The sequence below is a fragment of the Ornithodoros turicata genome, chromosome 2, assembly GCF_037126465.1.
Source record: "Ornithodoros turicata isolate Travis chromosome 2, ASM3712646v1, whole genome shotgun sequence".
In the NCBI taxonomy this organism is placed as follows: Eukaryota; Metazoa; Arthropoda; class Arachnida; order Ixodida; family Argasidae; genus Ornithodoros; species Ornithodoros turicata.
Window position 1 is genome coordinate 145,791,834 of NC_088202.1, and position 144,179 is coordinate 145,936,012.

The 144,179-nt window shown below is 46.2% G+C and overlaps 1 protein-coding gene and 1 long non-coding RNA gene across 3 annotated transcripts; one reads left to right on the top strand and one right to left on the bottom strand.

The window, feature by feature from the left end:
* The first annotated feature begins 7,663 nt into the window (after window positions 1–7,663).
* On the top strand, window positions 7,664–10,354 carry LOC135384216 (uncharacterized). Its single transcript, XR_010420294.1, has 2 exons — window positions 7,664–8,308; window positions 9,765–10,354. It is a non-coding gene; the product is annotated as an uncharacterized LOC135384216 (long non-coding RNA).
* A 6,952-nt stretch (window positions 10,355–17,306) lies between these two features.
* On the bottom strand, window positions 17,307–101,966 carry LOC135386313 (centaurin-gamma-1A-like). Of its 2 annotated transcripts, none has more exons than XM_064616153.1 (20): window positions 101,595–101,966; window positions 54,335–54,393; window positions 54,130–54,217; window positions 53,487–53,572; window positions 47,055–47,196; window positions 46,806–46,940; window positions 42,349–42,569; window positions 39,835–40,047; window positions 37,061–37,138; window positions 35,192–35,296; window positions 33,359–33,515; window positions 29,432–29,539; window positions 28,042–28,185; window positions 27,563–27,636; window positions 26,171–26,248; window positions 25,894–25,987; window positions 25,074–25,191; window positions 23,333–23,437; window positions 21,960–22,233; window positions 17,307–19,430 (listed from the first exon to the last, which is right to left on the bottom strand). In XM_064616153.1, the coding sequence occupies exons 3-20, from the start codon at window positions 54,149–54,151 to the stop codon at window positions 19,227–19,229; spliced, it is 2,358 nt and encodes a 785-aa protein (XP_064472223.1). In that variant the 5' UTR covers window positions 54,152–54,217; window positions 54,335–54,393; window positions 101,595–101,966; the 3' UTR covers window positions 17,307–19,226. The 2 variants fall into 2 exon arrangements, with proteins under 2 accessions (XP_064472223.1, XP_064472222.1); XM_064616152.1 differs by lacking the exon at window positions 101,595–101,966 and adding an exon at window positions 88,125–88,491.
* Between the last annotated feature and the right edge of the window lie 42,213 nt (window positions 101,967–144,179).

A 144,179-nucleotide genomic window follows, 5' to 3' on the forward strand; every position in this document is an offset into this window, starting at 1 on the left:
GAATACGGGGGATATGCCTTCCATGTTTGTTTCGAGGCGAGCGTCCCTCAGGGAGCGTACAGGGAGCTCGCGAGCGCACACTGCTGGCGCGTGCCCCTGGGGCGCTCCTTGCAGATACGGGTGCTTTGAGAAACGAAATTCTCCTCCCTCAGAGCTAGCGCTTACATAGGGAGCACTCACTGTTGGTTGGGAATACGGGGGATATGCCTTCCATGTTTGTTTCGAGGCGAGCGTCCCTCAGGGAGCGTACAGGGAGCTCGCGAGCGCACACTGCTGGCGCGTGCCCCTGGGGCGCTCCTTGCAGATACGGGTGCTTTGAGAAACGAAATTCTCCTCCCTCAGAGCTAGCGCTTACATAGGGAGCACTCACTGTTGGTTGGGAATACGGGGGATATGCCTTCCATGTTTGTTTCGAGGCGAGCGTCCCTCAGAGAGCGTACAGGGAGCTCGCGAGCGCACTTGGCTGGCGCGTGCCCCTGGGGCGCCCCTTGCAGATACGGGTGCTTTGAGAAACGAAATTCTCCTCCCTCAGAGCTAGCGCTTACATAGGGAGCACTCACTGTTGGTTGGGAATACGGGGGATATGCCTTCCATGTTTGTTTCGAGGCGAGCGTCCCTCAGGGAGCGTACAGGGAGCTCGCGAGCGCACACTGCTGGCGCGTGCCCCTGGGGCGCTCCTTGCAGATACGGGTGCTTTGAGAAACGAAATTCTCCTCCCTCAGAGCTAGCGCTTACATAGGGAGCGCTCACTGTTGGTTGGGAATACGGGGGATATGCCTTCCATGTTTGTTTCGAGGCGAGCGTCCCTCAGAGAGCGTACAGGGAGCTCGCGAGCGCACTTGGCTGGCGCGTGCCCCTGGGGCGCCCCTTGCAGATACGGGTGCTTTGAGAAACGAAATTCTCCTCCCTCAGAGCTAGCGCTTACATAGGGAGCACTCACTGTTGGTTGGGAATACGGGGGATATGCCTTCCATGTTTGTTTCAAGGCGAGCGTCCCTCAGGGAGCGTACAGGGAGCTGGCGAGCGCACTTGGCTGGCGCGTGTCCCTGGGGCGCCCCTTGCAGATACGGGTGCTTTGAGAAACGAAATTCTCCTCCCTGAGGGCTAGCGCTTAAATAGGGAGAGCTCACGGTTGGTTGGCAATACGGGGGATATGCCCTCCATGTTTGTTTCGAGGCGAGCGTCCCTCAGGGAGCGTACAGGGAGCTCGCGAGCGCACTTGGCTGGCGCGTGCCCCTGGGGCGCCCCTTGCAGATACGGGTGCTTTGAGAAACGAAATTCTCCTCCCTCAGAGCTAGCGCTTACATAGGGAGCACTCACTGTTGGTTGGGAATACGGGGGATATGCCTTCCATGTTTGTTTCAAGGCGAGCGTCCCTCAGGGAGCGTACAGGGAGCTGGCGAGCGCACTTGGCTGGCGCGTGCCCCTGGGGCGCCCCTTGCAGATACGGGTGCTTTGAGAAACGAAATTCTCCTCCCTGAGGGCTAGCGCTTAAATAGGGAGAGCTCAGGGTTGGTTGGGAATACGGGGGATATGCCCTCCATGTTTGTTTCGAGGCGAGCGTCCCTCAGGGAGCGTACAGGGAGCTCGCGAGCGCACTTGGCTGGCGCGTGCCCCTGGGGCGCCCCTTGCAGATACGGGTGCTTTGAGAAACGAAATTCTCCTCCCTCAGAGCTAGCGCTTACATAGGGAGCACTCACTGTTGGTTGGGAATACGGGGGATATACATTCCATGTTTGTTTCAAGGCGAGCGTCCCTCAGGGAGCGTACAGGGAGCTGGCGAGCGCACTTGGCTGGCGCGTGCCCCTGGGGCGCCCCTTGCAGATACGGGTGCTTTGAGAAACGAAATTCTCCTCCCTGAGGGCTAGCGCTTAAATAGGGAGAGCTCACGGTTGGTTGGGAATACGGGGGATATGCCCTCCATGTTTGTTTCGAGGCGAGCGTCCCTCAGGGAGTGTACAGGGAGCTCGCGAGCGCACTTGGCTGGCGCGTGCCCCTGGGGCGCCCGTTGCAGATATGGGTGCTTTGAGAAACGAAATTCTCCTCCCTCAGAGCTAGCGCTTACATAGGGAGCGCTCGGGGTTGGTTAGGAATACGGGGGATATGCCCTCCATGTTTGTTTGGAGGCGAGCGTCCATCAGGGAGCGTTTGCGTATCTATTAACGCGACGTGTAGAATCCATGCCGTGTTCGCATACAGCTTTGAAAGGGAGCTTGTACTGTTGTAGATGTAATTTAAAATCAGGGAGCTTGTTACGCAGGCTACGAGGATGCATCGCCATGGCCTTTCTATACAATTCCGTCATGCTGATGCAAAGATAATGCCTCCAGTGGCAGAAGCGCTTGGACCTCGGGCAGTTGCCTCCTCGTGCAGTTGCAGACGTCGCACCACGCTTGGTCAAAACGAAGTAATCTCGCACGGAGCTTTCCGAGTGCCAGGGGTATACATGCTTGCAGTTCCTTCGCTTGGTCTCGTCGCGTGGCGAGGTCACTGGCCCACACGTCACACTAGTTCACTGTGAGTTAGCTGACGACGAAACTGACAAAAACACCGAAGACGAGCGACCGCGATGCCCCAGAGAGCGATTCAAGCGGCTAAAACCGTGGCTATTATAGTGCCGCTAGATTCCTTGCACTCATGTTCGGGTGGCAACCAGTGCCGGATTTTGGGGAGGGCAACCGGGGCGCTTGCCCCGGAGCCCCCACCAGTGTTCTTGTCTCGTAATTATTACTGTTTTGTGTAAATAGTAGGCCTGCACTGTGGATGTTATAGCCAATGTTACGCCAAACATTTTGTAGCATGGCCTGATAAAACCAGAATTGAGCATTTAATCGCAAGTTCAACACCTCGGTCCACTATCCTGACGGCAGGCTGAAATTGCAGCAGTGCTCGCGGTGTCCAAGTTTGGCGCTCGTCTGATTACGCCATTCCGAGTAAGCGCCGCCTGCGGGACAATCAGCTTAAACTTAGTCAAGTGCCTGTTCAAACGGGTCCGCGTACACAAAATAATTAACGGTCAAACCACGTTGCCGCAATGCATACTTATACCATTTGAAATCGATATAGGATTATTCGAATAATATTTGCGGTTTTTCGCTAGCCATTGAAATTTGCTCTTGCAATTATTTCATTGACGCGATGGCGCTGCTTCCTACAGTTACAAATGTATATTTTTCGCCGGAAAGGAGGATATGAAAAATGACACGGCTCGCATGAACAAAAAGTATAAACAAAATTACACTCATATTACTATTGCCATAAGTCTTCAACTGTGACCACAAGCACTTCTGTGGGCATTGTCACGTTTACTTATAATGCCTACGAGCCGTCTCTAGCAGGCGGAGGGCAGAGGAGCCCCCACCAAGCAAGCTGCCCTAGGGCAGCTTGCTTGGTGGTGCTTGCTGGTGCAAGCTTGCTTGCAGTGGTGAGGGCCCAGCTGGGCCCTCACCACTCTAAATCCGGCACTGGTGGCAACGGTCACGTAATCCAGTGCGGGCAATTTCCGAGTACAAGGTCGTGTTGCCAACGACATAACCGCCCGAGTTCGCCGTACGTCACCGACGCTTCCGTTTCGAGAAACTGTAATATTTGTACAAGTAGTCGTTATCATGGCTTTCTATTAGTGGACGACCTCCGCACAGATACCGGTGGCACGCGGGATGCATGAGAGCGTGGTGTGTCGTCAGTGTACCACGTGCTATTCGCTCCGAGATCGAACGGTGTCGGCGCGCAGCGAAGAGAGAGCTATCGCAGTATGGACGCGTCGTCTGCAAACGTAAATATCAGCAAGCGCACCTCGCACGGGGACGGTTTTGCGGCTGTCAAATTTTTGTACAAATCTTCTGGCCCTCCTGAGACTCTGGCTCGCGAACAAAGGTACTGGTTCGCGAAGCTCCCAGGAAGCTCCTCGAATCGTGGCACGTTCGGGGTGACTCACTTGCGTGCATCGTGAACCGTGGCCCTCTCACGGAGATCTATGTCGACCGTCTTAAATAGCGACTTTTGTGTCTCTCATTGCTGCCTTTTGATGATGCCTCCCGAATGGGCGACGCAACGTCTGCAGTAAATTGTTGATTTGTTGTGTTAAGTCGGTGCATTTGTGTGTTTTTCTTAATATGGTCTTCCCCGGCTTTTGGAACATTTTTGCACAGGTATACCTGTCATAGGGGTCTGTTAGCAAAAGACCATTGCGTCGTAGTTATAGAAAAAAGAAGAAAAACACAATAGACAACGACGAACGACGCTCATTTGGCTGACCGAATACGCAGTTATGGTTTGGCAGGAGTGGGCTTGTACGCCTTATATGCATGTGGCAAGTTGAATGGGAAGCACGGGACTATCTGTAAAATATAAGTGCACGCGGACATACAGAAGCCTTAAAAAAGACCAAAGTATTCCACTGAACGCATAAAAGGAAACAGGAACTGCGCGATGAAAACACGCTTATGCTGTACTCCTTTGCGTAAACACCTTTAGTGATCGTGTCAATCTGGCGCCTTAGCGCCTCCCCTCCTTTTTTTTTTTTTTCATTTCGCGCAGAATGGATCAAAATAGCCATCACTGCCTCACACGCAACTTGGTTACCAGAAATGCGCTGCGTGCCCTTCCCTGAAAAAAAAAATGAAATAAAGACAACGAAAAGTAACACACACACACACAAAAGGAACAGTCTAGCGTTCTGAAATAATGGCACAAGGCAACCAGCAGTCTACGAACGGATACAAATTAATCCACCACTTGCGCAGAGCCGTATATAGAGAGAGTTTGGCCATCTTTTGATCTTGTGCCGCTTCACGGGAGGAGCCTGTTTTGACGTCAGAGTCGCCGTTGCACCGCCGAAAAAGCCCCAATCCAAGTGAAATCCGCTTATCAGCCAGCAGATAGGCGCCATTTTGATGCAGTCCACCGGGTGGTCCACAGGTGCTTTTGTCGCGCCCATTACAATCTACCACAGTCGACGGCAAACTGAAAGGATTCAAGGACGAAGGGTTCTCGAATGACGCGGATACGCACGTGTCTTCCCCATTGCATCGTGAACGCGCTTTGCATCAACATGGCGTCGGCGACTGGTTGACTACTGGACAACAATACAACAACATTGAGACCCCAAGAACACACATGGCCCTCAGGATGTCCCCACAGTGTCATCGTGTCGTCGTCCTTCGAGGCGTACCCCAGAACGTCCTGAGGATTACACTCGCGGACTGTCCGTGAAGAGTCATTCAGGTACGTCCTGTGCCCCAGAGCCGTTTATAGGGAGAGTTTGGCCATTAGGAGGAGCCTAACTTGAAGCGCGTCATGCAACGTCACGGCTAAGCCACCTCCCTCGCCGTGCTCTATTGTTGTCCCGTTGTCAGCCGGTCGCCGACGCCATATTGATGCTGATCGTTGTTTACGATGCAAGGAGGGAAGACACGTGCGTACATTGTCCTTCGAAAGCCCTTCGTCCTTGAACTCTTTCAGTTTGGTAACAAAACCCCCCCTTATCAGAGGCGGCTGTGGGTCATAAGCCGGTTATTCCATTCATTGCGACAACAAAGCTGACGGACAGCATCAATATGGCGCGCATCAGATGGCTGATAAGCGGATTCTGCTTGGATTCAGTCTTTTTGGGCGGCGCAACGATGACTCTGACGTCAAAATAGGCTCCACCCACGAGGCGGCAAAAGATCAAAGAATGGCCAAACTCTCCCTATAAATGGCTCTGCTGTGCCCTATGGTCCCAGACGGCGGTGCTGGCGTGGGAACCAGACAGGCGAAAACGTCTTTTGAGAGAAGCGTTGGCCATACAGAGTGTGGGCAATTGTATTAGTGTGCCGTCTGTATGTATCCACCCGGCCTTTAAGCGCCTCCTTTGACCTCCTTCAACTCATTTTGTCCTCAATTCCCTATTCCCTCTCTCTGTCTTCCCTCGCACCGTCTACATGTTCATGAAGTTCGTTGTTATCAATAGACCTCTACCTGTTTGTAAACAAATGACGTCATAATGTTCGACAGCGCCCCGAGTTTGGTAGAATTGAACTACGTCCAATGCTTGTGGCGAACAAGGTGGCGCCCGAAAGCCACGGTCTTGAGGGGATTACGATGGTTACCATGCCACGCTCGAGCTGCCTGCGCAATGGATAGTGTACTGCGACTCTAAAGCCGGCCTTCAAGCTATCTCATCGTTCTTGGAAAAAGGCCGTACGGCTTCAACAGTACGAGACCTCCTGTTAGGGTATCGCAAGTGCACAGACATCGGTCACGACGTCATTCTTCAGTGGATACCTGGCCATATTGGCATAAGTGGTAACGAGAAGGCGGACGAAATGGCGAACATCGCACACCTGTCATCGACAGAATATCTTGTCACGTTTTCAAAGCAGGACATCAAATCTTTCTTAAAATCCATGACTGATGACATCCGCAGGACAAAATGGCACCAAACCGACAGTGGTCCGTCACTGCTGCGCACGCTGGACCCGGAGCTGAATTTTACGATACCTTCAAAAACGCCCAGACACATAGAAACTCTCCTGCATCGTCTACGCCTGAATGTGCCCTATGGTCGCCAGTTTCTTCATAAAGTGGGCAAGGTGGACTCGCCCAACTGTCTACTGTGCGGGACAGTGGAAAACACTGAACATATCATCATGCATTGTCCAAAACATGCTGCGCAAAGAGGCATCTTGAGGCTGACCCTTGGCCATCTCGACAGCAGGGACTTCAGCATAGAGAAAGTCTTAGGCGTATGGGACGCTAACCACAGGGACGCGGCCTTCAATGCTCTTGTCAATTTCATTGTGAAATGTGGACTAGAAACTCTATACTAGACGGAGCGTGGACATTACGGCGGATGTGAACGGCGCGCTCGGTCCTGCGTTGTCGCGGTCGAGACGCTCACCCCGGTGAGCTTTTGCGGTGCGCTCGCACATTCTGTGGTGCAATCGTACCGTTTCCATTCTGTGGTGCAATCGTACCGTTTCCTTTCTTTTTTCTTTTCTGCTTTGGGGTGTACCGTCTTTCTTTTTTTGGGGGGGTAGCAGAATTCGCTTGCGCGAATTCAACCTCCCCTTGTTATTTTACCAACCACCACCACCACCACCACGATGGTCTCTGAAAAGGACGCGACCTTCGGTCCTACTTTTCTTTCAATATGAGGCAGCGAACAATTGCCCATTCGTGGAACCCAGGTCTCCCCTTCCGATCTGTTTTGGTTTCCGAACTAAAAAGATGGGTCGGAGATGACCTTGACAGTGATTCAGAAGACAATCCGTCCGATCGGGACGATCGGGAATAGGATGGCCGAATTGTAATAGAACCAAAAACGAAATCGAAACCGGTTCTACGAACGCACAAGCGATGCGAACGCAAACAACACTGGAAGACACCTCAGGGTGGGGCAGACGTGTCCTGGACGTCTCTGTATGATGTTCCTTTCGTTAATTGACGTTAGTAATCCCTAATCGACCAGTCTCTGCCATTCTGTCTCCGAGGGAAGCAAACAGATGGAACTGTACCAATACCGACTCCGAGGGGAGGACGCGCGTAGTCGCCACCTGTTGAGAGAAGTAACCCTTGGATATCCGGCTGTCGTCTGATAGCAAGAGGGTGAGAGAGAGGGATAGCGGCCTCCCCTATGAGGCTGTATTGGTATAGTTCTTTCGTGTGCGACACCGCCGATAGGGCACCGCTCAGCCACACAGGCTGGAGATTTCGGACAACCGTGTCGCGAGCAATACAATAGAGAGAGAGAAAAAAATCCCGGTTGCGGCCGGAGTTCTAACGTAGCGCATGGGAACTTGCTCCCACCTGTACTTTGCACCCGTACCCGTTTTTGTACCTGTTTTTTGCATTCCGTTCTTTCTCTGTCTTTTATCGATGTTTATTCACAGTCAGTCACGTTGCCATGAAAGTGGACGCCTGCCAAGAAGATAGAGATGTAGAGAGATAGCATTCATATCGTACGACGGGAAACCAAGTTACTGTTTCTACGCGATTCCATCCACAGTGCTATGCACACAGGAGAGCCATGGAATCCCAACGAAACGTGAATTACAGCACGCGCGTCGTGCAATCAACCAGCACGACGTGTGATGTTTATATCTACACTCGTCCCGTAGATACGCCTACATCACGATTCTGGTTTAAGTCGTCTTCTCCGTCCTGTTTGGCCTGCAACCGGATTTCACACTGGGCATGTTTCTTCTTCTATTATGATGGATCCGTGCTGCGATGCGAAGCCGTAAAGGACCCCGAGACGGAAGCACTTATTGGATCCGCCGTAGTAATAAGTCACCGCCTTCTGAAGGATCTCAGGGGCTTTTGGGTAAGTTTTGGGGAGGTAATGGGCGCGTTAGGTTCGTGCTCCGGGGACGTTCCCTCTTTCAGGGGATCACTTAACACCTCCAAAGTGACTTCCGGTGCACGTTCCCGGGTGCACCCTGCGTACCCCTTCTCCGGAGCCGGAGAACGCTCGGGAAGAGCGGGGCCAGTTCTGAAGCGTGACGCATGTTTCGGTGTACTGACTTTGGAAATGGCGCAACCGTTGCAAGCTCTTTGTGAATCTGGAATCATCGGATGTCCGCTGTAAATAGTGATACGATTACAGAGGACTGTTATGATCTACTGCTATGTTTACTTAAAAGCAGACGACAGAAGAAAGCTCGTTAGGTGCCCGTCAGCGCGCACGATTTTCATGTTCCCACCACAGTGGCATTCCGTCGTCCAAAGCAGACGAAAAATCAGGAGGCGTGGCCTTTCTGTGTCACCTAATTGGTCGCCAGCTGTCGTTCTCGGCAGCTCTCGCCGACGTCGTGAAAGAAGGTCGGTATTGCAGTTTTTTTTTTACTTGACGTCTCTCCTCTCCCGACTCCGGAAATGCGCATCTATTTCCGCCGCCCGCTCACGACGCCGCGTCGGGCGTCGCCAAGTGAGAACTGGCCCTAACGCGCCCAATGAAACTTGGGCTCAATTAGTCTCGACCACGCGGGTGGTGGTGGTGGTGATGATGATAGGGCTCGCCGCCGTCGGCCTCGCAGAGGTGGGCAACGTCACTTCTGCCACAGTTCTCTGCGGTGGGGAATGCGGTCGCCTTAGGACGCTTCCTTCAGTGCATGTACCGAACAGTCCAGCCAGATTGGCTCGCGTAGAGCTGAATGTCTGGATGCACATTAAAGTCTACACTTTTGAAACTCGTGTTTCCTGTTAGATTTAGGGTGGTTGGTTGGTTAAAAAAAACAGACAAACATTGGTGTCAGGGAAAGTTGTATGTTCGGACCACGACCAACTAGATTATAACGACAACGTCGTGGGCATCCCTTCCCAGCGCCGCATTTTTGGAAGGCAGCGGTGGCGCTACTAATCGTACCAGTTATTGCTTCCTCAACTTCTGCAATACTTTGCACTTAAACTTACCTTAGTATTTCTGTACAAGCAGTGGATATTCCACAGATGTTTCATTCTGAGGTTAATTAACCTCATAATTGTACGCTTTCTCATAGGAGCTATTGCTGTCGTCTGCTACGGTAGTCGTACATACGCTTCTGCGCGTTCAGAATTCAAATTTCCATCGTCCAATCGTGGTGCAGATCTCGCGTGCCGATGAGTAGCGCCTCTAGCGGACGGGCTCCTCGTAGGGGTTGCCGATTATGACACGGTCGTTATAATCTAGTAGTTCGTGGTTCGGACAAGCCTGGTATGTGCGTGGGGTTAGAAAACACAATTTTCACATCAATGGACGCGACTATCTCCAGTTAATGTTTCTTGTCTCTTTATTGCTCCAGTATCCGCTGCAAAAGGGTGCTGACGTTTCAATGGATCGTATAACTCAAGTGGTGAACAAGATGAACGTGGACGAGGCTCAAAAGTACGACGTCACTAGGAACAACTGCCAGAAATGGATCAAGCGGATGCTTCAAGGGATACGTCTGTCAATGAAGTCATCGGTATCGATACGACCAGTTGTTCTAAAGTGCCTTAAGGAAAATGCTCGATGCCCCATTGTTCTAAATTCCTTCACGGATGAGGTCGCAGGATCCTGACTGTGCCTCCTGCATTGAGAATCCTCGTCACATCTCCAGAAAGGCTCGAGTTAAATAGCTATTATTAGTCCGATCGACAGTGGCAAAAGTGGTCGTTTGAAGTTGACTGGATGGTAATAAAGACATCCAACCAGAGAATGTGCTAAAGGGCTGATTATTGGATATTGCTGATCAGTACCGGCGAGATCCTACTATACCGTTACACGTCTGTGACCGTTTGGTGACGTCTTTCATTTGCCTGAAGGGAGTGAATACTTTTGAAAACAGAGCTGTTTGGGGCTTCCACAATCTTCCATTGTATTTAAAAAATAAAACTATCGGTCATCATTGAACGACCCCTGTATTTTCCTCTTTTAAGAAGTATGACGTCATAGGGTGCGGAACCTGCCACGTGTCTGACAACATTACTGCTCGAAGCTCCAACGTGGGGCTGAGACCGGGAAAGTGTGTCCCCTGTTGCAGTGATTACCTTTCAACGGATCCCATCTCATGTCGACATGAGGGGCAACGAAAGCGCGGACCTGGTAGCATCCCCAGCACACCTCAGCTGCCATACCCTTCAGTACGAGTTCCGGACAGTGCCAGTAGACTGATGGCCGTTAAACAGCTAGATAGGTGCGGGACATCATGCAAACTCACGGACCCTTTCTTCCCGTGAAAGCACCCCCCCCCCTCCTTGTCATACAAAGCAGGGATCGGAACCGGAACTGAACCTGAACCGAAAATCGAAAAAAAAAACGTTATTTTCTGACGAACCCGAACCGAACCGAACAATGTTTTTCTTGTCCTGAACCGAACCGGAACTGAACCGAAAAAAAAATTCACGGTTACCGGTTCGGGAATCGATTCAGAGGGGAGATAATTGTACTACTGACCGACCTTTTTTTTTGACTCACCTGAAACGGTTACCTCACACTCTTTACTCTTACAACCGTGTACAGTGAGCGTAAGCTCGCTTTCATGTAGCAAAATTAATGCCCATGAACCGGTTAAACCGGGACGGAAAAAGTAACGGTTCCAATCCCTGTAAATGTCCCGACCGCTGACCGATTTTTATTTGTCTGCGTGTCTTCGGGAGGGGGGTTCTCCCTGAGCCGAACCCGAACCGAACCGGTATACCTGAACCGGTTGAAGCTGATTATTTCGGTTCAGTGGAGCTAAACCCGAACCGAACCAATATGCCTGAACACGAACCGGACCGAAAAAAATACCGGTTCCGATCCCCGACAAAGTATGCTGTATATGTTACTCTCCGGATCTGCGTCCACCAGCTCGCCAAAATCGGCTAGTGATGAAACCAGCCGTAGTCACTGTCATGAGCCTCAAAACCATCGAACATACCCCGGATGGGATACGGCCAGCAACTCTACAAAACCAGCTATAAAATGGCTGTCAGTAGTATGCACTGTGGGCGACTTGATTCCCTTCGCCGCGAGGACAGCGCCACCGTCGCGCATTTTTCCGCCTGGGCCGACTTCATTCTTGATTTTTTGCCGTGCGCGTGGGCGGTTTACATGCAGGCATATGCAAAGAAGAATCATACACAAAAGTAAAAGTTGAAGTATATATTTATTAAATGCCAATACGGCCGGGAATTATGTTGCCAATCTTTGTGAAGGAGAAAACCCCCAGATGAAAGACCTTCACAACCAGAAGAAACGAAACACAAGACAGTACAATTCATGTAATAAAGAATTACTTACCCATTATCGGTATAATGCAATAGATTGAAGAGACATCACGCAGGAAGAATCAAACCCAACGCATACAATATTTTGTATTATCGATTGCCTAATCATCATATCATACACACAAGTAGAGGTGAATGCGGGTAAGCAAGCCTGTACACGCACCCGCACATTACCCGCGCGTGTGTGACCTGCACCCGCATCCGCAAGAATATAATCTGGGCGACCCGCACCCGCGTAGTTGCATGTGACGACAAAAATGTGAGACATTCTGGATTTGGTTTCCTTAAAAAATTCCCCATTACAATTGCAGTAAGCCTTACCTGTCCTTCAGTGTGCATCCGCAAGTGTTATCTGTGGGATTCGTACATTTCCTTCAGTATACTCAGGGCCAGAAGTTTTTGGGAAATTGATTTTCTAAAATTCGGGGCGCAAAAATCGGGCGTTAAAGTCGGATGCATTAATTCATGCAAGTTCAGGCTTAAAACAGGTGTCGATCCATGCTCATGAGCAACATGCAGGTTTCATTTAACAGTATAAGATATGTAGAACACCAAAGTGTTTTCAGACACATTTCGACTTTCCTTGTCAGTTGCTTTGCTGGTGGCATAGTTTTTGTAGCAGGGCAGCTCACCCTCAGCAGGCTCAAGATTAATGACGAGGAAACAAAACGCTTGCACGAAGTTACGTACTATACCTTGTGCCACTTTTTCTTTATCCATCTGAGGCACTGTGATGTCAGAGATTGTCGTATGACTTGATTTTTCGACCTCCCCCCTTGACCCGTTTCCTTTCGTTTTGGCGTGTCGCTGTGATGACAAGTGCACCCTGATTCTGTCGTACGGTTCTTTCGACGTGTCAGGTGAGATTTCAACACAGCAATACCGGCAAACAAAGGAACACTCTGGGGTTGAAGATCCACATGGACTATCTAAGCATTTCTTGCGCTCCTCCCGGTCGTGGTTCTGTCTTCTCCCTGGCTCGCTCATCCGCTGTTTTCTTGCGTCTAACCGCGCGGGCAAGCGTCCTCACAAGTCGCGCTGGCCATGGTCACGCTGACGCCTCCCCACCGTCCTCTCCTAACTTTCAGAACGCCGTGGATTGGATCAGCTCGGCGCCGTATGCGCGGATAAATCCAACATGGCAGCTTTTCGTGTAGTGGTGACCGACCGCAATTTGAACACTCGTTTCGTTTCCACAGGTAGGAATCGATTTTTTCCGAATGCTTCTAACGTTGCCAGGGGAGCAAATACCGGATTTAACCCGAGGCGACCAGCAACATTCAGGTGGTACATCCGGAGAGAAATAGGGTTAAACCCGAAAGCTTCTGACCCGAAGTATATGTCACATTCTGTAACATTTTTTCCTGGTATTGCCTTTCCCAGTGTCACTTGAACTTGAATGGCAGAAAACAAAAGGGTAGTCCCATAATCAACAACCCTTCCCCAAAAAAAAATAAAAAATGTGTTCTGCTGGTACTAGTTGGCTTGATGTGACTTGTCCTGGTACGAGCTGTCTTGGTATGAGTTGTCCTGGGATGAGTTGAGTGTCGTATGAGTTGTCCCAGCATGAGTTGGCTATGGGCTTGTCATCATGGGAACGCAAGAGGAGGAGGAAAGACACAATTCCGCTCTTAGCTGCCATTACCAAATCTTGTTGCCATCAGTTCCAAAACAGTTGGGAATCTCAAGTCGAGCAACCTCGTTCCGCTGAATATCCATCCTCAAAAGTACACACTGTAGCAAAACATGTCCTTCTCTCGAAAAACGTACATCTTCACCTCCTATAGCCGAGAGCGAATGTGTGGTGAGCATTTCATGTTTGCATGGTTTTTCTAACAGGAAAAAATTGCCTCTTCTTTCCGCTTAAAAAGTTTTCCGTTGCCCATAAAGAATATCCCTCATGATCACCGCAGTGAATTGTCCAAATGTTGCTCACAAGGTTCGTCTGACCTGTGACAAACAATATATCAGTGAAACCTCTCAATGCATTTCCGATTGCCTTTATCAACACAGTAGAACCTCGTTAATTCGAACTCGGATAATTCAAATTCCCGGTTAATTCAAACAAATTTCGAAGTTTTGTTTGGCCCGCTATGTTTTCCATGCATTTGAAGCTCGCTTAATTCAAACCTCGACTCCGGTTAATTCGAATTTTTCACTCCCCCCCTCTCACCCCGCCGACGTTTGAGATGCGCCCTTCGGTGCTCGCGCTCCGCCGCCACTGTCACCGAGACTCCGAACTGCTGAGCCGAACTCCCCCGCTCAGCGCCCCCGGTAACGAGGCTGCGTGGGCGAGTCCATTCAGTGCGAGAGGGATAGTTGAGAGCAGAGTGTGCCTCTCGGAAGGTGCACGTGCAAGCGTGGCCGGTAATTGCGTAGTTGAGTTTTGTCCACTCAGAACAGCGTGTTGCGTGCGTCCTCTTCGCGAGAAGTGAAACCGACGGTGCCCGCGGTGCGCTGTAACCAATGTCAACGAGGGCCAAGTATAAAACGCTTTCCCTGAAGGAAAAGCTGGCTGCTATCGACGAAGTGGAGTCGGGATTGAAGAAGACTGCTGTCGCGACTAAGTATGGAAGTGAATGCCAGAAGGTCGAATCTACCGGTAAGCGGCCCTATCCTGCAGGCAGAAGCCAACGAACTGCCGAAGCGTCTCGGACTTGCGGATTTCAAATGTAGCAACGGTTGGATCTCACGATTTAGAGAGAGACACGGCCTGGTCTTCAAAGCTGTCAGTGGTGAGGAGGCTGCAGTCGATTCGAGCGACGTACAACACTGCCCTGTGCTAGTATGTGCCAAAACATGTTTTGTATAATGCCTGCTTATACTACAAGCGAGAATCTTGCTTTGGAACACAGGTTCTGATAATTCAGACTCTCTGATAATTCAAACAAAAATCTGTGGTCCCCTGAAGTTCGAATTAACGAGGTTCTGCTGTAGATGCAAAATTCAGTCCCTTTCAGAAGACATGCCCATAATGCTGAAATCCCACATACGGTCCAGCCCCAGTTGCAGTGCTTTGTATGACAAAGACAGTAAGACAGTGTTTTGTGTTTCTATCCTTCTTGGCTAAGTCGTCGAGGTCACGTACATCGTACGGTTCTCTGAACGCAATGCGAGCCAGAGGAAAGAAAGAGAGGACTCCGACTTAACGTAACAAATAACAACTTTAAAGGGACTATGAAATTTCCCGAACCCCCATACCTTTTTCGATGGAAACTGTTCTTCCCGCAGAGAAACTAATATGCCACAAATTTTTCCGGACGAAATCGCTCCACTCTGCCAGGAGCGCGCGCTGGAAATGTCTCTTCCGCGTTCCTCCTCTCCCGCGCATATTTCCCTGCCGATGGTGTAACTGTACGGACCGCTCTTCGGTTCCCCGTTACGTCACCGGTGTTGCACAATGGCAAGTAATGCCGCGAGCTCGCGCTGTGGCTGCCGCCACTGCCGAAATCTGCCGATCGCGCGAAAGCTGCTGTCATGGAGATTTCCACTCCCGATGAACGCATACGCGGGATCCTACGGCGCATGCTCCTGGCGGGATTCCTCGGCTCGGCAACACGTCACGATGACGTGTTGCTGAGCCGACGTGGTCGCGTCAAGTTACCCGTTGTGTCTCCGCTCGGCAGCTCGGCAGGGCGCGGCGCCAGCTGTCCTCCCTTCGCCGCTCCGTTTAAATTCGCTCCCGAGAAATCCGCTCGCGCGACGAAAGTAAAATTTCGGTTCTAGACTCAGAAAAATGTATTCTTTCGAACGAAACGAAGAAAAAAATCGTTTCATAGTCCCTTTAAGCAGACGTTTCGCCTGTCATACGACGGGCATCATCAGTGCAAGACTGAGCGGGAGAGCCAACAACCAGTCGCTACTTAAGGAGATGACAGTATTGTTCGGGAAGGGGGCCACGGTTTTTGTTACAATGCAAGGGCCAGAGGTCCACACCGGAAGCCACTTTCTTGTCACGTGACATTCCGGGCTAGACTCGAAAAATGTTGCTAATAAAGGCAGTTCCTAGTTGAACGCTATCCATGCACGTCCTCGTCCTTTTCCGTTCCGGTGAATGCAAAGCTCGATTTGACTGCGCAGCCATGTCAATCCACTGAGTCAAAGGAACAGTGCGGGCGAGTTGGTACATACTGACACAAAAAACAGCGCAGAGACAGGACGTAAGTAAGGTCATGAGATCTGGTATGTCAACCACTAACTTGTTTCGTTTGCCCACTCACGTCCTGTCTCTGCGCGGTTTCTTGTGTCAATGTCAATCCAACGCACATCAAAAATATTTTACGTGGTTGCTCGTGATGGACAGCTTGGCAAATGAACTGGGGTTTCTAGCCATGTTAAGTGTCAGTCACCTCATTCCTCCTTTAAACGATCAGGCGATTATGGATCAAAGACTTCAAGCATACTAAGTAAACGTGAAAGTGCCACCTCTCGTTCATTTTTTGAAACTTCCCTGGCCATGTCAGGCAGGAATGTGTGATGAAGTTATTTGATCGAGCTTCATGCTTTCGTGACATCATCTTCTGCTCGGTACAGTGAAACCCGCGTATAACGATATTGACGGTAATCGCGAATTCCATCGTTATACGGGGTACATCGTTAAACGAGGGCCGACCTAAATAGCTAGTCCCCGAAAAGTCGCGCGCCATCTGGCGTGTAGCAAAAGAAACCAGACGCTAAAAAAAACGCGAAGCCAGTGGGATGGGGAAAACAGCGACCAGAATTCGTGGAGGGAATCAGGGAACATACCGGATAACTTCTGGCAACACTACATGTCACCATTCCGGACGTCGGCTTCACCTAACGCCCGCGTGCTTTAGGAGAAGCTCGCTTTAGAACACTGTCGCGCGGCTAGCGGGTGGAAAGCATGTGCAAGGCCTTTTGAATCATCTCGAGAATTTGAGCAGCATTGGTCAAATACGGAGACAGAAAAGCGATACTACCTACCTCTTTCACTGATAGTATTGGAAAATAAACCGTCGCTGTCTATTTTATTGCATCAATTTTTATTTTGGTTTAATTCTTTTGATGCGAATTTCAGATACGATTTTTTTCCGCTACCCCGTGAGATTTGTATAATCGAGATTATACTGTGTCTTATCGCAGCGAAAATCGCAGCGAGGTTACGCGCACGGGACAGCGTCCAACATCGTTATACGAGTACTCAGAACCGCGGTCTCCATCTCTGTACGCGGGTCGTTTCCCCAGAGAAACAATGTATATTTTGACGGCAAAATCCTGAATCACCGTTTTACGAGGGATATCGTTATACGCGATATCGTTATAAGCGGGGGTTATTCATTCTGCAGTTCGGGATGCTGTCCAGATTGAGGTGGATGAAACTTAGGTCACACAAGTCGATCGTCAGTATTAGTCGCAAAAGCGACTCATCACGCTATTTTGTATTTGTCCTTCTGAGATGCAGTGTCTGTTAGAAGAAGCATTGCATCGGGCACGCTCCTTGTCTTATTTAATTTCAAATCCTTGTCTGATCGGACTGAAGTCGTGTACATCTTACAAGAGAATGACATGTACCACATTAGTCCAGAAAAAAACCACATAAGACAGGGCACACGACAGAATAGTACATGAAAACGTTTTATGGCAAGCCATTGGTAAATTTATTTCCCATCCAGTGCGGCACACCACAATACGTACAACTAAGTCTACAATTCTTTACAGTTATCATACAAATCCTACCGCGATATCTCAAACCATTGCGAAGGTCACTGTGAGTTATTATGCTTCATGAAAAACACGACATGGTGGGCGGAGAGTTCCCGAAAGTAGCTTTATGTATCGTAATGGGAAATAATCGTACTCCCGCCAGGCAGACACGTTCACAACCTTTAAGTGACTTTTGCTATCATTCCGCCGTATGCTTGAGGTGACGGATATGCAACTGAAGCAAAGCGCTGAAAACTCATCAGCCTTATTGTGCAATTGAGGTTCCTGCAGTTCAGCAAACAAGCAACTAGCTGTGCAACCCCAATTCCGTTCACAACTGAGTTTATAATCCCGTCTATCACTGCACGAAGTTAGGTCAGTGCCCAGGGTTTTTCTAACCAAGGCTTTAAACGTGGCTGTCTGACGCCAGCACTCAAATATGTCCTATGTTGGGCAGTTTTGGTGCATTGTTGGGATATTTTGCTTGTTCCAAATCAGTGATGGTATCATGCATGCCAGTTTGATGTCCGCTTATGTACATATCAACACTGTACAAGAAAAACTGAAACAGCATATCAATACTTTATGAATCTCATTTTCATAGTTATCTACACGTATAAAAGTAATTAAATTAGGTCTGTACAGAAACAAGCTTACAACAGAAACGTAGTAAAAGTATTGTAGGATGCAGAAAGGAAGGAGTACAACAGGCTTTCTTGAAACAACAGACTCGATGTTGTAAACAAGAAGTGACTTAGTAGGTGGACATGCTGTGTTCATGATCAAATGCGCAGAATGAGAAAGCAACATGCTATAAAAAAAAAGGCCAGTATGCTTTGCTGCAGTGTCCGACATACAATAAATGTGAGTAGCTATCTTTCACCCCATGAGAGCTACTATGCCTTCAAATGTGAAATAAAAGATCCCTGCGCTATGAGATGGCATGAAAGGCATACAGCAGGCATGAACATGGTAAAGATGCTTTGTTTCTCCGCATTTCTGAACTGCAACAGGTAGCAACATGCGGAAAGCTTTTTTTTTTACGGCTTCAGGTTCAGGTGGGGGACGGCATGGAGGGTGCTGAAGACTAAATTTCACAAAAAATTCCATAGAAATAAGGTATTTTCGAATCCAGAACATACGAGAGAAGTCTGAGGACAGTCGGGCAAATTTTTCCAATCCTGCGTAGGTCGTGCTACCGATAAGCACACTTCCACAAAACTATAAAAAAAAGGCATAACTGCTCCCCCCTCCCAAAGAAAAAAACAGAAAAACAAATCCTTTTCCTAGGACTAGTAGAGCATTTTTGTTCTACTAGTACCTATTTAAGGACACTTTCAAAACAGAAACACTGTTCCTGTGTAGTCCTGTCCTCAGCTTCCTAATCTCCTTTTTCTTAACATCAACGGATATACAATATTTACTACCATAATTAAAGCACGCCAACTTGATTGATTTAGTAAATTTGAATGAACTATGTATCTACAACAGATAACTAATACAGCAGAATTTCTTCATTTAGAAACGAAACAATACAAACACCTACATGAACCAGCCAATTTCGCCCATTTCTAATTGTCTAAACTAAAATAAATAACGCTAACGTATTTCCAATGAAGTTGCAGGAGCCCCGGAACGCAGAACAAAAACGCGTGACAAAGAAAGCATCTTCTGCACATTCTTTTTGGGGGTGAACACAACACTCTTCACAACGTTCCTACGAGCTGTGTCTGAGGACGAGGATTTGCCAGAGCCACTGCACGACGTTTTGAGGCCACAGTTTCTAAAAGAAAAAAGAAACAGGGAAGGAGAGGTTTGTGTCACGATGGGGGATGCCATGGAGGAGGAACTTAGATGATGCTTGCAGGCAGTTTGTCGAAGACCTCCGACTTCTTGGAGAGGCTTCCTCTTCTCCTGGACAGCGTGCTCGCATTGATTGTCTCTGGACATCCGCTGTGCAAGAGCAGGTCGTGGATTTCCATGAAGTTTGCACTTTTGGCATAGGCAAGGGCAGTGCGACCTTCCGAGTCAAGAGCCCTAGGGTTGGCGTTGTGCTGCACACATGAGGAAACGTCTTTAAAGGTACTTTAAAGGTAGGTAAAGCAGTGGATCTGCTATCTCGGGAAATTGATCCATTTGGTCGGCTGAGCCCTTAGTACCCTTACATCACAACAGCTCTCGTAGATTTTTAGCAGTGATGGCCACTAACTACTTCTACGGTAGTTTAACTATAACTACTAACTACTTCGTGATGGAGTAGGTTAACTAGTAGTTCGACTACTTTTCTGGGGAGGTAGTTCAAACTACTTCTTTAACTACTGCAATGTATTTTAACTACACCTCTAGCTACTTAACATTGTCCATCAGCACCAATCCCATTCTATAGTGTTCTTGGACACCTAAATATGAATCACAAGCAGTGATAAAAGTGAAGATTTAGTACGCATGCACGGCACAATTGTTCTGCACCTCTGTTCTCATCAAACGACCAGCTCAAGGTAAAAGTCGGAAGCACAATTGTGCCGTAAAGCTTGCGGCAAAATCGGAAGTAGTTGGCGCCCGCAGTAACCTAACTAGGGTAGTTAACTAGTCAAAATAGTAGTTTAACTAGTAGTTGCACACTACATTTCTGCAGTTAGTTGATAACTACTTTTTAACTACAATCTGGTAGTTTAACTACTGGCCATCACTGATTTTTAGAAAATTAAAATTGAAAATTACGGGCAACACTGTGTCAAAGCACACACACACACACACACAAACAAAAGAAGTCGGCTATATAGTCATCACGAGCAGCAAGCCAGTTGGGAACATAGGTCGCAGTGCCTCGACAAATTGGGGATTATTTCTCAGCGTACACTGCCTCAAGCTGTTTTACTGCAATTTTACTAGGAAATTGAAAATACTTAGCGTTCCCTGTCACACATATATAACTTGTTGTGCTGACTTTACAAACAACAAGCTGTAGAACTACACTGTACATCAACGTTAACCGTCTGTGTGCTGCTTTACGGTACATTTACACATCTACGGGATCCCAATAAATTTGCAAATTTGTCACGCAGTGCCAGAGTTCTTTATGCACTATTGTTAAATGACACCAACTCCCTAATAGTATGGCTTCACCCTAGATGCAATAGTACCAGGGGGCCCCTCAAGGCATAAGTAGTTGCAAGTGCTTGGCTTGTGGAGCCATCTATTGACAATCTGTTGCTGGGGTGCGACTGGAAAAACATGGAATATGCGTAACCCTTTTATCACTTCTCTTGGTGATGAAGGAATGTTTTAGTACAACACTATCACGCACAGGCTATAGAGAAAAGAACAATGCTAATAACGTGTGGGTTTATGACCAACATCATTGTGGTCACTCTGTAGATTAATTTCGTCCAACTGAGGAATGTTTAAAGAAATGGAATCTCAGCAGATGGCAGTTCCCGAAAAAAAATTCTGTTCAAGCTTGTTTTTGGTCCGGTTCCGGTTTTAGTCCCTGAGCCACTGCAGCCGAGAGGGCGAAACGCAATGGACATTTTCCCAGCGTCAAAATTCGTGTGCACACCGTGGCCTGGTATGCGCGTCGAAGAAACGTCCGCGAGACGGCCACCTGAAACGCATGGGATGCAGAAAGAGCGAGTGGCGCGCTCCAATGTTTCCACATTCGCCGGCCACAAGCGTTTGTTGGAATGGACATGCGAGAATATCTGTAGTCGACAGATTCCGGGGTACACTCTCCGCGCACATTGAAAAGCTGGTTTTTTCGAAGTTACGCGCACGCAGACCGCGCGCTCATCGCGAAATCGTCGGAGATACCTCGCAGCGCGGGTGGCTTCGGGCAGTTCCGCATCTGTCAACCCCCTTCGGGTTCGCCGTACGTCGCCGCTGGGCGGCCGGAACAACGCCCAAAGCCAAGCAACTTGTACCTAGCAACTTAGATGGTGCTGAAGAACACAGTGTCCTAGAAGCCCAAGTAAGCAGAATTGCCGACGAATCGCCGACGCATCGCCGACGTATCGCCGACGTATCACCGAATGTAACAGAACTCCGACAGTCCTTTATCTGACTTCGACGTGGAAACGAAAACGGAAGCGTTTCTCACGTGACGACTTGTAAGAGCGTCGCGTTAAGTGAAGTAGCACTTCAATCCATGTGCAGGTTTGCATTACCATGCATATTTGAATTACCATTACGTTCAATGCAGGTTTGAATTGCCATACACCTTTTAACATCGTCCTCATTTTGTCGCAGACAGTGCGTACTTAGTTTGAAAGCTTTTTCGCATTTGTGACATGCACAACAAGCCTAATAAACCCAATTCTTATCTGTATCATATAATTATAGAAATTTTACACTCGAATTGGATGCTGCTGATTTCCACCAAATTATTACCCCCCCCCCCCCCAATTTGGCAAAAAATATGTACCGAAAACCTCGGACACTGGGTTTAACCTTAAAAAACACAAGGTCCAATCTATAATGTGGCTTGAACTTTACAAGCTAGAAGCCTAATCAGTCTAGCAAGCCACGAAGTATAAATCCGTCCAATAAATATCTATAAATCCAAACTACAGCACAAGTACACATACCCAAAGCAGTAACTGTACAATAGCCATATTGCCCAAGGCTGCGGCAAGGTGCAGCGGTGTCCTGCGGTCTCTAGGCGGGGCAACCTGTGCTGCAGCCAACTCCTGCTGCAGGGCAGGCGATGCCACTCCGTGCGCCAGAAGCAGCGCCACCTGTCTCACGTCAGCCTGACACACCGCCTCCACCAGTTGCTGCGCCAATGGCGAGTGCTGTGTCAGAGGTGATAGGAACTCTCCTTGCTCGTACTTGGTCCTTATCCATCGCTCTTTCTCTTCTCTAAAAATGACAAAAAAACAAATAATAATGTCACCTCATACTGGTCGGGTAGTTGGTATACAGCCACTGGAACACCAAACGCAAGAGGAATTTGACTGGAAAGTCTTGTCCTAAGGCCCATCTTGCCATCAGGCAGAAATACAAATTAACTAGGAGCAAAAGATACCACGGCCCACTGCCCTCCACACTCTTCAAAAAAGGGAGTGTACTTTAACTCCTTTTCCTTGCCACATATATAACTCCCTTTCGGAGAGTACAATTACTCTCAAAACAGGAGTCTCCTTACTTCCTTTAGGGAGTGGGGTTATGCTCTAACCCCCTACTAGAGAGTAATGTTACTCTCCGACAGGGAGTAAAGGAGTAATGTTACTCCCGTGAGGGAGTGAGGAGACTCCTCTGTTGAGAGTAATTGTACTCTCCAAAAGGGAGTTATATATGTGGCAAGAAAAAGGAGTTAAACTACACCCTTTTTTTTTAAGAGTGTGCAGGTCCTCTACGTTTTGTTGTAGACATTGTCGAAAAAGAGACACCTATGCCTTTGCGGCAGTGAAGGGGAATGATGAGGAACTTCTGCGAAGGCTAAGGAGATGATGTTTTCCTCTCTGGCTCTGGTCTATAAAAACTCATGCGCGTTTTTTCTTCTTTTTTCACACGATTAAAAACAGTCTGAATCGAGTCCTTCCCTACCAACCTTTCCGATGCACACTTTCAGCCTCTAAATTAGCTGGACTGTCGCCCACTCGCTTTGCCAAGATTGCGCCAAATCCAGCCCACCAACCCTCTGCCGTATAAACACTTCTCAAGTTTTTACACACTGTAGGACTTCGGTCCTCACTGTGAGGTGACCCAATATTCCATTTCACCACGTTACCACCAGCAATGGGATAGGGCATACCCCCACTGGCGATGAAACTGCCCACTCATCATTTAAATAAAGTTGCGGGTTGTTCTTTTGCTGTCCCTTGTCTACAGACATCATAATGTCAAGACCATGTCCATGCTTCATCATTACTATGTAGCGGAGATTACTTAGAAAGAGCCTGTAGCATTGTTCCTAGCAGAAAGAAGAAAGACAAAAGCTTTTTTATTAGACTATTACCTGCTTGAGTTTGGAGACGGCTTCGTCCTGCCACGCGTATTGCCTTCCCAGATGCTATTGGCCACAACATTACCCAGGGACATCATCACACTTATGTGCTCCGGGCTGTGTGGAAAGAACATCCATTGAAGGAAATGTTTCTTCAGAACTGGCATGGTTTAAAAATGGTACAATCGCCGTCCGATTTTTCGAACTCGGCACGCATTGCGCAAAGGTCCGAGTAATCGAGCAGTCCAAAAAAACGAATTCCGCTTCAAAAGTCAACTTTTATCAGGACTAATAGGACGTAAAAACTTTCCGCCTGATAATATTTAGTCACTAATACAGACGAAAGCGCCGCAATCGCCTTCTTCTTCTTCATTAGTTCCGAGTTCGACGGCTGTGCTGGAAGACGGCAAGTCGTCGACACTCCGAACACGTTGGGGGAACATACTTCAGGCAACATTAGGCATCGAAATTCCGCAAGTCGGCTTCACCTAACGCCTGTGTGTTCTAGGTGAAGCTCGCTTTTCGGCACTGTCGCGCGACTCGCGGCTGGACAGCACGTGCTGGGCCTTCGCGAGTGGCAGCGTTGGCCAAAACGAAGACGGAAAAGCGCAATGACATCCTCCTTCACTCAGAATGTCTCAATTTCTATATTTGATTTAATTCTTTTCATGCGAATTTCGCATGATACAAGATATTTTCCGGCATCCCGAGTGATTCTTATGATCGAGATTCTACTGACGACGACGACGATTCAACGTTATGACAGTTCCTGCATATGAGATGAAGTGAACGGACCCCAAGAGGCGCCAATAGGAAGCGAAACTTGTGGGGCACTTGTGGGGTGAAATAAATAAATAAATAAATAAAATAAGTTGGCATTGTCAGCGTCGTGTCGCTAGTGTCGGTCCACATCGAGCCGACATTGCCAACTACTGGCGTATATCGGTCACAAATTGGCAGTGTCGGGGATATGTTGGGCCGACATGCAAAACTTGCTACTGACGTCGGCCCGATGTCGTGTGCTGCCTCCAAAACCCTTAATTTTCAAATAGCTATCTGTGCAGGTGAGATAGCCATTGCGTTAGAGGCTCATGCTTTACGTGCAGCCAAAGAGCTTCTGCTCCTTTTTCCTTCACGGTGTCTCAATTTTTATATTTGGTTGAATTCTTTTCACATGAATTTCGCATGATACGACGTATTTTCCGGCGTCACGAGAGATTCGTAAGAGATCGAGATTCTACTGACGATGACGATTCAACGTTATCACAGATCCTGCATATGAGATGAAGTGAACGGACACCAGGAGGCGCCAATAGGAAGCGAAACTTGTGGAGCACGATTACTACTAGTACAGGGGTTGCCTCTTATTATATGTGGAAAGGGGGGCATGGTCCCCTTTCGACGTGTTTCACTCCTTATTCTATATCCAGTTAAAGCGGGTCACAAGGAAGAAGTGACTGAAGCGCAGTTCCTTGACCTTCGTATTGCATCATGCCCACGTGGTGAGCTGGCGACCGTCCGGGACGCACGCTGACTGGGTAAACAGAGCCCGAAATATCGAGCAACGGAGCTGCACGGTGTCTGAAAATTTGGACGTTGTTATACACGCGGCCCTGCCGTCTCGTCCGTGGGCATGTCCGAAAAATCAGAGTCCAAAGAATCAGGGTCCAAAAAATCGGGGTCCAAAAAATCGGGGTCCAAAAAATCGGGGTCCGAAAAATCGGTTGGCGACTGTATATCCTGAAGTGCTTACGGCCAGTCATCAAGATCCAAGGACCGAACCCGAGAGACATGAGATCCTAGGTTCCGATGGATTCCGGAGCATTCTATGCAGATCAGGATCCCCATGTTGAGGCTAGCCCAGTCGGGATCTGGTGCAAAAGACAATGTGCAACTTTGTCATTACGTTCAAGCTCCAAGCCGTTTGTGCCATTATTGTGCCTCCCCTGCCTTGAACTATGATGAAAACTACTTGTAACATTTCTGAGTGGATAGATAATACTCCATCAGGTGGCGTTATTCACTGTGTCATACAATCAGGCAATGTCATCGCAGTAAATGCATGAGGAAGTACTAAAATTTAGGACTAAGCTGTGATACTATGGCTCTATCAAGGACAAAGAAAAAAATGCCGAAAACCGTACAGTAGAAGGCCTTATAACTGAAGACCGGTGCCTTATGTATGACTAAACGAGGTAACACGTGTTATTACACTTCGATTTGCAACATTATTGCTCTGTGTAAAGGTCCGAAAAGCCTGAAAACTGAACTCGGAAAAGCACAGGTTATGGATGAATACAAAACTCTTGATGGTAAAACACTGAGACTAGGGATGACAAGAACAGACACACACTGATGACACCAGTATATGCCTATTCTCCCCTTGTCATAATTCACACTCAGCACTCCCTCTCGAGTTAATCGAAATGTGAGAGGAGCTTTCGATTCGCCTCCACATGAAAAGTGGCCCTTTCACAGAATACCAGCCCATATTACTTCATTTTACAGGTCCTCATACTATAAAGCTCGATTTTTACCCCCGCCCGGTGTAAACGATTCACGGAAACACTCACGTGGAGTATCACAGTCAGCACAGTGGGAATTCCCAGGTACACCCGTTCGGATTGCCTGTAGAGACGCAGTGTCAACAATGCTGTTCATGCGACCCTGTCAAGAAACTCAACCATAAATATGACAAAAACCAAGGATGAACAGCTAAGGAATCCAAAGAATTCCCTTGTCACGAAACAAGAACGATTTGATTTGATCTAATTTGGGATTTTCTGGAGGAAGAACAGAAAGTACTGACACATTGTAACAGGAAAGCTCAGCATTGAACTTGGAACATACCTTCGCCTTTGTGCTTTCATTGCCTTGCAAGCTACTTAAAATCTGTTGCTCTATTGCAGATACCCAGCCTTCTCGATCCTGAACAAAGAAATGCAGAATGCGTCAATACACTGAATTCGATTGACCTGTTTTTGAGCAACTCGAATTATCTCCAGTCAAATTATGCATGGTCAAGAAAACCCCCACCACAGTCAGTATGAGACACCGTAACTCCTTCAGTGACAACATAGACAAAGTATGCTGATTTTACCAATTTTATAGTGTCCAAAAACATAATGTTAACATAATATTGACATTGAATGTTTTCAACACCAACAATGCCAATGTTTTCCAATGCCAAGTGATTTCAACTTGCGATTTTAGCATTATAGTCCTCGCTACGCAAGAATCGCGGCGTGGTCTGTCTGTAGCCACGGTGCGGCGTGCATGCGTGGTGAGTGGAGAGGGAAGGATAGGGCGAGTGGAGAGGGAAGGATAGGGCGGGTGGAGAGTGCGACGCGGCCACAGCGCCGGTGCATCGGCACTCGCCAGTGCAGCTGTGGTGGTTGACAGGTTCAGAAGTGTCTGCGTGGGCGCGCCATGGGTTATGAAAGCTGTGCGGAGGAGCGGCGGCGAAAGGCTGCGAGACGGCCCCGCCAAGTTGAACCTGCGTAAGCCCGTTCGGTTGCGAATGCTGACTTGCGTCAGCATTGTGTAGAGTCGTGTGAATGGCTGTGCAGCATTGTGAAGCGGAGCTCCTAAAGGGTTTTCAAATTTTAATGCTAGCGCATTTCCGTCGGATCGACCGATGGATCGACCATGATTGGTTTCGAATTTATAAGTTGTCATTTTGTGTAATTGTCGTTCCGTTGTGAAAGTAAGTTTACTGAAATGCATAATTTTTACAGTGTATGATCATTAAACCGAAAATTTTAGAAGTTTCCATATCTCAAAACCCTGCTTATCTCGGATTTTTCCACATTTTTAAGACTTCGAGTTAACGACGGTTTACTGTATGTATTTGCCATTTGCGCGATGTCAACAGCATCCTCGGTTGCATCGACAATGCACATAGCTGCATCAACGGCGTGTTCCGCCGCGGCGTAAATGAAATGGCAGGTTGAACTGCACGAAAAGTAACAAGCATGTGAAAGCTTGTTAATAGAGACTTTTAGAATAGGGATCAGCAAGTATTTTGTATGGCTTCTGTGCATGTACAGTAACAATGCCTTTATTTCTGTTACTCCTTATTCCGTAAGGCATTTGGGTATCTTATTTTAAAACTCTCTATTCAGCCTGAATCGTAGAAAAGCACAGACTATATGGCACTCATTTAAAGCATTCATGGCTCGAAAGTAAAAGAAATAATGGAATCATAATGAAAATGTTATACGAAAAGGAGAAAAGGCTTACATCTCCATTTGATGCATCAAACTGCCACTGCTTGTTGTCCAGTGACACGATGATGAACTCATAGCCATCCGAATCTTAAAGGGAAAAAGAACGTGCAGCAAGTGAATGTCTTTACTCTCATTTTTTTAAACCTCATATCTCTTTAATCTCATATACCCGACTATATTCTCGTATTATCATGGCGGCGATCCTATGAAAAATTGCGTTTTTTCCCCACTGTGTAGCCCTACACGACATGAACAAATGAGATTCAGTCTGAATGTCATTTCAGTCTTATTCAGTCTGAATGTCATTTCAGTCTTATTCAGTCTGAATGTCATTTGCTGGAAATTACACTTAATTCCCTTGTGACAGGCTTATACTAAACATCTTATATTTGCCTTTGTACCCACTAACGTTGATCCACCACCAGATGAGGGCCACTCCAGCAGAGGCTACAAGCTCCATTCAAGTCATATTTTCATGCACATTTGTCATACCTTCCATAGCCTCGAATGTTTTGGCTCCCGTGCTCTTCATCCTTCTGTGTCGTTTCTTGACAATTGGTGTGTCTAGCTTGGAAAGCATTGGATTGGTGTTGGGGACAGCAGGTATCAACTGAGTCTCGCTGCCGTTCAGCATGCCTGGAGCATAGGAAGGTCAACCTTAACTTCACGCATAGAACAATGTGTTTGGAACACTGGCACCCACACACCCAGAAGGAGAGGCATTTGTTCTGCCTGGGACATAGAGAAATGCTGTGTCAACAAAGCCTAACGGAACCACCTCTTATAAAACTGGTAGCATATTAATATAACATAAAATTAATTACATTAATTTCGTGAAATTAATATCTACACGTCGTAGTTGGTGAGACAAACTCTAGAATCAACTTCGGCATCAAGCTCTGATATCAGGGAAGGGAAAGCCTTGGCTACTGGTTCTTGAAAGCATGTAACCTCACCTGAAACGCCGATTTTCTAGGCGGTTGTGACACAATTTTCTTTAAGCGAACGCAGGTTCACATCAGTGGAACTAACCATCTTTTACATGAAAAACGTTATCTTTATTCACTTGTAAATTTATAATACCCCTATATTGCAATGCCCTTGGCCATGTAGGCATCTTAATCAATGAAGAAAAATACAAGATGGTGTTATTTTTTCCTTTTTTGTCTGCGTTACCTAGAGCAAGTGATTCAGACAACTTCGCTGTACCATCAACTGGTTCCAATGACAGGGCTGACATAATGCAGCACTATCGACAAGAGAAGAGTCTCTTGTCAGTATTACATTATGTCAACCTTCTGTTCCTTCATGCTCAGGTGCAGTAGGTTGCACATCCGCACAACAGGACTAAAAAAAGGATCGACCATCCACAAACTGTCACAGAGCTGTTATGTTTCACATGTAGATAAGTTAGTAGATAGTAACCAAGGAAGTTGAGGGAAGGAGCTTTCCTGATAAGTGAGTTTTAAATCTCTCTGGCACACCAAAACAGCGCGCTGCTGTCATACTTTTTGTGTGAATGCATATCCCAGGGCATCTTGTCTTCATTTCTACTCCTCTTGGCATACGTTTTTTTAGTTCTACCACGCTCCTTTAAATATTATTAACGTACACCAGGGTATGTTAACAACTAGGTGGTACCAGCAAAAGTACAGCAAGTAGGCAACATAAATGTGACATATGCTCCAAGCCGTTCCTAGGTTTTCAGGGCAGCAACCCAATGCAGTCACCTGTGGTACATGTCTGCAGCTTCGTATTCATTGAAACCACGAATTTATAAGCGTGTGACACTGTGCAGCACACTCCCAGTCAATAGTAGGCAATAGAAACGGTTCCAGTGCAACAGAGGATACCTGAACATAGCAACCTGAACAATGCATACCTGAACAAAGCAACTGTGCTGGATCGTCACCCGAGGTGGAAGGGCATCGCCTACCCTCCCTAGGATAGTCAACTTCTCTCTCACGAAACTTGCCATATACTGGTCCTGCTTCAATGACCAACAGGTGCACAAGCGCTTAGTGGCAGCAGGTGGTGGTTGTAGAATATGTAATCTCGTTCGTTATATCAAAATTTACACTTTAACGGCTCTGAGCCTGAAACACACAACAGACAGAGACAACACAAGCGTCAATGTGCCTATGAACATGAACAACTGAAGTCGTCGAAAATGAGCCTGCCAACGGTGGGAATCGAACCGCGCACCTCTCGACTGCCTGTCGAGTGCACTAACCAATTACGTTACGCTGGATATCTGTTGTTTTCCGACGGCTTACCAAGGGGCCTCGACAATGATGACACACACAATGATCGATCAATGGGACAAGCACTCACACCCTTTACATTCTCTCCCACATTTCTTCTCTCTCTCTCACACACACATACAACACCAGTACAAGGCAACAGCATCTGGTGAACATGACGGAAAGTAACGGTTCTGAGGCTGAAACAGACAATGGACAAATACCCAAGCAGCACAGCATCATGGTCCAATAATGGCCCAATGTTGGCAATAGAGGTCCATTATTGGTCCAATCTTGGACCAATGTTGGCAATAGAGGCCAATTATTGGCCCAATCTTGGACCAATCTTCGCAATATAGGCCCATTATTGGTCAAATCTTGGACCAATGTTGGGCCAGCATTGCCAATATTGGACCAATACTGGGCACAGATGTTGTGCTGCTTGGGTACAAGCATCAAGGTGCCTAAGAACGGGCTGTGGAGAGGTGTATGGTTCGATCCCACCCGCTTGGGGCGAATGTTGCGTGAGCTGTGCGCCCGAAGCAGCACCCCGATGTCGGGCCGACGTCGAACCGATGTGCTCCTGCCGACACCCCAGACATCGGCCCAACATATACTTAGCTACACCGCCAAGAGCTGGGCCGATGTCGCGTCAGGATATTGGGCCGACATCATTTCGACATGCTGCCGATTTGTGACCGACGTTGCGCCAACATAATTTTGTATTTTTATTCGTGCGTTGGCAATTAACTACAAAAACAACGTTAGACTGGTTATTTGCGAGGAAACAACGAATTTATTTCTGTCACTGCTTCGTACTCGTTTCATTTTCTGACGCTTTCCATTGTTGCTTGTACAGTCGACCCGCGTTTATCAGGACTTCATTTATCCGGATCCTGCCCTATCCGGACAAAAAAGCATGGGGGACGGATTTCTCCCCATGTATTCCGCCCTCGTTTATCCAGACTTCAGCTTCCGGACTCGGACAAGAATTCCATGGAACAGAAGTGACTAATACCCAACAATCGGCTTCAGTTTTCCGGTCATTGTCCAGGAAGGACACTTGGCCCACACCTGGTCAACCGAGGTCGCGAACCCTGGTCGTGGCCTCCTTTTTACTGACACAAAGAGGGTGTTGCTAGGAAGAATTTTCTCCCTTTCCCAATTTGCACGTTACACAAAAGTAATCCACTGAGCAGCCTGGTCATTTCAGACTGAGAAGGTCCGCAACGAGGACCCCTGCGCTGCAATCACAGATGACGACATCGTCAGTGTCGTCGCTTCCGAGAGTGTTTCAGAAGAATCTGATGATGAAAGCGGTGGATTCACCAGCTGTGACAGTAGAAAATGCGCGGGCGGCACTGAGAACAGCATTAGTATTTTTCGAGCAATAGAACAACATTTCGCAAGTTAATGCCATTAGCAAAGGTTTGCAAGAACTGGATGCGCGTATTAGAATGAAACAGATGACAATGGATAGTTTTCTGTGTAATGGTCAATAAGGATGTCGTTTTAGGATCACTCTGGATTATCGTGCTTCACTTATCCGGTTCCCCCGCTATCCGGACATTTTCACAGGAAAAGGAGCCGTCCGGATAAACTCGGGTCGAGTGTATTTCCCGTGGTGGGCAAATCGACTGGTGACTGTAGCACAAAGCCTAGGTATGTAATCGGTTTATCGGTGGACTATATGTGACACTCAGTCATTATTGTGTTTCAAAAGCACATACAGTCAAACCTCGCTTTACGAACGCCCTTCGTTTCTCAGAAAATCGTTCGTAAATCGAGGTATTCGTAAATCGAGGTCCGAGGTGTGCAGTGCACAAATACCTCACAAAACCACGGGAAATTGATTTGGATAAGTTTTATTTTTGAAAATACTGCGTAATTGTGCTTTTCACCATACTTTCTGCAGGGTCTATCCTGTTTAGAAGAGATGACAGAAGTCTGACACTTGGCTCATCCACCCGGTCCTCAAAGTACCGTATCGCGAGCGGATGAGACTGTTTCCAACGGCAAATATCACGCTTGTCACCGGCTGTCAGGACTGAACGCCTTCTCTTGGAATGGCAAGATGTTTCCATCTCGGAGACCTGGTCCAAACTCACAACCATTCGGCTGTAAACGCCCGAATTATTCTTTCAGGAAATGGTGAATCATGTTTGTGGAACGTAGTGGCGTTGGGACATTGTATGTTTGACCTTGGCAGCATGTGCAGAGGAACTTTCATTCTCCTCCGGTCCATTGGCCTGTCCTCTGTACGTTCATAACGCCCGTTCGTATATCGAGGTCAGAATGGTTTGGCTACTTTGGGTCCGTTCCCTAATAATCCGTTCATAGTTCGGATATCGAGGGTTCGTAGAACGAGGTCAAAATACACGGAAGAAGTTTGGTTCCCTGTGGAGTCGTTCGTAAGTTGAGGGAATTCGTATATCGAAGGTTCATAAAACGAGGTCCGACTGTAATCCCTTTCTTTGATTTCCAATGAAAGATGGTTGAAAGCTAGATATACCTAGTTTAAGGAACCCATCTCCAGTACCTTTCCTTTCTTTTTCTTAATAAACATATCCCCCACCCCCATCTCCAGTTCCCAAAAGCACTTTCTGGTAACCTTTCCATCCATCCCTAACCGCCAAACCGCACATGCACCAACCGATCAACTGCATGCCACAGAACTCACTAGAAAGCACTGTTTCCTAAGGAACCTCTCGGTTTTAATGTTGCATGCGCCAACATGAAATCGTGCACCGACAATCAAGTGCAGTGAAACCTCAACATGGCACGTGTTCACAGTTTCCATGGGAACAACAAAGGAAAAACGTATCAACCAGAAAAAAATTGTAATGTACGAAAGCACAACAACGAAGCCATTGCTGAAGAGGAGCAAAAAACGAATCATATCACGTAGAAAATCGTGTAACCCGAGATCACGTCAGCGAGGTTTCACTGCACACTAAGAACACACAGCAAGACAAGGTTAGTCAACATCCACTTCTTGTGCACACTGTTGGTTATTGAAAGCAAGAGACGAGCGTTCAAATCCATTTCACCGCTCTGTGCCAAAAACTGCTTAGCTAAGTGTATTCGTGTAACAAATACTACATCCTCCAAGACAAAGCTTTTTTTTTTTCAGATCATCACCATGGTGTGAATGTTAGTGATACATCTGATTGGACAGACAACAGAAATGGTAGCTCGATAAAAGTTCAAATCACCACCAAACTGCATCCCTTAGTAATGTTAGTCAGGTTAGGAAAGCGTTACAATATTCCATTTCCAACCACCTCTGGTCCTATACAATACGAGAAGAAGTTTGCCAAGGCTTAGACAGTGAGTGAATATGTGGATAAGAAAAAATCGAAACTACAAACACCCTCTGCTTCACTTCCCAGACTAACTTCTGACTGACTTCACCTCCCAGATGAAGAAACACCTTAATGAATGTGAAACATACTTTGAATAGTTCTTTTTTTAAATGGCATACGCAGTAAATGGCAAAAAAAGTAATAATAACGCACCGACAATCAGAAGCCCACCAAATTCAAACATGAAATGTCTTAGCATACCTCCGGCCAAGGAGAGTGTGCCGATATCAGTCGCCACATCGTTCACCAGTGTACTGTTTCCTGTCGCTGCCCGTGAGCCTCTGGGTTTCTGGCCCGGAATTTTCACGGTCGTGTGCATCAGGGGAATCTCTTTCCCATGAACGTCGTCCATGTAGTCCTGCATGTTTTTGAAGAAGCATGCCGATCACAGTTTATGGACAGCCTTCCAGGCTATTGACGGTTTCAGTTAGCTACATAATACAAAACAGCACGGATTGGCAAATCCATTCATGATGGCAATCATGGACATCGTTCACCATCACATCATGTGATGTTGGGTGATGAGCTGTGACGTGACGACGATGCTGAGTGAAGGGTTATGATGTGATGAGATGTTGAATGATGGACAATGATGTGGTGGGCAGCGATGCTGTGAGCACAGCGTGTGACGGGCCAGCTGGGCAATCTCGTTCGCATAAAGCGCGTTCGTATGTTCGAATAACCGGGAGTTTCCTACAGTGAAAACATACATGGCTTTGCCAGAAACCGAGCGTAAAATTCGAATTAAGTCGAGCCGGTTTACTACGACCTTCGATATAACGATAACTCCGATATTACGATCAAACTGTTGGTCTCCGTCAGCTCACCCATTCGAGTACTTGTAAATAAGATATCGATATAACGATCGCCGCGAAACCGCTCGCACGCATATAGCGATCACAATTCTCCCGGCGGCCGGTAAAAAGCGAAAATCGAAATGCAAGAGCACACCTTGTCACTGAAAACAAATCACACTGCCGTTTTCAAGAGCCTTAGCCTCCTTGAGCGTTAATCCTGGGCCGCACTTTTCCGACGATACTCTACGAGGAACGGCTTACAGCCGACTCGTGATGTGAAGTAAAAGAAGATAAGAGCACGCGGCGGCACGGTTACCGGGGCAACGACCGGGGTTTCCTGCGTCGCTCCGTCCGAAAATTTAACTTTACGAACCTATGCGTCCGTCGCTTTTCAAGGGGCTTGCGTCGGTTCGCTGACGGACGCATTGAAACGCAAAAGTGCGGACCAGGCTGTAAAGTGAGAACGTAGTGCGTTTATCCGCGCATGACTGACTGGATTAGATGCGAGTGTTGCAGGGCGCGCGACTACGAAAGGGTGGAAAAGGCTCGCGAGAAGTTGAGGAGGTTGTTCCCTCTCCTATCGTTCTGGCTCCTTTGTGAACGTACAGAATGAAAGTGTGAGCGGACGCGACAGACGCGAGCGACCAGGAGTTACGTACGCCTCCATGTGACGTCTTACGCTGTCAACTATACGGCGCCTTCTCCTTTCCACTGAGGCATGAGTGTCAACGGATTACCCGTAGACGGGGCACGTTCTAATGGACATAGCTGTTCCAATACTAAGAACGATGATGACTACGACAACGGGCGACAAGCAATGGACGGAGCCTCATGTAGTATCGTTATGCTGTCCTTGGAAAAGCTTTCGACACAAGACCAATCTACAGCTGGATAATACGCTTTCGTGCTTTCAACAGACGTACATGTCCAGCGGTAACTGTCCTACTTGTCCCGTTCTACATTGTTGACGTGATCCTAAAAGATCGTGTTTCGCGATCAGTTTCGCGAAAGATCGTGTAACGATATTCTGACATAACGATCGTATTTCAGGTTCCCGTCAATATCGTTATATACACAGCACCGACTGTAACTGTACGACATATAAAAACCACTGCCACCCATGCATCCTAGAAATGACAAAGTCATGGTGAAAAAAAAGGAAAAGGACTAGGTTGACGTGAAGTAAAAGCAGAAAGTAACAAATATTAAAACTGAAACATTCAAAACATTCACTTACGTGAAGGCTGGGGTGATAGGTTAGCCTTCCGTCACTCGTCAATGTAACATATTTTTTCTTCCACTCTTTGTTGAGTGCCTTGACACTCTTTTTGTACAAGTATCCCTGCAGAGAGAAAAAAAAGCAACGTATTGCGAGGCAGTAAAAAAATGCATGTTTCTCCTGGTGAGACTTTCCAGGTTAATCCAGTAACTATTGATGAACACAGCAATTATCTTGAGAAAGTCCAGATATTTGCATCTCTCACTAGGTGCAAGATTTTAAGTCGCCCTGCTTTTCCACAACTCAAAGATGAAATACCGAGAGAAACTATGAAATACCAAGACTGAAATTTTGTAGTTTAGAACACTGCCGTTGGATGGTTGTGTCATGTGTGTGTGTGTGTGTTATCCCTCCTGCGCCATGAATTTCGCAGAGCTCAACCGACTCACAGCGTGGACAAATGCATGCACAGCAAAAAAAAAAAAAAGTGTCATCTGAGGGCAAGAAGTAAGGTGTGTTTGAGGCTTTGTCATGAATCCTCAACCTTCTTTGTTCTTTTTCTTATTGCTGTTTCTGCAAGTTAAACATTTTTATTGCCACAGAGAGCACTGCAGCAGCTGTTTCTACTAACATTTAAAGGCAAGTGAAAAAATACACTTCTGGCAGAATGACAAAATGACCACCAAATCTGTCTTTATCTCCAGGGCCATTTCATCGCATTACATTGCCTCAATCACTTTTCTGAAAACAGCATTGGAGCGCCAAAGAGTAGATGTTATTGTGCCAAATTTTTATCCTTCATAATTAAAAAGTTCATCAGTGAAATCAAATTCAGACTACAAAGTGGCCCATTTGGCCTAAAATATTCATGTATTATATATGTCCTATGTATTATATATCCCCATTTATTCTTATCGAAACAAAAGTAATTTCCCTATTTTAAAAAATTCTGTCCCTACTCAGCACAGCCACCCTGCTTTTAAATGTTATTTCATGATCTGAGTTTGAGTGAATACTGTCGTTTTTTTTAGTGAATATGCTCGTTTAGATGTACTGCATAGTGTGCAGCTTCTTTTCTGTATTGCATCATGCAATTCTCATCAACCCACTCGTTCAAAGCTGCTTGAGCTAGTTTATATATCCAGAAAGCTCCGAGAACTGTTAAGTAACTCAAACAAACAGGCTGTGAATCTTCTCCAGTTACTACCTTCAATGTGTATGTTGTTTTATTTGTTAACTGTTAATGCATCATATTTTTCCACCAGTTATAGGTGTTTGTTGTACCAAATCAGAACAGCACCAAAGACTTTGTCATTTTAGCACGAGCACTGTTGAGTCTGTTCTCATTCCGTGCAGGCGATCGTCATCAGTGTGGTGAGCGGAGGGAGACTTGAGGCTAAAGACAGCTTGGAAGGTTTTGAACATATTTTTGTGTGGCTTTGTGGCACCGAAACTACTGCTCCCTATGATGAAATCACATGACGTCTCAGCAGTGCAGTCGTGATGAAATGAAGTAAAACCTCAAATCTGATTTTCGTGGTAATGCAAACAAATCCGAAAAATTGTATCATGCAAGGGAACACTACAAAAAAAGCACCAATGACTGTTGATGAATGAGAAAAAAAAAATAGTGGAAAATCGTGTTGCCTGAGATAGTCTTATCCCAATCCGTTACAGACGAGATGGTTATAACTGATATCGTTATAACCGAGATCGTTATAACCGAGATCGTTACAACGGATATCGTTATAACCGAGATTGTACAGTCGGGTCTTACTGTAATATAAAACTGCGCGTGTAATGGCAGCTATGAACAACTTTCGGACCTTGCGCGCAATCAGCACGATCTGCAGAGCCTCATTTCAAATATCCCTGCAGCACACTGACCTGCCTGATAGGAATGACACGTCCGCTACCCATTTCTCCATTTCGCAACTTCTTATCTTCATCTGCCTTCTTGAGTGGCTGAAATAATATAAAAAAATACGTCACACGCTGGTCATACACCATTGCGGACAATCTGGTGCTTATCACTTTTGTCAGAACGTAGCTTATCTCGCTCTAATCAGAGGGAAGAAAACGAAGTCATGTCTATTCACCAAGTCAGGCTAGTTTGATTTGCGAAAGTCTCCAATCGCTCCGATTTCTTATTCATAATCACCAAATCAAAGCGTTATTGCTATCGCGTTTTCCCCTCTCACGGCGCACAGCCCGCGAGGTGTCAAGGTCAGCGAAAACGAAACGAGAAAAGCTTTTTACAGCGTATGAGAAAGCTTTTCGGAAGGTCACGGTGTCGTGGTCCAGAATATTTTGTTTGGCGCTCCACTGGTTGGCGCAGCAGCTAATCGAGAGCAGATGCGTTAGCATTGAGCCGACGGTACCACTATCCACCCCTAACTATCACTAACTGTTACTAACTGCACAGCCACAACAGCGGCGCATGACTTCTTCCGCGCCGGCGGCGTAATTCGAAACGCTGCTTTCACTCTTCCTCCGTCTCGTTCACACGCTTTCGACACCGCGCATCGGCATCCGCTGCGTGACGTTGCTTGCGTTGTTCCTGGGTCTCGGCAGCTCGTCGCCTTCACTCAGAATCATTCTTCTTTCGGCGCCTGCTTGGCCCGGCACTCGTACTCGGTTCACACTCCATTATGTACCTGAATTCATACCATACACGCCTTGAGCAACCACAAGTTCAGACTCGCCCGCGTATCTGGCGGGCCGCCAAGACCGCTTCCGCAGACGTGCTCCTCTCCGTGACGTCGCCCGCCGCGGCGGGCGTACATTGGCTTCCGCTCCAACTCTTCCCCTACTTTCCCTTACTCTCAACTGCCCTCCTCCTCTCTCACGCGGCGTACTGGCCTCTTCATGTTTTGACCACAGATCGACACAGACACTTTTCCTTGAAACGCAGCTTCTAATGCTGACACATTAAAAGGAAAACGAAAGAAAACAGCAGCCGTGCGGGATGCGAGCGCCGTCAGTATAAGCGTATCAGACGCTATGGGGCGACCACGAAGACGAAGAGTGCGTACACCCTAAAAAGACCTTCACCGCATAGCAGGCTCCTAGCCAACCATAATCCCGGATGACAAGGTTCATCCCCTTGATTTGATGAAAACGGGGGGGCGGAGGGGGGGCGTCCGCCATTTTTGTGGCAATTATGAGCTGCATATAGTGCCACAAAAATGGCGTACGCCCCCAGTTTTCAGCAAATCAGGGGAAAGAACGATGTCACTCGGGATAATGGTTGGCTAGGAGCGTGCTGTTGTGGGAGTTCAGGGCTCGGCGCACGGCTGGAGCACGCGAACAGCCTAGCAGATCGACCAAAGAAACAGCCCAACGCGCATTGGCAAAGCGGTTGCGATGAGACGAAGTCGAGAAGATCCGAGAGTTAGGGAACGCGAGGCAGAGGCCAAGAGACTCGCAATATAGTACGTACATCGACTCTGTCCTCACCAAGAACATTCCCACCCAGTCTCAGTGCCTCGCCTTCCCAACGTACTTTACTGATCGCAATGGTGTATTTTGTGTAGATCAGAAGATATTCACGATAATGGTTCCGAAAACATAAGCCAATCACGCCGTTCCTTTCAAGTGGCTGGGAGCGAAGTCAAATGAGCGCCGGGAGCACGCTCCTTTTTACCAAACGGTGTCACTCCGGAGCGTGCATGGCGCTCTCGGTGAACTCTCGCGCTCCAGCTTGCGGGGTCGGAGCGCGTAAGCGCTGCTCCTGCTCCATGACGTATAGAGGAAAGGGCGGCCCGAAAACGAATAAGCGGCCTTGAAAACTTCGCCTGGGCGCGTAGAAGTACCGGAGTATGAGGAACGGAGTACACTGAGCGCGTTGGGTATATAGGGCTGCGCACGGCGTTCGTAGAATCCCCCCCGGTGTACTGAAACTCGCAGTTCTCTCTTTCTCATGACAATAAGCGCAAAAGATGGAGCGCGTGCGCGATTTGTCGATATCGCCTAGTCTCCCCAATTCTAGCCCTAGAGCGTTACGACAAAGTAAGCTGTCAAACCAAACGCTAAGAACTTGATATTGGTCACTTCAAAGGCGACTGGCATGTCGTTGTTTTCATAACGGTTACCGGAACACCTTCCGATCCACTCGAACTCCCTTACCCAGTACACCATTCATATCCCTGGGACATGTCTACAAGGTCGCGAACGTCCTGAATATCTGGACATCCATGGGATATATGTGGGATGTCCCGGAACGCCATTGGCGTTTCGGTCTTCATCGACGGAAAAGAAAGGAAGAACGAACGAACGGGGATACCTGGACATCCATGGGATATACGTGGGATGTCCCGGAATGCCGTTAGCGTTTCGGTCTTCATTGAGGGGAAGAAAGGACGAACGAGGAAGCTACGGATATACAACGTCGGATACTTCGCAGATGTTAGTACCTATAGTTGATGTCACATTTCCTGTGACTGCTTTAATTATTTATTCAGAATCAAGTTACGCGAGTGCTGCGTGCCAGCAAGAACGTGACTGCCTCGCACAAAGAATCGCGGATCACTCTCGCGCCCAGCTGCACCAATATCCCCTATACGAGCCCATCCACAGCCCGTGGGGAGCGGTTTTGTAACTCCATAAAAGCGGGAACTTATACGACCAGGAAGGAGGACCGTAAAACTGCTGCTGTTTACCGTGAAAAGGTTGGACCTCCGTCGCGTCTTCCTCGCCGTCGTCGGCGTCGAGCAAGGGGTGGTGAATTCTCGGGGAGGTTGCTCTTTGGACGGTGGTACAGGGGCCGACTCCGGTGGTCCGCCCACGCAGCGCTCGGCCTTCTCGTACTTCTGGATCTCTCGCTGCACCGACGTTGAGGAGATGCAGTCACGGATTTCGCGATAGTGGCCACCCTGTTATTAAAGGGACTATGAAATTTCCTGTACACCCCCTTTTTTTCTTTGTTATTTCCTTGTTTTCTTTTTTCTTTTGCCCAAAACGGTTCTTTCAGTCAGGAATCTCGTACACCAGAAATTTTTCCCAGTTGTGTGCCGTTCTGTTAAAGGGACGGTCGTATATCTCTTCCAGTCGATTTCAAACCTATAGTGTCATCGGTGGCGGATCCAAGGGGGGGAGGAGCAGTCGGGCGATCGCCCCCCCCCCAAAAAAAACGTCAGCTTATTTATTGGAGTTCCTTCTCTCCCCTCCCCCGCTACGCGCTCCGACAAAGAAACCTCCCCAAACCGAGGGTCCGAATCCGCCTCTGAGTGTCATTCGATTCCCCGTTGACCACTGACCACGGCATCGAAAATCCGACGCGAAATGGTGGAGTAGTTAGGCTTCTATTCATGGAATACATAAGAGCAGGTGCCGGACGTTGAGAGTATGCTGGAATAGACCTCTCCCTGTTTGTAAACAAATGACGTCATAGTGTTCCGCAGCGCCATCAATTTGGTAGAGTTGAACTACGCTCGAAGCTGGGGGGGGGGGGGGGGGGAGAACAAGGTCGCGCCCGAAAGCCACAGTCTTTAGGGGATTACGATGGTCCCTGAAAGGGACGCGACCTTCGGCCCTACTTTTCTTTCAATAGAAGGCAGCGAACGAGTGTCCATTCGTGGAAGCCAGCCCTCCCCCTTCAGATTGGTTTCGGTTTCAGTCTGTCTACGAACGTCATGATGACGTTTCTGTGATAGAGGTCTATTCCCGCTCCTGAAAATGGGGTATATGTAGTTCGCACATTAATAGGAGTGGGGCATACGAGAACATGGCGGACGATGAAGCAGAATAGTGTCTTACGCATTTACTTTAAAAGTATGCAAATGTGCTCTAAGCAACGTCGGCTCCGACGAGTATTTTCCAAACATCTTCCGTCTAGGAGCAACAGTTTGAAGCGCGCGAGCGCGCGCTACTTTGCGTCTCGGAGGGATCATGTGTGCCCGTCTAAACCAATCACGGGCGTCTTTCTATTTGTGGGCGGAGCTAACACGTCCCGAAGTACAGGTGGTCAATGGGGAATTTGGTTCGAAGTTGGTTTTATACACGGCTCGCCTTTTCCTGAGTTGTCGGTACGGGTGTACCACGCGGGGAACAGTGATTTCACGGGTGACGTAGCCGGGCCCTATTGTCAAGTTTCTCCGCACTACCCTCCTACCGACGCTCGCTACGGCGCGGAGCCGCACCCTTTGCCACTGTTTAAATTCTCTTGGATAAAAACCGCCCAAGATCATTCCGTAATGAGCGCAGAAACATCTATTTTAACAATTAGAAACAAGAATCGTTTCATAGTCCCTTTAAGAGCGACACTGCTAGGTAACGCACATCAACATGGACGCAGCAAACGTAAGAAAAAAAAAATACGTAACACAGTGCCTGGAAAGGCATGTTAGTTTGCATGTTCATCATTTCACTGTACTGGTAAAATAAAACAGCTCGATGTAACATAAGACACACGAGTGAACACGAATAACAGACAGACAGACACGACAGACAGGCAGACACAACAGACACGAATAACAGAAACACGAATAAACGCCAGGCAAAATGACACCCCTTTAGCTCACCTAAATGGGGGGACCCCGAAATACACCATTAAGAATAAACGTTTAAGAATAAAACATTCAAGAATAATCTGCTTAAAAAATACACGGTTAAAAATATATCTCCTAAAATAAACCGCTTACTATCCCCGCTTAGAGATCGCCGTTTAATAAACCACCATTAAAAATAAACTGTTTCAAAATCCCCTCACCATCTAGCACGGAGGCGGACTGATTGCAATTTACGCTGGGTTATATCATGTTATGTTAGGTTAGTTTAGTTTGGTTTCGGCTAGTTTTGGATAGTTTAGGCTAGTTTGGCCATGCGAGGTTAGTTTAAGCCCCTTGCTTGCAGTTCACCTTGATTTGAGCCATACCACATGACTCCAGCAACTGTAGAGTGGATTTGGGGGGATTCTGAAACGATTTATTTTGAACGATATATTCTTAACCATGGATTCCTTATCATTTTTATTTAAACGGGGATATTTCGGCAATTATTTTTGTGCGTTGATTTTTAAGCGTATATTCTGGAACATATATTTTTAACAGTGGGTATACTTATGCGTTTATTTTTGAAATATTATTTTTAATGGTTTCAAAAGAAATACACCCATCTAAATTTCGCAGAGAATTTCCCATCTAAAAAAGAAAAAAGAAAGAAAGATCAGGCCTCACCTTGAGCGCGGCGTTCGTGCTCGCACCACCGTGCAAGGAGTTGTAGCTGTTGATGAGCGCCGCCGTAGCCGAGGCTGGTTGCGAGGCGGGCTCGCGAGGGAAACCATTGGGCACAAAGTAATTTGAGGTACGTAGCGCCGAGTGACCGACGGGTGTGCTGGGTCTCGAGTTGTTGGGGGTTAACGCCGCTGCCATCCGCTGCTGAACTATCTTCTGGCACGCTGGAACGCCAAGAGATACGAAGTGTCCAAGAGCAGTAACGCCACATTACTGACGCGGAGTGCATATAGAGTTTATAGACAAGTAACTTTTATATACAGTGAACCCCCGTTAATATGACCCCCGATAATCTGACATACGCGCTTTACGACCATACTCCTGGGGAACAATGCAGTGAAGCCTCTGCAAACATCCCCCGTTAATATGACAGTTCCGCATTATGACCAAAATTTTCGGGAACGTCCATGGTCATAATAACGAGGGTCCACTGTACTCGTGAACTGGCGTCACGGGCACCAGCTTTGAAAATGCGCGGCGTCATACAGGTTAGTCGTAACTTGATCTCTGTTTTCGTACCCTGCGCGTGCTACTGAGAGGACGAACGTCGAAAATATGCTTTCTTAGGATGCTCACAGTCACGGTGCGAGATATCTGAGCCCGATTCGTGGACAATTATTCAGAATCGAATTTTATAGCCAGCACTTTCGGTTTCCTGGCGTCACTGCCAGTAAAGTCCTGCCCCTCTAACGGCAAATTCGTGTGGTCATTCGGGTGTTGTCACATGCGCACTGCAAGGGTGGCGAGGGCTCGCATTGGCCCGCACGTCGAAGTTCACGTGGGTTAGCAGACGACGAAACTCGAAGACGAGCGACCGCGATGCCCCAACGTGATCCAAGCGGCTAAAAATAAAAACCTGGCACGCATATTCGGGTGGTAACGGTCACGTGATCCAATGCGGGCGTGGACCAAGCAATTTCTGACCGCGAGGTTCGTGTTGCGATGAAATGACCACCCGGCCGAATTCGCCACAAGCAATATAGTCACCGTTTCGACATAAAACATTCTCACTACGTGTCATCGTATATCTCTGTGTCTCGTATCGCGTCTGTCGGCAAGAGTTCACCACCCTCCACGTTTCGCAGGAGCCGTTTATAGAGAGAGTTTGGCCATTAGGAGGAGCCTAACTTGAACCGCGTCATGCGACGTCACGGCTGAACGACCTCCCTCTCCGCGCTCTCTTGTTGTCCAGTCGTCAACCTGTCCCCGACGCCATGTTGATGCAAAGCGTTGGTCACGATGCAAGATGTAAGGCACGTGCGTACCAAGCCCTTCGAGACCCCTTCGTCCTTGAATGCTTTCAGTCAGAGCCGTTTATAGGGAGAGTTTGGCCATTCTTTGATCTTTTGCCGCCTCGTGGGTGGAGCCTATTTTGACGTCAGAGTCGTCGTTGCGCCGCCCAAAAAGCATGAATCCAAGTAGAATCCGCTTATCAGCCATCTGGTGCGCGCCATACTGATGCTGTCCGTCAGCTTTGTTGTCGCAATGAATGCAATCTACAGGAATAGCCGGCTTATGACCCACAGCCGCCTCTGATAAGGGGGGCTTTGTTGCCAAACTGAAAGAGTTCAAAGACGAAGGGCTTTCGAAGGACAATGTACGCACGTGTCTTTCCGCCTTCCATCGTAAACAACGATCAGCATCAATATGGCGTCGGCGACCGGCTGGCAACGGGACAACAATAGAGCACGGAGAGGGAGGTGGCTTAGCCGTGACGTCGCATGACGCGCTTTAAGTTAGGCTCCTCCTAATGGCCAAACTCTCTCTATAAACGGCTCTGCTTTCAGTTTGGTAACAAAGCCCCCATTTGATAAGCTGGCGACCTTAGTGGATAACATTGAGCGCGACAAAAGTATACATGCCGACCAGCCGGCGAACTGCATCAAGATGGCGCCCACCTGCTGGCTGATAAGCGGACTTCGCTTGGATTCAGGCATTCTGGGCGGTGCAACACCGACTCTGACGTCAAAACGGGCTCCGCCCGTGAAGCGGCAAAAAGATCGAAAGATGGCCGAACTCTCTCTATATACGGCTCGGGCTTCGCCGTCGTCACTTGATCATAGTCCGACAGGACAGAGCAAGAGAGAAACTGATGTTCTGAGGCTGGAACAACATAGAAGGGACAGATACAAACAAAGCCTCAAGTTGCTTAAGAAATCAACGATGAAAGATGAAAGTCACTGAAAAGGTTAGCCAGCTGTAGGGATCGAACCCACATCTTCTGGATTGGACAGGACAGAGCGAAGCGACGGCAGGTCATTTGATACGTCCGCACCACCTTATTTGTCGACGCTTCGCACGGCTTCATGTCTCTGACTAACCTGCCCCGGACAGCCAACCAATGCTTCTTGCATTCGTCGAGTGATCAGAGGAAACGTCGTTACTTCAGCGGCGGCGAAAGACAATCGTATATTTACAACATAACTGGGGTCACAGAACACACTGTTCTGAAGTTGGCACTTTTTCAATGCGTCCTCCGGAATGCGCGGTCATCGTTTTTTATCTCTGTCATGCATCTGTCGTGTTTCGTGCAGGCTCTGATGATCGTTTAATGCTTCGAACGACAATCTCAATGGTATAGACGCCTTGTTGAGAGATGCAGCGCAGCGCGTTGTGGTCCAGGCTACCGCGGGCCGTCGCCAGGAGTACAGAGACGTGCTCTGCTAGTTGGACGCCGCGCCGCCACGCTTCGATGCATAGTGAACGACGACCGTCGGCACGGCGACGCGTTCCACCTCTCTCCGTCGGACTGTAAGCTAGCCTTACCGCATCTCCTAGCACTAATTCTCTCCAGCGTAAGGAAAATGAGCTTCTACTGATAAGATTCGTCCGCCATTCAAAGACAGGTATACATAAATAGTGATAACTGCTGCCCTCGAAGAAGGCGAGTCCATACAGCTCTCTGCTAGTTCCTGATTTACAGTGAACCCTCGTTATTATGACCATGGTCGTTGCCGAAAATTTTGGTCATAACGCGGAATTGTCATATTAACGGGGGGGGATTTGCAGAGGTTTCACTGCATTGTTCCACAGGAGTATGGTCGTAAAGCGCGTGTGTCATATTGTCTGGGGTCATATTAACCAGGGTTCACTGTATGTTCACTATATATATATATATATATATATATATATATATATATACAGTGAACCCTCGTTATTATGACCATGGTCGTTGCCGCAAATTTTGGTCATGACGCGAAATTGTCATATTAACGGGGGTGGGGATTTGCAGAGGTTTCACTGCATTGTTCCCCAGGAGTATGGTCGTAAAGCGCGTATGTCGGATTACCGGGAGTCATATTAACGAGGGTTCACTGTATATTAATTTCGTCACCGATTATCCCCTCCCGTCTTCCATAGTTCCCGAAGACGAAATCCGTCATTGGGCTTCAAATTACGATAGGCTGCGCTATACAGTCAACCCTCGATTTATGAACCTTCGATTTATGAATTCCCTCGTTTTATGAACACTAGCACGAGGAACCAAACTTTTTACATGCATTTTTCCCTCGTTTTATGAACCTCGATATTCGAATAATGAATGGAATTTCTGGGAACCAACTAGGCGTTGCCCAGCGTTTTTGACCTCAATTTATGAACGGATCGTTCCGAGGCCAACAAAAACCTTCAAAGGGATTATTCGTGGTCTTATGAATGACGCCTGAACAGACAAAACGTTTTCGAGGTATTGCACCCTCGGTTCTTAACCCCTCGAAATCCGAACAACAAACGGGTTTTTGCAGAAGTGTTCCTGACCTCAATTGACACAGCGGAAGGCATGGTCCAAAGCAAAATTAAACAATTTAGTATCGCATAATAAACAGAGCGTGAATGCGCTAACATCTGTGTTTTGTGAGCCTGATACAGAAGAAGGCATGGTCCGAAGCAAAATTAAACAATTTAGTATCGCATAATAAACAGAGCGTGAATGCGCTAACATCTGTGTTTTGTGAGCCTGATACAGAAGAAGGCATGGTCCGAAGCAAAATTAAACTATTTAGTATCGCATAATAAACAGAGCGTGAATGCGCTAACATCTGTGTTTTGTGAGCCTGATACAGAAGAAGGCATGGTCCAAAGCAAAATTAAACTATTTAGTATCGCATAATAAACAGAGCGTGAATGCGCTAACATCTGTGTTTTGTGAGCCTGATACAGAAGAAGGCATGGTCCGAAGCAAAATTACACAATATATTGCATTATAAACACAATATCAACTCGGAAATACTGTTTCATTTACTCGATAGTACTCACTTAACGGAATTTTCGATTTATGAATCCCTCGATTTATGAACGATTTTTCGGGGAACCGACGGTGTTCGTAAGTCGAGGGTTGACTGTAGTTACTCGCCGGTACAAGAAAAAAGACACAACGTCCGTTCAGTGAAAGACACACGTACCTTCTTGGAAGACCCTCTCAACGTTGAGCCCATACGTCGCGCAGGTCTCGTAGTAGGAACATCGTTTCAGGTCAGCTGCCAGCTTTCTTGCCCTCGAGTCGTCTATCAACCGGGGATTGCTTTCGCTTATCGCGTCTGCAATGCGAGCACAAATGTGGACCGTTTGTGGTGGCTTCTCTCTTTTTAGGGGACTTTAAGGAGAGATTATAGCAAAGACAAGTTGGCTTAAACCTTTGTAGGAGTGCTGACCTTGTGTGCCGACCAATATGAGCGGTACGTCGAGTGTGCTGCGGAAATGGGTCATCCGCGTGAAGTAACCGTAGACGGAAGCGAAGGAGGCTTCATTCTCGAGGCTGAAGACGAAGATCACAGCATCCACCCAGCAGCTGAACTGGAAGTACACAGAGGAGAAATCACGGCTAAGAAAACTGTTCCTGCTAAAACGACGGTCGAAAACAAAACGACATTTTAGCGAACGAAGTATCAACCTGTGATAGGTTAATACTTCCCAAGCAGCACAACATCTTGATCCAATATTGGTCCAATGTTGGCAATAGAGGCCCATTATTGGTCCGATCTTGAACCAATGTTTGCAATAGAGGCCCATTATTGGTCCAATCTTGGACCAATGTTTGCAATAGAGGCCCATTATTGGTCCGATCTTGGACCAATGTTGGCAATACAGGCCCGTTATTGGTCCAATCTTGAAGCAATGTTGGGCCAGTATTGCCAATATTGGACCAATATTGGGCACAGATGTTGTGCTGCTTGGCTTTTTGCGTATTAGCACCGCGATGCAATTGGGGCTGAGAGTCGCACGGCCATGGACAGATGGAGAGACGACAGCAGGGAGACAGCGACATGAAGGATGCGTCCTGGGACGACTTCAGCTAGAACTGTTCCGATGTCCTTTAGCAAGGTCAGCTGGAAAGCTACGCCAGGACCCATACTGCACCGGCCATGTCATAATCTGCAGCTCCTACTAGAACTCCGTTAGCACAATCCGCTAGGGGCGCTACACACATCCAGCCCACTGGTTCTTCATCGGGGGTAGACAGCGCCAACGCCACCCGGATACGGAAGCTCTGCTTAATTTCTCCTCTCAATCCTTCGCCACGTGGGCATATAAAGTCGGGATGTCACCTGCTCGAGCCAATCGCAACAGCTGAACGATTTCAACAGAGGCTCGCTGTGGCTACAATTGGCTACTCATGCGGCTGTTAGCCACGGCCCATATAGTCACGGTTATGCTGGACAGACTCCATTGGCAGAGATGGGTCCAGAGGCGGATCTAGGATTTTTCTGGGGGGGGGGGGGGGGGGGGGGGGGGGGGGGTTGGACAGCATCCTACTACACCGCCTAAGGTCAACTGAATATCTATGTAATGATATAAATAGAGGCTGGTCAGGACATCCGGACGCCATCCCCTATAGATCCGCTTCTAGTGGGGTTGCTTTGTCGCTCAAAATTATAAATCGCGATTTCCGAACCAGTTTGCTGAACCCTCGTGGCCAAAGCAAACGGGCCAAGGCAAGCAAACGGGCCAGCAAAAGCTCTCGGCACAGCGTACAATGATGATGATGATGATGTTGATTGACACGAATGATAACATAAATACTCATGTACGGTGGAGTACAATATATTATTATAACAATGTAAAAAGAAACAATTTAGCTTATGTCCAGCACCTACGCTAAGCTGAAGATTGCTTCATGGTCTGGCAACACACGAAATGGGGACACGCGCGCGTGCGGCTGACCAGCTGGAATTGGGGCCGCAAACTCGAACAGTCGTCTGCTCCGAAAACCGTCTGCTCAGCGATCAATGGCAGACGGCGCCGGAACATACTTAGGTTAAAATCCCCCTGTGTTTGCGTCACTCCGTGTTTGTGGCACGTGCGCCAAAGTGGGACAAGAATCACGTCGTCTGCTTTGGTTTCTGCGAGCGATAAACGGCGGGGGCACATTGTTTGCAGACGAATCGTCTGAAATAACGAGACGCGGCGCCAACTGCTGAGCAATGTTTATTTATTTTTTTTTTTTTTTTTTTGCGCAGGTAGTACGATATGTACTGCAGCCTCTTATCATATTTTGATATCAGCGAAAAGAAAAATACTACATCGCGATAAGCAGCTTACGTCGCGTCTCAGACTTTCCGACCATGGTTCCCACTTTCCTTTGAAACCTTTAAATTCCCTGGAATCTGAAAAATGTTGTTTTCAACTTCTGGAAAAACCCTGGAATTTTTCGCGGTGATTGAAAACCCTCGATTTCGCACCTTTTCCTTATATTCTCTCAGAGCTGCGGCGCAAATTCTGCGTGCCCGGAGTCCGAACTATACTCTCGAAACCCCAGGAGTTCGCACTCATTGCAATGGCAATAAGAATTCGCTGCGAGATCGACCCATAGGGGGCGAAACTGACACCCTTCTGTAGCGTGGATAACACGTGGGCCTAGGTTCGGAAATGATAGTTCTTTTCCGTAATTCTAGTATATATTCACCGGAAGATCACTGATTCGATCCTGTCAGGTTCTCCAATGGTCCACCTACTGCAGTAAACGCCGAATAAACGTGCAAAAAAGCAGACGACGCGTCCGCACAATGGTATAGTTCATCGTTTCTCCGCAGCGCGCCGACACTGCTGGATCTCGGTGCGAATAGCGTCTGCCAGAAGCGCAAGAAATGAAAGGCGCCCTACGCTGCATTTATCAGCCTTTCTTTCTATCCTATGATCTTCCTCTATATGAACCACGACCTACTAGGTTATAACGACCATGTCACAATCAGAAAACCCTATGAGGAGCCTGTCCGCACGATCCGCCAGGGGCGCTACTGATCGGCACAACACGATTGGACGATGGAAATTTGAATTCTGAATGCGCAGAAGCGTGTGTACGACTACCGTAGCAGACGACCACCACCACCACCGTAGCAGACGACAGCGATAGCTCCTATGAAAACGCGTAGAATGATGATGATGATAATCAACCTCAGAATGAAACATCGGTGGAACGTCCACCGCTTGTACCGAAATACTAAGGTAAGCTGAAGTACAAAGTATTGTAGAAGTTGAGGAAGCAATAACTGGGACGATCAGAAGCGCCACCGCTACCTTCCAAAAATGCGGCGCATAGAAGGGGTGCGCCTGACATGGTCGTTATAATCTAGTAGGTCGTGATATGAACATTCGGGAGTCCTCAGTCATAATTGTGAACCGATCGTAATTGCACCACGCATTCTCCTCCTCCAAGGCTAACAAAGTTTCCTCGTCCCAATACCCCAGTCTCAGTGTTAGATCCTCTCCCGTTGTTCTAATGCAGTATTTTTTACAATGACGTTCAAACTAATCACGTTGATATTTTTCTCTGATTTAAGGGTTTTTATATCAGCCGTTTTTTTTTTCCTGTTTGTGTGATTAATGTTGCACCGCGCTTTTTCGCTTTTTATCAGTATTATTTATTGTGTTGGTGCGATGTATCACTTACACTGCACCTCCGTGCAGGGTTCAGCTGTTGGTGGGCACTAACAATAAATAAATAATTAAAATTTTAGTGAAATATCGAAGACCCGGCCATAAACTCTGTTTTGCACACCCCGGGCAAAATGACGACCGAGACTTGACGAAGGTCCTTGAAAGACCCTTGAATTCGTGTTCCAAATTTGAGTGGGTGTTCCAAGTGTTCCGTGAATGGTGCAATGTCCCTCTACCACCGGTAAAGCTTCTGCTTTCTTCCCACAAGAGCAACTATAAGGGTCACTAAAACCCCCCTTGTGGGGCTGAGCGCTCTGTGCTGTGGTTGTCCGTGTTCGTGTTTTTAGCGCTTTTAACAGTACGGAACTATTAGGGTACTCGATAGGCAACGCCAATTGAGAATGGGAACTTCTTTAAGCTATCGTTGCTGTGTTACCATGCTGGCAAACCACCTCAGGCCCGCATTTTACGAAGGGGGACACTGATACTGCGAAGCTGTGCTTTACAGCGCCATATATTACGACAGTTATTATACATTACATGCACACAAACAACACTTGAACTGCGCCGTTTCAACTGCGCCAACATATTTCGGAAGGAGCACTAAACAATGCAAGGTGCAATGAACATGCGCTGCACTACAGCAAGCATACCGGCCTGCAAAGGACACTTCGCCGCACGACGAGTGTGCATGTGGGAAAGCCCGCCCCTACTTCGTTCACGTTAGCTCAGATTTCACTTTTTCATTATTATTATCGTAACAGCAAACAAACAGTCCTCTTGTGCTTGAACGACCCGTATAAACCATCGGTACTTTAATTACCGGTTCCGCGTAACTGCTTAAACGATACAGCGATGATGCATTTACATGTGCTACATGCGCAGTACGAATATGGGACCACCAAAATTCAGCAAGAGAGAGTCAACCGAAAGAGGATACGACGCACTCACCTCATCGAATCAAGCGACCAACGTCATCGACCGAAATAATTGGACAGCGAGGGAAAACCAGGGTTTGCAGCGCGGTGCGCGTTCCTCACCTCATCTTCGCGCCGCTAGAAACCACGCAGACGCGCCTTTCTTCGTACACAAATCAAGCGCGCACGAGCGCCCTAACAAACGGACGCAACCTGACTTCTCCGTTTGGTCGAAAAGCAGACGACGGGCTCGACTCGTTGCCATGGTGATCACGTCACGCCCTTCACCTAGCGACCTGATACGAGGAAGCTCCGCCGCGCGGCGCCCGCCACGACGAGCAGACCGCGCAAGCGTAGCAGACGACGCTTTTCATATCTGAACCAATCAATGGATCCCACCGTCATCGGTTTCGCTTACGTGCTCATCTTCCGGGTAATTGATTTTTCTTTTTTCTTTTTTTTCTACACAACAGCTGTTTCTGCGTAATTACAGGGTTTTTCGTCCATTATTAAGTTGCGGCTGCAGAAGCACAAATGCGTCTTAGGAACACGGAATGACGTCACTTTCGTGATGAATGTACAGGGATGAGCCGAAAAGTTATGCGATAAAGTGTAAAAGTCGGCAATAATACGTAGGAATTGCACCGCAATGTAGGTCCAATTGGTGAGAATTGGTTGAGCTATCTTTCAAATAGGCTTAGCATCTCGCTTGAGAACCTAGGAACCATTTACCACTCAGGGGTGCCACTAGTAGACAGTAGACTCAAGTTTCTCGAACATTCTAGCGCATCGGAGGCTCAACGAAGGAGTCGGGGGGAATTTCACGTTTTTTTTTTTAACACGAACACAGCAACGGACGCACATTACAACAGGGCTCAGGTTGTAAAACCACAAGAGTCAGCGACAGAAAAGTAAACGACAAATGTACAAATCAAAATGTGGGGAGATTTCTTCGCCCCTTCAGTCCGTCTCCCATTTCATCTGTCTTACGCGTACCAGACACGAAGCAAAAACATCGCCAGCGTAGGGAAGACACAAAGCAGGGAGGTGCGCCGTGGAGGGAGAACGGAATTTTCGCCCAAACAAAGGCGACCCGGAATTCGTTGGCGAATTCCTGCTAACGGCCAATGAAGTGCCGGGGATGTGGCTGAACCAGGGGACCGCGATTAGATGTGTTTATTGTTGAACAGAGGGCACGGAATCTTCGGATCAATCTAATCAGCAGTGATGTGTACAGAGCAGCGCGAGAGGTGGCGCTTCGTTCAGAGCAGGGGGGTGAATAGTCACATCCGGGAATGTAGAACGTCCCGGATGTTGGTGGATTTTTTGCACTTCAAAATTGTCTCTTAGGGTTGCTTATTTTTGTACGACATCTCTGACTTCGCAGTAGCATTTCATGTACCTCTCACATGCGATAAACACTTATCGGTCGTTTATCCGGTGAACCAATTCCACGTATCACCATTGTCAAGGCTGCAGATGGCATTTAATTCTTTTCCACGGGATGTCCACCTCTTTCCCCTGGCTCTACTTACGTTGATGATATTTCTTTTCGTGTTCTACGCGCAACAGTGTCTACCTTAGTTCTGTTGACAGCTGTCCAGAAAGTGCAACAGTTTTAATGCTTCAAGGCTGTTATGCGCACTTTTACAAAAAAAAAATAGTTTTTTGTATTTACAACTTCGACAGTTGGAAGAGCTGGCTGCAGGACCACACCTTGCGGTTTAGAAACATGCAGATACCCCATAATTTACTGGGACTTCGCCTCCATGAGTGCTTTTTAGTAAAGGCTCTGAGTACCTCGAGTACTTTCCGGTCCCTCTCCCTATCTTTCTTCTACCGGAAGATTGATTGGCTCATACCTCGCTATAATCCCAAGCAGCACAATGTACTGAAAGTCGAGTGCAATAGGGGTGGACAGTGTGTGTCTTATCAATGTTCTTTAGCTTCAGGAGTCTGTTCAAGGCCTTCCAACTACCCGTCCACCCCTATTGTACTCGACTTTCAGTGCATTGTGCTGCTTGGGATCTGAAGCGCAAGGCATGATCAAATACGTGGGTGACATCCAAGTCGCCCTCGCAGACGACAGCTTTTGTTGCACACGGTGCGTTCCTCTTTGTGGCAGACGACAATGGTGTCGTCTGCCTACAAGCGATGTGCGCCCTGGTTGTAGCGCACGTTAAAAGACTGTCAGCGAAGCGCAATTGATCCACAAATTGCTTAGCACCTCGTTGTTTGTGATCGTACTTGCGTCGTACTATGTCGAACCAAACTACGAAAACACCAACATACCTGTAGCTCCGGGGGACCACCTTCGTCCCGTATTAGTAAGAGGTAGCTCTGTCCGTCTATGACAATCTCTTTCTTGAATCGACCTCCTAGAACCACGAAGATAGAAAAAGAAAGATGTCACGCAAAAACGTGCACGACAGTCCTATAGAAAGTTTATAAAGTCGATAAGGAAGATTTGCTTCATGACATAATTCCGGGAAAGCTATGGACGCCATTTCGTTCCCTCGCCCAAAACGACATCTTTCGTGTGTCGGGGGGAGGGTGAATCAGCAGCTGAATCAACCTAGGCGACTGATGTAATCTCGTAATTTCGCACTTTGTCCGAAAAAAGGCTCCGACAGTGACGTTACCGTATGTGGTAACAAAATGGCGCATGCCTGAATGATAGTACACTGAACGGAAGTATAATTAGTATTGTTTGCGAGTTATGAGCAGTGAATGATCTCACTCTACCTCTTAATGAATGCGTTATAAGAGTGTGGTGTGATGGAGGGCAAATTTCAAATGAATTCAAATGAAGACTGCTGTGACTGAGTGTACAGGCGAGGCGTGAAAAGTCATAAATCTGAGGGTGAACAAGTGCGGGATGAACAGCTACGTGAAGATAAGTTGTGTATACGAGGACCTGTACTGGAAGACATACCTTCTGGTGATTCGTCTTGCATGTAAGAGCCGGTGAGGTACCGGTGTACCAGGGCTGACTTGCCGCTCGCTAAGCTTCCCACAATGCCCTGCAAAAAAAATGCGCAGTGCAGGTGCTTATTCAGTATGCACCTTACGATATGTACGGTTCATACTTCATGATAAATATTCACGCAGCTGCTTTGAACGATATAAACGACACGTACCAATCGAATATCCGGCACAGACCTGCTGAGTGTCCATTCCTGGCTATTGACAAAGGAATCTGCAAGGACAAAAAGGATGACTTTATATTCCACCTGATCACACAACAACTATGAACGTTTAAACATTTAAAAGTGGCGAACAGCTACGATCCATTTGGACGTATGTCCGTGGATAGAGAACTAAACGAGATGTGAAAGTTGATTTGTTGACGTTATTTTGTACTTTCACGAATTTTGCTGTTTGATGTTAACGAAGAATATGCTCAAGTTCGAGAAAAAACAGTCGATACTGTAGTCAGGTCATCTCGCTGGTACTTCGTTGCCGCGGAAAGAGCTAGCGTTGTGGGGTTTGGTATTTATCATTAGGAAGTGACTTTTTCGTGTTAAATGCCTTGCTCAGATTCGGGGCGTAAAAATCGGGCGCTATTTTTAAAAGCTGTAATTCGGGGAGAAATCGGGCGATAATTGCGCCTTCGGGTGCTATCCGGTGTTTTTGTTTCTCCTCTTGTCTATTAAGTCATTTCCTAATATCTCTTTTTTTTTGTTTTTTTTTTGTTTTTGTTTTTTGCGGGATCGTGACCTTCCAGCGGTAATCCCCGAAGGCATATAGACAGTGTTGACACACACGGGGGTATTGCTGGGAACGTAAGTGACCCATTCTTACATGTGTTCACACGTGGCGACCTTTGTTCGTCTTCAGTGGAAACGTCGCTTGAAGATTTCATAGCGACTGGAATTCGGGGTAGAAATCGGGTTTAACCCGAATCGGTCGGAGGTCAGTTCGGGGGGAGGAATAACCTGGCGGAATCGGGTCTAACCCGAAAAAGTCACTCCCTATTTATCATGCGACTGTTTACTGTCCCGCCAACTAGCAGGAATTCCGAAATGATTTCATGTTCACTTGCCCCCAACCCCCTAAAAAAAAAAACAAAAAAAAAACAAGAAAAGTCGTCGTCTGCATTAATCTTAATGAAAGTAGAAAGGAAGAGGCCATAAAGCTCCTGAGAGGGGAAATAAGGGATCCGACGTGACCACATTTGTGCTTCCCGGTCAGAGTCACGTCAGCGGCTATACGTGACATTTCTTCCCGTATTTCATTCTTAACTCTACAAACTATAGATAGCGGTCAAAGGGACGAAAAGCATATCAGCGAAGGAGCCGAGCGGATCTTCTTGGATTGGATCGCTCATGGCTTGACTTGTTGGCTCGTTCAAAGTTCCCGCATCGTTGCAACCTCAGAGAACGAGCGGAATGAACGTGAATGACAAAATTAAAACTCGCGCAGCGTGAATAACGACAGGACCGGACGTGTAAACGCAGTCTTGTGAAAAAAAAAAAAAGAAAAAACAATAATCGGGAACGAGAGTGAAAATTAGAAACAAAAATGTACGAAACTGCGTATCAGTTTAAAGCTATCCAGCAGACGACAAGGAAAAAAAAAAAAAAAAAAAGACAGCTGTCTGATCCGTCCACCGTCCCCACGCGCCACAGGGATTGAAACGTCGGTTTTAACCCGAAAGGAACACGAAAGGAACTTCGAACATGTTACATTTATTTATGTATTTATTTATTTATTTATTTTCGTTCTTTGTTTCTTTCTTTTTTTTTTACCGCGTGATACGAACGTATATTGCCTTTGGAAACCGTCACACCAGATATTTCATTCAGGAAGTGCGAATTCCCCGTTATAATTCGTTCACAAGAACGCGACCTGGCCCAGTCGCTTTTCGTGCTCCCTGCGGCTTCTTATATATAATTTCTACTCTTCCAGACGTATTTTTTCTTGAGTCATTGCACGTTCCTTTAAAATTAGCTTCTCAATCGCTTCAAAATATTTTCTACGGTTGTGTATAGACAGTATTAATCTCTCCTTACTGCAGAATTTTGTCATAGCAGTCGACGATAGCAAAAAAGAAAAAAAAAAAGAAAAGAGTCTGCATACGTCTGCTGTGTGCCATCGCACTATCAGTTCAACGGCCTTTCCAATGTCTTTCAAATTCGTCTCGGCAATAAATGTTATCGAACCTTCCCCGACTGGAAGATTGCACCGCTGTGCATTTTCTGAGTTCCCAAGTCTGACAGAATACGCCAACGGAAACATATCACGGTAGCCACTTCGCTTGGAGGGTATGGGCGAGAATGAAATATCAACCATTTTTGTACCGGCCTCATCCCCTCAACCTAGGGAGGGCCTCGATATCCCTACACTCTTAAAAATTAGGTGGTGGTGGTGGTGGTGGTGGTGGTGGTGGTGGTGGTGAAAGGGCTTGCCGTTGTCGGCCTCACGTATGTGGGCAACGTCACGACTGACGCCCTGGGGGAATGTACGTCCTGGGCCGACTTCTAAGGGAACTGTGCCGACATATGTCTGAGAATGTCTGTCTTAAAAATTAACTTCACCGCATAACAGGCTAATAGCCAACCATCATCCCAACTTCCCACGTGATATCGTTCCTTTTCCCTGATTTGCTGAAAATAGGAGGCGTACGCCATTTCTGTGGCATTATGCCGTTCATATAATTGCCACAAAAAATGGCGTACGCCCTCCAGTTTTCATCAAATCAAGGGAGAGAACGTTGTCATTCGGGATTATGGTTGGCTAGGAGCGTGTTATGCGGTCAATTTCATTTTTAAGAGTGTGGTTGCGGAATTCCGAATTTCACCGTCTCGAAACAAATAAAATGCTCGTTATTGCCTTCGTCAGATATGTCGTGTTCAAAAATCCGACATCACTATTTAACCACTCACATTCACGGGTTTTCGTCATCTGTCGAAGACGTTCTAGCGAGTGAAAGACACACTTTAGCGGCCGTGAGGCTTAGCAGGGCTCACACGACGGAACAGGCTGGTGGTTAGTTTATTACAGTCAAACTCCTTTAGAACGAAACTCAGGGGACAGCAAAAAAAAAAAAAAAATTGCAGTAAAGGTATATTCGTTAAAAAGGATGTCCATTCTTGGACATATAGGGCTCCAGCGGGACCGCAAAAAAAATTGCTGTAGTGGTATTCTCGTTAAAAAGGTGTTCGCTATAAAGTAAAGGAGTTTGACTGTATTAGGTTAGTCAAAGTTTGGTGTATGCACTGTTACGTCGAGGTTAGTCTAAGTTCGCTGTTGGCATTTTCCCGCGCACGGCTGTGCATTTTGTGAACAGATGACATTTATTTCCAGTTGTTTATTTCGCAACTGGGATTTCGAGGTACCCCTCCCCCCCCCCCCATCTCATAGGGACCAGACCTCCTTGCGTGTGCCGCAAGCTGATATGAGTAGGGGAAATCTCTATCGTCGCACCTTGTCCCAAACAGGCACACCGGTTATAGCATTACGTGGGAAGCTCCGAAGAAACGCTGCCGTTGCTTATAAACGAAGAGGCAATGACCGTAAACGCCCGTATTATACAACACCGCCGCAAGTATATGTTTACGGTTAGCAAAGGAGGGCTGCTCTTAGAACCCAGAATAACGGGCTGAACAACACTAAAGGAAGTGTGTGCGGCACAGATGGTGTAGAGCTCTTGAGAGATGCAGCAACATGCTCTGGCATAACTCATGGTCATTGTTTGCACGTAAAGGGACAGTCGCATACTCTTCGGGCGGGTTGGAAATTATGTGTGTACAGTCAAACTCCTTTACAACGAAACTCAGGGAACAGCAAAAAAAAAATTCGCAGTAAAGGTATTTTCGTTAAAAAGGATGTCCATTATTGGACCTATAGGCTCCAGCGGGACCGCAAAAAAAAAAAAAAAAATTGCTGTAGTGGTATTTTCGTTAAAAAGGTGTTCGCTATAAAGGAGTTTGACGGTATATGGTGTCATTTTATTCCTCGTGGATCACGGTGTCGAAAACCTCACGCGAAATAGTGACGTAGTTTGGCTGTTATTCGAAGGGATATACACGACAAGAGCGGACGCCGGATGTTGAGAATGTGGCGGAATTCCCTCTCTTGAAAAAGGCTAAAACGTCATTCTCTACACCACCAATCAGAGCACGGCTTCAAGAAAAGGGATGCAGCGACCGTGCACCGGTGGCCGCATTGACCCACGCTACACTGTGAACTGAAAAACACCCTTATGGGTGTAAATCGCTTGTCCTATAATTGACTCCTCTTTTCACACCGTATGGTCTGGAATACCCTTTCTAGAGGGTGTATCCCGTGTAAAACACCCTTTGAAAGGGTGCTTTTCCTTGAAAATGCCGTCTTTTGCACCCTTTATACACCTTTTTAGGAGGGTGTTTAGCGATCTTACACCCTCTTAAAAGGGTGTTTAAAGGGTGCAAAAGAGGGCATTTTCAAAGAAAAGCGCCCTTTCCAGGGGTGATTTACACGGAATACACCCTCTAAAAAGGGTATTCCAGACCATGTACGGTGTAAAAAGAGGTGTCAGTTATAGGACAAGCCATTTACACCCATAACGGTGTTTTCCAGTTTACAGTGTAAGAAATGAGCAGAGTTCCCTTCAAAACAGTTGGGCAACACTGAACGGAACCCGCGTCGTCAAACGCTCACTCATCTTCCAAAGGCAGTAACCCGCACCGGCGGAAGGATGAGCGTGCAGCTGAAATAAATAACAATCTGTTAACATCGAGGCACGCGACCCGACCACGCATCATTACTTTGCGTGGCACGCGACAGATGGCATCCGCCACAATACACCCCGCGTCCAACATTAGTGCGTCTAAATGAGCCACCATGACAGGGGAAGACCTGCCCCCTGGTGTTATCTATGGGTCACGCATGGCCGAGCGCCCGTGATCCATCCTTTCTTTTTTTTTTTTCGAGGAGGCGGATATTGAAATGGCAGCCCTAAATTATGCAATCAGCTGGTAGGACGTGACACGTGATAGGTCGGAGAGATCATTTGGTTTCTGTGCGCGTTCAACGTATCGTACTCCTGGAATTGGATCATGCTCTGACGAATGCAATGGATCGGTCAAAATGGGGAAAGTCTGAAAAAAACAGTCAACGTGTAGAAGGCTGCAATAAGTACAGGTGGAATATGTCTAGGGTTTGTGGTTTTCGGCATTTATTTTCAACCCAATTCGGAGGGTGTTTATCGGCATTTATATTGGGGCTATAAATCGGATTTTTTCGGCATCTATATTCCGCCCAAAAAATAAATGCCCGAATACGGGCATCTATTTATTTCGCATGAAGGAGAGCCTATTTTGCGGGCGAAGTAACAACGAACCGAAAAGAAGTGAATTGGTTCATGGCTTCATTAACAATGTCTTTTACTGCCTGTGCCAAACCAGCAAACAATGAGACTACCTCTTGTTGTAATAGATACAAGCGTACATCATCATGCTCGCATCTGTCATAGCGGCTCGCTCCTTGCGATTAATAACACGCAGTTTAGAGAACGCGCGCTCAACATTAGCGCTAGAAACAGGAATAGCCAGTATGCTTAAGGCGCACTGCGATAACAAAGGCCATGTGCTGGAACGGGTCGTCCAAAATTGAATAGGAGATATATCCACCTGAGGGGCAGGGCATGCAGCATATTCGAAAAAAAACTCGCGCTTTATATCATCCATACGAGATTCATCAACAGAGCTGAGCGCTTACGCACCTCCTATAAGCGCTTACGCACAACGAAACAAACAGGGCACAGTCCGAAGATAATGCCACGCTCGAGAAATAGTCGACAAAGGGAGATTCCAAGGGGATTTCCCTTTGCGGTTCCAGGAATGGCAGCTGTCAGGATACGAGAAATTCGTATTTTTTCGGAATATTCCGAATCTGAAAAAAAATCATTCGGGGGGTGTTTTCCGGCATTTTTCGGAAAATGCCGAAAACCACGAACCCTAAATATGTCCTTCTATCGGGTGTGACGGCATATTCTTTTTATTTCGTGTTAGCATCGTGAGGTAACTGTGGCCATGACCGTCCTACAGAGAGAGAGAGGAATGAGGAGGAGAAAGGGGTCAGTATATGTCCCGGGCGGACTAGAGAAGGAAGTAAATCCGTGCGGAAATTCTGCCGGAAATCCTCAGATATATAGGACAGCTGATGGTAAGGTTAGAACCCACCTCCTTCCGCTCCTCAGCATGACATTCACTCTTAAAAAAAGGGGTGTACTTTAGCTCCTTTTTCTTGCCACATATATAACTCCCTTTTTGGAGAGTACAATTACTCCCAAAAAGGGAGTCTCCTCACTCCCACAGGGGAGTAACATTGCTCCCTTACTCCCAACCAGAGAGTAATATTACTCTCCAGTAGGGAGATAGAGCGTAACCCCAATCCCTAAAGGGAGTAAGCAGGCTCCTTTTTTAGCGTAATTATACTCTCCCAAAAAGGGAGTTATATATGTGGCAAGAAAAAGGAGTAAAAGCAGGGTTCGGAAAAACCCGTTTTTTTTAAAAAAAACCCGCCCCAGTGGGTTTTTTCGGGTTTTTCGGGTGCTGGGATTTTTTTTTGGAGCTGCTGCATATGACACGCAACAGCCATTCTCCACCTATTTTTCATGTTTCTGGGAGAAATAATTGTTTGCCGCTGTAGAATTTACGGTAAAGTAACCTCCGAAGCAGTCGTCCCCTCGACAACGATTAGAAAAAAAAAAAAAAACCATCAATGTAGGTTATGGAACGACTGCACGCGATAAAGCGCACGCTTGCATAGCAACGAAGAGGCAAATCCCGGAGACAGCGAGTTTCACCATATCACCTCACCACCTTCACCACCTCATATTTCTCGATACGCGAAGGGAGATGAAACGTTTTCCTTCTTTTCTTTTTTTCCCTTCGTTTCTGTATTTCACCCGTGTGTGGGCTTTATTGGACCCAAAAAAACCCGGGTGGGTTTTTTTAAACTGGGTCCATTCGGCGAACCCTGAGTTAAAGTACACTCTTTTTTTTTTTAAGAGTGTTGGAGCGCGCGCCGCTGTGTCAACCTGACCTGCGACCGCTTGTTGTGACAACTCGGTATCTTAACTATACGCCTTGTTGACGCGTTTCATTAATTTGCATTTCAGTTTGACTGTAACGATGTTGCTGCAGCTATGATAAACGTGAAACAAAAGCTGAAAAACACACAGACGATCTGCTATAGAAGCAGTACAAAATCGGAAGTATAAAAAAACCTTTAATGTGGGCCCGCGTGGGTGCAAATAACAGTACAGTGAACCCTCTTTATTATGACCATGGTCGTTCCCGAAAATTTTGGTCATAATGCGGATTTGTCATATTAACGGGAAGGATTGCAGATGTTTCGCTGCATTGTTCCCCAGGAGTATGGTCGTAAAGCGCGTATGTCAGATTATCGGGGGTCATATTAACGAGGGTTCACTGTATTTAAGATATAACTTTGACACAGTGTGGAAACCACTAATCCAATCCCTACGTTATTTCCGTATACTTCCGTCCAGCACTTTGCTACGGTTCCCGTATCAAACAGCAAACGACAAGATAAATCTGCTTTATCGTGTCAAACTCCAGAAAGAAAAAAAAAAAATGCTGACTAGCAGACAATAAAAGAATCCCCCCTCTTTCCAGCCCACAACGCATATAGAGATAACAATCCTACACACCAATCTAAACCAATAACTGCCTATACGCGAGCACGTACGGCTACACGGTATAAGCAGGAAGTCCATATGCACGCCCGTAATCGTTCTGTAGCACGGAAGCTTCCATGTCGTACAACGGATCTTTGCCAAAAACGCCCATCGGCCGTTCTTCGATAAACATCTACAGTCACCTGGGGGGGGGGGGGGGATGAGATGCCCCCAGCTGGTCTCTCTAAGTCGCCAGGAGAGGGGAGGGGGGGGGGCTGCGGAGAAAAAGGCGTGATAACATCTCGGTATACACTATGCTGAACATGGATAGATGTTCCCCGGACAGGGCTATTGGCTGTGTGGCTGAACCACACAAAGGTGCTGCGGTCTGCCAGGCGAAAAGATCACAAATCCAATTATGGGTCGAGCCAGATATCATGCACTCAGCAGTCGTACGATGAAGGTACAGCGGTATTTTTCGTGCGCTATAGACGGTGGCGTTATTAAATACTGTAGAAGTGGTTTTTTTCGCGCGGAATTATTTTTCGCGTTTTTCGCGCACACCTCCAAAATCGCGAACATAAGTTCCCGCGAATAACTCTTGCCATATGAGGGCGAAAATCGTTCGGCGTTCGACACTATATACCGCGACTACCTGACCCTTTCTACTCCATGTAGCGTAGGCAGTTTAAGCAAGCGCAGAAGATTGTTTTATCCCATCAGGCAAGATGGAAAGAAATGAAAATTCATCGTGCTTTTGTTACTCCTATAAACGCTTTGAACTATACATGCAATATACCACTATACCACGAGGCCAGAACATGCCTTTCCCCGCATTCTCCAAACCAGCTTGAATGATAGTACCACATCTCAACCGAACTGGTCAGTGCCCCGAGTGATAATTAATAAGAACTGCTAAAGTAAACTGGCTAACTTGCACACGGCCAGTACTATGGCCTCCTACAGGGTCCCTAAAGGCCATTTGACAGGGCCTTTCCTCCCATCTCTGTGAGGAGAAGGAAAAAATAGACCTAGAATGCCGCAATCCACGTGAACAACGGATGTCTTAGTACGTGCCGAAATATGCCCGAATATTGACGGCGGCACGATATGCAAGAGCAAAGCACTCCCGGAAACCTGTGTCGCGAATTTAAGTCTCGCGAATGAATCCACAAAGCAGCTCTGCTCGAAAACGCGAAAATATTTTCCACGCGGAAAAAACCACTTCTACAGTATTCTTTACCAGAACCAATGGCTGCATGCGTGACTCGGAATAGTATATTCATTGATTGCGAGCGGTAGTCCTCAACGCTGCTCATTCGTAGAGCACTGGCAAAGTTATACTATAAGGACGGTACTGAGGAACCTCCTCACCGTTCGCGCAAGCTGGCCCTGATCTCGCTGTGGACTTCAAGAACAATAAAAAAATATGACACGATCTTTCTAATACAGCATGTGAAATTCGTGTGCTCATAAGAAAAAGGTTGCTGGTTCGAACACAAGACAGCGCGACGGTACACTCTAAGAAGAAAATGAGTAAAACGGGGAGTAATTGCAGCTTCTACTCCCCTAGTCTGCAATTACTCCCCATTTTAGTCCCCTAACCCAACATTTAGTCCCGACATTTACTCCCCAGGACTGCAAATTGTCACCAAACTTCGCGAATGGTCTCCTGAATGCAACAGTCTACGTAAATATGTGCCCTAGGTCAATTTGAACGACATAAGGCTGTATAACTCGGACAACGTAGCCATTTTCCAGCCACACAGAGTAAGAAACAGTTAGCGCATTTTTCTTCGCAAATTGTGCCCTAGTATGATGCAAGATTTTATATCACTCGATATATCACCGTTGACGGTTTGCTTCAAAGTATTTTCATGCATGCGCACCAATTATGTACCTGGGACTCTTACAAAAGCGCTTGAAATGCGGTCTTCACTCTGTGACATTCATTTACTCCCGAAAGGGACTATTTTTTGTGGCAATGCAATTACTCCCCAAAAGGAGTAAAAGTACTCCTTTTTTTCTTAGAGTGTAGGGTACAAGTTGCTTAAAGACACGTGCCCATGTACCACGTGACCCATGAAGACGTTCACTAGCATTTATATCAAATAACAAAATCAATCCTATCGATTACAGATGTGCACAAACATATGTACCTTTCATCTCCACTCAACCTAGCTGCATCCCTGGTCGAAATTCCCACAGCGATTACCTGTAGGACTTAGTGGGTATTTGGAGGCATATGTGGGTCCTACAGGTATGCCTATGGGACCTACAGAGTCCCACAAGCCATCCCACAAAACCCTATGGGTATTCTTTGTGAGAGCATGCCTATCTTTCCTATAGGAGAGATCCTACCATATCCAGTCGGCAAGATCAGAAGATCTGGCCGGATCTGGCTGTAGCTGGACGAGCGCCCGGCCATTAATAGTTATCCATACCCATCCCACTGTGACATCTTAGTAGGCAAGGCAACGTAGCAAGCCCGAATTGCAACTCTTTCTCAGGGATAAGTCATAAGACATACGCGGTAAATAAAGCGCATTTCCGATGCAGTTTTGAATAGCATATTTGAAAGCTATCATATCAGCTTGAAAGTTTCGCCCGTTTACGATCAGGTGGGCACTCTAGCCCAGGTCGCTCGTGAACACGGATTATCGTTATCACAGTACCTTCCTATTTGTATATATCTTCGGAAAACACACCCAAAGTAGCCGAATATACTGAAACTGAGAGTGCATAGGGATAGATGGGAGTTTTCTGCGTGGGCAGATCTGCGGAACGAAGCACTACACTGACATCTGCCGGCCACCCCATGTACTTGAACTTTCAGTGCATTGAGCTGCTTGGGCTCCTCCAAACAGTCCTTTAAAGCGGTACAAACTAGAGTCACTATCCTTGTACGGGTTGTACAGCTACAGCGGGGGCGACAGTGGACGCTCGAGAGTTCGAAGAAAACCTCATTACCCCCCGGCACTAAATCAGGGAAGTGACGCCCGGATTTTGCACTGCTCAACGTTACGGGGTGCACGGTTTGACAGCCGTGACCGTTGGCAGTAAATTTGGACCAGAGGGCGGGGATTACGAGGTGACGCTCCTGTCAAATGTTTTAAAACAGTCCAATTAGGGCTTGAAACACTTTGAACCCGGGGCAGTCGATTGGTGGTCCTGGATTGAGGTTGTGGCCCAAACATGACCCTTTTAAGAAGGTGTCAGGGCCCGAAGAGGAAAAAAAAAAAGACTTGCCAAGGGTCTGGGACCCGTGTGAATTTTGACTCCAGCCTAGAGAGTTTTGTATGTATGTCGAAAGCCATATACGTTTGTGTGTACATAAGTGTAAATAAACCTAGTCGCTGCTGAGCCCCTTGTCCGTCAGACGTCTTCATGGAAACCAGTTCCCGATCATCGGACGTCACATCGAACCGACCCTCCAGCTAGAGCAGCAAGTGGAGGAAGAAACCTTACTATCCTACACCTAGCGACACACGCGAGCAGGGAAGCCATCTTGTTTCCGCTCGATACCAGCGCCATCCCCAGTTGAGGAGCAGAGAACAGCTAACCTAACAATGCTCGCCGTGGATTACAGGAAAGCGTATCGTATTATCTATGCATTGTCCAAGACATCGTCCAGAGGATGTCAATGTGAGGTCAAGGCTGTCAAAGTATCTATACCGTGATGAGCTGCTCGTGTCAGGAAAATTATTTCGGAGCGTGCTAGATAGAGTGACATCGTGAGCGCCGGTAGGTGTCGCTAGCGTGGCGCGGAAACAAAATGGCCTGTCCTTGCCTCTCCTGCTTGCCATTGCAACTCTCTGTCGCTACTCTGATGCGAAGCCAGGGTGTCTACCAAATTGCAGCCTTCAAATTCCCTGACTTTTCCAGGTCTTCACTGACTATTTCAAGCCAATTCCCTGACCAAAACAAAAGGGAATTTGGTGCCTGCTCCTCCATTTTGATACAGATCCCTCATAAAACTGACCATTTATTAAGTACAGTGAACCCTCGTTAATATGACCCCCGATAATCTGACATACGCGCTTTACGACCATACTCCTGGGGAACAATGCAGTGAAACCTCTGCAAATCCCTCCCCCCGTTAATATGACAATTCCGCATTATGACCAAAATTTTCGGGAACGAGCATGGTCATAATAACGAGGGGTCACCGTATATTAGTGAGGGGCCACCCTACTTTTCTGCCTCAGAGCTTGTCGTATTGGCAAACTACTACTCGCGGTAACGTTGCTGCGGCATCACCGCTCAACCACCGGTCGGCACTCGCGATTCGCTGCGCATCATCACGGCACTTGTCTGTAATTGTCCCCGACTTCAGCTGCTTTTTGGCCAAATTCCCTGACAATCCCCTGACTTTTCCAGTCACATCAGAATTCCCTGACAATTCCCTGTTTTCCATGTTTTCCAGGTTGGCAGACACCCTGGAAGCATATTTAGTGACTCTGGTACCGCTACTATAGGAGATTCTCGTGGAGGTCATTACGACAAACAGCGTGTCACCCTTTCCCCGCTGCAACGATTCTCCCGGATTTTGATGCCCCGATCCATCTGGTTTCCATCACATTCGTGCTTCGAAACCATCCCGCGCTTCCTCGATGATGTTCACAGGCGGGTCCGCGGATCGCGTGCACCCCCTGACACGGAGCGGGGCAAGGAGTGACTCCTTAGGCCGCACGAAGCACCAATTAATATTGGCAACGGTCGACAACACGGCTGCTTTTCTTTCCGATTGGCAACGGTTCGAAGCGACTCTATTAACAGGCGTCCGGACATCTGCGCCAAGATCACCTGCGCTGAGAAACTATATACAAACTTATTTGAGGTCCAAGGTCGATTAAAGGATCCCAGTGGTATTTATTTATTTATTTATTTACCTTAAGAGCCCGAAGGGGCATTACATAAGGGGGGTACAACTGATGCATCCAAAATGAACAGCAACAATAGAACAATCTTACATAGATAACAAAGATATTATAAGAGTTAATTAGATAAAGAAATCAGACAAAGCAGCCTTAAACAGTGCTGCATCTTTAATTGTGACTATGGAAGATGGTAATGTGTTCCATTCTGAGATGGCCAATGGGATGGGTGATTTAATAAATGTAGTGGTTCGAGCCCTTGGGCGGGTAATGTAACATGCATGATGAATACGCGCAAGTCGATGAGGCGGAGGAAGCAAACTCAAGTCAATTTCGAAACATGGAGAATAATAAAGATTATGTAAGAGACACAGCCGGGATATTTTCCTCCGGATTTCTAATGTTTGGATACCATTATCTTTTTTGAGAGCGGAGACACTTGTGAATCGTGAGTAATTTGAAGTTATGAACGGTACCTGCTCATCAAGCGACTGGCAGCGGGTCGTATAGCGACACATTGGGTGGACTAAAATGTGATATTGGGAACTGTTGCCCTTTTCTTGCTTCGTCATCGTCAGCAGCGACGAACACATGCGTGATAAAGGACGTGACTTGACAGTCATGAGCCAGGACAGTAAGCGTGGATACTCTGCTAAGACACGCTTCAGGCACCTTTTGAGGCAATCTGTTTGACTAGTTATGGAAACATTTTCATCCCTCCTAGACGCCAGCAGCATGGCCGACTGGGTAAAAATACCCGCTCATTGCTGGGAGCCATGGTCGTGCTTGTAGACCGCGAGCTGGCGGGTTCGAGTACTACCACAAGCCGTGCTGTCTGATGTTTCCCCTGAATTTTCCGGCAAACTTTCCAGACGAATATCGAGGCAGAACCCCTTGAAGTCAACCCAGGACGCAAGCGTCTATTAGAATATTATGGAAGAATATCTCACAGCCATGTATCAAAGAGACCACTGTGACAGCTCCTAAACAACTTTACAGCAGCCACATCGACAGGGATAGCGGCAGTTGATCTGCAAGCAGCATTAAAAAGAGTGCGCTCATTCACGCGTGAGCTTCAAACCTTCCATGATAGGCAAGCCCGAGCGATGGGCAAGACACGTAAACAAACATAAACACGAAGGCTGTTTACGTGCCCTGCCCATCGCTGAGGCTTGCCTATCATGGAATTTATCCACCAGCTAGCCTGCGTTTACGCCATTCTCCAAACCTTCGGGCTGATACTGGATCTCTGCGCCGCACAGCGACAAATCGTAGCATATATGAACGCGGGCAAAGCAGGTAAAGCTGAAGTCCCGCAATAAAATATCGCATTCTTTTTGTCCTTTATAAATGGTCTCGTTAGCGAAGTTCCTGAAAGCCGTGACCCACTTCGTACGCCACATATGTTTCGTATTTACGGAACATAAAAAGTACGTTGCGGCACTTCAAGCAAGGTTGAGCGCGCCGATTATACTTGGCTTATACTTTTGTCACGCTGAAAATTGAATGTCATTTATTCAGCGAATCATATGCAAACTGTAAAACACGGCCAGTCTTAACCGCGGTTACGTTCAACCGTCGTTACCCGACCAGCAGCACGGTTTGTTTTTTGTTACACGCGGCAGTTTGTGACATGTTATAGCAGTGACCGCGTTAAGCGCGGACCCCATAACAAGCGACACGCGACGCGCTGCAGAATTTGTCGCTGTCGCGTATGGTCATGGCGCGACTTCCTGGTCCATTTGAGCAGCGACATTTCGTCACCGAGAAATGATGTCTTTGGAGAAGCAATGCTTATTTTATTCGAGCTAAGTTGTAAATTGCCATAAATATACCAAAAATAGTATTTCATTCGTCAAAACGAGGAGAAATTGTAATGAAGTTGCTATGTAATATTCGCCGTAACGCAGTGGCGCTGCGGTTGAAGTACCCAACGCCCCGCCCACTACTGCTAGTTTTGTTGGTTGCCCTCTCCACCCTCTCCCTTGCCCACGCGTTCAGTTCTTGTTTCACGCCGCCAAATCTAGCTGGTTTTGTCAAACAACAGGCAACGAACTCAGCGACATGCTACAAATATCTACGGGGAGTAGATGCAGAAATATTGAGCCGCGACAAAGCTTTTTTGACGCTCGTGTGGCGGCAGTGACGTCGATTTTGTCGCTTCTCGCGTGTATCTGCCGCGTGTCGCTTGTTATGGGATTCGGGCTTTATTGTAATACAAGCGGCAGGTATATATTGATTACGCTGTATATCACGAAGAGAAAAGGGCATGATGGTTTTTAAAAAAAGCTTAACAATAATTAAATACACGGTATACGCTCATGATTATTTGCGGGAAATATCACTACACGCGGTTACCTCGGTTACCTGTTGAAACCGAGGTTGAGATTCCCATAACGGCCGCTAGTGGCGTAACCTCCGTTCGGTCGGTTGAACTACTGGTGGAAGAGGAAGCTTATCAGCGGTAGTCAGTACTACAATTGGGGTCACATACGATTAAGCTTAGTCTTTTTAAGAGCTAATTAAGCCAAGTCTTTTTAAAACTTTAGTTTAACACTTATTTCTTCTTTCTCTGGCTAGGTGGCGCAACGTCACCGCCCGCTACAAAGGGGAACAGTGAAAGATGAAAGTCACTGAAAAGGTTAGCTAGCTGTAGGACTCGAACCCACATCTTCTGGGTGGCCGGTCCAGGGCTCTACCAACTGAGCTAAGCTAACACGCCTTTTCAGCGACTTCCAGGGTGCGTCATCTGAAGGGACAAACCAGCCACTCTCTCTCACTCATCCTCCTTTCACTCTTACATTTTTGCTCATTCATACACACATTCATACGACGGGATCGACGCAGGCGGCAACTGTTGGACATGAAAGAACTGATGTTCTGAGGCTGGAACAACACAGAAGGGACAAATACATACAACGCCTCAATTTGCCTAAGAAATGAACGATGAAAGATGAAAGTCACTGAAAGTGACTTTCATCCATCCACCCGGATCCATCCATCCATCCCGACGTGTGACTGCGGCGAACCCCGGTTACGTGTAACCACGGTTTAGCGTTGCTCGCGTATGCCAAGAGTATTAGAGAGTTTTAGCACACCGTTGATAACGTGTACTAACGCCTCACCGTATCAACCGGAACCAATCAGTGAATAAGATTCTGAGTCACGCACGAGTGCGATTGGTTCCGATAGAGACGATAACTTTATCAACGGTATACTAAAACTCACTACTAAGTTATTGACTTCATGACTGTATAGAGCCTGTGACTATCGACCACTTTCTGTTTACAAACATGTGGCGTCCCGAGAAGACCGGTTCGAGGTTATATTTTGCTCTGGTTGGCAAGAAGCGGGAAAAACGCGTCTGCTGATAGGCCGAAAAGGCTGATAAGGTTGATAGGTGCCCACCAGCATGCTTTGCGCGGCGGCGAAACGTAATCGATGACGTAGGAGTGCAAGTGGTTTATATACAGATGGCCGTTGACTCTATACATCCGGTTTTACATTTGTGTGCTACTGTATGCATCTATATCCGGTCCCGTATCAACCTTTTTTTTAAAAAAAAAGTTCGGTGTTAGCGCCGCGAAGCAACCGTGGCTATGAGCAACGGTACAGACGTGGTCAGATTGACGTAGTCAGACGAGCGGGAATGAGTGGGGGCACAAGAGGTTTAGTGTGCGTCCTGGGCCGACTTCACGGGGAACTGTGGCCGACATTCGTCCGGAAAGTCTGCCGGAAAACCGTGGGTAAACCTCCTCAGACAGCCCAGCCGGTGCAGGGATTCGAACGAACTCACGTACACCTTATACAGTCTCGGCGTCGAAGGCGATCGTCCCGTTGTTACCCACTACGGCACACGAGCCTGCGTGTACAGTGAACCCTCGTTAATATGACCCCCGATAATCTGACATACGCGCTTTACGACCATACTCCTGGGGAACAGTGCAGTGAAACCTCCGCAAATCCCCCCGTTAATATGACAATTCCGCGTCATGACCAAAATTTTCGGGAATGACCATGGTCATAATAACGAGGGTTCACTGTACAGTGAACCCTCGTTATTATGACCATGGTCGTTCCCGAAAATTTTGGTCATAACGCGGAATTGTCATATTAACGGGGGGGAATTTGCAGAGGTTCCACTGCATTGTTCCACAGGAGTATGGTCGTAAAGCGCGTATGTCAGATTATCGGGGGTCATATTAACGAGGGTTCACTGTATATATGCTGCAGCATCGTTTTCGAACTTCGGAAAGATATATTAAGATAGTTAGTGCGTGTGTCAGGGGATCCACCAAGATGTCGCGCAGTAATCTGTTTGCTGTTATCTCACGTTTCTTGAGACGAAAGTGGTAATTATGGGGGGGAGGGGTATATGTTTATTAAGAAAAAGAAAGGAAAGGTCAGCCAGACGAAGGTCGGCTTGCTATTCCAAACAAAAAAGGGAAGGGGAAGGAAAGAAAACGGGACGAAAAGAAAAATAAGAAAAGAAAAGGGGAAGAAAGAAGGAGAAAAGGGGAAGAAAAGAAAAATAAGGGGGTGAGGGGATATGTTTACTACGAAAAAGAAAGGAAAGGTCAGCTAGACAAAGATCGGCTTGCTATTCCAAACAAAAAAAAGGAAAAGGGAAGAAGGAAAGAAAATGGGATGAAAAGAAGAAAAGGCAAAGAAGAAAATAATTAAAAGGGGAAGAAAAGGGAGAAAAGGGGAAGAAAAGAAAAGAAAAATATGGGAAAGAGAATTAAGGGTTCAAAGCGTGGCACTCAACTATACAGGTGCTCCCAAAAGAGAGCGAACACCTTAGAAGAAATATAAGTGTAGTTGTATATTTTGAGTATTAGTCAAACTCCTTTACAACGAAACTCAGGGGACAGAAAAAAAAAATCGCAGTAAAGGTATTTTCGTTAAAAAGGATGTCCATTATTGGACCTACAGGGCTCCAGCGGGACCGCAAAAAAATTTGCTGTAGTGGTATTTTCGTTAAAAAGGTGTTCGCTATAAAGGGGTTTGACTGTATATTATTTTGTATATTGGATATACATAGTTGTATAATAATAATACACGCTTCGTAGAGAGTACCGAGCTTCTGCGGTTGTCCGCCGCTGTGATGTCGACGAGTCAACAATAAACCTGCATTAAAAGCAGACCTACAACTATGTCTTCATGTTATGCGTGAATCTTGACTTTCGTATGGGTCCTTCCGCCTCTATAACACTCGCGAAAGTCATGGGCAAACTGTATAGTTACAATTCGAAGAAGTAACTCAGTTAAGTCTTTTAAGTAACTTAAAGGACGGGCAATGGACCTGTGCATAGACGCATGCCTCTGAGCTACGATTACAACCGAAGCAACGACAAAAAAAAAGCAAAAAAAAAAAACAGAAAACAAGAGAACACCACGTGAAGCACGAAAACGGCGACAGTATAGTGTCAGGGTTGGCCAACTTTCACTGGCGCACCCGCTGCTCGAGTGACTCTGTGCCCCGCCCACTGTTGTCAGACAAGTGGACCTCGTCGTCTGCGTTGCCTTGTCTCCGGAAACAGAGAGCATACTTTTGCATCGTTTCGCCTGGTTGATCAAAATGGCGTCTGGCTACACGAGCCCGGCGGGAGGCGTAATGCGAGGTTGAAAGCGTAACTCACCCAATCGGACAAGTGAAACTGCAGTCGGACCCGACTAGTCAACTGTCCAGTGAAATAGGGTGTTGTCGACATTTTATAAAGGTATTTAAAGTGCCAATCTGAGCCTTAAAATACTTTATTTCGTATTTCAACTTCATTCGCATATTTCGTTCGTGAAATAAAAGTGCCGTCAGAGAACGTTTTGCACTCCTAGCAATTTTCGAAGGAATCAGCGAGCATTCGCAAGTTTCGGTTTCGCGAAGAGCAGCTGACGTCACGACGAGCGCGAGCATCCCTCTCCTATAGCAACGGCTCAGACAACGGACAGGCGTCTTCCCGGCAGCAGTTCCGATTTGAAGACTGAAGTTGACCCTGGACCAACGATGTTTGCAGACGGGAGGCAGATCGCGTGCATGTGTACGACATTTCTCAAAATTATGAATTAATTTAAGGAACATGCAACTCCAGCGGCATGCAGATCGAGGATGTTTTGATAGAATACCCTGTGCATAGCACGTCGACATCAATGACATGACACAATATAAAGCGCACTGATGAAGTACTACCTCAATGGCACTCAATGTGGGGGAGGTACACATTGTTTCCAGCACCGCGTGTGGGAAATTTCCGGCGCACGTCAAAAGATCCCCAGGGGGTGGAAATTATCCGCAGTCCTATTACCCTGCGGCAGGTGCAACATGTCGTCAGAGTATATATAGATTGACAAACCGTACGTGTAACATCACGGCACCATTATTATTATTATTATTTCTATGGCCCTCGATTTACTCTTGTAATTCTTTCGTGACGCTCAATAATGACTCCCCAACGGTGACCCAACACAAAATTTTCGGACCATTAAGGACCATTAAGGACAGGACGAGTCCGAGTGAGTGCTCACTGATGGTTAGGATTGGGAGGCGGTCAGTTGGGATGCACTGACTGCACGGTAAGGTTTTCCCTGGTTTTCCCAAGACGAATGTCTTCCCCAGGTGTCGGCTAAGCCGACACCACCTAGAGACAAAGCATGATCGCTTGAGCGACGTGACTTCACTGCGTCATTCATTTCGTCCCTCACTTCATCATCCGTGGTGAAATGAATGCTCTACGCCCTTTATAATGCCCTTTGTGAAATGAATGCCCTTCATTACGTATCCATGTACCGCGCGGAATTCACGATCATCCTGCTTTCCCCAAGTATTTCGTCGCGTAGACGTGTTTGGAATCCCAGAACACTGTCAAGAGAAGTTCATCCTCAATATTTCGCTTAACCAGCTTCCGTGCTCGAAATTTTCTTGCAGAGTTGGTTCAGATCGACAATTTCATCACCATAAACGGCTGGTAAACAACGGTGAATGTGGCGACATCTTCACGGAAGATTCTAGTGGAAGAAAAAGCGAAAACGCTGCTCACAGAGACGAAGTTCCGTCCCGTGTTATGTTGAGCATTCACACGGTGCGGAATATCGGGTGTGGCGTACTGCGCACCTAGCAGACGACACATAGCAGACGACACCGTCAGCGTCTGTCCTGTCGTCTGCTTCGGAAAATCTTGTGGCTGTGTCGCAGGATATTCCCCACGGTTAGCAGTGTAGTGCGGACACTGGACGTTGAGCGTGCGCGCTCAGGAAGCTATGACGTTTTTCGCGTCTTCCGCTTCAGCGGGGAATGTCGCTCTCTGTGAATACACGGTGAATGTCACTATAGGACTCATTTTTTCCGCCGCCAAAAATTCAATCACTGGCCGTCGTTTTAAATGCGTTGACATATAGCACACACACTCGATCCATATGGCAGCGGCTACTCACAAAGAACGAGAGAACGATTCTCGGCGCGTTCGTAGAAGGCGAACGCAGCTACATGACGACACCACGCACCGCTAGTTGTTTTGGTCTCGCGCAACGCGCCACTGCGCGTTACTTTTCAGCAGTGATGGCCACTAACTACTTCTACAGTAGTTTAACTATAACTACTAACTACTTTGTGACTGAGTAGTTTAACTAGTAGTTCAACTACTTTTCAGGGGAGTAGTTAAAACTACTTTTTTAACTACTGCAATGTAGTTTAACTACATCTATAACTACTTAACGTTGCCCACCAACACCAATCCCTTGTAGTGTTCTTGGACAGCTAAATATGAATCACGAGCAATAACAAACTTTGGCTCAAGCCATTGCTACGATCGTCAAATACAAAGCTTGCGGCGGGATTCTCTCTGTGCCTAGGCGATAAACTAAGTTGCAGAATTATTGCACAGCAAATGAGGCTTCACTAGACAAGCATTAAAAGTGAAGATTTAGTACACATGCACGACACAATTGCTCTGCACCTCCGTTCTCATCAAACAAGTAGCTCGAGGTAAAAGTCGGAACCACAATCGTGCCGTAAAGCTTGCTGCAAAATCGGAAGTAGTTGGCGCCTTCAGTAACCTAACTACTGTAGTTAACTACTTAAAATAGTAGTTTAACTAGTAGTTGCCACTACATTTCTGCAAGTAGTTGATAACTACTTTTTAACTACAATCAGGTAGTTTAACTAGTAGTTTAACTACATGTAGTTAACTACTGGCCATCACTGCTTTTCAGTCGACCCTCCTAGACAGCAATGTCGTAGCACTGTATATAGCTTGGAACCTATACACAGAAGTGGTATATACCAGGAAGCAAAAGCGATCACGTAGCCAACAGAGAAATGGGTTCTTTGTGTTTGTTCACCACGCGAAAAACGCTACCCGCACAGCATAAAGCGTGACGATAAAGCACCTACACACAACGATGGGAAAAAACGTGCCGTTTAACGCCAACTCAAACGAGGCGAAGTGATGACAGCAACCGTGACTGGTGCGCCCCCCAACGTGCTTCGAGCGCACTCAGTAATGGGCGAAGAAACCGCAGACTGCGTGCGAAGCTTGAAAAGTGTTCGGCATAGGCGTTATACGGAAAGTTTAATTTGTGTTACTTTGACCCTCGCTGTTCCTGCGGCGTGACTGTAGGTTGTAAAAATGGAGACACTATAAATGGACTATTAAGGAACTGTTGCTGAACGTATAGAGCAATTCCTGTTTCCCTCCGTCTATCCATAAACTGCACTGCACTAAAGAAAAAAAGAACAGGAGTAATTTTCAGTGATGGCCAGTAGTTAACTACATGTAGTTAAACTACTAGTTAAACTACCTGATTGTAGTTAAAAAGTAGCTATCAACTACTTGCAGAAATGTAGTGGCAACTACTAGTTAAACTACTATTTCGAGTAGTTAACTACAGTAGTTAGGTTACTGCAGGCGCCAACTACTTCCGATTTTGCTGCAAGCTTAACGGCACGATTGTGCTTCAGACTTTTACCTTGAGAGTTACTTGTTTGATGAGAACGGAGGTGCAGAACAATTGTGCCGTGCATGTGTACTAAATCTTCACTTTTATCACTGCTTGTGATTCATATTTAGGTGTCCAAGAACACTATAGAATGGGATTGGTGATGATGGACAACGTTAAGTAGTTATACATGTAGTTAAAATACGTTGCAGTAGTTAAAGAAGTAGTTTTAACTACCTCCCCTGAAAAGTAGTTGCACTACTAGTTAAACTACTCCATTGCGAAGTAGTTAGTAGTTATAGTTAAACTACTGTAGAAATAGTTAATGGCCATCACTGGTAATTTTTAGCCCTTTTGAGGACTAGATCAATTGATTGCCGCGACCATTAGTCCCTCTCGAGACTATAGATACACCGAAGTTTAGGGACTATTTGCATTGCAAGGGGAGCAAAGTCCAGGGTCAGGGGATTAAAATGGGGGAATAACTGCTATCTAGGGGACTAAGCTGTAATTACTCGTGGGGTGTGCCATTCAGCATACTGTGCTGTAATGCATACCGTTGTGGCTTGGTTGTTTCCGCTTTTTAAAGTACATTATTTGCTGGAGTTTTTGTGATCCATCTTATTATACCGGCCGCAGTGGACCTGTTGGTAAAGAGTCCGCATCCCAAATGTTGCGGGTTCGAACCCGGCTGCCGACGTCAGCAACGTGATTATCCAAGTAGCTTAAACACGTCGTTCTCCGCGAGAGGAGTTAAATACGATGTGCCGTCTTCAACCGGAAGCCTCTTACAGGAAAAGTTAATCCAATCGAATCGCTAATAGTTAATCCAATTTTTTTCTTCTTTTCCTTCTTTTTTTTTTTGGGGGGGGGGGGAGGGGGGGATTATGCGAGTAGCCGAATGCGTCGCGTGATAAACTCAATCTTCCATCTTTTTTTTTTCCACATCAACATCATCTCCTGATCATAGCTGTCTCGCGACGAAGAGCGACGCATTTTCATTATCAAATCTCATCATGAACGCTATTCATAGCGCATTATGCTTACGCACCGCACAAAAAAAAATATGAGCATCGAAGAAACCTCCAGTTTTCTTCTGGTGGTAGGTACAGAGCATGATGCGTTGGATTTCAATTGCCCCTCATGAATCTGAGCAACGACACCTAGATTTAAAACAAAAAAAAAAAAAGAAGAAGAAAAGAGGACCCGCTTTATGGTTCATCTGCCTTCTTCGCCACCGGGACATTTCAAAGTGCGGATGTCTTCAGCCAATCGCCGCCGCCAGTCTCAAACATGAGCTTCTGGTGCTGTATGCCATGGAGCTGATGACGGCTCGACACCCTAAAATACGTATCGGCCCTTAACTTGCTTCTTACGACTATTGACGTCGCTGTTTTTTACCTCTAGCATATCCAGGGTATGCACGCGTGCTGGGGTATGCTCGACACACACGTACTCGGCAAACGGACCGCGTTATTCCGTGCGAAGCAAGCGTAGCTATATATGCGCGGCGTACAGATGTGGACTGATGGAGAGAGGACAGCAGGAAGGAAGATAAATAGAGAAAGGGTTAGTGTATCTCCTAGGCCGACTTCAGGAGGAACTGTGCCGACACGCCGTCGGGGAAAGTCTACCGGACCACCCATAGGGAAAACCTCAGACAGCAGAGCCGGTGGTATAGGATTCGAACCCACTACCTCGCAGTCTTCAGCTCGACCTAGGCGTGCCCTCGACCATGGCGCTGTTTGGCCATCGAAGGGGGAAAAAAAAGAAGAAAAAAAGATCCCGTCCAAAACCTGCCGAGAAGTCAAACTTAAAATCCAGAAGTGCTTCGAGCAGAGTGACAATAATATGACTACCGACGCATAACGAAATTGAGAGGCGACCACTTCCGTCGACGCCGGGAACCCAGAACGACCACGTGGCATCAAGAGGCCGTGACCCGACAGAAAAAAAAAGAAAGAAAAAAAAAGAGGTCGATATGTGTTCGATAACGACGTGCGAACTCTCATCTGTCACGGGCACGACAGATTTGTCCAAAAAGACAAATCGACGACAGTTGAACAGTCGCCGTACATATCCGTATTATAACGAGTTTTGCATTCATAAAGGAGAGTTACCTTAAAAAGAACTCGACAGGTGTCAAAAGTTCGCAACCCCAGAGAACAGTCATTCACAACCTGCATTAACAGAACGAAAAAGCCCCCCCATCATTGCCTTATGATTTATCCTCGCGTATGTTTTTTTAAATCGTATTCGACAGGTATGCCTGTTGCTCTAAAAAGAAAAAAAAAAGAAAGAAAAAAAAGAGGTCCAGGCAAAGACGGGGAAATAACAATTCCGCATCGTTGCCGACACGCGGGAGGTTGGAAGACAAAAAAGAAAAGAAAAAGAAAGTCCCAACGGTGGGCGCAGAAACATCTCGAGCGAGCAACAATGGGCAATGCCTGCACAAAGGAGCTTCTTGAGAAATCGCGCATAGGCATTGGCACCAGCCGAAATGGCGTTTGGTATGAGAGACAAAATAACAATAACAACAATACGAATGGGTTGTGTGGAAGCCTTGATTCGTATTGCTTCGCATCAGGGAGCACGAGAAGTAAAAAAAACGTTAAAGTAAAAGCTTGCTGTCGGTTGGTGCGTCACCGCAAGCCCACGTCGAGTTGGATTATGGAGGATTTCGATGGAAGAGGATTAAATGTCGTGGGCTTCTCTTCCGATTTGTCCGCTGTCAGCAGTTGGCGAGCGCGGTACTTACGTGGCTAGCGCTAAGCCAACTCGAGCCAGCCCAATACAAAAATCATAGTTACGGAAGAAAGACACGCAACACTGAGATACCAAACACACTTTTTTTCTTCTTCGTACTGCCACTGCGACACAACTATGGCTGTGAGCCTTGACACAGCAAGAAATGGACGGGACTTCAAGGGTTTCTTTTTCTTTTCTTTTTTTTTTCTTTGTTTCAAAGTTACTTAGAAGTTAGTACATATATTTGTGAATACGAGTGTTAAGAGGCTAGCAACCTAGCATACATGCAGGACTTGCATGACGCGGAAGGACAGCACAGGACACGACACGACACAGACAACCGCTTTCTAGTAACTGTCTTCTTTTCACGTCATGTCTTAACCCACATCAGTGTTCTCTCTCTCAAGTGTAACACCACTGTGTGCTGTTCACAGGCAACATATTGGCACAGGCACAGGCACAAACGCGTTTTGGAGTAGCCAGTTCTGACTGGGTCGGGACTAACCTCTCCATATTTTTCTTTCTTTTCCAATCCAATCCAATAAAGCCGCTGAAAAGGGGAATTTGTGGAACCACATGCGAAACTGTGATTGTAATGCTATTTTTGGAGATTTTTAAGATTATAGTAAAGTTCAAGGGCAAACGGGAAAGTGAGCTCCTGGAAGCTTTCTTGATAGGCAAAGGTGGAAATGCGTATATTAATTGCACCTCTATCTCACTGATGGAAACAACGATAAGTTCACAGTACAGTATAAATAGATAGCTATTCCTGTATCAATAAACATTGCTTTTTTTGTCCGTATATTTAGCGATTTTATCCTCAATACGATGCACTACCAACAGGCCCATGCAACGTTCACGCACAAGTCAAGGCACGAAGAAAAATCACGTGACAGGCATGCTCGAGTTGACGCGAACGACGTTAACCTAACCTTCGTTCAGTCGCCCTTCACTTTCAAAACCTACGAACTCTCAATAGAGGCCTGAATATGTAACAAGGATAACATATTCATGATGACGAATAGCAGCAAGAAGACAAGGACAGGGTAGAAGTATAGACGGGACGACTGCAGACGTCATCATACCAACTACTCCGGATTGTTCCTATTGTGCAAGGATAATATACGCTGATAATATGCAGGATATAACGACTAAGATGCCATCAAGATTAAAAAAAAAAAAAAAAGAGAGAACGGAACGGAATGAAACGGATAGAACGTTCTTACAGCCGTGTATCCCAGTCGCAGAGTTGTTTTCGTTGAAACTATAGTTAGCCAAAGACGAATTAGCTACCTTTTAAAATAGTATTCGTTGGCCAAGGTGTGAAATGGAAAGTTGCAGACTGCTTTGAAAAACACCCGACACCATGTTCCCAACATGGCTTCTTTTTTTTTGCCTAAAAAGAAGTCCCGCAAAATAAACAAAACGAAAGAAAAAACGGGACCACATGACTGCGCGCTGCGATTGGTGGGCGCGTTATCACGTGGTCCTTTGTTGTAGCATCTGGTGGTGCAACGACGACGGGTTCAAGCAACTTGCATCCTGCCATCAATTTGCTGGCAGGCTGGTTCGAATCAGCGGCCTACCAAATTATCCACCGAGATAAGTACTGAGACCCCTCGCCCACGCTCTCGCCCTTGGTGCGATACCTTAGGGACACGCAACCTACTGGAAGTGATGTGTGTGTGTGTGTGTGTGATGACCTGCTCGTTGTGGTTTTAGCGGCCATTTTATTTTCCCTTCACGCCTTTGAAGTCCCAGAGCTCTCATCACCTCGAGATCTATCGTCCTGGCGCATCGGGCAGTAATCGCAGAAACACGTCCCAAGCCAGCACAACATCTTGGCCCAATATTGGCTCAATGTTGGATCAATCTTGGACCGACATTGGGCCGGCATTGCCAATAGTGGCCCAATATTGGACCGACATTGCCAATATTGGTCCAATTTCGGACCGACATTGGGCCGGCATTGCCAATAGTGGTCCAATCTCGGGCCGACATCGGGCCGGCATTGCCAATATTGGTCCAATTTCGGACCGACATTGGGCCGGCATTGCCAATATTGGTTCAATATTGGGAGAAAATGTTGTGTTGCTTATAGGATGTTGGTCCAATAACGGCAATATTGGTCCAACATTGGGCTCTTATTGGCAATGTTCGTCCGATATTATTGGGCCAAGCTGTTGTGCTGCTTGCGACGGGTCAGTTCGGAACAAGTTTTCTTTTTTTTTTTTTTTTTTTTGTGGGGTGTGACGTGTCCGCCTCCTTTCATGTCCGATCACCGTAAAGTGAAAGGAAAATAATGCCGCGATGAAAGCGTTAACAACACATCTGACGCCCCCTCTGGCCCACTTTTCATAACGTTCTCTTCGGGTGGCGTGATCTGATGGGCACCATTCAAAGTGAGTGACGCCCTGCTTCATCATCCAACTAAAGCGGGTCATCATCAAATCATGTCGGTATCGCTACGGCGTTGACGTAAACGGATCACCCACACCGTGTCACGCCGAGAACGAATGATATACTTTCCCCCTATACGGAACCGTCACGGTATTGCACTAGTCCAGGACGCGGGATCAACCCTGATACGCTTCCGGTTAATCGAAAGTGCGACGCCCAATCGGACGGACTTCCGGCGCAACGTTGCCGCACCCATTTCCGATTCCTCATTATATACACACCCCTTCCTGATAAGAAAGGTAAACAAGAGAGAAACTAATGTTCTGAGGCTGGAACAACATAGAAGGGACAGATACAGACAAAGCCTCAAATTGCCTAAGAAATCAACGATGAAAGATGAAAGTCACTGAAGAGGTTAGCCAGCTGTAGGGATCGAACCCACATCTTCTGGTCCAGGGCTCTACCATCTTTCATCTTTCAAAGGTAAACAACAACCGCAGAGAAGAGTCGTATTCACCCTTTCACAGTTTACAAACAGAAGGCACCACCGGAAGTTGTCTAGGGTTTCCAACGACAGCGGCGCTGCATGTGGCGCATGTGGAAGGGTTTAACTGAAATTAGTGACACAGAGTGGCGCCACATGTAGCCGCTGACGCTGGGAACCCTAGACAACTTCCGGTTGTGCCTTCTGTTTGTAAACTGTGAAAGGGTGATGTGAAAGGGTGAAAGGGTCCAGCCACGTGGCCGAGCTGTATCCGAAAGGCCGCAAAACTACGGCTAAACTACGGCCACAAATCTGTGGCTATAATTGTTTTAAATTTCGTGTTAGCGCCGCGAAGCAACTGTGGCTACGAGCGGAGTACAGACGTGGAGAGATGGAGAGAGAGGACAGCAGGAAGGAGTGGGGGATAGGGGGAATTAGTCTGCGTATCCTGGGCCGACTTCAGAGGGAACAGTGCCGACATTCGTCTAAAAAGTCCTCGGAAAATCCGGGAAAAACCTCAGACAGCAGAGCCGGCGGTATAGGATTCGAACCTATACCACCTACCAGTCCTCAGCACGACCTTGGCTATACGACCACCGTGCGGAACGCCGTCTGTGGCTATGAGGACAGCAAGAAGAGATATCCGGGGAAGTATATTTGTCTTTGGACGAGTCCAGGGTTGTCCGTGCCGATGTCTATTTGGAAATGCTTACGAATATCCCGAGGAAAGCCTCAGGCAACACTTCTCGTTGTAGGGTTCGAACCCAACACCTCCTTGACTTTAGCATTTGTCGTATGAGGCAACACCAACGACCGGATGCTGTCTCCAGGAACACGTATGAACATACGTATATCCTTCCATTGTTGAAGAAACCTGAGCTTGGGCACTAGGAAGAACGGACAGACAGACGGACAGACAGACAGACAGAGGAACGGACGGACGGACAGACGGACGGACAGACGGACGGACAGACGGACAGACGGACAGACGGACAGACGGACAGACAGACAGACAGACAGACAGACAGACAGACAGACAGACAGACAGACAGACAGACGGACGGACGGACGGACGGACGGACAGACAGACAGACAGACAGACAGACGGGCGGACAGACAGACTGACTGACGGGCGGACAGACGGACGGGGAACTCGATGCTGTATTATATACGTATATCAGCGCTCCATATGAACACATATTGTTGACAGCGGATTAGTGCGTTAGAAACGTTTCGATAGACCTCTAGCCCTGTTTGTAAACAAATGACGTCGTAGTATTCGACAGCGCCACCAATTTGGTAGAGTTGAACTACGCTCGAAGCTAAGGGGGGCGAACTACAGTCACTATACATATAAGTAGTCATAAGCGAAGTCACTATATATATAGTGACTGTAGGGGGCGAACAAGGCCGCGTCCGAAAGCCACGGTCTTGAGGGGACTACAATGGTCTCTGAAAGGGACGCGACCTTCGGTTCTACTTTTCTGTCAATAGGAGGCAGCGAACAATTGCCCATTCGTGGAACCCATCGCTCCCACTTCCGATTAGTTTCGGTTTCAGTTTCAGTCTGTCTACGAACGTCATCATGACGTTTCTCGTGTAGAGGTCTACTAGAACACAAATTGCATGTTCCACTGCCGGTGCATTAATTATACTTTTATTCTGGATCAGTCGAGAGGTAACTTAAAGACTTCCGAACCAAGAAAATATGGGGAAACCATTACGGATAACTACCCCCCACCCAAAAAAAAAAAAAAAACGTCAAACCGGAAATACGATCCTCCTCCCGAAGATATTACGGAGACTTGTTTCCGTCGCCCACAAGCAGAAGAGGAGGCTCGCTTTAATAACCCGTCTAACCCGCTTACAACATCAGAGGGAGTCTTTAAACTTACAAGGGGCGGTACCAATTAGTCCTTATAGCGATACAAAATCGATTAAGGTCACAAGCACAATGGAGTCATAACCATAACAGGCAACGGTCGCATCCAACGGATGAGGTCACGACCGTGACACAAGGGTAAGAGAGCATGCGAACGCGTTATATATGAAATTTCGATGACGGGAAGCTATAACGCTGGTGTATAGGGGTTCAGGCGTCTTTCTGTGCAGTACTCGAGGTAGTGTACGTTATATATAGGGCCTGACTTTTTAGGGTTAAACCCGTATCTGCCCGATATTTACCCCCCGAACGAAATCTGTAAAATTCGGGTTTAACCCGAATCTACCCGAAAACATCCGGGTCGCGTGGCACACTCATAAGCGTGCATTAAAATAAACTTTGATAACATTGCTAAACATTAGTTCCATGTTAAGACAAATTTTTATTAAACAAAAAAAAAAATCACCGGAATACACCCGAATTCCTGACGACAGAATATGCCGTAGCGGGATTTAACCCGAATTTTCAAATGAAAAATATCACCCGATATTTACCCCCCGAATTTGGCCAAAAATAAAACCCGAAAAAGTCAGGCCCTAGTTATATATGTATACCAGTACAGTACTCAATGCTCTTTCAAATCGTACTTAATCCTTCTGTTATGGAGCCAAAAATACTTTGTCAAAATCGTTTTAAACACTTCAGCGTAGTGTGTTTTCGAAGCTTATCATGGTGTCGCCCACTGGAGTGGAGTTCACTATTTTCCTACATGTTTCAGCCACTGCGGTATGTACTATCACAATCATTTCATACTTTTGCACAAATATCTTCATACTTCGGCAAACATCCAAAATACGCGCATGGATCGTTGAACTGTCCCCGTTTGGTTGAATCAACCGCTTTTTTAATGCTCCTGTAAGAGGCTTCAGACATCCTTTGATGTTAAAAAAATACCTGGAAGTTCTTGCTGGTAGCCTATCATCATGGTAGCTTCTGACGGGAATTCTCAAGCACTATCTTAAAGTGGTTCGTAAAGGTGTTCTCCTAAAGTTATTCGGCATAAACGTAAAACACGGTTATCTGCACTGATGTGAACTTGCATTCGATCCTCGTGTTACAGCAAAAGCCCGGGTAACAGAACATCAGAACAGGGTAGAAAGCAGGCATCGCCTAAGTATATTCGAAACTAATACTGAGCTCTGACATCATGTCAGACACCTGAAGTCCATAATGACGTCCATACACCCGAATTATTGCTCTTCATTCGCACTTACAGGTCCAGTCAAGGGAAAGAGAATATACATCCGCAGTTATTTTATTTATTTTTTTTCCTTTTGCTATGTAAGCTAACGTCATCGTTTCTCGCCAGGTGCAGTCGTGTACGAGAGACATTTTCGAGATCCGGGAAAGAAAGAGAAAGGAGTGATGGTATACCCCCCCTTGCATGTATATACCCCCTGCAGCTAAGCGTGGCTCAATTACATGGTGCACCCGCTCGATCCAAACCAGTGGCGCGGAACGAAGTGTTTCGGCAACGCTTCGTGGGCCGTTGAATGCACTTTTTGGGTCCGTTGAAATGCTGCATGCGAGATCGAGAAGAGAAGCACCATCTTGGAAAGTCTGAAGTAAAAAAGTAAGTGAAGTAAAGTCTGAAAGTCCGGAAAGTAACCCCAGTGTACATGCACTGTTCTTGTCGCGGATCTCCAAGTGACAATGGACGTGTCATACTCCTATACTTTAAGTTCACAGGTACTTAGAAAAAATGGGCGACATTAATCCACGGACCGGTTCTCATGAAGACCGTGGTGTCGCGGCAGACACTAGGGGCGTTCACTAAACTACGGGGAACACGCTCCTAAACAACCACAGATAGCAAAGAAAAGAGAAAACCCTGAAAGCAATTAACGTTCTGAGGCTGGAACACATAGAAAGGACAGATACATACAAAGCCTCAAGTGCCTAAGAAATCAAGAAATAGAAGTCGCTGGTGAGGTGTGTTTAGCTTAGCTCAATTGGTCAGAGCCCTGGACCGGTAATCCAGAAGATGTGGGTTCTAGTCCTACAGCCTGGCTAACATTTTAAGTGACTTCCTTCTTTCATCAGAAAACCCTATTTACGTACACAAACCAGAGCGACAGCTTGAGGAAACGCCGACACATGGTTGTCGACACAGAAAGCTTTTTCTCCGCCGATTAGTTATCTTTATAATAACCATTAATAATAATTGGTGGCGTTACGTCGCGAGACAACTGTCATCATGAGCGACACCTAACAGACGACACCTAACAGACGATACCTAGCAGACGATACCTAGCAGACGATACCTAGCAGACGATACCTAGCAGATGATACCTAGCAGACGACACCTAGCAGACGACACCTAGCAGACGACACCTAGCAGACGACACCTAGCAGACGACACCTAGCAGACGACACCTAGCAGACGACACCTAGCAGACGACACCTAGCAGACGACACCTAGCAGATGACACCTAGCAGATGACACCTAGCAGATGACACCTAGCAGATGACACCTAGCAGACGACACCTAGCAGACGACACCGTCAGCGTGTTTTCCTGTCGTCTGCTACGGAATATCTTGTGGCTGCGTCGTAGGATATTACCGACGGTCAGCAGTGTACTCGAAGACGCGACGTTGAGCGCTCGCGCTCACGTGACAGCAGAAAGCTATGACGCTTTTCGCATCTTCCGCCTCTGGGTAAATGTCGCTCGTGTGAACACACGGTAAAGATCGCCTGCGGTGAGGCTAAACTACGGCGCAAAGCGGGCCATATCTTGATTACCTCCGCAAATGGACACACCGCAAAACTGGTCCTGATAAATATGTGGCGCCTTAAGGAGGAAAAAATAAAGACTCGCGGTGTCCATCCACGCAATGCGGTTTCGTTTTAAAGGGTCGTAAAGATCACGAGCCCCCCCGCAGGGTCTCTCTTTTGGCTATATGAGCAGCATATGTCTACGAAGGTTATACATAGTACATAAGAAGCGTAGCTTCCGTGACGACAGACGTCACACAACTGGATAAATCCGAAGATAGTCTCTTCACTAGGAAGTTTTACACGTTTATATTTGTATACGCACGTTTTTGCTTTTGGGACACGGAGGACAATGACCTTGCTGCATGATATACTTATTTCTGAGAGAGCTTTACCGGGCCAACCCCCGCACAGGTTTGTCCGTGGCTTTAGAACCACGTGATTTCCAGACCGTATTTTCGGTAGGTTGGGTATAACCATCACAAAAAATTTTTTTGAAGATTTAAATACTATTGAAAAGCTGTCGATAAGAATGTATAGAATTTCGCAAAAAAAAAAAAAAATGCCGCTACGTTGATCCGAATCAGTTATCTTTATAATAACCATTAATAATAATTGGTGGCTTTACGTCGCGAGACAACTGTCATCATGAGCGACACCTAGCAGACGACACCTAGCAGACGATACCTAGCAGACGATACCTAGCAGACGATACCTAGCAGACGACACCTAGCAGACGACACCTAGCAGACGACACCTAGCAGACGACACCTAGCAGACGACACCGTCAGCGTGTTTCCCTGTCGTCTGCTACGGAATATCTTGTGGCTGTGCCGTAGGATATTAAGAACGTGGGGTCAGTCAGACCAAACTCAACAAAAAAGCACCCTGCATATTAACGATTTTCACCCCAAAGGCTCATCGTCGAACTAAGTCGACTTCAGGTTGCCGGATTGCTGCAGGGTTGCGGAGTTGCCACTCCGGAGTCGGAATGATTCCGGAATCGTTCCAGATTAGCCCGGACTGGAATAGGGTGCCCCGGCGGCAGTTTTGGCTTCAACGTGCTGGTTTCGGCCCTCGCACCCTTTTCACCGCACCTGCACACGGTCAAGAGTGAAATGCCTGTGTCTTTGTGCTTTTTCCGTGCTTGGTAACGTCAATATCCTCTAGCGCTGCGGGACCTGCCAGCATGGTTACCCGTCCTTTTCTTTTATCGAGGGAATTAACGAATGGAATTGGGTTTGCCAAGCCATTCCAGGAGTGGGAACTGACCATACCTTTTCATTCCGAGGAAATGAAAGGAATGGAATGATCGCAAAACTCCATTCCTCGCAATGGAATTGGAACGGAATGGGGTCTCCCAACCCTGACCCTATAGTACTCCCCTTTAGACGCGTTCGGCATAATGCACAAAGACGCAGACAACTTTTCTTATTCTGCGTTAGCACCGCGAAGCGACCGTGGCTATATGCAAAACGTTGTAACAAGGACCGGGCAGGTTGGTACATACCAGTGATGGCCAGTAGTTAACTACATGTAGTTAGACTACTAGTTAAACTACCTCATTGTAGTGAAAAAGTAGTTATGAACTACTTGCAGAAATGTAGTGTGCAACTACTAGTTAAACTACTGTTTCGAGTAGTTAACTACAGTAGTTAGGTTACTGCAGTCGCCAACTACTTCCGATTTTGCCGCAAGCTTTACAGCACGATTGTGCTTCCGACTTTTACCTCGAGCTACTTGTTTGATGAGAACGGAGGTGCAGAGCAATTGTGCCGTGCATGCGTACTACATCTTCACTTTTATGACTGCTTGTGATTCATATTTAGGTTTCCAAGAACACTATAGAATGGTATTGGTGTTGATGGACATCGTTAAGTAGTTAGAGATGTAGTTAAAGCAGTAGTTTTAACTACTTCCCCTCAAAAGTAGTTGAACTACTAGTTAAACTACTACATCGTGAAGTAGTTAGTGGTTATAGTTAAACTACTGTAGAAGTAGTTAGCGGCCATCACTGGTACATACTGCTGACAGTTGCGACACAACACACAAAAGACGAGACAGACGATGTCGCACTCGACATGCGACACCGTCTGTCTCGTCTTTTGTGTATTGCGTCGCGACTGTCAACAGTGGCTATACGAGATGTTTTTTTTTATCTCACCAAAAGCTTCAAAAGACTATATAGACGTGGACCTTACCTCGCACAAACTTTCCCCTGGAGACGGGTTGCTTCTCGACGGCCGAGTCGTCCCGACATCCCGTACTCGCGCACGAGAACTTTTTGCCCCGACGCGAGGCTCTGAACGACCTCCGCGCAAACTGCGCCAAGCTCAGCAGCGGAGTGCTCGTCTGCTTGCGGATGCCCCCACCGCGTGGTGAGGGCATCCAGTCCGGCAACGTTGGGAACTTCAGCTTGACGAAGACTCTTTCGTTATGACCTGCCGATTTTTTAGTTCTTCGCTACGCGAAGAAAATATAACGCCGGGACAGCTCGCCAGGGCAGGTTCTCCTCTTCAGCAAAATCACCAAGACCGCGGCTACCACGACTAGTAACTTCAGCTTGACACCCTAAAAAGTACTCTCTTCCCCGTGCTCTACAGAGAGCAAGGCCCGGTTAAGTTCGCCAGGACAGATCCACTCATTCGGCAGGATCACCTTCAAGTTTCCAGCAAGACCTGGTCCCAACGGTTCGCTTTAAAGTGTGCACTGCGTCGTGGTTCAAGTCCTGGTGAATCCTGCACGTGGAGTCGACTTTTTAGACTGTGAACGAGGTCTGTCATCAAGCGTGGCATGGAAGTACTAGTATCACAATCCTGACGTGCCCTCAAACACGTTACAGAAAGGCAGATAACCTGCCAGGAGCCTTCCGCGAGTCACACCAACTGCTGTCACCCACTGTACTCGTTGAAGCTTCTTCAGGCCCGAAACCCGGCGAAATCTTGCAGCGCCACGGAGAAAAAGATCGATCCTTCTCTGCGAATACACACGCGACACTCCAGATCGAAGACCACCACGGACGAACGACGAGATACCGCAGCACCCCGAACGACGAAGGGCACCATTGCCACACACCACCGAAGACCACCGAATCAAATTCCAATCGTCGAAGAACACCAACAACCCAAAAGCACAAGCGTCGGAAGCACTATCCTAATCCCAAACGCACGTGCTTATACTGCGAGCTCCGGGGGAAGGAACGGATGCGACTGCCCGACAACTTTCGCGCCGGACCGTGTACGTGCGCTGGCGAGGAGGAAACGGACAGATGGGAGAGAGATCCGGGTCACGTGGTCTCGGGACTACACACACACACACATACACACACACCGCACAGGTCCTTTTTACTCCGTGCTACCAACGGCAACAATAATTCCGAGGGATATTTTTTTCTTTCTTCTTTATGCATTTTCTTTTGAATTGGCTGCCACCTGTCGGTTTCGCATAGCTACATATCCTTCAATGGAAGCGCGAGGGGAAGAGAGTGAGGGAATTCCTTATTCGATGGCTTCTTTTTTTTTCTTTCTTTTTTTCGCAGACTCGTGACCTGTGTGCAGAGCACGGGGGGTGAGCACAGCTGTCTTGTGCGAGTACGTTGTTACGTTTGCGAGGCCAGAGCACCGTCAGGGGAGTATACAAATAAGACTTACGCTGAAGAGGACCGAAGCAGAGGGTATCAACCGCAGTGGTGAAGGATGTGTCAAATAAAGACGCGCTGCTCTTTATGTATGATAGGTATTAGGTATTGAACGGAGCGAAACGATGTATCGGGTGTGGATGTTATTATGTGGTCGATAAAATATTCCGCGGTTATATTCACGTGGGAAAGGGGGTACTGCGATGAATGTGGCGACATTTTAAAGTAAGAATTATCGTTACGAAAGTGATATGATGGTATTTATAGTAAAAGTTTGTTACTTTTCTCGAAGCATAACTTTTTTTTTCAGTCATTGTTACCAAGTTCGAGCAACCTAGTTATTTTTTTCAATTCATTTTTAAAAGGGAGACTTCGCGACGATTCGAAAAAGAAAAAAAAATGGTGAACGTCAAAGCGAATACAAACTACCCGCTCTATACCTATATAGTTTCGTGTTCATTTTGCTCCAGTAATTAATTCCTCTTTGACGACAATAGCAAACCGAAAGTGAAATATGGATAGGAGAAACCTGGGTTCCCTACTGTGGTGATTCGTGACGTCACATGGACGTCACCCCGCGTCGTCGTCTGCTTGGAGTGCTGTCCCACGCGTTTTAAGCAAATGATAAGGATGCTTGACGTAGCCGCCGTGGCGAGATCTGCTGCCGCAGCCATTATGCTGGTGTCGATTTCAACGGGATAGAAACAAATATGCTATAGAATGTGTTTTTTTTTTTTTTCAAGACACGGGCAGGGCAAAAAAGAAGCAGTGCTGAGAGAAGCAGCCAGGTGAAGTCCAGTGTTGCTTTCAGAAACCTCTTGCTTCAGAGAGGCGGTCGCGGTCGCTTTGTAATAAATTCGCTAAAATATAATTATGTGCAGTTTCGGAGCGAAATATTTCGTACACATGCTCCTGACAGCCGAAAGGTTACGGATATGCCGCAACCTTTGCGGTGATTTTGTGGCAGAGACCCATCCTAGGAAGCGAAATCCCAGCAAACGCAAACCTTGAAGATTTTAGCACTTGTATGCCTGTCGAGGTTACCGTCTGCAAGCTTCCACGGCCTCAGCCCAAAGACGTCGATTCCCGCACTAAAAAGTCGTTCAACAGAAGCGCTGGAGCTTTCTCGTTGTAGTACTCTACAGAACCATGTAGACAGCGCTTACATGCAAGAAAGCGGCAAAACCGGAGTAACATAATTACAGTGAACGCTCGTTATTATGACCATGGTCGTTCCCAAAAACTTTGGTCATAACGCGGAATTGTCATATTAACGGGGGGGGGGGGGGTTTGCAGAGGTTTCACAGCACTGTTACCCGAAGAGTATGGTCGTAAAGCGCGTATGTCAGATTATCGGGGGTCATATTAACGAGGGTTCACTGCACAGTGACACTTTACAGCTGCTTTCCCCCAAAACGATAACTGCTGGCATTTACGAGTTACTTTCCCTTCCCCCAGAACAAAAAAAAAGGACCCAACTCGTTACTGCAACTGCCCAGAGTCCCAATTTACAAGCTTACTTTGACTTGTCACTTCATCTCCATTTTTTTCTTTTAAAAATCAATCAATCAATCAACTTGTCACTTGAAACTTGGTAATCACTCGAGACTGTGCTTACATCCCCCCAGCGCCCGTCCCGCCGCACGTTACAACACTACAGTGAACCCTCGTTAATATGACCCCCGATAATCTGACATACGCGCTTTACGACCATACTCTTCGGGTAACAATGCTGTGAAACCTCTGCAAATCTCCCCCCCCCCCCGTTAATATGACAATTCCGCGTTATGACCAAAATTTTCGGGAACGACCATGGTCATAATAACGAGAGTTCACTGTATATGTTCCTCTTTCAACAGAGCCTTCCGGCACGCAACGAACGTTTGAAACAGTGACGCAAACACAGCCCACACTCGTTCGGACGGCTATCCTGCTATACCGATATGACGTAACTCAGCTCTTGTTTTGATTGTTGATCTACCTACGTCATTAATGTGGGACGAAATCTAACGCATTCACAATCTTACCGAATTGACACTGTACACTCTCCCAAAATATCCCTTATGTGTACGCGAAAGTATCACAATTAATTACTACTTTTGACAAGTATGACGTCATCATGTACGGACGTATCACGTGACGCATCACGTGGGTGCGAAACTCGAATTCTTATCGCCTCACGGCAGATGCTGGCAGTCTGTCTCGGCGCTCTCCCATACGCCAGAGATACCGGTGACGTCATTTGCTTTTTGGAGAATCCGAAACTACGAATTTTTGCTGGTTCTTTCTAAGATTTGTGGGAGCACGTAATATTCGCTGGTGACATTCATTGCGTACTGATTCTTGCAGCGAGCTCGATTTATAATACGAAATATATTTTTGTCAGTATAGTCGTATAGTGGGCTTGAAAGACCCCGTTATGACAGACTATCGGCTACAGCGCACCATTTTTTTTAAAGCCTTTTATTTTTTTATTAGAAGAGAAACAACAAACTTTTGCGGACATGCAGTTCCGGACGGTTCAGCCCCACACTCCACTTCAGTTCAGTATCGCTTCTCCATCATTTATTGTTGTTGGTTCAGCTCCACACTAAGGATCATACCCGGCAACACCCAGTGTGCTGAAAGGATTGATGCCTAATCCGAGCAAAGCCATGAGGTTTCAGACCGGCCATATTTGTTTTTACGCCTGTTACGAGCGCCGGTGAGGCTGGGGTAAGCTGCAGTCATATGAGAGGGGGGGGGGGGGGAGGATTCATTCAGCGAGAAATGATTGTACATTATCGGAGCTGTGACGTAGGGTATCGGTAGGGTGACGTAGGACGACGCGCTGACTAGGGTATTAGATGAATAAAAAAAGAGAGCCACGGTATTTTAGAGACTAATATCAGGTCCCCCAAACTCACCTCGGAAAAGCGTGCAACGAAGAAGGCCGCCACTAGATACCCCACTGTTGCCGTTCCGGATCACTTCAGCGCGCTAAGTTTAGCGGCAAAATGTTTTTGTTGTTTCTGCAAATGAATTCAGTCTTTATATGTCCAAATAAAACGCGTATAACAACTTTCTGTGTCGTGTTTCACTTTTTGGTCGCGTTTTTAAACGTGTTGAGCGATCGGAAGGATCTACTGCACGGCTGCGTGCATCACATGGCGTACCTGTCGTACCAAGCGCCGCCACTGGGCGCCGCAGGCGCAGTCGTCCATTTCTCCTTCGGTGACTTGGCCTGGCTTAGACTGTGCTTCAACTGGATCTTTAGCGCGCTACAATCAAACGCAAGCCAACGTCTGGTAACAATGGGGTATCTAAGGGCGGCCTCCGGCATTGCACGCATCGGGACAGGAAGAAATACATGGGAAAATGGCGACCTTGGGGGACCTGACTAATATGGACGCGTAACGGCAAATGGCCGAAGCCTCCTGTTGTGGGGAGGCCAAGCCTCAGTGGACGAGCTCAATTGGTGGTGGTGGGGGGGGGGGGGCGAATCAGAGAGTCATTCGTCACGAGAACAATGAGTCGTCTGTCGTGTATGTTCACGCGAGGTGGCGCTTCACTATAGTTTGCGTGTGTAATGCTCAAACCGTTATAATCTGAGGACAAAAGCCGTATAGAACAGAGAGACCGCACGCTTTCTGCGGTTGCAAAGGCTTCGATATCAATGGGGGTATGTATAGAGACAGTATAGCCCCTATGCAGCCTGATACCCTCGTTATATAACAGTTTTATTTAGGCACATTTCCCTTTTCGTTTATCTATGTAAAGTTGAAATTTAAGAGGAGCTCATATACATTTCTCCCGAGTCATGTAGGAAGTAGGATTTTTTTTACTGCAAATGAGTAATAGACTGGAAGATAACGGGCAAGTAGGTACTACTATAAGTTTACCAGCTACCAGTAGTTATAACTACATGTAGCTAAACTACCTGATTGTAGTTAAAAAGTAGTTATCTACTACTTGCAGAAATGTAGTGGCAACTACTAGTTAAACTACTATTTCGAGTAGTTAACTACAGTAGTTAGGTTACTGCAGGCGTTAACTACTTCCGATTTTGCCACAAGCTTTACGGCACGATTTTGCTTCAGACTTTTACCTTGAGCTATACTTGTTTGATGAGAACGGAGGTGCAGAGCAATTGTGCCGTGCGTGTGTACTAAATCTTCACTTTTATCACTGCTTGTGATTCATATTTAGGTGTCCAAGAACACTACAAACGATTGGTGTTGATGGACAACGTTAAGTATAGTTATAGATGTAGTTAAAATACACTGCAGTAGTTAAAGCAGTTTTAACTACTATCATTATTGTTACTTATTATCGTACTTATTAATTATTACTTATATCATACTTATTAATTATTACTTATATCATACTTATTACTACTCTCAGTATTAATTACTCCCCTGAGTAGTAGTTGAACTACTAGTTAAATTACTCCATCGCGAAGTAGTTATAGTTAAACTGCTGTAGAAGTAGTTAGTGGCCATCACAGCCAACTACCCCGACTTCATACTGTTGCGCAGATGATCGGCACGGCGAATGCCGCAACTCCATCCGACCAGATATCAGGGGCAGGTATTTCCACCAGTAAGGCGGCCGCGGGAGAAGTCACGTGCTTATAAGAACCAATCGGAATTTCCGACGCTTTTTATTCTCCCAAGTCAGAGCTCGACGCCAAAGTTCGTTGAACCGTTTGTATCTCACGAGCTGTACGTACGTCTATACGTTGACGATGGCCAGAGTTGATTTGACGTCAAAAAAAAAGGAGAAAAGGAAAGTAAAAGAAGAAGAAGCCGAAGAATCTCTTCAACGTTTTCAATAACGCGTACGCCAAGAACGGGCAGTGCATACGTTTATAAAGCCTATAGAGCTATGAATCATGCTCTATAAACGTCAGCCAATCTTTTTCGAGTGGAGTTTCCTGGTTGCCAACCAGCGACCTCTTTTTTTTTTTTTTTTTTTTTCAGAGCCGTTTTATCTCCTTCAAAAGGCGACACTATCAAACGCACAACACAGACGGCTAAACAAGCACAAAAATTGCGCACGGTCACCTCTGGGAGGTATCTAAGGTGCTCCAAGATAACGTCGCGTCCCTATATACATTCAGCGTCGAGGACTCCACAGGAGATAAGATATCTTCAATAGATATGCTGACGACTCATCAGGCCAAACACAACCGTTGGGTATATGGTTTGTACTCCACGATTTTGCGCACTGTTTGCGCAAAAGCAATTTATCTCAACGGTTTTTCTTTGTAAAGTCATCGATAAAAAGTGGGATTGTTACGTTTTGGTTTTTGATTCCTCTTTTCTAAAAAACAAAACAAAAAAACTGATTGTTTATGGTGAACTTTACTGGTGCAAAAAGGCGAGTCAGAATAGGAAGCCGCACACAATGTGTCGCATCCACACTCTAAATACAGAACCTCACAACATAGCACACTGTACACCAACCATTGCCACGAACGATAGGGTTATCGCTTGTGATTGGAAGACAGAGGGAGACGTACGCCTTTTTGTAGCAATTTTCATATATCCAAATTGGGGGCGTACGCCCGCCTCTCTCTTCGATTCAGGGGGCTTAATCGCCGTTACGGTCGTTACAAGCTAACGAGTGGCGGGAAATTGAAAAAGGTGGGCACGTGACATATTGCGCGTGACGTGTACCACAGCCTTCACGTATCGCGCGAAGAGCGGCCGTGCACGTGTTTTATCACGTGCCCACCTTTTTAAATTTCCCGCCCGCCTTTTTGAATTTCCCGCCACTCGTTAGCTTGTCACGACCGTAACGACGATGAAGCGATTAAGCCCCCAGAAGCGATAACTCTATCATTCGTTTCAACGGTTGGTGTACAGTGTGCTATGCGGTGAAGTTCTGTCTTTAGAGTGCAGTGGACGACGTCTTTTTCGTTGTTTATTCCGTGTTCGAAGCCGAAGCCATTTCCGAAGTCAAGCCGAAGCCGAAGTCATTCTTGCTATGAGCTCCGAATACTACCAGCTCCAGTGACATAGTGGTTAATGGGATCGCTATTTCCACGCCGAGACTGGGAGGTCACGGGTTCGAATTCTGTCACCAGCTCTGCTCTCCGATTTGTTTCCCCCCTGGGTTTTCCGAAGACTTTTTTTCAGACGAATGTCGGCACAGTTCCCCCTGAAGTCGGCCCAGGACGCATATATATACTAACCCCCTTGTCACTCCCACTCCTTCCTGCTGTCGTCTCTCCATCTCTCCACATCTGTACGTCGCTCATAGCCACACTTGCTTCGTGCGGCGCTAACGTGGGATTTAAAAAAAAAAAGCTCCGTACTAACGACATAAACGGATGCAGAGAAGAAATCAGGAAGGAAGGAGAGAGAGGGAGAAAGAGAGGAGAGAGAAAGAAAGAGAGGAGAGAGTTACCATACGTCATCGGTCATGCTTGGACGACAACGTGTGAGCAACTTGTACGATGCCGCCAAATTGCTAGCGTCTTCGGCCGGTTTGGTAAACGAGACCTCAATATCAATGAGCAGACACATTCCTTTTCCATGGGCATATTTTTGTGAATAAACTCAGCTGTTTGTTCTCCTTATCGAATACTTACCTATTCTCCCTACTGTATATTGAATAGAGTTACAGCTTTTTTTTTTTCGCGTAGAACTATTTTTCGTGCCCTGCGCACGCCACCCCCGAATTACCGTGAATACATCCATTGATATATGGTCCGTACAGTACGTCGTCGGAAATCTCCGCACGAAGAAATTTAACGTAAAATGTTCGGGAATTCGCCGGGTCGTATAGTAAAGACCTTGCGACGTCGTTTTTCGTTTGCGACATTTGTCACCAAAGATTGAGTGATAGCTAAAATGAGCTAGATAAGCTTCGTTGATCCACATGAAGACACTGTAGAGAACCTTATTATTAGAACCATATGTGCGCAGTGCTCAGCTTTCAGGACTCAAGAATTTGATACGGTCCTTCATCACAATCCACTTCGTCCGATCGAATACGGGGAAAAAAAATGGAAGGCTGCGTGGCAGTAACAGCTTCCCATAGAACGCATAGTTTGAGATAGTTCACACAGCGCCGGGCACAATGCAAATGAAATTGACAGGACCAACAAAGGTGGTGGTGGTGGTGGTGGTGATAGGGCTTGCCGTTGTCGGCCTCACGTATGTGGGCAACGTCACGACTCACGCCCTGGGGGAAATGTGCGTCCTGGGCCGACTTCTAAGGGAACTGTGCCGACATATGTCTGAAAGCGTCTGAGGAAAACCCAGGAAAAACGCCAGACAGCACAGCACAGACAGACAGCACAGCCGGCACCGGGATTCGAACCCGGGTACCTCCCAGTCTCGACGTGACAACCAACAAAAAATGCAACGTTATACACATTCCACCCGGCCAATCAGGGGCCTTCATCCTTGTCTCGCCTTTCAGCGTGACTGGGCTGCCATCGGCTTCTACTGGATTTTCGCCGGACGCCAGGTATTAGTCTGAGATAACTAATGGAACGTTTGGTTTTAGAAAAAAACTTTTCATGCATCGTATTGATTCACAGGTCTACGTACACAAAGCCCACTGAGCAGCGCTTGCACCGCCCTTCCCCCCCCCCCCCCCCCCGGTGTTCGGTACTGGCCGACGGAAAAGGTGCCCCCCCCCCCAAATTGCGACCCAATATTCTAAAACTCCGTGATATCGACTTCGAACCGCGTAAATACTGTTCGCCGTAGTCTGCGAAAAGAAGAACAGTAAATGGCACGTAATAAAGGGTAACTTACTCCGTTTCTCGCTCGCTCTATTTTTCCTCGCGGAAGATCTCCCGCCGTGACTTCTTCGGCGCACTCCGGCTAGATCGTTGCCACTCGTCGGCGAAGTCTCGCAACAATACGTGTAAGATCGGCCGAGAGCCTTGAGTAAGAACTTCTCCATCATCGCACACAATCATGCACAGAAAGCACTTATTCGTAGCAGACGATCAACTCCGCAAGCAGACGACAACGACGATGCGGGGGCAGGAGGTGGTGAGCTCACTTCCGGGACGCTCGTACAACTTCCGCTGCCAGTGCGTGACGTCATTTTCGTTGTGTACTTCCAGTGTTGTCATCATACTCAGAAATATCTCCGCTAGAAAAGAATTTGTAGTGCGACAATTTTAGAAGAAGAAGAACAAACGAGGTCTGCTGGATGATATCGCTATTTCGATAACAACTTTTTGTTCCTTATGACATCGTGCGAGTACTGGCACCCCGTCGACGGGCACCGGGGTGTCTGAACACCACGGTGACGAGGTTGATAATCGCGAGATGTAGTCTCAAACCCTTATCGCTTGGCAACGGATAACGTGGTAGTCGCCTATGCGAACGCCGACATCCAACCTGTAGGCTGCTCTCTAAGGTAAGCTGCTAAGAGGTAGTCACGGGAGTGTTATTTAAAATGTTACCTATAGATGGAGCCTCAGGGCATCCCATAGCCAAGAGCACTGAAAGGGGCCCTCGCTCACGCAGCTATCTTCGTTGCACGACGTCACCTTCGGAGAGTTCCGGAAGTTCTGGAGACGCCATTTTTGTGGGACAAAATTTCCCTCGCTCTCGCTCGTTCTCCCTCACCCACTCTTTGACCACCTCGGGTTTTATTGTGCACTGCCAAGCTACCTGTATTGACGGAAACATGCCACGGAGCTGCCCTAGAGCTCAGAATACGGACCGCCTCTGATATAAGGCGAATATATGTTCTCGTCTTAGCTTAAAGGAGCATGGAAGGCACATGGAACATGTCTTTTTTTTACTCCGTCATATGAGCATACTACATTCAGGAACCGTCACGTAAAATATTTCCTTTGGGAATTGCGAATTTACCGAGAAAATTGATTTGCAAGAGAGCGCGCAGAGGCGGCGACCCCGCCCTGCGGCTCCTCGCGTCTGGCGACGTCAGGTGGCAGAGTACTTTTCATTGGCCACCGAAAATCGTCTGCTAGCGAGAGCGACCAGTCGAGACGCGGGACGGGCGGCGCGAAATGAGAGTGCAAAAAGGAAGGCGCTCGCCTCGGTATTGGCCAGACACATGACGTCGCTGACTGGCAGACGAGAGTTTTCTGACCCGCGATTTTTGAAAGTGGGATCTCTTGTTCTCTCCAGGGTTACGCGCTACGCTCGTAGTTTTTGTGCGAATGTGTGTACCAGGGCTTGTAATCTTCATTTCTAGTTATCCCAACATGTTTGTTCCCGAGTCCTTCCATGCTCCTTTAATTCAGTAGTCTGAATCGAGGCACTGCAGCAAAACGGCTCGCAATAAAACTTTGCGATTTCTTTTCTGTTTGCATCATACATATTGTCGGTATACCTCATAACATAACGCCACACCTGCCCTTTTTCTGGTCTTGACAACAAATGTGACGTTCCCATCTCACACTGAGCTAAACGCAACTGGGTAGCGAGAGCAAGAACAAATTACTTCCAGGTGGCATTCAGTCGAAGCGGTCTTTTTTCTGGCTAATTACTTCATGCGGCATGGATGAAACCTTTAGCCCCACCGTTTTTTTTTTTTTTTTTTTGCGTTGGCAATTCATACATGTATAACCACGTGTATAGACAATTTCACGGTTTCCTCGGAACACCAGTGACTGACCATTTGCCACATTTCTTGCCCTACAGTTGGTGGCGGCGTCGCGCGTAGCCATACGAGGACTGCTGCACTGTTTGCCCCACACACGGCGAGAGCTCGTAGCGGATTGGTCAGTTTGTTCACGTGACATAGCAGGCACTTGCACTACACTTTCATGCGTTGAAAAGGTACGGGGGAGCGGTCTCCTTAGGTTTCCTTCCTCTATACCTTAACCTAACGATGTATCCCACAAACTCAACGCGCGTCTTCCTAACTGAGCCGTGAGGTGGTCCCCTTGGGTGGAGAAAACAGCAAGGAAAGATGCGCTTAGATAATCAAAGAGACTAACCCCCAAAGCTCACTATAGTCAGCGACAACTTAAGTCCTACAATCGGGACCGCCCACTCCTCCGTGGAAGGCTCCTGCGATTGGCTACCAGCCTTTGCACGACGCCCCCGCTTGGCGATGTAGTGCCGGCTCTCTCTCCTCCCAGTCCAGGTCCCCCAAACTCACCTCGGAAAAGCGTGCAACGAAGAAGGCCGCCACTAGATACCCCACTGTTGCCGTTCCGGATCACTTCAGCGCGCTAAGTTTAGCGGCAAAATGCCTTTGTTGTTTCTGCGAATGAATCTAGTCTTTATATGTCCAAATAAAACGCGTATAACAACTTTCTCTGTCGTGTTTCACTTTTTGGTCCCGTTTTTAAACGTGTTGAGCGATCGGAAGGATCTAGTGCACGGCTGCGTGCATCACATAGCGTACCTGTTGTACCAGGCGCCGCAGGCGCTGCAGTCGTCCATTTCTCCTTCGGTGACTTGGCCTGGCTTGGATTGTGCTTCAACTGGATCTTTAGCGCGCTACAATCCACGCAAGCCAACGTCTGGTAACAATGGGGTATCTAAGGGCGGCCTTCGGCATTGCACGCATCGGGATAGGAACAAATACATGGGAAAATGGCGACCTTGGGGGACCTGTCCCAGTCCCCACTTGGCCGCGGCGCACTACATGCGCGCGCGCGCGGAGCGATTCTTGTGTGGGGGCGGGGCCAAGTGTATGAGTTATGTTGTCACTGACTACAAGATTTAATAATTCCCGAGGGCCGCCTCAAAGGTGCACTATAGGCTCTGGGATTCCATGTCCATGACTTTTCTGCTATCGTACACTGTAAACTGAAAAACACCCTAATGGGTGTAAATGGCTTGTCCTATAACTCGCACCTCTTTTTACACCATATGGTCTGGAACACCCTCTTCGGAGGGTATATTCTGTTTAAAACACCCTTTGAAAGGGTGCTTTTTCTTGAAAATGACGTCTTTTGCACCCTTTATGCACCCTTTTGGGAGGGTGTCTCACAATCTTACACCCTCCTAAAAGGGTGTTTAAAGGGTGCAAAGAAGGCATTTTCAAGGAAAGGCACCATTTCAAAGGGTGTTTTACACAGAATATACCCTCTGAAAAGGGTGTTCCAGACCATATGGTGTAAAAAGAGGTGTGAGTTATAGGACAATCCATTTACACCCATAAGGGTGTTTTTCAGTTTACAGTGTAGCAATTATTGTTAGTCAACATTTCCACATTCAGGCTGGTATTCTCTGACTTACGTGCTGGTAAAAACTTAGAACTATACAACATGGGCACAATACAATTACTTCTCATATTGGCTAATCCAAGAGCTCATTAGGCCTCTTGCATCACGAATCCCGCACAAGTGCGTACAGCCTGTACACATTGCATCTGAGCGGCAGGTGTTGCTCAAACGTTCACCCAGGCGTAGCGGCAGATATGGCCACTGTTGTCGTCGCTACGTTATCAGACTTCTTCTGAATAACCGTCCCCACCTATACACTGAGGTGACAGTAGTCACTTCTAGAGAGCCTTACAACCTGAAGGAAGACGAACAACACTGGCTGGCGTCGGACACACAACGCATGCGCGAACATGCAGTTATGGCTTCCTAACATGTCACCTCAAGTTGGTTATGGTTTGTCTAAGGATTCTCGGAACCTTTACAGGATGGATTAAGTCATTAACGTACATAAAGTTTTTGGATTTCCTGTTTCTTGCTTTAGCCGCATGCAACTAGTTATTTCTCGCTAATCTTCGTTCCAATGCTGCTAAAAAGCCAGACTTCCGAAGGGCGATTACAGCAAGTCTTTATCTCCGCCAACGTTCGAGAACATGCAGCGATAAAGAAGTTCTTTTTTTTTTCTTTCTCTCTCTTGCAACGCTCATAATGCTTGCCCTATCGTGCGGGCCACTTCAAATGCGAGGCTAGTTGGTTCCGTAAGAACACGAAATACAATAATAATTCATATTTATGTGTCCGACTTTACGAAATACCTTGCGCCTCGTCAAGACGTGTCGCGAAAATTTCGAGACAGTAGACGACAACGATTACCAATTCACAAACGAACCATCAATGACAGCTTTGTGACTCATAAAATATCGTGAAACTAACCTTCAATAACCACGAAAGTCAACGTCCGACGACAACCACAAATCACTAAAGGTATCACACGTCACTCACACCGTGAGGCTATTTCGGCTGAGCTTATTCATCCGCGACACACTTGGCAGACGACAATAAACCACGCAGACGACACGACGGCAGAAACACTTCGACGGCCACCACTGAGGGAACGGTTCGTATCCAACAAAACTCGGGAACAAAGTGGAAACGGAAACGAAGGAGAAGTCGTTGCACAGTTGTGTTGCACCCCCACAGCAGCAGCCTGCCGGAAAGCTGAACGAAATGTCGCCCACACGCGCAGACGAGCACACGCGATAGCAGACGACGGAGGATCCAGTTGTTGCAGCGGCCGCAAACAGCAGGTCACGTGGAGAACACACGTAGCAGCGAGATTAGGAAAGGCGGCGGCAGAGAACGTGGAAGGAAGCGCCTTCGTCCGTCAATTTATAGCGGGGCAACGCCTCTCAAATTCCGCGAGCACACGACATTGAGCAGAAACGCTGTCGTCTGCTAAAGCGCAGCACAAAAACGTGGTTTCTGCAGAGGAGTGCGTGTAGTAATTGAGTAGTTACGGGCTTGAGTAGCATCTAATATGGAGATGGCTGTCCAAACCACAACCTACGAGATCGTAACGACCATGTCATAGGCACCACTTCCTAGCGCCGCATTTGGAAGCTAGCGGTGGCGCCACTGATCGGCAGGATTATTGCTTCCTGAATTTCTGCATTACATTGTACTTCAGGCTTCCTTAGTATATTTGTACAAGCGGTGGATGTCCCACGAGAGACGCTTCTTCCTAAAGGTGATTATCGTCATCATTCTACGCGTTTTCAAGGGAGCTGTTGCTGTCGTCTGCTACTGGTAGCCGCGTACGTCCGCTTCTGCGCGTTCAAAATTCAAATTTCCATCGTCCAATCATGACGTAGATCTCGCGGGCCGATGAGTAGCGCCCCTAGCGGATCCTTCGGACAAGCTCCTCAAACAACCGAAACATGAGCAACTGTTGCGTTGTCATCGACCACCCGGATGACTGGACCCAGAATCCTCCTGTACGGTGGCTATGTACCGTGATGGACAATAAACGGTGGTCCTTTGACACTCCAGCGCAGGTTATAGAACCTCCGTTTGTCGAAATGATTCAGAAAAAAAATATTTTTGTGACGTCACTGACGTTTGTAGTACGTATATTCGTTTATTTTGATCAGCGACCATACACACGACCAGAAAACACGCGCTTCCGCCAGGCCTATCTTGCGGCACGCGGTGTGTCGGATGTCTCGCTTCCCCAACCGGGGCCCCTCTCTCCGATTTTCCAGAGGAACTGGAGAAGGAGACTTCAAATCTCGGACGACCTCTTCCGCAATAGAATCTTCAAGGTTCTTCCCTGATAAGAAATGCTGCGCTAAATCGTGCCCGTGGCGTGCTCCGCAGGAATGCGTTGACACAGCGTAGCCGATCGAGAATTATGACGCCGATTAACCGCGTAAGCTCGCCGTATGAGTGAGTATATAGACGCACGCGCGCTGTTTTTTCTGATGAGCTTAGCGGTATTGTAAGTATAGGAACACGAGCGGATGTTACAAAGCGAAGTATGGGGCGCACAGAAAGTGCTGTAAGCATTTCCTAGGAACAAAAAAAAAAAAAGGAGCAAGTGGAAAGCGACGTCGATGATGTTGATGACGATGAGGCGTGACATTGTCGCATAAGAGTCAGTGGGCGATTTTCTTATGCAAGCGGTAATACAGGGTGTGTGCAGAAAAACATGACCCGCATTTAGGCACATAGCTTGTTGCCTACCTAACTAACGAACTTCCGGTGGCGCACGATGTCGCATTTATGCGTGCGAAATCTGCAGAAAAATTGTGGAAGCCATACTCAGCTTAAAAAATAAACGGAACAACGAAAACGTCGGCTTCAGTGCATCAGAATAGGGCAACATGGTGGACAACAGGGTGTATGTGAAAGGGCAACACGGTGGACGTAGGAGAGTTGTGTTCAAGTACCGCTAGGGGAGCTATCGGTGCATAAATCGAAACGATGTCCCACATGGATGCTCATCGGCAGTACCCCTAGCGGTGCCTGCACACAACTCTCCTGAGACCGAAATGCACTACCATGCACTGTCATGCCCGCCCTATTCTAATGCATGGAAGCTCATGTTTTCGCGCTCTGTTTATTTTTTTACACTGAGTATGGCTTCCAGGATTTTTTTGTAGCTTTCGCACGCATAAATACGCCGTCGTGCGCCACCGGAAGTTCATCGGCTAAGTAGACAACGAGTTACATGTAAAAATGCGGGTCATGTTTTTCTGCACACACCCTGTATTAGCCGGACGAAAATAGCATAACGACATCAAAAAGACACGTAAGTACGAGAGATATTAAGTATCAATCAATTAGTCTGTGAGCCATTACATAAATCATGATCACTGCTCATATATGGCTGCTCGCTGAGAATTTCCGTGGCACGCAGATAAAAAGTTTATTCGCGCTGTTAACGAAAGCGGATTCAAGGAATTCAATTCAATTCAATTTTATTAGTAGTATTTGTCATACAGAGTACACAGTGGGGGCCCCGTATAGCATATGGCTATAGGTGGAGCCTCCCGGAAACAATCTGAATATCACATGTGGCGACAACATCAGAACAAGTTATCCAATATAAGGATGTACTGTCACAGTAAGGGACAAAGCACAAGACGGCAGAAGAAGAGAAGGACAAACAAATTAAATAAATATAAGATGAAAAGATGACAGTTTCTGCGTAGACCATACGTACAGCTCTGCCCTATTTAGCGGTACTTTAATTCAATTAAAAAGAACGCGCAGAATACGGACGTAAAATAGAACTTCCGGAGCCAGTCAGAATAACCGGATCATTTGCAGCCAACGAAGAATTCCACTCGACAGAAGGGCTTGGGGCCAGCATTTACGCACCACGGATATACTCCAGTGGCGACGGCGTTTACGGCAAGGACGATAAGATAGCGTACTTGTTTCGATACGCTCCCGTCGTTAATCTTAAGTAGAGCGCACCTGATGTACCCTCTTATAGCTCGAAGAGAAATAGTAGCACAAGGGAGCTCGAGTGAAGCGTACACAAAGTTTTTAGGAGCCAGAAGGACGTCGCTGTGCAAGCAACACGGTGTGTGTGTGTGTGGGGGGGGGGGGGGGGATATGTTTATTGGAAAAAAAGAAACGAGGAAAGGTTAGTCAGGCATAGATCGACTTGCTATTCCTTTCATAAAAAGAAAACGAAAGAAAGAAAGAAAACGAAAAAACGGAATGAAAACGAAAAAAAAGGAAAGAAAACTGAAAGAAAGAAAGAAAACAGAAAAAAAGGAAAGAAATGGAAAATTAAGAAAGAAAACGGAAAGAAAGAAAGAAAAAAAGAGAGCCGGGCTGGGTGCACACATCATCCGTGAGCAGTCGTTGTATATGGGTTTATGCAACGCTCTCGCCGACAGCTCACATGGACTCGGCTTTTGTGAGTAGAACATCAAGTTCTGACTAAGCACCACTAGGACTGTACATGCAGCCCTCCGTAGCGACTCTTCTGGAGTTTCAAGGGTTGTTCGCATGGTATACGGCACGTACAAAAAGCAATCTCCCCTTGGAAACGTCGTTATCTGGTGATGTGTGATAGAGCTTCCGTCGGCATAAGGGTGGCTACCTGCATAGATAGTTCTACTCGATGGCAATACACACATAAATGGTGGGCAGAAATGTAGCTTTTTTTTTCGTGACTCATATCTAATCAGTCAACACTACAGACCAATGGAAAATGCCATTTGGGGTCTCCTAAATGTCACGTTACGTTCGAGGGCCAATGAGAAGGCTCTGCAAACGCAATTTTAGCACGGTGCGGGCGCAGTTGTACAGGAATTCCGAAACTTTACCTTCCAAGCGTCTACTATACGCAGAGAAACGTAAAACCGAAACCAGAAAAAAAAAAATGGCTGTGACGTCACATGGTTGCACCCCCACCCCCTCTACTTCAGCTTCACTTTTCAAAGAAAGAAGGTGTCTTTCTCCTTGCCACTGTTGTTCCGCGCTGTTGACGCAAAATTGGGAATTAAAAAAAAAAAAAAACGAGGCAATCAAGACATGGTATAGGTGCGGAGGAAGTCTTTGCGCGGACGGAAGAAGTAGATATACTGTATAACAAAACCTGTTGGTGCCTGTATATATTGCCCTGCATATCCGCTGCTGGGCGTTGCTGTCGTCACACGCGGGGGCGACCGAACGAGGAAATGAGCTCAGCTCACCCCCTTTTTTGTACAACAAAACGAGAAAAGCTTGCCGAAGGGTTCTGTGCAGGAAAGACGCGAAGGAGCAGGTATGGGCGGAAACCTCGATTTTGTATCACAATGTTGGAACCAGAAGACGTCTTTGTGCGCACGTGGGACACGCGCGAGCAGCTGTTTTGTTTTTTTTCTTTTCTTTTTTTTTACTCAGCCACGCTTTTTTTTTATCTTATTCGGCGTAGTGTACGGACGGGAATAGATGGAGAGGGAGCGATAGGAAAGCGCGGGGGACTGGGGGTAGTATGCACCTTGGGCCAACTTCAAGGGGAACTGTATACAGACATCCGTCTGGTAGATGATCTTGTTTTCTTTCATTTCATCATATTATAATATGATGCTTGCGGCAAGATCGGAAGTAGTTGGCGCCTTCAGTAACCTAACTACTGTAATTAACTACTTAAAATAGTAGTTTAACTAGTAGTTGCCGCTACATTTCTGCAAGCAGGTGATAACTACTTTTTAACTACAATCAGGTAGTTTAACTACATGTAGTTAACTACTGGCCATCACTGCTCATTAGTGACACACTTTCACGCTCACACTCTGATGTTCACAGACGGCTTCGTTGAAGGCGAGTGTAAGGAGAGCTACATCGTCCTTTTATATGCCATCAGCGTGGCAAGGGAAGTCGATTCCCAGTATGCTCTTCGACGGCTAAGCTTCTGGCAATATCACATGCAGCAGCTGCGGTGCAGGTCAAGGGGATCACCAAGGCTCAGGGATGGGCATAAATAAATTTTTTGAGTATTTAAATATAAATACAAAATACTTTGTTGAAAGAGGTATTTAAATACTCTGCATAAATACTTTTCAGCATGAGTATTTAAATACAAAATAGAAATACAGTATTTAAATACCGTCACTACTACCATAAATACTGTGAGGAAAATATCATCTGGAATTACAGAAATAGGGATGATCATAACAACAAATCAGCAACGAACAATAGCATTTATTTGTTAGATTATCATGGCAAGTTTCTCGAATATTGCATCTTAGGCATCTTCTGTTCGGCCGTACAATCAGATTCGCAAAGGAGAAGAGCTTCTCCACAGGTGCCGATGAACAAATGCTTGTATTAAATTTGACGAAGATGTTTCGTACAACAAGGTAATTGGCTAGTCGCGACCGTTGTCCACAACAACAGTGAACTTGCCATCTAATATTTTTGTCGCATGCGCATGGTTGCGCAAACACGGCATAACTGCGCCCCACACTCTCTCTTCTTCCCGAAAGGTCAAATGGAGGGCAACTTTAAGATATGAGTCAGTATATACTGTATTTAGGAGTATTTACAAAAATAAATACCCAAAAATTGGTATTTAAATATAATTATAAATACATTTTTCGAGTCTGTATTTAAATACAAAATATAAATACATGTATTTATATCTTAAATAGTATTTTAATTACAATGTATTTAAATACTGCCCATCCCTGCCAAGGCTGTCGTCCTCACGGACTCACGTAGCGCTCCCCAAATGGTGATTTAACCCCACAAGCTATAGCATTCTAGCCCGGTGTATCGGAACATCGTGTGCCCAACACAAGTCAATCGGTATAGACATCTCCCTGCGATGGATCCTCTCTCACGTCGGCATGAGTGGCAACGAAAAAGCGGACCAACTATAGCACCTGCTGCACACCACAGCCCTATAGCCCTAGTTTGCCAACCCCGGGAGATAGTGAGCGACAAAAAATCGGTTATCAATGAGATAGTTCTTACACAGCACCCTGGGATCCGGGACATCCTGGAAAATTATCCTCCCGATGAACCAGACTTGGGAAGTAACTTAGTTACAAGTAACTAGTTACAAAAAATTTAACTACCGACTGTAACTAGTTACTGGTACGGGAAATGTAACTTTTAACTGTAACTAGGTACTTTTCTGGGTAACTATAGTTACTGCTTTTCGAAATCGCAGATTTTTCATTTCGGAGCCACCTCGCATCACAGTTAATTTGTCTTCTCTTTCCCTTTTTCTCTTTTTAACGACATTTTGACCGCCTCTGCGGTTATGCTGTAGTTCCTTACTCTCAAAGCAATAAGGACTGCCATCTTTGAAGAATATAAACGTGGCACAGCCTAGGCTGCCACTGAAAAAGAAGCACGTGTCGTATGACCGCCTTGAATTTCTAAACGCGAGAGCGTTTTCACTAAATCACAACTATCCAAGATTGGCTCTCCGGACAACGGAAATTGCATACATTGTCAGCAAATCGAAACTATCGAACACGTCCTGCTTGCTGTGCATAGGCTGCGTGCGGTGCGGGAGAAATACCTTGGCCATTGCAGGAATTGTACGGTGGATGGTGTTCTACATCCCAGAGGCCCTTTCACGTAAAAACTCTCCAAAATTCCCAGCCTCGTCTGCTTTCTACGGGAGTTTGGCTTCGCTCAAAGACTATGACATCTCACCAATGCTGGCAGTGACTGCCCTATAGATAATAATTTTCGGCCGTCATCATTCCTTCATCTGTTATCACATCATCTCATCTCATCCTGGCTACAGTCGTGACGCTGTCCACATACGTCAGGTCAACAACGGCGAAACAACAAAACAACAACGACAAAAAGTCGATTTTTTGTCACTACCACTACTTCATTTCTAAGAGTGTAGCGATCTGAGACAGTACGTGACGAATGCCCCCAATGGTAGATTTTACCGGTACGAAATACCTGCTGAACTTTCAAACAAGAAGAAGAAAAAGGAGAGAGCTCACTAATCCACAAAGCGACGTGCAAACGACAAAAAAAGCTGCCGCTTTTACAGGAGCATCCGCATCGGAAATGAGACTAGCCCCATTTCGTTTTCCTACATTCAAACTGAAATATTTAGGCACACTCCAAAATTACCCGCCCGCTTTCAGCACACAGAGTACGAACACTACTCCCTGACAACTTTATGAAGATCGATTGCGAAACGAGCTTCAAAATCTCTCTGTAACATATATAGGAGGAACGAGGAAACGTACCGGTATGGTTTTCCGTCGGGAAACTCGTCGGGGTTTTACTTCGCGTTTTCGACCCTTGTTGTAATGATGTATCGTAAAGCCTGTCCAATAGAATATTGCATTTATATTGCAATACAGTCAAACTCCTTTACAACGAAACTCAGGGGACAGCAAAAAAAATTCGCAGTAAAGGTATTTTCGTTAAAAAGGATGTCCATTATTGGACCTATAGGGCTCCAGCGGGACCGCAAAAAAATTTGCTGTAGTGGTATTTTCGTTAAAAAGGGGTTCGCTATAAAGGAGTTTGACTGTATTGCAATTCATATATTGATAATATATGATTTTTTTTTCTTTGTCACGTCACCATCACAGCTGGAAGTCCATTTTCGTATCCGGACAACACTCCAGCAAAAGATCAGAGAACATCGGTATATAGGTGAGGAAAAATGAGCGAGTGCAGTAATGTAATTTAATTGCCCTAATTCTTTTATTGGTGGAATGGAATGGGGTTGCCAAGCCATTCCAGGAGTGGGAATCGACCATACCTTTTCATTCCGAGGAACTGAAAGGAATGGAATTATCACAAACATTCACTCCTCTGAATGGAATTGGAATGGAATGGGTAATCCCATTCCCTCAACCCGGGTGTGCAGCGTGTACTTGGTCCAGACTTGTACGTATTTGGAGTATTGTATTTAAAATACTGTATTTTAAATACAATTTGCGGTATTTTGGTACTCTACTCAATACTTTTTGTTTTGTGTATTTGTACTCTATTTAAAATACATTTTATGGTATTTTCTACTCGATACTCTAATTACATACTTTGGATCTCCCTCTCAAACTTTCTGTGTCTCCTCTTTCCATTATCTTGCTTGTCCAGTGGAAATTTCCTGAGTTCTTCGGACTTGACCCGGACATTGGCCTTTCTTGGAAGTCTCCATTTAGTGATCTTGGCCCGTGTGTACTAATCCTTTGTGAGTGAGGGTTCTATTATGTGTGCCCTGACGCGGTAACGCCGAATTCTGACCTCGCCGAGCAGGGACCTGCTAGAAGTTTGCTTTGTTCTGGGTCACATATACTTAGTGGAGTTACGTGGTGTCCCTTTGTCATCTTTTTGGGACTTGTGTTTAGATGACTCCTATCACACAGGGACGGCTTGCGTAGTACGCGGGGTTTAGGTGATTCATGTTACATAGCGGCGACATGCTGCATTGACCAGTGACTGGTGACTTTTTGCGTTCAAGGATAAATATGTAGTATCTTAATTGTATTTCAAATACTTTTTGAAGTATTTCGTACTCTATCTTAATTACTTTAATTTTCATGTATTTATACTCTATCTTAATTACACTTTAACGTCAGTATTTATTATCTTATCTTAAATACATTTTTGAGTATCATGTACATGTCTGGTCTTGGTCCTCCTTTAGAACGAGGCAACGGGAAACGAAGCGAGAAAGAAAGTTAGATCCTTTAAATAACCATAAACGTAGCTATTGCACGGTGCTTACGTGGCGTGCCACTGTAAGCGGAACATTGCGAACGGGAATTCCACTCAATTTCTCAAACGAGGAACGCAACCTGCATGGATGCAGAAAGAAAAACGTTTTTCAGACTCGTTTTGAAATAACAAAGAGTATACAGAAGAGAGAGAAAAAAAAGTGACAGACGTCACCGACAATCGCGTGCAAATTCGTCTGGGCTTTTTCTCAGATTTAGAGGGGTGAGTGCCGGACTGTTTTTCTCCAACATCAAGGTGCGGTTTTTGCACACGTATAGCACTGTCTTTCTCTTTCATCATCGCCTTTCCTTTGTGGGGAAAGTGTAGCGATTTTGTCGACAGGGGGCGCCGCCATCGGTGGTTGGGAACGCGAAAAAGGAAGGGGGAGACTGTGGGGGAAAAGAGGAGTCGTGAAATCCATTATTTGTTTTATTGGAACTTTTTAAGGGTTTCCGAGTGTGGCTAAAAAGTGCGAGTGACAAATGGACGCTTTTTGTGACGTGGAGCTTCAACAGGTACTCGAGGCGGTAAATAGAACTTTTTGAGCGCGAGAAATCAAGGTAGCCAAAAAGGGGACGTCTCGGTTACAGCACTATCATCAATATAGTCAGTGATGGCCAGTAGTTAACTACATGTAGTTAAACTACTAGTTAAACTACCTGATTGTAGTTAAAAAGTAGTTATCAACTACTTGCAGAAATGTAGTGGCAACTACTAGTTAAACTACTATTTTAAGTAGTTAACTACAGTAGTTAGGTTACTGAAGGTGCCAACTACTTCTGATTTTGCCACAAGCTTTACGGCACGATTGTGCTTTCGACTTTTACCTTGAGCTACTTGTTTGATAAGAACGGAGGTGCAGAGCAATTGTGTCGTGCATGTGTACTAAATCTTCACTTTTAATGCTTGTCTAGTGAAGCCTCATTTGCTGTGAAATAATTCTGCAACTTCGTTTATCGTGTAGGCACAGAAAGAATCCCGCCGCAAGCTTTGTATTTGACGCTCGTAGCAATGGCTTGAGCCAAAGTTTATTATTGCGTGTGATTCATACTTAGGTGTCCAAGAACACTACAAGGGATTGGTGTTATTGGACAACGTTAAGTAGTTATAGATGTAGTTAAACTACATTGCAGTAGTTAAAAAAGTAGTTTTAACTACTCCCCCGAAAAGTAGTTGAACTACTAGTTAAACTACTCAATCACAAAGTAGTTAGTAGTTATAGTTAAACTACTGTAGAAGTAGTTAGTGGCCATCACTGAATATAGTACGTACATACGGGATGCCTCAACTAACGTGCACCAAGGTTTTGAAAAAGACTGAACACGAATGAAACCAATTAAATGCAGTGGTGTATCGTAGTGGCCAGTATTGTTTTCATTGTGCACTTACTAATGAATTAAAATATTGTTCTATAGGGCTGGGGTGACAATCGAAACGTTGTAGAGCTCCACGAGGTACACCCGATCAATGTGTTTCCGACAAGGTACTCCTTGTATGTAGTTTTTTACATTATTTTTTTAATAGCTGTTGGTGCTGAAACCGAAACGATGTCCGCCATATACATATATGAATGCTCGTCGGTACTGCCCCTAGCGGTACATGCATACAACTGTCCTGAGACCGATAGAGACCGCCATGCTGCCCTATACTAAGGCACAGAAGCCAATGTTTTCGTCGCTCTATTTATTTATTTATTTTTTCTTGTACGCTGAGAAGGCCTTCCACGATTTTTTCTGTAGCTTTCGCACGCATAACCGTGTATTCACACGAGCCTCATCCTCACGGAATATTCTAGTGGAAGAAAAAGCGAAAACACTGCACACAAAGACGAAGTTCCGTCCCGTGTTATGTTGAGCATTCACACGATGCGGAATATCGGGAGTGGCATACTGCACGTTTAGCAGACGACACTTAGCAGACGACACCGTCAGCGTGTTTGCCTGTCGTCTGCTACGGAATATCTTGTGACTGTGTAGCAGGATATTTTCCACGGTTAGCAGTGGGCGCTGCCAGCGCCACCTAGATAGAGAAAAGCCTGCTCTCTCGTCACATGACGTAACAACTGGGAGTCAGCCAATGAGGATCGTGTTTTCAACGGCCGTAGCCAATCACGAACGTGCTCTCAGGAGTTGTAGCCATGGAGACGAACTGCCGTCGTCTGCAAGTAGTATTTTGACGTCCCTGTGTACTAAACGGGGAAAACTTTAAAATTAAGCATAAAACAGTCCCATACCTTTCCCGTACGTTTAGCAGACGACACTTAGCAGACGACACCATCAGCGTGTTTGCCTGTCGTCTGCTACGGAATATCGTGTGACTGTGTAGCAGGACATTTCCCACGGTTAGCAGTGTACGTGAAGATATGACGCTTTTCTTCTTCTGGACAGCCGCTTCTGAAGGAATGTCGCTCCTGTGAATACACGGTAAATGTGCCGTAGACAACGCGTTACGTGCGCAAATTCCGCTTAGCTTTATCCGCACACACCCCGTACTGTGGCTGCACACTTAACCGGCTGTCACAGAGGTGTGGGTTCGAACCCCGCCACCTCATTACTCCAGTTAGAATTTCATTAAGTTACATTACTCATTACTGCGATTGAAATGTAGTAAAATTACATTATAATTACTACGAAAAAGTAATGACATTACAAAGTCATTACTTTACTGTCATTGGCATACATGTTCCCGAGTTTTGTGGAAGGCACAAGGGACAAAAAACACAAAAGTCGACGAAACTTGCCTTCCCCGAAATTCGGGGAATGCTGACAATGTAACAACAGTTAGCTTGTACTCTTCTATTTGTCTCTTCTACGTGTCAGGCTAGTGTGCCTCTGATAAATCTGGAATGATTCCGGAATCATTCCAACCCCGGAGTGGCAACTCCGCGCAACCCTGCTGCACACCCTCTGGCGAACAAAAAAAGAAAGAAATTTGGCGTTGGCGAAAAGTGTATAGCCGTGCAGTTTTCGTTCGTGTTATGAGGGCGACAAGGGCTATATGTAGCTATATGCAGTTCTCCTTCGTTCACGACATACTGGTGCAAGCTTAGTTTTTTTTTTTTTTCTTTTTTTGAGTTAGAGCGATAGCCGTAAAGTGGAGAGGGGTAGGTATAAAAGGGGAGGGAGACATTGTGGTGTCGGCGGAAGAGTGTCTGAAGTATGGTGATCTGAAGCATCCAGTTAGATATTGCCCAGATAGAGGGGACGGCGGGATATACAGGGTGTTCAAAATTAAGCTTTCACTAGCACTTTATAAATAAGGCGAACAAAAGAAAACTGGTGCTATTTTTTTCTATTCCTCGAGTCAAGAAAAAAGGTGCTACATAATTAGCAGCACCTGTTTCTTACACAAGTAGCGTCAAGTTATCATCCGGTTTCCTGTCATCGCTGTGTTTGCGTAGCACTCGTGAAAGCTTAATCTTGAACACCCCGCATTTATTAGAACAAAGCAAAAAAAGAAAAAGAAAATGAGGAAAGGCCAGCCAAACGGGACGTCGGCTTGCTATTCCGCAAAGCAAAACAAATGAAAGAAGAATAAAATAAATAAAAACCAAAGAACACTTAGAAAAATAGTTAGAAAATAAAGGATAAACTTGTTTGGAAACGATGAAAGAAGGATGAGATGGATTAAAGAAAAAAAAAAGATGACTCTAAAAAAAAGAGTAAAGGATAAGGTTAATGTGTAGAGGGCACGAGTCGGGTGCACGGAAGGATAAGACGGCCACGAGTTGAGTTCACAAGGGCTGCTCATGAGACCCGTCTCGCTCGGGAACGTCACGGGGCTTTAACGTTGGGATAAGCCTGTGCTACAGAGCTTCCGCCTGCGCGCCTCACAGAGCGCGCCATACATCTCACGTTTGTGATTTATCCCGTATTAGCGCCGCGAAGCAACAGTGGCTACGAGCGTTCAGACGTGGACAGATGGAGAGAGGACAACAGGAGGGAGTGGCAGACAACGGGGACAAGCTTCAGGCACTGACATCGGCATAATATGTCATCTGTCCGTTATGCAGAGCGTGCTTAACTTTTCGGGGTAATATTTTCTCGCAGGAGTCGATAAATCGAGCTTTATTTCCGTAACTTGCCACTCACATGTAAGGGTGCCGTAGGGATATGACAATAAACCGTCTTTCCGCGATTGGGTGCTTTGAATCGGCGTGATTTTTGGTCACGAAATATAATATGGGAAAAACCGGATTTTACGAGACCACGCGCAAATGGCGATTCGGGGTATATATATATCGGGTGGAATTGTGTATAGTACAGTTCTTCCTTTTAATGTAATTTTGATTTTGTACTGGGTCGTGCTGGAACGCTTGATACAGCCGTAAAAGCTTTATCTTTAAAAGTGAAAAAAAAAAAAAGACAACAATGCCAAGAAACGCAATATGCGAAAATTGGTTATATCGAAGTGGTTTTTGAAGTAGAATAAAATATCGCATTCACAAAAATGTCAACTAAAGCGATATAATGGCCTCCACGCAGCCAGTAATGAGATCTCAAGCTAAGTAGTCCTCGAAATATACTTAGGGAGTGACTTTTTCGAGTTAAACCCGATTCCGCCCGGTTATTACCCCCCGAACTGACCTCTGACCAATTCGGGCTAAACCCGATTTCTCCCCGAATTCCAGTCACTACGAAATCTTCAAGTGACGTTTCCACAGAAGACGAAACAAAGGTCGCCACGTGTGAACACATGTAAGAATGGGTCACTTACGTTCCCAGCAATATACACCCATGTGCGTCAATACTGTCTATGCCTTCGGGGATTACCGCTGGAAGATCACAATCCCGCAAAAAAAAAAAAGGAAGAAAAGAAGAAAGATTAGGAAATGACTTAATAGACAAGAGAAGAAACAAAAACACCCGAAGGTACAATCATCGCCAGATTTCTCCCCGAATTACAGATTTAAAAATAGCGCCCGATTTTTACCCACCGAATCTGAGAAAGGCATTTAACCCGAAAAATTCACTCCCTAATCAGTGAACCCTCGTTAATATGACCCCCGATAATCTGACATACGCGCTTTACGACCATGCTGCTGGGGAACAATTTAGTGAAACCTCTGCAAATCCCCCCGTTAATACAGTGAACCCTCGTTAATATGACCCCCGATAATCTGACATACGCGCTTTACGACCATGCTGCTGGGGAACAATTTAGTGAAACCTCTGCAAATCCCCCCGTTAATACAGTGAACCCTCGTTAATATGACCCCCGATAATCTGACATACGCGCTTTACGACCATGCTGCTGGGGAACAATTTAGTGAAACCTCTGCAAATCCCCCCGTTAATACAGTGAACCCTCGTTAATATGACCCCCGATAATCTGACATACGCGCTTTACGACCATGCTGCTGGGGAACAATTTAGTGAAACCTCTGCAAATCCCCCCGTTAATACAGTGAACCCTCGTTAATATGACCCCCGATAATCTGACATACGCGCTTTACGACCATGCTGCTGGGGAACAATTTAGTGAAACCTCTGCAAATCCCCCCGTTAATACAGTGAACCCTCGTTAATATGACCCCCGATAATCTGACATACGCGCTTTACGACCATGCTGCTGGGGAACAATTTAGTGAAACCTCTGCAAATCCCCCCGTTAATACAGTGAACCCTCGTTAATATGACCCCCGATAATCTGACATACGCGCTTTACGACCATGCTGCTGGGGAACAATTTAGTGAAACCTCTGCAAATCCCCCCGTTAATACAGTGAACCCTCGTTAATATGACCCCCGATAATCTGACATACGCGCTTTACGACCATGCTGCTGGGGAACAATTTAGTGAAACCTCTGCAAATCCCCCCGTTAATACAGTGAACCCTCGTTAATATGACCCCCGATAATCTGACATACGCGCTTTACGACCATGCTGCTGGGGAACAATTTAGTGAAACCTCTGCAAATCCCCCCGTTAATACAGTGAACCCTCGTTAATATGACCCCCGATAATCTGACATACGCGCTTTACGACCATGCTGCTGGGGAACAATTTAGTGAAACCTCTGCAAATCCCCCCGTTAATACAGTGAACCCTCGTTAATATGACCCCCGATAATCTGACATACGCGCTTTACGACCATGCTGCTGGGGAACAATTTAGTGAAACCTCTGCAAATCCCCCCGTTAATACAGTGAACCCTCGTTAATATGACCCCCGATAATCTGACATACGCGCTTTACGACCATGCTGCTGGGGAACAATTTAGTGAAACCTCTGCAAATCCCCCCGTTAATATGACAATTCCGCATTATGACCAAAATTTTCGGGAACGACCATGGTCATAATAACGAGGGTTCACTGTATGACAATTCCGCATTATGACCAAAATTTTCGGGAACGACCATGGTCATAATAACGAGGGTTCACTGTATATACTTTGTCCGCACCCAAGTTGCCAGATAACAACCGAAGAAGAATCCAGAAAACGCCATTCTTCACAGCGCTCATCTCCCGACTGTTTCGCATAGCCTTTCACAACACAGACACACAGTATACACGTCTGATGATGAAAGCACGATTCGAAACCTACCTGTGTATAGTACCGACACGTGAAAAAGGAGGGCGTGCTCTCAACGGATTCCGTCCCTGGCAAGGTCGTCTCCGTGGGACGACTTCATTTGCATGATCGTGACGTCATTTGCATGACAGAGGCGCCCCCAGCCGCCGACACGCAACAGCTTCTGCACCTGCGGGTCCTGCTCAGTGAATACATTACCGGCAGCATTGTATGAGTACGTGTGTGTCTCGGGCGTATACGCCACTGAGATATACAGCCCTTTTTCTGTGGGTATTACAATTCTTGTCGGAGAAACCCGCATCCGCGAATAAGACACGCGCGCAAAGTCAGAGGTAATAAATATTCATTGGTTCTCAACTTACAGGGCGACATGCATTAAGCTTGTGTGCTCGCATACAACATAGAATGAGACTATAGTCGTGTTCACCCCATATAAGAATGGAAATCTCGGGCGCTGAAGTAGAACTTTATAACGTCTGTCCAAAGTAAATATGACCGGAAGGAATTCTATATAAAACAACGTTTCAAACACTATGTTGGCTTCATGGGATTATGGTACAGTTATGGGTACGGGGAGGGAAACAGCAATGCCATTCTAGGCTCACTTCGTCTTCGTCAAAGGCAATATCTATGTATATGGTGCATTCGCATCGTCCACGTCCTTTCCCTTCTTTATATATACAGTCAAACTCCTTTATAGCGAACACCTTTTTAACGAAAATACCACTACAGCAAATTTTTTTTGCGGTCCCGCTGGAGCCTATAGGTCCAATAATAGACATCCTTTTTAACGAAAATACTTTTACTGCGATTTTTGTTTGCTGTCCCCTGAGTTTCGTTGTAAAGGGGTTTGACTGTACATATATAATGTATATATATATATAACATATATCCTCCCCCCCCCCCTCGCAGAAGGGCAAAGGTGAATGGTCAAAATCATCGAGTAGCTTTTTCCTGTCTCGTCGAAAAGCATGAAAATACTTGGTAAGTATATCATACCTCTATCTCCCAATATACTTTCATACGTATATGTCATACGTATGACACAATCAAATCAAATCTTGGAATAGTAAGTTCGAAAAGTTCACTATGCAAAAATGTTTACAGTAATAATGGTGTAGTTATATTAATTTACCGGGATTTTTTATTCTACGCTTGTTCTCCTGACTGAACTATACCTGAGACTGCTCCAACACCGCTAAGTCATCAAATGGCCATATCACGCCGCTTGAATCATTCGCAGACGACAGCAGCCAGTGTCGTCTGCTAAAGTGACCAAACGTAGAAGATTGCACCTAGTTTCGTCTGCTAGAGCGACGCGCTGTTTACTCAATACGCGGAATATTGCAGACGATTTCGTTTGCTTCAACAAATGACAAACGGTTGCACATGATTTCGTCTGCTAGAGCGATGCCAGGCTTTGAAAGATTCCGTAAATGATTGCACGTAAGGACGCACCGTCAGAGGCCTGGCTTCAAACTACAACGTGTTTTTAAAACGCTTCCGATAAATATTGCTAGGCCCCCATTCAGTTTCCGTATATCGTCTGCTTCGGCAACTCTCAGCGAGGCCTGCAAATAGCACATGACGGCCTCGAGACTACACCACTCACGCCAAATAATACATCCGTTACGCGTGCTGCTATTGGGTAGAATCCCAGTTCGTTATGACGAGGCAGGCTTTGCCGTGTTTGACTTGTACAGTGAACTCTCGTTAATATGACTCCCGATAATCTGACATACGCGCTTCACGACCATACTCCTGGGGAATAATGCAGTGAAACCTCTGCAAATCCCCCCGTTAATATGACAATTCCGCACTATGACCAAAATTTTCGGGAACGATCAATGGTCCTAATAACGAGGGTTCACTGTATTGGCTGTGCAAGTGACATCATACTGACACATTCAACACGCATGAGAAGATATTCTGTCTTCCGATATCCCACATTTTGCTTCAGTGAAACGCAGTACACACTCTAAGAACAGAGGTGCTGGAAGGACTCCACGTCGCCGGCCTCACAGAGGTGGGCAACGTCACGCGACTGACGCTCTATATAGAATTTGCGTCCTGGGCCGGCTTCTAAGGAAACTGCGCGGACATATGTCAGAAGGCATCTGAGGAAAACCAAGGAAAAACATCAGACAGCACAGCCGGCTCAGGGATTCGAACCCGGGTACCTCCAGAAACAGAACTTCGCCATATCACACGGTGAAGGCCAATCATTGCACAGAATGAATCATTCCCGATTTATGGAGAGCGCGGGGCCTATACCCCTCCCGTTTTTAACCAATCAGGGGGCAGAGCGATGTCATTCGGGATGGTGATTGGTTAAGAGCGTACTATGTGGTGAATCCCCTTACAGAACTTTTTTTTTCTTTTCCTTCCTTTTCTGATTCCCCTTTTTGTTTTTTCTTTATCCTTCCTTTTCTTTTTCCCCTTTTTTTCGGAATAGCAAGCCGGCTCTTTGCCTGGCTAACCTTTCCTTTTTTTTTAATAAACATACCCCCCCCCCCTTTTTTTACAGAAGTACCACTATCATCTGTTTTAAAAGTGCACGCGGCTCAGTGGATAAGATAGCCGCCTCCTATATGCCAAGAGTGAGATGTGAGGTTTTCCTGTGGTTCCCCGGACACTTTCAGTCGGCACTATGCGAAGTCGGCCCAGAACATACGTTCCCTGAAGCAGCATGCCGCGGTTCGGCTGGCAGGCAGAGCAGAGCGCTCGGTGAGAGGGAGGTTCCCTCAACTGCGAACACCGTACAGAAGACCACGTGACACATCTGTTGTGATATACGACTCACCGAAGTAAGAATGGGGACACTCTCTGGGGACAGTGAGTCACGGCCCCTTGGTTCACCAATGAGATGTAATTAGCCACACGCTGAGCAATACGTAATCCGATTAATTAGCGGGACGGGACGACAGCCTTTTTTTTTTTTTTTTCGGTCGAGAATGCAACGAAGGAGGCCCTGCTTCCGGATGTAATAAAACGAAGTGAGAATCGCAAGGGAGGGATATATACTTGGACGCCACTTCGTTCTGTCTGAATTCGGATGAGAGTTCTTTCGGCAAGCAAAACCACAACTCTAACAACAGTCTCTTTTTTACCACGAACTATTGACCTCTGGAATAACCTGCCGAACAGCATAGTGACAATCACAGATAACACACGCTTTCAACAGTCTCTGACAGAACACCTGAAAGATTAACACTGAACCAACTTGTTTTCATTATCACTAGACTTACCTTGATAGTCGCAAAGTAGGCTGTACACTAATGAGATGCATCATCGTAGTCTTTTTTTTTGTTTCTTTTATTGATTATTGTTATTGTTATTATTATAACTTGTAACATTGTAATTAGCATTACTGTGTTTTGCTTTGCCTATGTCCCTCATGTAATGCCCTCGGGCCTTTAAGGGTTAAATAAATGAAATGAAATGAAATGAAACAGTCGACAGGACTCATCGGTGACTGAAAGGTTACTCGATGAATTTGAACTGATGAATGACAATAATCTAAATTAAAAGGCTTCCAAGACAGGAAAAAAAAAAAAAAAAGAAACATTGCGGTGTGTTTGGGCATTCTGCCACACGCAGTTTCATACACAGAACTTGGCCGCATAGCACACTCTTAACCACCCCACCATACCGAATGACACCGGTCTACCCCCTGATTGGTTGAAAACGGAATGCGCGCCTTTTTGTGACGCATACGCAATTATGTTAATTGTAAACAAAAGGAGCGTACGCCCCAGGCCAGGTTTTCCACAAATGAGGAGTTATAACGGCATCACTCTCTTCTGTGGTTGGCCTTAACCGTGTTGTGCGGTGAAGCTGCGCAGCTTAACCTTCCGGTCCCGATCTTCCTTCGGGCGCCATTGTAACATCTTCCATCTCTTCTCCTTCTCTCTCTCTACAACTGTTACGGACGGACGCAGCTACCGAGCGGCAAAAAAACAGTACGTCACGAAGTCTCGTATCAATATCTATATACAGTCAACCCTCGATTTATGAACCTTCGATTTATGAATTCTCTCGTTTTATGAACACTAGCACGAGGAACCAAACTTTTTACATGCATTTTTCCCTCGTTTTATGAACCTCGATATTCGAATAATGAATGGAATTGCTGGGAATGAACTAGGAGTTGCCCAGCGTTTTTGCCCTCAATTTATGAACGGATCGTTCCGAGGCCAACGGAAACCTTCATAGGGATTATTCGTGGTGTTTTGAATGACGCCTGAACGGACAAAACGTTTTCCAGGTATTGCACCCTCGGTTCTTAACCCCTCGAAATCCGAACAACAAACGGGTTTTCCAAGTGTTCCTGACCTTAATTGGTGAATAAGGTGTCCGCTGTCACACGGAGATTAATAAACGTAGGTTAAAAATCCCAGAGGAAATCCGAGACCAGTTGAGTGCGAATGTGCCGACATCTCTTCTTTCCAAGATTGACACAGCGGAAGGCATGGTCCAAAGCAAAATTAAACAATTTAGTATTGCATAATAAACAGAGTGTGAATGCGCTAACACATGTTCTTTGTGAGATTGACACAGCAGAAGGCACGGTCGAAAGCAAAATTACACAATATATTGCATTATAAACACAATCCCAACTCGGAAATACTGTTCCATTTGCTCGATAGTACTCACTTAACGGAATTTTCGATTTATGAATCCCTCGATTTATGAACGATTTTTCGGGGAACGGAGGGTGTTCATGAATCGAGGGTTGACTGTACACCCGCAGATATTTTAGGCGGCAGTCACAAAACGAAAGATACACCCCGGCCGTTCGGATATATACCGGTTCGCTTATCGTTCGGCAAACCGTGACATCAAAATTTATCTCCCGCACTCGTGCTCGACGTCGTCGTCACGGTCATAGAGTCGACGAGAACTCGTACCGAAGAGCGCCGTTAATGATCTACACAATGATACGACCTCCATTTTATAGCCGAGGGAGGAGGAGGGGATGTCTAACAACCCTTCTCTCTTACGGTCGACGCTATCTAGGAAATTGATCACAAATTATCCCGCATTCGACCCGTGGCCATAACGTTTTAGCAGACGTGACCCGATAATGATGACCTTGCTCATCGTCTCTCTCTCTGTTCGTGCAAGACCTGTGCGCCGATGGCAGTGTGACCCGCGACGGAGTCGTACTGATTTTCCCACCGACGTACGTGGATCCGCGGCGAGATCAAATAAAAAGGTTATAAAAAGCGGTGATGGCCAGTAGTTAACTACGTGTAGTTAAACTAACTGATTGTGGTTAAAATGTTGTTATCAACTTCTTGCAGAAATGTAGTGTGCAACTACTATAGTTAAACTACTATTTCGAGTAGTTAGCTACAGTAGTTAGATTACTGCAGGCGACAAACTACTTCCGATTTTGCCCGCAAGCTTTACGGCACGATTGTGCTTCCGACTTTTACCTTGAGCTACTTGTTTGATGAGAACGGAGGTGCAGAGCAATTGTGCCGTGCATGTGTACTAATTCTTCACTTTTATCACTGCTTGTGATTCATATTTAGGTGTCCAAGAACACTATAGAATGAGATTTGTGTTGATAGACAACGTAAAGTATCTATAGATGTAGTTAAAATACATGGCCGTAGTTAAAGTAGTTTTAACTACCTCCCCTGAAAAGTATAGTTGAACTACAAGTTAAACTACTCCATCGCGAAGTAGTTAGTAGTTATAGTTAAACTACTGTAGAAGTAGTTAGTGGCCATCACTGATAAAAAGTATCGAGAAAGTAAAAGACGAGGACAATGCGCGAGCACCATCTAACCACATCGCGATATAAGCAAATTGCGAACAATGTGTTGTGAAGTGTATTATGTGGAGTGACGATAATGGAACACAGGTGGGCAACGTCACGACTAACGTTCCGGGAGAATGTGCGTCCAGGGCCGACTTCTAAGGAAACTGCCGACATACGTCTGACAGCGTCTGAGGGAAAACTCAGGAAAACCCCCAGACAGAACAGCCGGCAGCGGGATTCGAACCCGTGTACCTCCCGGTCTCGACGATACGTGGCCAGCACGCTAACCACTTAGCCAAGCGAGCTGGAACAGCGACCGACTGCAGTGATCGCGTATACAGTGAACCCTCGTTATTATGACCATGGTCGTTCCCGAAAATTTTGTTCATAATGCGGAATTGTCATATTAACGGGGGGGATTTCCAGAGGTTTCACTGCATTGTTCCCCAGGAGTATGGTCGTAAAGCGCGTATATCAGATTACCGGGGGTCATATTAACGAGGGTTCACTGTAAACGGAACCTGTAAACTGCAACATATTTCTGCCCATCTTCACCGTTCATTGGAGGAGTAAGTTCTACTCGATTCAAGGTGAAGGTCAAATGAACACACACACACACACACACTTGCACAAAACTGAATTGATGTTCCCCAGGTGTGGTTCACACATGAAAGGCTCACCGTGAGTAAGCATATGATGAGCTTAGCAGGAAGTGAGCAAACGAAAGAGATGAGCGGTATAAAGGCAAGTGAGCATGAGCGAGGAAACAGCGAGGTGAGTGAGTGAGACCGTCACGTGTCTTGAGAAAACGAGAAGCTGAGAGAGAGAAAACTGAGAGAAGAAGAAGAAAGAACTGAAGCTGAGAGAAAACGAGAAGAGTGAGCGGCAGTTAGCTGGAGTCACAAATAGTCCAATCTCTGATTCAGAATACTGAAACGAGTCGGTTATTATCGAAGAAAACGTTTTCGGCTGATTTTGTCTTCAGCATTCGGGTAGGTGAATGTTGAAGACAAAAAGAGGAGGGATTGAAGGGTTACTCTGCAGATTTGATATGGAACTGAACCTGCTACTACTATCAGTGATGGCCAGTAGTTAACTACATGTAGTTAAACTACTAGTTAAACTACCTGATTGTAGTTAAAAAGTAGTTATGAACTACTTGCAGAAATGTAGTGGCAACTACTAGTTAAACTACTATTTTAAGTAGTTAACTACAGTAGTTAGGTTACTGAAGGCGCCAACTACTTCCGATTTTGCCGCAAGCTTTACGGCACGATTGTGCTTCCGACTTTTACCTCGAGCTACTTGTTTGATGAGAACGGAGGTGCAGAGCAATTGTGTCGTGCATGTGTACTAAATCTTCACTTTTAATGCTTGTCTAGTGAAGCCTCATTTGATTTGCTGTGAAATAATTCTGCAGCTTAGTTTATCGCGTAGTCACAGAAAACATCCCGCCGCAAGCCTTGTATTTGACGTTCGTAGCAATGGCTTCAGCCAAAGTTTATTATTGCTTGTGATTCATATTTAGGTGTCCAAGAACACTACAAGGGATTGGTGCTGGTGGACAACGTTAAGTAGTTATAGATGTAGTTAAACTACGTTGCAGTAGTTAAAAAAGTAGTTTTAACTACTCCCCTGAAAAGTAGTCGAACTACTAGTTAAACTACTCAATCACGAAGTAGTTAGAGCTTATAGTTAAACTACTGTAGAAGTAGTTAGTGGCCATCACTGACTACTATACATAAAATCACCGTTTTTTGTGCAACACATTACGACGCACTCACGTGTGTGATACAACGCATGTGCGTCTGTCATGTGTGTGTGTGTGTGTACGCCTCATCTTTTTCATCGTCATCCCACTCATGTACTAACCCACAGGCACTGAGGTATATGGTACCGCAATTGTTGCGGTGAATCACCTCATCCCATAACCATTCGTGTAGTTGTTGTTGGCATGAGATTTTATTGGCTGTAGCCATCGCCGTGCAGTCTCATAGCCGCAGGAGTCAGCTGTGCACCAACGATGTCCTGTTTTGTTGCAATGTACAGCTCCGGTCAACCTTAATAATAACACTGAAAAAAATTCAGTCTCATTTCCCAGCGCGATAACAGCCACCCTTGGGGCATTAGGGGAATGTTGAGCGAATAAAATCCTTGCATTAAACTAACAGAATAATTTTGTTCAATTAAGATTTCCCCATTACCCCAAGGGTTGCTGTAATCGCGCTCGAGAACGAGACCACATTTTTTCCAGTGTTATTATTAAGGTTGACCGGAGCTGTACCTATAATGCCCACTCATTGAATAAATGCAAATGTCTAATCACTACGTGTAGGTATAGCTCTAGGTGAGAAATGGACCTTAAGAGAACCTTCCTAATTTCTGTGTGGGCATCACGAAGCTCTTCTGTTTGGGGTTGTCAAAATCTGTGATAACTGTATGTATTTCGAATTAATATATTGAATTAAACCCGATATGATTTATTTTTCTGTGTTCTCGTCTGGTGTTGTTGCCTGAGTGAGGAAAAGGTAATATAACGCAAAAGGAATTCGCCAATGTAAAGGTGCCGCGGCTAATTATGCACTACTTATTATTCACACTGCTGACGGCATCTCTGACGTCATTTATTTACAATGGTAGCAGTCCGCGCAACGGATGGATGGCGCTGACCGTCTCTATCATGGCGTCATTCTGAAGACACAGGGGCCTATGGGAGCTGCGCTACCTGTTTAGATATACCTTGGTTGCACCGTGTGAAAGCCGAGCTCTTGTTGCGCAACTCGAGTTGCACGGCCGATCGCTTCACGAGCGATTTCTCCTGCAACTCTAGCGGCAACCTGTCAATCACACGGCTCCTCCTTTCAAGCGCGACCAATCAAGAAGACTTCGATGTGTCAGTTATTGCAACGGCAGCACGCGGGACGATGAAATTATCACTGACCAGTGGAAATTATGCAAAATTATGGAAGTCACAACGGATTGAAGTCGAAATGAGCGGAAATCGCAGTACGATTTGACGAAAATGATGACAATCATGTTTTTCCGCGCCATCTGGCGAGCTCGGTGACCACTACGACATTCCAAGTTGCTCGCCGTATGAAAGGGGCGTATTTGGTGCAACTTCGGTTGCGCGCAACTGTAGCGGGAACCGAGTTACAGCAAAAAGTTGCATCATATGAATCGACCCTGACAGAGCCGGAGCAGGCGGCATGTCTCGACTCGCGACGATGTCAGCGACGTTTGAAAAGCGCGCGCCCCGGATAGGGAGAGGGACGAGAAACGCGAGGATGAGGAGGAGTTGGAGAGTCACGTGGGGTAGGCAAATAGCCGGCAAAAAGACTCTCCCCGTTACGAACGGACGGTCTACTGACGACTGACTGACACGCTCCGTTGAGTTGGTTGAGTGACTCATGCACGTCGTGACCAAGTCACGTCAGCAAACATATTCCGCCATCTGTTCACGGCTTTTAGCAGTGTCCAGAAAAGCGAAGGCCGGCCGATGCAACAGAACGCAGACAAGCCTCGCCATCTAGTGGTGATGCAGGAAACTTCCTCGCACTTGCCGCTCTGTGCGTTCGCGACGGTTGGAGTGTCGGCAGTTTCGATTTCGACGAGACTGATACAGTGCAGTTCGATGCATTTCAACACATTTCTTCTCGTTTATCTTTTTCTTTATAACTGACTTCAAATGAAACACTGCCGCGTTTCTTTAAGGAATATCCTGTTTAGAAACGCACTGTTAAGCTGGAATAGGAGAAGGCTGCCCTTCATACATGAACTACAGGGTGAATTTAATGAAAATTACACATTTTGAACGCGCCGTAAAAATAGAAGTTGGTGTAGGGATCGAACCCACATCTTCTGGATTGCGGCAATCCAGAAGATGTGGGTTCGATCCCTACAGCTCGCTAACCTTTTCAGTGACTTTCATCTTTCATCGTTGATTTCTTAGGCAATTTGAGGCTTTGTTTGTATCTGTCCCTTCTGTGTTGTTCCAGCCTCAGAACATCAGTTTATCTCTTGATTGATTGATTGATTTTAAAAGAAAAAAATGGAGATTGTAGTCTCGAGCCACTCGGGACTGGCTACAGTTTATCTCTTGCTCATTTCAGTTACAGCCGTTCACTGTTTACAAATAATGAGAGGGTTTAACTCAAATGAGTGACGGGGCGTGGCGCCACATGCAGCCGCTGACTTTGGGAACCCTTTCCAACTTCCGGTTATGCCTTCTGTTTGTGAACAGTGAAAGGGTGAAGCAGACAGAAGTGGCATACAGTATTGGCCATAGGATATGCATGGGGTGAGAAGCTGCTTTGCTTCTAGCTTTTTCTCTACAAAGTGATATAGCATTTGAAAAAATGTCGATAAACCTTCAGGCAGACGTACGACGATCAGTCTGCAAAATTTGAAGCGCCAGACATGTTATCTTTTATTTTTACGACACGATCGAAATGTGTTATTGCTAAGCTCACCCCGTATAAGAAGGCGGGAGCAAATGTTATACGGAGCACTCTTTCACGGGAGATGAAGCCGGTTTGCGTTGATTCAGTTGTGTGTGAAAACCAGTGTGACAGGAAATACTTCCAATCAAAACTAAGGGAGAGCCAAGAACAAACACCACAGAAGAGCATAACCTACTCAGAAAGCATATGCCATTCTATTGCCCGTCATTGATAACAGCTGCGCAGCCTCCCACAAGCTGTGCTGGCAACAACATCATTCGTCAATAACTACGGGAGCGCCAACAACGGAAGAGAGAGAGAGAGAAAGAAATAAAAAAGTTATGTTGTCCGAATCTCCGAAACGAAGTTTCCAAGTCTCTTGGGTTGTTCAGAAGTAACGATATTTGAAACATGGGTAGCGATATTTAGCTTCCTTCATAGCGAAGGGGAAGCATGACTGAACCTAACAGAGGCAACTTACCTCTCCCTGTTTGTAAACTAATGACGTCATAGTGTTCGACAGCGCCACCAATTCGGTAGAGTTGAACTACGCTCGAAGCTATGGGCGGACAAGATCGCGTCCGAAAGCCATGGTCTTGAGGGGATTACGATGGTCTCTGAAAGGGACGCGACCTTCGGTCCTACTTTTCTTTCAATAGGAGGCAGAGAACAAGTGCCCATTCGTGGAAGCCACCCCGTCCCTTCTGATTGGTTTCGGTCTGTCTACCAACGTCATGACGACGTTTCTCGGGTAGAGGTGTATTGCTTCGCTGAACTTGAGGGAAACACGAGGAATCGAGACACACGTCATATACTCGGAGTGACCCGCGCGTGGTCTGACCAGCGGCCGGAAGCCTTCGCAGTTGTCCGGAGAAAATGGCAGCCGTCTGGATCACGTGACCTGGAAGGAGTCGTTGCATTATCTAACACTTATCTAACGACGGGCCTTGGCGTTTTCATTAATATTTTTTCTTTTTCTTTTTTAATGAAGCCCGCAGTGGCGTACAGAAAGCGACTGGTACAATAAATATTTAAAACTTGAAAATCCGAAAACAATCTAAATGCGTACAATAGTAAAATGCAATTAATTTTATGAACAATGCAACGAATTAGGGACGCTCCAAAAACTGCAACTAATCGAATACGGTCCAGAGCTCGGCTCACTGACCCTATGCGAAGAGGTGAGCGCGGAGAGGATGCAGAGTATCCGCGCATGTAGGATTCGCGATCGCATCCGCAACCGCGCCAGTTGGAACATCCGTATCCGCCGTCGTTGCATATGTAGTGGACCTAGTATTGCCAACATCCAGTCAATATTGGGCCAATATATTGCGTTGCTTTGCATGGGAGTGTAGGATGCTCAACATACACAGAGGCAAAACACACATGGGATGCTTCTCCTTCGATCAGATTTGTATTCGCAAACCAGCATGTCGTGCGGATAACCCGAGCGGATCCGCCGGATACTCGCGGTCACCACTACACATGACGTGACTAGTTGGCAGTGATGGCCAGTAGTTAACTACATGTAGTTAAACTACCTGATTGTACTTAAAATGTAGTTATCAATTACTTGCTGGAATGTAGTGTGCGGCTACTAGTTAAACTACTATTTCGAGTAGTTAACTACAGTTGTTAGGTTACTGCAGGCGCCAACTATTTCAAATTTTGCAGCAAGCTATATTATTGAGGCACGATTGTGCTTCCGACTTTTACTTTGAGCTACTTGTTTGATGAGAACGGTGGTGCAGAGCAGTTGTGCCGTGCATGTGTACTAAATCTTCACTTTTATCGCTGCTTGTGATTCATATTTAGGTGTCCAAGAACACTATAGAATGAGATTCGTGTTGGTGGACAACGTTAAGTAGTTAGAGATGTAGTTAAAATACATTGCAATAGTTCAAACAGTAGTTTTAACTACTGCAGTAACTGCTGTTCTAACAGTAAAAAGGAAAATATAATTAAATTACATTACTCATTACTCCAGTTAGAATTTAATTACATTACGTTACTCATTACTGAAACTGAAATGCAGTGAAACTACATTACAATTACTACGAAAAAGTCATGACATTGCAAAGTAATTACTTTACCATTATTGGCATACATGCTCCCGAGTTTTGTGGAAGGCACGAGGGACAAAAACGGTAGTTTTAACTACCTCCCCTGAAAAGTAGTTGAACTACTACTTACGCCATCGTAAAGTAGTTAGTAGTTATAGTTAAACTACTGTAGAAGTAGTTAGTGGCCATCACTGCTATTTGGCATGTCATGATATGACGTCATCAAAAGATAAACGAGTGAAGGACTTTTATTTTTAAGTTTCAATATTGCCACATCTGCACGTCTGAGGGCGTGTGTGACACTCATATATATAGTTATATATAGTTTGCTCCTGTCGTGTATATTGGTATAAAATTATATTTCAGGGGTGTTGTACGAACATTAAGGGGTAGTGTGTGGGGAAAATCCCTGACTTCATTCCTGTGACCGCAATGGGGGGGGGGGGGGGGAGAAAAAGAAGGAAAAGGGTAGAAAACGTGCAGAAAGACGATCCGTACAATTTGCACGACGCGTTCGTAAATAAAAGGATTTGAACAGAGCACCGAAAGCCATACAAATAATATTGCGGAACACACACACACACATGAGAGAGAGAGAGAGAAAGAGAAGAGAGAGAGGGGGAAAACACGGAAGCCTACATAGCCCATCGTCCTCACGAGTCGTCTTATTATCGACTCATTCATCTTCCCCGGATGACGCCACGGGGTCGCGCCAGGGGGCGCCAGTCAAGATGAAGATGCGACGCCACCTCGCGAGCAATTAATCAAACAAAGTAGCAACAACCGGCAGCAGCACAGAACGGGTAACCGCATCATGCACGTATATAGAGCGTGCGAATGGCACTCCGTTTCTTTTTCTTTCTTTTTTTTTTCTGCCTCACCCGAATTTGCTCTGCGTATACCGCGGAGCTCTATATAGCTCAGATGCCGGTATTTCATTTTCATTTTTCATTTCATTTCATTTCATTTATTGGAACATTTGTAAAAACATGTACATATCAGGGTGGCCAAAAAAGCAGCAAAAAAGCTGCTTGACTAGGGCACGACCCTTTATCACTCATCATTGATAGTTACCGTAATTTCACGCGTATAAGCCGCACCGCAGATAAGCCGCAGGACGCGTTTTTTGGGACGTTTTCAAAACTTCCTGGCAGATAAGCCGCACCCGCAGATAAGCCGCGGGGCAATACGAGACGACTGATTTGTGCGACAAAGGAGACCATAGAGAAGTCCATAAACCCTGTGGTCCATACTCCGGGATCGGCACAGTGTACAACAGAGGAGATCAGTTCTGGAGTTCTACCAAGATCGGATTGTGCCCTTGTCGGGTGTTTTTCGTGGACAGATGCGTCAGTGATCTTCCAGAAGACGTGAATCACTGTCGCCGCTTCCGTTAAAGCTATACTTGTGGGGAATGCACCAGGAAGATCAATCTTAATCGAATGTGGACCCGTCCCTGTTACGCACTGTTCGTGCATCGGCAGGGCAGTGCTGTTCCAGAGACACTGTCGGCCTTTTCATTAAAATCGGCGTATGGGGAAAATACCAGGAAAAAATAGTCATCAGATAAGCCGCACCGGTGGATAAGCCGCAGGGCGCCCGTGAGAAAAAAAAAAATTGCGCATAAGCCGCGGCTAATACGCGTGAAAATACGGTATATCAAAATCTAGCCGTAGAAAAACATATAAAGGAACCTATACCCGAAATGCATGCACTGCACATTGGAAACAAATCAGCATAATCAGCTACACAATGCACCACGTATGCTTAGTGTCCTATGGTATAAAAGGGTGATACGAAAAAATGTAACACCATATAACTAGGGAGTGACTTTTTCGGGTTAAATACCTTTTTTCAGAATTGGGGGGAGGGGGGGTAAAAATCGGACACTATTTTTAAATCTGTAATTCAGGGAGAAATCGGGCGATAATTGTGCCTTCGGGTGTTATCGGGTGTGTTTGTTTTGTTTCTCCTCTCTTGTCTATTTAGTCCTGTCCTAACCTCTCTTTTTTGTTGTTGTTGTCGCTGTTTTTTGCGGGATCTTGACCTTCCAGCGGTAATCCCCGAAGGCATATAGACAGTGTTGACACACACGGGTGTATTGCTTGGAACGTATAAGTGACCCATTCTTACATGTGTTACACATGGAGACCTTTGTTCGTCTACAGTGAAAACATCACTTGAGGATTTCATAGTGACTGGAATTCGTGGAGAAATCGGGTTTAACCCGAATCGGTCGGAGGTCAGTCCGGGGGGGGGAATAACCGGGTGGAATCGGGTTTAACCCGAAAAAGTCACTCCCTACATATAACTAACTGTTAATAAACAAAGACAACAAAAATACAAAAAACAAGCTAGTAAAAATACTAATATCGTAGTATTAAAATGTCGTATTGTACATGTTTTTTTTTTTTTTTACATTCTGTGCTAGCACCGCGTACCAAATGTGGCTATGAGCTGTGGTACAGGCGTGCACAGCAGGAAGGAGTATAGGAGACAGGGGACGTTACTATATGCGTCCTGGGCCGGCTTCGGGGGCGAACTGCGCCGACGTCTGTCTGGGAAATATGGCGGAAAAGAAATGAAAGACCTGAGACAGCACAGCCTTCGGAGGGATTCGAACCCACCACCCAGCCTTGAGCGTGACATTGGAGCAACAGCGACGAACGGATGTGTTTATGTGGAGCTTCTGCGCAAATATGGGGTTGCGTGGATGACATTTTCTTTGCTAATATTCCCAGTTAAACTACAGCCGTACGGACCTGTACTTGCAAGAAAGTGCCGGTCTTGTTCAGTTCGGTCACTGTAAAACGTGTGAGCAAGTACACCGTTACAGGCGAAACAATTCTGAAGGGTGACGAAAAAAAAACACTCCTGGTTGAAATAAATGAGTAAATAAACAAAATACGACAAAAGGAAGTAAATATGAACGTTTTTCGGCGCGCTCGTCTCGAAGCACTTCCGCTATTCGTTCTAACAGTACACACTTTACACACTTGTAGTCAGTTACATCACATTTACATTACATTATGTTGCATTACAAAGCAACTGAGTTATATTTACAGATAGCTCGTGAATAAAGCAGCTGGTCTAAGAGTTACGATTACTTTTTTCTTTTTCCCGAAACGTAACGATTAGATACAGTTGCTACCGATTTAAAGTAACTTCGTTAGTTTAAAGTTACCTTCTAAACGGAGAAGCCGAAAGTAAATGTAATTTCTTCAAAAACTTTAGCCTACATCGCACTTGTACTGCCCACTGGCAGCTACGTCACATGCTCGCTATTTAAACGGCAGCCGTTTTTCCAAGTTATGATTAATAAGCTTCCATGGCTTCAGACCAACCAAGGCACCTCCCACGCTAAAATGTTGTTTAACACAGGCGCTGGATCTTTATTGTTATCATATTCTAAAAGACGACAAAACCGCGTTTGAAAAGTGACGCTCAGAAAAGTATAGCGTTAACTTAATTACAGTTACATTTTACAGCTATTTTACTAAATGTGGTAGTTAGAGCAATAACTCACTTTCCAGGAAAGGAATTTCGCTGCTATAACTATATAGTCACTGAAAAAAGTAACTAGTTACACTTACATGTCATTTACAACTCAGTTAGCACCCAAGACTCCTGCCCGGAGTCGGCATTTCGTATCCTGGATACCGTGCGTCAACATCTGTCCCCGCAGAAGCGGAGGACGCGAAAAAACGTCATAGCTTTCTGAGCGCGAGCGCTCAACGTCCAGTGTTCACGTACACTGCTAACCGTGGGGAATACCCTGTGACACAGACACAAGATATCCCGTAGCAGACGACAGGAAAACACGCTGACGGTGTCGTCTGCGAAGTGTCGTCTGCTATAAGGGCGCTAGTTAACTAGTTACACTCACATGTTATTTGCAACCCAGTTAGTACCTAAGACTCCTGACAGGAGTCGGCATTTCGTATCGTGAATATGATGCGTCAACATCTGTCCCCGCAGAAGCGGAGGGCGCGAAAAACGTCATAGCTTTCTGAGCGCGAGAGCTCAACGTCCAGTGTTCACGTACACTGCTAACCGTGGGGAATACCCTGTGACACAGCCACAACATATCCCGTAGCAGACGACAGGAAAACACGCTGACGGTGTCGTCTGCCAAGTGTCGTCTGCTAAGGGCGTAAGTACCTAAGACTCCTGACAGGAGTCGGCATTTCGTATCGTGAATATCATGTTGTCAACATCTGTCCCCGCAGAAGCGGAAGACCCGAAAAACGTCATACGTCCAGTGTTCACGTACACTGCTAACCGTGGGGGAATATCCTGCGACACAGCCACAATATATTCTGTAGCAGACGACAGGAAAACACACTGACGGTGTCGTCTGCTATAAGTGCGCTAGTTAACTAGTTACACTTACATGTTATTTGCAACCCAGTTAGTACCTAAGACTTCTGACAGGAGTCGCCATTTGGTATCGTGAATATCTTGCGTCAACATCTGTCCCCGCAGAAGCGGAAGACGCGAAAAACGTCATACGTCCAGTGTTCACGTACGCTGCTGACCGTGGGGGAATATCCTGCGACACAGCCACAAGATATTCCGTAGCAGACGACAGGAAAACACGCTGACGGTGTCGTCTGCCAAGTGTCGTCTGCTAAGGGCGCTAGTTTACTATAGTTACACTTACATGTTATTTGCGACCCAGTTAGTACCTAAGACTCCTGACAGGAGTCGGCATTTCGTATCGCGAATATCATGCGCCAACATCTATGGTCGTATTCCCAATGAATGATAAAAAAAAAGAACTTGTCTGACGTAACATACCACTCCGTAACCCCATTCTTTCATGGCTCCTTATCCGATTCGGCCATGCGGACAATAGCGCGTTTCATTCTCAAGCAGACGGTCCGTTACACAACCCAGCCGTGCAATATCTTCGCCCCCGTTGCAGTTCCTCAATACCTTTGACGCGGCGCGCAAGAAAACCAGACCCCCCTAACGAAGCTGATGAAAACGGGCTACGAAAACATACCAGGGAAGACCGCTGTGCATTTTCGCGTTTCTTCGCCCGCTGGCTACGATAGATCATGTAGTTTTTAAACAGTCCGCATAGAGGGGCTCAGAATCGCTGGTTATTGCTGGTTGTTGCTGCAGATCTTGGCGTTTTTTTTTTTTCTGTTGATTTCTTTTTGAACTTTCACGGTGCTATTATTAGGCTGATAAATCTAATATTTAATGGAACGAATTTATTTCTTTTTAGTTCAATCGATCGCATCGGGATGTTTAGAAACGACATCGATGTGGAGCGCATGTACGCGTCTCGCACAGACCCAAGCGGCACAACATCTTGGCCCAATATTGCACCAATATTGGCAATGCCGGCCCAATATCGGTCCAACATTTGGCCAATATCGCCAATACTGGTTCAATATTGGGCCAATATATTGTGCTGCTTGGGGAAGAAAGCGTTGCGAGACTTGTTGTCAGTAGGAAGTCGTGACAGCATTACCTGCACTTTCAGTTTATTGAATATTTCTCAACTGAGAGCGCTGCTTATGTGAAGGTTATGTACGGTTGTTTACAAGTTAAGGTGTGGTCTCTGTTCTATACCGTTCGCGACACTAACAAATAGAAATTGTGTTGTCCCACTTAAGAGCCATGGGTTGTATTCACTAAGCTTACCCAAAATAAGAACTAATTACGGGTACTTTTCATTTCAGTATTTCGCGGTTAAAATATGGACCGCACTACCAGCACACGTACGAAGTAGCGCATCGATATACACCTTTAAAAACCGAATTCGAGATTACTTCGCTTGAAGTGGCGTTTCAAAAACCACTTCATATCGCTCATATCAGGGTTAAGGAATGTGGACAAAGGTTACACGATCTTGAGTCGCATGAACTGCTTACATGTTGTCTTCTCGTCTGGTCAGAAAATAGTTAAGTTGTTCTGTTAATCGTTGACCTATATGATATGCACATTAAGCTAATTACTCGCTTCTGTGTGTTATGCTGTTATTCCTTGCCGATTAATTTCATTTTCCACTTCTTCAGTCAGGATCAATTACACGCAACCAGCGTTTGATCCTTGTATGTTAGCGCCTATTGGTATTGCTCTTGACCATATCCCATGTAAAATTTCAGCACTGTGTAAATGAGAACCTCAATAAAAACACCTATCAATCTGTATCATGCCGCACAAACCGTGACACGCTAACCGAGATGAATTTCTGAAGTTCAATTTATTTTCAGTGCCAGGGAATAAAATTTCCACTCCCTCTCTCTGCAGTGAACTCGAAAATATCCAAACTTCTATAGCTTGATTATGTAGCCCTGAAACTAAAAAAAGAAGAAGAAAAAAAAAAGAAAATTGTCTGGTAGCATGTCTATACGGTGACTTCTACGGCTGCATGAGCATTCCGATTTTTGGAATACCCGGAAGCGAAAAATTCCGTGTTCGATTCGAATTCCGAATCTAACGTGGAACTCCATATTCGAATTTTGACTGGAAGGACTATCTCTTTCAAATAGAACATATCCGAACAGTTCCGAACCTGGACGCGCGTATGCCTCCGGAAATATGTCACGGGAGAAGGTTCACAAGAAAGTGAATGGCTGCATAAGTAAACTTTTTCGCATATCCCATGATGCACCCGGCAGCACACGAGCTGATCATCTCACGATATGGCGGGTCAGAATGGACTATAGCTGCTACCATATGCCAGTAGTTTTCCCTCAGACTCTAAAAAGAGGACTTCGTCGCATGACACGCTTGGAACTAACCCTCATTATGGATGATATCGTTCTCTTTTCCGATTCGTTCCGCAATTTTGCTGTTTGCGCGTAGAAATTCAGTGACGCATGCGGGTTGCGGGTTTATTGCGGGTGCACGCGCACTGGCGTCCGCGGGTAGTGCGGGTAAACCCGCGTCACATGCCACGTACTGCGGGTGTGCTGCGGGTACGAATTTACTTACCCGCGCTCCCTTCTATATATTGGTAATGCATTCGGTTAACTGTCACTGACTAGGAGCAAAAACTGAGCGAAAAAAAAATAATAACTTCCGAAATTTTTCGGATTTTTCGGGTGTTGAACTTAAGAGAAGGACCCAATGGGTCAAACACATCAAATATGCTCCTGCTTCTTAATCTATTTTTTTTTTTTTTTTGTCGTCGGTTCCATGCCGCCCAAACAGTGAAGGCACACATTGACGTCATCAGAGCTATTTTTGGTACGCCTGTATACAAAGTCACGATATCGTGTTTGAGCTCGTCGTCTGCTTCCAAGTGGCGCCGCACAATTCCCGGAGAGAGAAAAAACAAAAAAGAAGAAAGAAGGAAAGAAAGAAAAGCAGACGATTTTCCCCCCTCTCTGTCGTGTTTGTCGTCTGCATCTTTCTGGAAGTACCCGTTGCAACACCAACAAGTGGGCGCCTTGCACGAAGCAGGAGACTATTTTTGTTATTTCCGTTTACGTGGTTTACGTAAACGCACTAGCTCAAAATACACAGTGTGCACAACACAAAACGCGTCTGTGGCTTTCATTTTCTGTTTCATACGCGCGACCTCAGATCGAATCTCATCGCATACTGTCACGTGATAAACTTACACTGCATCTGCACAATTAGGGAGACATTCACAAATGAACCATGCACTTAAACTCGTTAATATCACCCAAGTTAGCAAGCATTAGTAAATAACTTTTATATTGAGCAAAAAGATGTCAAAGTGCGCACACTGTCGAAGCGAATGGAAAGCTACGCAGGCCGTCGTCTGCGTTGTATCTGCATGTCGTCTGCTTTCTTTCCGTCCTCTTCTTTCTTCAAGGCACTTCAAGGTGCAATGCAGTAACGTAAGTAACGTCACAGCAGTTTATGCGATTGGAATGTGACGTTATGAAGGAATTCCTCCCTGAATTACTTATTACAGAATTACTTACTTTCTCGCACTAGATCCTTGGGCGGAGTACAGCTGCGCGTGGAAAGAGCTACGGCGCAAACGGCTATAATTCACGGATTCAGCTGGAGCTAATCTTCCAACGCGAGTTTTGCGGGGCTAAGGTTACAAATAATACGAGTGCGCAAAGTCACGCCATTTTGGTGCCGATGCACTCGTGCAGTCCGCCCTTAATTCCTTTCCGTCTGGCGAATGAGAGATTACTCCGCGTTCCGCAAAATCCGTTTTCTCTGACTGCGTTTCATTGATTCTTCGGCAAAACATATTCCCCGAAGGCAACTGAACGATCGAAGAGGTCAATGCTCGCGTCGCAGAGGCGAATATTGAGAAAATCGCTCCTGAAGCAATTTCTGAGAATGACTGCTTGCGAACCCTCCGTCGAATTCACTCGCGAATTCAAGTTTCAATAGCGCATCCAGAAAGTGAAATAAAGTTCGCACGGCAGTATTTATTTCGTGCATGACATCCGGCGCTGACGATATTTCATTTAATGTTAATATTAGTTATGTGTTTGTTACCATAATGTAAACAAGATAATTTGCCCTAATAAATCATATACCGTAGACCACGGTACTACATAGCACGGCAAGTCCGGATAATACGATTGCCACAATATAACGTAGAAGCCACCGTCTTCTCGGGGAAATCACATCACGATGGACACCACGCTCGTGGTACACGCAAATTCAACCAAGAAGAACACTTCTCATGTAGAACATCGTATTATCCGGGGTCGTATTATCCGGGTTTCACTGTTAATGTCACAACGAATTAATTTTTGTATTTACTACATCGTGAGCGTGTTGAATAAAGCAAAATAACAATAATCGGTTACTTAAACCTCGGAATTAATACGGAGGAGTGATTCACTAAAGCATCTACAATGCAGTAGTCACAAACTACTGGGTTTCGACCCGTTGGGATCACGCCACAACCTGGAGACACAAACTATTTGTGTATCTCGTTTGCAGAGGGTATTTAGGGCCCGGCTTTTCAGGCTCTCAGAAGGGACACTCAACGACCGAGTTGCTTTTTATTGCGAAGATATAAAAGATAAAGAATAAGTGCAACTTCGGTGGCAATAAGCAGTGTAGTGTCGTTGAGACTAGCTCAAGCAACCATTGGTTGGACGAATCACGGGTAGTTGTGCACAAGCACCTTTACTCGCTCATTATTTATTGGTTAATTCACTTTCATTTGCTATACACGTGACGCGCCCCTGTCGGTTGCCAGACGAACGAAGCCGACGGGACGAGCTAAGCTCAAAGGAACGGAAATAAATGGAGTCGTACATGTCTATCTGGATGGCATGCGCGTTATCTGCGAACTCCTCGCTGTCGCCACGCTTGCAGAGAGAGAGAGAAAGAGAGAGAGAGGGATTCTTGCACCATGTAGCGAGCGAGCGAGCGAGCAACAGACGTGGGGGAGCCCCGGATCCGATTTCGGACCCCTGCGGAGTTTGGTTTGAGCCAGACTTGTACGTATTTGGAGTATTGTATTTAAAATACTGTATTTTAAATACAATTTGCGGTATTTTGGTACTCTACTCAGTACTTTTTGTTTTGTGTATTTGTACTCTATTTAAAACACATTTTATGGTATTTTCTACTCAATACTCTAATTATATATTTTGCATCTGACTCTCAAACTTTCTGTGTCTCGTCTTTTCATTATCTTGCTTGTTCAGTGAAAATTTCCTGATTCCCTCGGACTTGATCCGGACATTGGCCCTTCTTGGAAGTCTCCATTTAGAGATCTTGCCCTATGTGTACCAATCCTTGGCGAGTGAGGGTTCTAAAATGTGTCATGTGTGCCCTGACGTGGTAACGCCGAATTCTGACCTCGCCGAGCAGGAACCTGCTAGAAGTTTGCTTTGTTCTGGGTCACATATGCTTAGTGGAGTTATGTGGTATCTCTTTGTCACCTTTTTGGGACTTGTGTTTAGATGAACTCCTATCACACAGGGACTGCTTGCGTAGTACGCGGGGTTTAGGTGATTCATGTCACATAGCGGCGATTTGCCGCAGTGACCAGTGACTTTTTCCGTTCAAGGATAAATAGTATCTTAATTGTATTTCAAATACTTCTTGAAGTATTTCGTACTCTATCTTAATTACTTTAATTTTCATGTATTTATACTCTATCTTAATTACATTCTAGCGTCAGTATTTATTATCTTATCTTAAATACACTTTTGAGTATCTTGTACATGTCTGGTTGAACTGGACCTGAAAAACGGCTTCCTCGCTGTTCGGGACCTGCAACCTAGAGTCAAACACTGGCTAGTGCAATTTTTTTTTAGTGCGGGTGCTGACACTTTGACATATGCGCGGTTCATTACGTCATGCACCGGTCGGAGAATTATTTTTGCGTGACGTATACGCGTCAAGCTCTGACGTCAGAAGACCGAGAGCAACAGTCATTCCCGTTGGTACTTGTAAGCAGGGTGTCGAACCGGAACCGCTGTTTTTTTCAGGAACATCAAACAAACAACCCGAACCACAACTTTTTTTCTTCTTTTTTTTTTTTTTTTTTTGCTGCCTTGGAACTGAACCTGAACCGGAGAGTGCTGTTTCGAATCCGTTCGGCAAACGGTGGAACGATTTTTTTTTGTTTTTTTCGTAAGACGCTTGGACAAGGATGATATGAAAGGTGCGAAGGACATCCTATAGTCGAGTGCTAAAAGTGCCTCATACGCTGCAAATGTTATTCAAAATTCCATCTACATCCGAATGAGGTACATGATGCTCGTTATCTCGTGGTTATCTCGTATCGTTTATCGGTATGCTCGTTATCCCGTGCTCTTGCATGTCTTGGGTTCGACACCCCGTTGGTAAGTGCGTTTGCCTCACGGCGGAGAGTCCCGCACGATTGTCAGAGCCGTGTGAGTTTATTCTGTTCCGATTTTCTGCGCTATATGTATATATTACCACCCTTGTCGTAAACTTGGAATGCAGGTTTGGAGCTTTCTGGCGCAAGAATATCGAGGAATGCAGGTTCATATCCACTTCAAATAATCACTTCACATTTATTCGGCATAGCGTGGAACGAAGTGCCGCAACTCCTTTAACTGTCGTCCGCGATTTGGTCAAAGGTCGCAAGACTCGAGCAATAAACCTCTACCCGAGAAACGTCATCATGACGTTGGTAGACAGACCGAAACCAAAACAGATCGGAAGGGGAGAGCTGGGTTCCACGAATGGTCAATTGTTCGCTGCCTCCTATTGAAAGAAAACTATAGGACCGAAGGTCGCGTCCCTTTCAGAGACCATCGTAATCCCCTCAAGACCGTGGCTTTCGGGCGCTACCTTGTTCGCCACTAGCTTTGAACGTAGTTCAACTCTACCAAACTCGTGACACTGTCGAACATTATGACGTCATTTGTTTACAAAGAGGTAGAGGTCTATTCAACACATCGATATCTGCTCGCAATAATTCCGCGAATTGTTCGGGCGCCGTGCAGCTTGAGGATGTCCGGCTCAATCGTCTGCTGATGATGATGATGATGATTAAGGTTTTTTTGGCGCATTAGCGACAAAGGCCATAGTGCGCCAAGACAATGGTATGGATGGTTTGTAGTTTAAAAGGATTATTTCAATTAAAAAATAATAATAAAATAAAATAAAACAATATATATGAGCCTAGATGTGCTTTAAATACCCAGTGTCTCTTAAAAACTTGTATATATGGCTAAAATCGACTACAGGTTCATCACCGAGTAGAAGAGCAGGGTGAAGAGGGACCTTGTATTTGTAAAAGAATGGAAAGTGTAGGTGGCGATGATGTTCTAAAAGTGGGCATGTTATGAGTAGATGTATGATAGATAGGTTCAAACGTCTGCGTGTTCTTCAAGGGGCGCGCGTGCCGTTCTATAGCAGACGACACCTCCGTGCCCTGACCCCAACGATTTCTTTTGTCTCTCTCTCTTTTTTTTTTTTCGTACACTATATTTTCTTCCGTTTCACGATTTCGCGATGCTTCGCGAGAAAAATCACTGGAGCGAATAACGGCAGTGCATGCAGCGAGACAGGTGACATCCTTGAACTGCTCTACACACAACATCCGCCGGTGCCGTGCCAAGGACGACGCGGAAGGGCCGTCACAGCTCATTGGGCAGCGGGTACACATCGCCTTCTCATCAAGCATGCAACGTACGTATCACATATACAGTCAACCCTCGATTTATGAACCTTCGATTTATGAATTCCTTCGTTTTATGAACACTAGCACAAGGAACCAAACTTTTTACATGCATTTTTCCCTCGTTTTATGAATCTCGATATTCGAATAATGAATGGAATTTCTGGGAACCAACTAGGAGTTGCCAAGCGTTTTTGCCCTCAGTTTATGAACGGATCGTTCCGAGGCCAACAAAAACCTTCAAAGGGATTATTCGTGGTCTTGTGAATGACGCCTGAACCGACAAAACGTTTTCCAGGTATTGCACCCTCGGTTCTTAACCCCTCGAAATCCGAACAACAAACGGGTTTTTGCAGAAGTGTTCCTGACCTCAATTCATGAATAAGGTGTCCGCTGTCACCCGGAGATTAATAAACGTGGGTTAAAAACCCCAGAGGAAATCCGAGACCAGTTGAGTGCGAATGTGCTGACTTCTCCTCTTTCCAAGATTGACACAGCGGAAGGCATGGTCCAAAGCAAAATTAAACTATTTAGTATTGCATAATAAACAGAGTGTGAATGCTCTAACATCTCTGTGCTTTGTGAGATTGATACAGCAGAAGGCATGGTCGAAAGCAAAATTACACAATATATTGCATTATAAACACAATACCAACTCGGAAATACTGTTCCATTTATTCGATAGTACTCACTTAACGGAATTTTCGATTTATGAATCCCCCGATTTATGAACGACTTTTCGGGGAACCGAGGGTGTTCATAAATCGAGGGTTGACTGTATACATATACCAGCTCACTTTGTATATGGACTGACTCTACCTTACACTCGAGACTGGGAGGTACCACGGTTCGAATCCCGCTGCTGGCCGGGTTTTTTTGGCCCCCGAGTTTTTTCTTCAGACACTGTCAGATGTATGTCGGCCCCTAGAAGTCAGCCCATGACGCAAATTCCTCCAGAGCGTTAATCGTCACGTTGCCCACCTCTGTGAGGCCGACAAGGGCGAGTTCTTTCATGAGCACCACCACCACTTTATCACGTACAACGGGGCGCAGAGAACTCAATTTAGAAACGGGGTATAAAACGTAGCTGCGGCGAAGGAAACGAAGAATGATTCAAGCCTCGTACCACCCAGTCGCATATTTCGATGAAAGGAGTAATGAAATGACACCCTCCCCCCTTTGTATCATTCCTTCCTGGGGTGGAGTGGATGTCCTCTTTCTATCTGTCCTAGAGATGCAAAACTTCCGGAAATTTTGGAAAAGAAAAAATTGGAAAAAATTGGAAAAAATTTTTTCCAAAAAATTGGAAAAAATGGAAACAAACGCGGTTACTGCTGAGTCGAAGCGTTGCCGGCCAAGCCACAGCATACAATGAGCTATAGAAACTTTAGTAGTGTTCATCCTCTAGGCATAAATGCGGAGCAGAGCATCCCATGAGACTGCTGTCTATACTCAGCGACAGGTAATTTGGAACAACCCGTCCACTCCGACCAGAACTCCGACATTATGTGAACGCGATGGCGATCGCTTGGAGCAGCCAGACGGAGCTCTAAGTTGGTGGTTGTTGGCGGATTAGAAGCACCTATAAGGCACTGTTGGCGGGTTGGAACGCATCGCAGACACGAAAATTTACATTTTTGAATTTTGTCGCCTGGAAATTTTGGGCAATTTTTCCGGACACAAACAAAAAAAACGAAAAAATAGTTTTTTTTCCAAAATTTCCGGGTTTTTTTCGGGGCTTCGCATCTCTAATCTGTCCACGGCTGTGCGCCGCTCACAGCTTCAGTTGCTTTGCGGCGCTAACACAAAATTCATTAAAAAAATGAAACGATAAACTCAGCTTCATTCAAGAAACATTCCACTCTTCGAGAGGGTGCGCAGATGGAAGACCTCCCGCATATATGCGACAGAGGTCGACTAAAAATCATCGTTGTCGCACAAGAGCGCGCGTTATTTACTGCACACTCTGCAGCCCAAACCGAAAAAAATTATGGAGGGGAGCTTTCACTTCCCATTTAAAGGGGGCACTAAACTGCAAAGACAAGTTCACGCGTCATATTTTCCTTTTGACCAAGGTTATTTTCGCATAAATGTAATAAGCATTTATTATAAAGTTTTACTTTAGCGCCGGAGGTACCGTTCCTGGGTTGAACACGACTACAGATGACGTTGGGCGCCCCTCGCGGGGCAAGTTACGAAACCAGTGCACAACGTGCAGAGCTGTAACACTTAACGAGTTTTCCGCCTTCAGAAACCTATACGCGATCTGCAACTCGACACAATACCACCCGCTCTCTCAGTGGGTGTCGTTTTCCTCACGTGCGGTCGTCGTCACCGTGTCAGACGAAGCGCGAAGCCTCGTCGGACGATCTCGCCAACGCGCAATACTGTCCTTAAAGTGCAGCTCCGCTGCGGTTCCGAAAGTATGAAGACGTTGTGATATTCAGAACCGTGGTCCCAACTTCATTCATAAACGCACATTGCTTTCCAAATTTCCATACTCCTTCGTGAGAAATTTGAGAAAAACTACTGGGCGGCGGTTCCACTTGTGACGTCATACTTGGAACTCCGCGGATTGGATAGCCACACCTAGCCAGCTCTGCCCGGCAACCAGTTTGTGTTTACACTCCGTCATGGTCGCTGTATCGTGCTGAAATAGCTGTCACGAGCTCTCGGGGACCACCGCACTGTTTTATCATGTTTCTTATAAGAAATACTTCGTCTTCGAGCCCGTACTCGTTCTCGTTCTCAATAGCTTTGGTGGTGCTTTCTGCACGCGCAGCAAGTCCACGCATAGTGCGCTGCCAAAGCTATTGAGAATGCGTACGAGTTCTTCACACGTTAGGTGTTAGGTCTTGTTGGTAGCATGAAGCACAGTGCGGGCACAGAATATCCGCTCACGACGGCCGTCGTTGCACAAC

Coding starts and splice junctions, on each gene's coding strand:
- LOC135386313 (XM_064616152.1), bottom strand. CDS start 88,311: ATGCCCTCACCACGCGGTGGGGGCATCCGCAAGCAGACGAGCACTCCG. Junction 35,297..37,060: donor GTGTCATTCCTATCAGGCAG/GTCAGTGTGCTG, acceptor TTCTCTCTGCAG/GGATACTTGTACAAAAAGAG. Junction 25,988..26,170: donor ATGAAAGCACAAAGGCGAAG/GTATGTTCCAAG, acceptor GTTTCTTGACAG/GGTCGCATGAACAGCATTGT.